The sequence below is a fragment of the Peromyscus maniculatus genome, chromosome 2 (assembly GCF_049852395.1).
Source record: "Peromyscus maniculatus bairdii isolate BWxNUB_F1_BW_parent chromosome 2, HU_Pman_BW_mat_3.1, whole genome shotgun sequence".
NCBI classification, from domain to species: domain Eukaryota; kingdom Metazoa; phylum Chordata; class Mammalia; order Rodentia; family Cricetidae; genus Peromyscus; species Peromyscus maniculatus.
The window spans coordinates 52047349-52191527 of record NC_134853.1 but is presented as its reverse complement, the minus strand read 5'-3'; the positions used below and the strand labels follow the sequence as shown (position 1 = coordinate 52191527).

At 36.8% G+C, this 144179-nt stretch overlaps 1 pseudogene; it reads left to right on the top strand.

Moving 5' to 3' along the window:
* The first annotated feature begins 63625 nt into the window (after nucleotides 1-63625).
* On the top strand, nucleotides 63626-119120 carry LOC102908874 (thioredoxin-dependent peroxide reductase, mitochondrial pseudogene; annotated as a pseudogene).
* Nucleotides 119121-144179: the final 25059 nt, after the last annotated feature.

Sequence of the window (144179 nt, the reverse complement as noted above, 5' to 3'; positions counted from 1 at the left end):
AAATTTTGTTAACTTTTTTTGTGGGGATATTTGTTTGTTTGCTTGGTTGTTTTTTTCCGGGGAGTGTTGTTGTTTTCTTTTTTCTTCCTTTCTTCCTTCCTCCCTCCCTCCCTCCCTCCCTCCCTCCCTCCCTCCATCCCTCCCTTCATTCCTTTTTTTTTCTCTTTTAAGCTTGTAGCGGTGTTTGAACTTTTGAGCTGCAATGGCAATGGGGTCCCCAAGTCTTAATGGACTGTTCTGTAGGAGCACAAGTAAGATACTAAGGGAAAAAATAATCAGATAATGGAGTCCTGGCATGTGAAGTTGCAGAAGGAAGTTTGAGATTCCCTTGAAGACTCTATCAGTGCCATTCAAATAATACCTTAAATTAAGAATCTGTGGTGTTTCTGGTCAGCTGTGCTGAAGAATCAGCTATGAGTAACAAAAGATCAGCACCACTTACATGGAAACTTTGCTTTAGTGGGACAAACAATGCTGGTCAGCTAAGGGTGAAAAATCAGCTATAATTAATAAGAGACCATCATGGTTGAGGTAAAATCTTCTGGGAAGTATTTCCTCACAGTCAGCCCACAGAAATCTGGTCCTGAGGAGGGCAAGTCCATATATCAAGTTGGCAGCCAACGTGATTATGTATAAGATTCTTGAATAAGGTACTGGTTGGTATTGGCATATGGAAAGCTGCAGAGTGGAATCAATATGAGAGGTCAGGTCATGCCGTTGATTAAAGCACATCCTCAGTTGCAGTCCAGACTCAGTACAGGACATTCCAGGATCATAGGATTACTATAATAGACAGTAGCAGAAGTGAAGTGGGGTCAGCCATTAAGTTGGAGAACTGTGTGGATAGAATGGGACATTTTTCAATAATTCAAATTTAGAAAGGATGAAGCAGTAACATGAAGGAAGAAAGTATCTATTGATGACGTAATGTCTCATTTTTAGGAAAGGTATGAGAAAGGAGACAATGAGTCATATTGTAATTTTATTAAATATCCAAGATAAATAAAGGATTTTGAATCATTTTAATTTAAAAGGACACAAAAGAAAAAATAAGGTTAATCTGACAACATGCTTTACAACAATACATAGCACAAGATGATAAATCTATGTAAACAAAGTTCTGAAAGAAACAGAAGGGGCCAGAGACTCCATGTACACAAGACCAGATATCATGCAGTTACAAAGTCTAATAAAGACCGTTCTTAAATTTGAAAGCTTCCAGGTAATATTCTTTATATTTATACAATTTCAGATTGTATAAATATAAAGCTGTTTAATTTATACAATCTGAAAATATCAAAACTAAAATGTATTAGTCTATAACCCTGTGTCAAATGTAAGAGAAAAAGGGCAGAATTACTAACTTCATTTTTTGTGTGAAAAAAATGTCAATGTTAAACCAAGTCAATTGGCAAATGAACCAAAAATACATAAAGCCAGCAATGAATACGTATAAAAATGTGAATAAAAATGTAGCTAAAAAAATGAAGTTGAAGGTTCCAGAAGCAATGGAATGGTAATAAGATCGAAAGTTTAATTACCCTCATTTCATCAGTATATATTGTGTATATATACGTATATATGTATATATACATATATATGTATATGTATACATAGATATACATAATATATACATATATGTGCATATATATACATAAATATGTATATACATATATACATACATATACATATATATGTATGTGTGTGTACATATATGTATACATATATATAGTATATATGTCTTAGTAATCCCAATAAGTATCTACAGTTACTACATATTAATCATTTAAAATGTTTATATATAGAAATGTTTAGTCTATGATATGATTATAATATACTATATACAAACATAAATTTATTATGCTATTTAAAGACTCTAGTCTTTAAATTAGCATTAAAATAATGAAAAGCCAGTCTTACATTTTTATCTAATCTGAATATGAATATATGTGAGTAATGCTTACACAGCAGTAATGAATGCCTAGAACCATAAAAATAATAATATAGAATAAAACATTGCATACAGCTGTTTAATTTATACAATCTGAAAATATCAAAACTATAATGTGTTAGTCTATAACCCTGTGTCAAATGTAAGAGAAAATGGGCAGAATTACTAAGCACAGAGGCCACTTTGACCCATCACAGTTAGTAATCTAATGATTCGGATTAAAATCAACTTGAAATACTCAAAGGAAAATGTGTTCTGGTACCAACGAAAAGATAAACATCTAGACCTCACAAATTTGAAAAGATAAGTGACTAGTGGTCGTTTCTGACGACATATTGCTTATGTTAGACTTTCTGCCATTCTCTCAGCCCTGAGCTATTTCCCTAGAATTGTACATCTAAACTTCTGATCATTTGACATATGCAGCAGAGCGGTTCCTCTGGGCCAAGGGCTCCCAATCAATCTTTCATATTTGGACAGCAGAAAGTATAATAAGAATGTGAGTTCTCATACATCCAACATCAGCAAAGATCCAATTTATCAGTTTCTCAGGCTTCCAAAACTCAAGTATTTACATTCTTTTTCTTTTTAATCTTTTTTCTTTTCCTTTAAAATTGATTTTCATCCACTATGTCCTAATTATATTTCCCATCCTTTTACACCTCTCAGTTCATCGTTACCTGCCCTTTCCTCTAGATCTACTCCTTTCTGTCTCTCATTAGAAAAAAAACAGGCTTTGAAAAGATAACAACCAAATATGACACCCCCAAAAAATCATAATAAAGATATCTCTTTCATTTCTCTCCCACCACGCCCTGATCCAGTTCCACAGTCCTGTTCCCTTATGATCACACCCCCATTCCCTATTGTCCACCTTCCCTCAGTTTACTAAAGAGATTTCATCTATTTTCCCTTCCCAGAGCAATCCATGTGTCCCTCTTGGGTTCTCCTTGTTAGTTAGCTTCTCTGGTTTTAGTCTGGTTATCCTTTGCTTTACATCTAGTATCCACTTATGAGTGAGTACATACCATGTTTTTCTTTTGAGTCTGGGTTACCTCACTCAGGATGATATTTTCTAGTTCCACCCATTTGTCTACAAATTTCATAATGTCAACTACAAAGAATATCAAAATAAATGTATTTATGCTTAATTTACAAATAAACAACTTATTTTCATCCTACAGTTTTAAAGCAAGAATTATAATGTACTCATAAAATGTAAGTTAGCCTGGGAACAGAGGTTCACACATGCAGTTCTAGAACTTGGTAGGTAGAAGGAGAAAGTTCAGAAGTTTCAGATCATCCTCAGCTCTAATCTGAGCTATGTGAGGTGCTGTCCAAAGAAGAAGAGTAGATTATCACTAATTTTCATTTTTGAAATGCATTTAAAACAGCAAAATATGTTAGAGAAATGTATAAGATGAATATATTGAAGTGTAGTAAAACATAAGTGTTATAAAAGATCAGCCAAGTATATCAACTCACATAAAAAAACTCAACTTCTCTACATTACCAATTTCAAATAAACATATTATTTTAGAGTTTTCCTGCCTTGCCCACAGTCAGGACAAATCTCTGTCACCCGCCAGTCCCACAGCCCCTCAGACCCAACCAAGTAAACACAGAGACTTATATTGCTTACAAACTGTATGGCCGTGGTAGCCTTCTTGCTAACTGTTCTTATAGCTTAAATTAATCCATTTCCATAAATTTATACCTTGCCATGTGGCTTGTGGCTTACCGGCGTCTTCACATGCTGCATGTCATGGTGGCGGCTAGCAGTGTCTCCCCTTTGCCTTTCTGTTCTTTCTTTTCTCCTCTCTGTTAGTCCTGCCTGTACTTCCTGGCTAGCCACTGGCCAATCAGTGTTTTATTTATAGACCATTCAGACCAACAGATTTGACATACAGACCATCCCACAGCAATACCTTGTCAGTATTTTACAGCTCACATACACACATACACACACTTCAAAAACTATTGTGAAAATGTTAGCATTGAGCATCTGTTTAAACTGAATTCAAAACTAGGCAGAAAGGTGATTAAAACTGGCTGATGACACAGAGAAACAAGGCTATAGAAAGTGGAGCCCAAATTTCTTATCCCTATTCTCTAGGCAATAAGCACAAAGTAAAGTGAGATGAAATCAACTTCCTGGTTTCATCAGCTTAATATATGTTCTGATGGCAATAGTGATGGGTTTTTGTATAGATAAGAAAGCAGAGTGGCACAATAGACCCTCAACCGTACCATGGGTCAGTGGGAATACGGTGGAAAAGGAAGCTAGATTTTCATTTCAAAGCCAGTAAAATGTTGTCAGTAAAAGGAGTCAAAAGAACTAGAAATAATTCTTTACTTTCACTCTTCATTTTTCAAAGGCACATATTTTTGTTCCTTTAAGAGTAGGGCCTTCACAGCCAACACTGCAGGCCACAGAGCCCTACAAACTATGAAGAATGAATATTTCATCCTTCATTGAATATTTTTATTGCCTTTGAATTTACATTGAGCAGTGTATACAGATATAACTTATCTACGTTTCCTTTGAACAAAATCATAACTGGCATGTAGAGGTATGGGATTGACTCTGTATTTCTGCTCTCTTTATAAGATATGATGTCCTTGTTCTAGAAGTACTTATTATATTTTGCAGCAGTGCTGATTCTGAAATGAAACAGCACCACCTTGTATCCTGAAATACAGCTACAGCCTCACTGAAATCTCAGAACATCCTGACAAACATTTTGATTAGATACACGATGAACATGTTACAAAGCAAATGAGATCATTTATTACCCTACTTAGTGATAACTTCCACTGAAATATTACAAAATTACAAAACTTTCACCTCTCCTTATTAACTCTGATAGAAATAATTGGAGAGAATACTGTATTTTTGTATCATGTCCATTGATTTGACTGCCTTGTAATTAGAATTGAATATGAGATTCTTCACTGAACTAGCTATTGTTATTATTTCACTAATTCTTAACATATACATTAGAAAGGTGACCATTAATTTCACAGAATTCCACAGGCAAGTGATTTGATATAAATATAAGGATATGAACTATTACTAATTGCAGTTATTTTGGTTTCATGTAGAGGAAATAACTGTGACACATCTTTAGCCTCTTTTCTTTTTCTTTTTATGTATTTTTTTACAATACTATTCAGTTCTACATAACAGCCACAGATTTCCTTGTTCTCCCCCTTTCCTGCCCCTCTCCCCTTCCCCCCAGCTGACCCCCTTTTCCCACCACCTCCAGATCAAGGCCACCCCCGAGGACTGAGATCGACCTGATAGACTCAGTCCAGGCAGGTCCAGTCCCCTCCTCCCAGATTGAGCCAAGCGTCCCTGTATAAGTCCCAGGTTTCAAACAGCTATCTCAAGCAGCGAGCCCCGGACCTAGTACCACTGCCTAGATGCCTCCCAAACAGATCAAGCCAATCATCTGTCTCACCTATTCAGAGGGCCTGATCCAGTTGGGGGCCCCTCAGCCTGGAAACACCTGAACTTTAGCCTCTTTTCAATGGATTTGAAAGAACAATGAGGAATGGATATTGCAAATCTTAGCCAGGGTTATGATGTGTCACTCAGGAAACTCTTTCCACTGGTGACACACAGGTTTTCCCCATACTTGTGACTCCAGAAGATAGTGACATTCACTCTGATATTGCGTATATATCTAAAAGACATTTAAGGGTGTATTTATGTTATATCTCTTAAAAAATAATATTTCATAGTAAATTAACCACTGCATATTTCAAGCAGGTCATCACAAATATGAAGAATATTAAATATGTATTTGTACATAATTTATTTTCAAAAATCTATTGTAAAAATTTGGGATAAGCAGAGTAATGCTTGCATTATGATTTTAAGATCAAAGATTTCTTGAAATCTTTGTATTCTTGGGCAGGAATACAAAGTTGTTAAAAGAAGAATAGGATCTTACTTTTTTCTTGCCAACACAATATTATTGTCACAGATGCACAATTGGCCAGTGAAAGTCATGCTATATTCTGCATTTTAAGAGTAGATTATTGTCCTAAATCAAAATTTATAGTGCTACTTAAATGTATGCAGGTGTCTCGAATTTTATGTCTCATGCTCTTGATTGCCTTCAAATTTACTCTTTTATGATACAGGCTTACTTTTCTGTATTTTAATGTGTGAGGGCAGGACTCATCTTTTAGACTAGATGGCATCAAAAGGCTTGAGTTTATAATTGGAAAGCAAATGCCCAAAGCAGTAACTGGTTGCTTATTTAAATATGATTTCTCATATTCCTGAAATAGTGAGAAGTATGTGGGAGGAAATTTTCACAAATGACAAAGTCAAAACCAGATTACTACTTAAGATTAACTGTATTGATTAAATGGTATGTCTATAAGAATGGGGAAGGGATATTTTTCTCTTTAGTGCTAAAAAGCGAATAGTAACCCATTTCCACTGAAAGAGTAATGAATCCCTCATGTATTTTACTGAGTTTAAAGGTGGTATCTATGTGGCTTATTTTCAGAATAAAATAGAAAAAAAAAAGCAACAACATTCTAGTCATGGAAAATGTTGCAATCTACAGCAAGCGGAAATCTGAAATCTACTCAAAGGTATCATTTATTTTAACTTAGATCCAAGGGAAGTTTTCATTTTGTTGTTCTTGTTTTCATCTTCTGGGTTAGTTTAAGGCAAAGCCTCTTTATCAAATAGTATTCTGTGTGAAAACTGTAACAAGCTTAAAGCATTTCTGTACATAAACACTTCGACACAATGAGGGATGAAGGTTATGTTATGAGCATGATAATACAGAAAAACTTCGCAAGAGTTTTTGGCTGTTTACAAATGTAACATTAGAAAGACCAAGAAGAGAACTCGTCCAGAGTTGTGTTTCTTGAAATACAAACGATAAACATTGTGAATTGGGAAAGAGTTTAGAGAGGTAAATACCAGAGTCTACCATATGGTTAAGTTCCCAGCATAGTTACACTTCCATAAAGCTAGACAATTGTTCAGTTACCACAAGCTAGCTTATCTCAACTTTATTTCAACTCTCCTGCCTCAAAATTTTGATATAAATGAGCAGCTTTTACATTCTACAAACCATTAAAAAATCTTCTGGAAGTTGAAACACTAGATGGAAAGAAATATTAAATTTTAACAAATCCATCTAATCATTTTATTAAAGTTTGAAATCAAAATTAGATGATATATTCAATGCATATGATTAAAAGTTGAACATATGGCATGCTCAGGAAATAATATTTAAAAATATTCCAAACCCATGATTTCTAGGAAATGAATGAAAAAAATTGGATAATATGTAGGGAATATGGTTAATTCAAAAGTGGTCCTAAATAACATTACCACACTAAATGGAATAAGAAATGAACTCTGCTTGCTGACACCCAGTAGCTATTAACTGTGAATTAAGCTGAATTGCTTCCAGTCAGATTCTGGGGAAGAGAAGGGACACAAGCAAGACAAAATTAGCAACCAATTTCATTGTTTCTTATATTGGGAAACTAACAACCCATAACCAATAGAGGGGAATTGGGGAATATTTAGTGTGAAAGCAAACACAGGAACAAAAACTGTGAACTTGCCTTAGAACCAACAAAGACAACATTACATACTCTAGGAACAAAAGAATGGATAAATCCATGTTGGAAAGACATGCAGAAAATTGTAAAAGAAAAGAAATAAACAGCTTCCCCTAAGGATAAAAGGAAATAATGGTAAGCTAAGCTGAGAAAGCTCACATCCAGTTTTGTTGCTATGAATTAGAAAACTGATTATTTATATTGACATATAATTACACCTATTAAAAGAGATTTATAAAATTGAACCAAGAAACAAGTACAACTGTGTTCCCAACTGATGGTGTAATGCAAGGAAATATTTAAATAACTTTACAACATGTTTTTGATTATATATTCCAGAGGAACATATACTAAAAGCAAAAGCTATTACCTTGATTGTGTTGATGGTAACACAGATGTTCCCATATTTTCAGATACAACAAAGAGCACAGAGGAAGCATGCTCAGATTGGAATGACAATTATCCTTCAGGTATTCTAATTAATAAACAATGAAACAAAATGTGAACTTTTAAGCAACAACATCAACAGTGTTGTGGATGGAGGTGAAGGTCTGCTTTGGTTATTTGTTTGTTTCTATTTGTTTTGCTTGCAGTACTGAGGATCAGACCAAGGGTATGCACAAGGAAGGTATGTGCCCTAAATGGCCCCTCAGAGCTGTCACATATCTGTGTGAGGTGTGATATTTGAATATACAAACTAAGAAACAAAAAACTAGTAATTATTTTGTATTTTAATCCTACCAGTCCCAAAACTTATTAAGAATGGGAATTCTTAGCACAGATATAGGAAAACTTATTTGATGTGAAAGATACTAAATAAATATTTAAGGCCCTGAATTTGAATTGGCTATAACATTAAGAATGTGTGTGTGTTAGATATTGTACTACAATATTTATTTAATAAATAACTTCAACATCAAGCACAATGTCACATGCCTCTAATCAGAAGGTAAAAGCAGATCAGAGATTGAATATCAGCCTAGGTTACACAGTGAGTTTGAGGAAACTTGGGTACAGGAGAGCCTGTCTCAACCTTAATCACCAAAAATCAGCAGCAGCAGCAAAAGCAAGAGCAACAGAAAAAAAGTATACTTGCTCTAAATTTTTAAAATCTATAAATAATAAATAGTAAGTTTCAATGAATCAAATCAAGATTTGTTCATATAATTATTGATAATGTACACTATACATACTTCATGAAATATATTTAAATATGAGACTGAAGGGGAAGCAGGGTATTCTGCAGAAAATATCTAGTCAGGATAATTCAAGAGAAACTAACATATTATCAACAGAACACAGAGTCTTCCAAAAGTGCTAACTCCTGTCTCAAATCAACTAAAATATGCTCTTTTTCAAGAGAACTTTTTCAGATTCCGTATGGCCAAAATGCAAGAAAGTTTGAACACCATATTAACTGCAGTTACCTGAAATGTATGAGATATATTTTAGGCATGAGTTTATAACTAGAATTAAAAGACAAAAAAATTAAAAAAATAAACTCCAGCAATTGACCAGTTAATTAATTGTTGGGGATCGTTAACATGATTTTCAAGTTGAAACTGTTAAACATAAACAGGAAATAATTATGATATGTACTCCACATTATATCACTAATCAATCCATGGTTAAGTCAAATATTGGGTGACTAAACAAAAGAGTTTTCTTTTCATAAAACTTTCCATCTAATAAAAGAACATACAATGACTGAGCTAAAATAGAGGCTTTTAAATGTCAATGCAATAACTTGTGTGCATTCAGCAAGGAACAGCTCAGTCCCCTGTATATGATCAAAACTTCTCTATGCACATAGATCTCAGCAGTGATCTTTGATAAAATGGTTATACTTTAGCAACCAATATTGTATCATATACAAATAAACATATTCTAATTCAAAATATTTTTTTTTTCATTTCATGATATGCTTGAAGAAATCTAAGATGTTTTCTTGGTGGTTAACATATTCCTTTGTGAGAAAATATAACCATGGGAAAGAGAACCTGCCTAGGGAATCATATTTGCCAAATACCATTAAGGTTGGATTTGAAATTCTAAGAAATAAACACATAAACTTCTTAATAAAATCAATGGCTTGTTATTGTTTTATATTAAATCCAAAGTCAAGATTTTACTCTCTACATTACTTTGATTCATTGGAATCTGAGAAAAAAATTCATAGGAGAATTCAAAGTTAACTTCAACTAGAAATTATCTTTAGAGGAGCAGTGTTAGCTGTGGTTACTCAGTTATTTTATCCAAATCAGAGGACTAAGACAGGATGACCAATATGATGTAGGAGCCCACCAATCTCGACCCAGACTGGAACACTGAATCCGCAAACAAAAACAAATCAACAACAAAAAACAGAGTTATTGTCAAGGGAATCGCTGTACAAGAGAAGATCGAATGCTGCTACACTAGAGTGCATAGAAACTGAAAACACATTTCAGAAACCATACAGAGGTGATCATTCTTCACAGTGTCCCAGTGTGTGAAAGAAAAAGGGACAAATAAATTTAAAAAAAAAAAACATTCTTTCAAATGTATTTGGTCATAGAAATAAATTCTTCGAGAGACTTCTAATCTGGCCTAATTCCAAATTGCCAAATTTTCCGATAGCGAGATTTATTTTCTCTGATTACAATAAATCTTAAATGTACTTTAAATAAGCATTTCTCTTTTTTTTTATAGAATTTTCCCTGAATTAAATGACATATTCTTGAAGACTATAAAATTTTACAATTATGTGTAACACTTAAAGTTCTTACACAGAGTAGAAAATCAGATGAGAAAAGCCCTATTTAATAAAAATGTCAAAATAACAATAAAGGAAACTAATTCTGTATCTGACAAGTGTACATTAATAGAGATAGAAAATATATAAGGAACTCAAGAAATAAAAACCAACAAATTGTAACAAAAATAAAAAGTTATAAAGAGTAAAAATCAGCAAACAACCTGATGGCAACTTGTACAATTGACCTAACTAGATCATATCTACAGAACAACAACTACAACAAAAAACTATAACAACACACTGTCAGTGAGCATATGGAAAAACAGTTCTCCAAGTCATCAGTCTCCAGGAAAATGCAATTCAATGAGTTATCCCCTGGATCCAATAAGAGTAATTATTATCAAAAATAACATTGATAAAAACCTGTTGGCAATCACCAGGGAGGCTACCTGGAAAACAGGACCCCAAGAAAGACACGGGGATAGCCCAATGACGGAGAAATGGATGAGATCTACATGAACAGCCTGGACATTAGTGGGGTAATGAAGAGCAAGGGTCGAGGGAAAGAGAGCTTGGGGGAGCGGGAGATCCCAGCTGGATTAAGAACAGCGAGGGAGAACAAGGAATAGGAGACCATGGTAAATGAAGACCACATGACAATAGGAAGAAGCAAAGTGCTAGAGAGGCCCACAGAAATCCACAAAGATACCGCCACAATAGACTGCTGGCAATGGTCAAGAGACACCCTGAACTGACCTACTCTGGTGATGGGATGGCCAAACACCCTAATTGTCATGCTAGAAACCCCATCCAATGACTGAGGGATCTAGATGCAGAGATCCATGGCTAGGCCCTGGGTGGAGCTCCGGGAGTCTAATTAGTGAGAAAGAGGAGGTTTTATATGAGCGAGAATTGTTGAAACCAAGGTTGGATAAAGCACAGGGACAAATAGCCAAACGAATGGAAACACATGAACTATGAACCAATGGCTGAGGGGCCCCCAACTGGATTAGGCCCTATGAATGGGTGAGAAAGTTGATTGGCTTGATCTGTTTGGAAGGCATCCAGGCAGTGGGACAGGGTCCTGTGCTCAGTGCATGAGTTGGCTGTTTAAAACCTGGGGCTTATGCAGGGTCGCTAGGCTCGGCCTGGGAGGAAGGGACTGGACCTGCCTCGACTGAGTCTACCAGGTTGATCTCAGTCCTCGGGGGATGCTTTGCCCTGGAGGAGATGGGAATGGGGGGTGAGCTGGGGGAATGGGGAGGGGCCGGGAGTGGGGAAAACAAGGGAATCCGTGGCTGATATGTAGAATTGAATTGTATTGTAAAATAAAATTTAAAAAAAAAACCTGTTGGCAAAGAGGTTGAAAAAATTTCCTATGTTTTACTTGTACATTGTTGATAGGCATCCATTAAAAAAATGATAGCAATATTTCAGAAACTAACTTTTGATTCATCAATCAAACTGCTAGGTGTATGTCCAAAGTGTAGCACGAATGTTAAAAAGTCTTATTAATAAAAACAAACCTGGAGCCAGGTATTGGCATGAATGCTGAAAGACCAGAGAAACAGAACAAGCCATATTCAACCTCACCTTGCCAACTTCTCAACTGATCTTGCTTTCTCAAACTCTTAAGTCCTCAAGTGGATCTCAGCTGAACTTCTGCTAAAAGCCTAAAAGCTTAGAAAGTTTCTAGTTCCTGATCCTAATGCCTTATATCTCTCTGCTTCCTGCTATCACTTCCAGGGATTGAAGGCATGTGTCTTTCCCAAGCAAGACATGAGATCTCAAGTGCTGGGATTAAAAGTGTGTGTCACCATGCCTGGCTGTTTCCAGTGTGGCCTTGAACTCACAGAGATTCAAATGGAACTCTGCCTTCAGAATGGTAGTATTAAAGGCTTGTGCTACCACAGCCTAAACTCTATGTTTAATAACAAAGAAATTGAAATCTGTTAAGGAGAAATCTCCACTTCTGTGTACTACAACATGATTCACAATGCCCAAGAAATGGAAAGTTCTATTTCTATCTTCTGATGAAGAAGCAAAGAAAATAGAAATAGTGGAATGTTATTCCTTCATAAAAGTAGGAGGAGATCCTAACATTTGTAGAAGAACAGGTGGAACACAAGCTTAATGTGGTAAATGATAGAAATAGAACACAGAAATACAAGACTCATCAGCCTTGAGGGTAAGCACCTTGAACTGATGAGCCATTTCACTGACACCACTTGCCTAGTTAATTAGTAAGTGGCTTAATTTGGTGAAAAAGGATCTCTCACTGGGTCCTGGGACTCTGTTATTAGACTGTGCAGTCTAGCCAATAAACTCCAGGGATCCCCTTAACCTGTTCTTTCCAGAACTGGTATTATAAGTGGATGTCAATGATAATGTCAGTTTTTGTTTGTTTGTTTGTTTGTATTTGTTTTTGTTTTTGTTTTTGTTTTTACAGCTGAGTATCCATTGTGTATATGTACCACATTTTCTTTACCCATTCTTCAGTTGAGGATCATCTAGGTTGTTTCCAAATCTGGTTATTATAAATAATGCTATGCTATGAACATAGTTGAGCAAGTGTCCTTGTGGTAAGATTGAGGGTTCCTTAGTTATATGTCTAAGAGTGGTATCATTGAGTCTTGAGGTAGATTGATTCCCAATTTTCTGAGAAGTCACCATACTGATTTTCAAAGTGGTTATACATCCCCATCAACAGTGGAGGAGTGTATTCCTTGCTCCACATCCTATCCAACATAAGCAGTCATCAGTGTTTTTGATCTTAACCATTCTGACAGGTATAAGATGGTATCTCAGAGTCATTTTGATTTGGATTTCCCTGATGACTAAGGATGTTGAGCAATTCCTTAAACATCTTTTGTCTATTTGAGATTCTTCTGTTGAGAATTCTCTATTTAGTTCTGTACCCCACTTTTTAATTGGATTGTTTTGTATGTTGATGTCTAGTTTCTTGAGTTATGTATATATTGTGGAGTTCAGCCCTCTGTCAGATGTGGGGTGGGTGAAGATATTTTCCCATTCTGTAGGCTGTACTTCATTTTGTCTTATTGATCATGTCCTTTTTCTTTCAGAAGCTTCTCAGTTTCTGGAGGTCCCATTTATTAATTGTTGCTCTCAGTGTCTGTGCTACTGGTATTATATTTAGGAAGTAGTTTCCTGTGCCAATGCATTCTAGGCTACTTCCTACTTTCTTTTCCATCAGGTTTTGTGTAGCTGGGTTTATGTTGCGGTCTTTGATCCATTTGGACTTGTGTTTTGCATGGCAATAGATATGGATCTACAAAAATAAGTGGAATTCAAAAAACGCCTAACAGTCCACATGGATGCTAGCAACCAAACTTTGTTTCTCATGTTCAGAAACAAGTGCTTTGCCAACTAAATCATGTCTCAAGTCCTTTATATATTTTTAAATCAGTTAAAATATAGCCAATATGTTTTCCCAAAGAAATAAAATGATAAGGAAGAGGTTTATTTGTTACTTCATACTATAAAATAAATTAATGGCAGGAATAATTGTTCTTAATTTTATTTAAAGATTTTTAAAAAATTATATTCATTTTATTTTATGTCTATGAGTATTTTGCCAGCATGTAACTATGTGCATCAAGGGTATGCCTAGTATAAACAGAGATCTGAAAAGGGTATCAGATTCCCTGGAACTGGAGTTACAGATGGTTGTGAACCACCATTTAGATGTTGAGAAACAAAATTACATCCTCTTCAAGAACAATAAGTTCTCTTAACCTCTGAACTATCTCTACATGTATTTATTTAAAACTTTTTTTATTATAATTTTTATCAAGAACATTTTTCATTCACTTTATATATCAATTAAAATTGCTCTCTTCCCTCCTCCTGGCCCACCCAGCCTCCCCTCCCAACCCATCCCCCACTCCCTCCCACAAGAAGGTAAGTCCTCCCATGTGGAGGCACATTCAATAGAGGCAAGTCTAAGGCCTTCCCCCTGCCTCAAGGCTGCATGAGGTTTCTCATCATAGGTAGTGGGCTCCACAAAGTCCACTCATGCACCAGGGATGGATTCTGATCCTACCATCAGGGGACTTCCCAAGCAGACCAAGCTACACAGCTGTCTCTCCATGAAAATGGCCTAGTCCAGTCCCATGTAGGCTTCACAGCCATTGATCCAACTTTCATGAGTTCCCTCTAGTTTGGTTTGGTTGTCCCTGGATGGTTTCCCATCATGATCCTGATGAACTTGCTCATAGAATCCCTCTTCTCTCTCTTTGACTGGACTCCTGGAGCTCTGCCTAGTGATTGGCTGTGGACCTCTGCATCTACTTCCATCAGTCACTGGAGAAAAGTTCTGTGATGAAAAGGTATATAACATATTTAGCAGAAGTCAGAATGTCATTAAGTGGATCCTAAATCTGTTTTAACATATCCTGGGCTTAGAGAAATGAGAACAAATGGATTCAACATTTTTTTTTTAGCAAATTAGATACTCACTTCGGCACATAAGCAGAGCCAACTGACTACACCTTCGTACACAAAGTATTGCACACATTGCCATTTAGTCATCTTGCTAAAATTGAAAATAAATGTCTTTGTAAATGTTAATGTTCTCATTCGAAATGTTCTTTTCTAAAATTGGAATCATTTCCCAGTGCTTTCGTTTCACATTGGTAACATTATTTTGTAAATGAATAGCTCCAAGCAATTTATAATGAGGTTACATTAATTTGCTACAACAAATTCAGAACTCTTAAACGTTGTATTTTTTTGGCTTTATGTCATGCAACACATGTCACTGATGCATCGTCATTTGCTATTTTTGAGACGCTGAAAGAAGGAAAAGTTTACTTCTGTTGCTCACACACTTGTTGTAATTATTGGCTCAACAAATAATTATTAAACACTTAATATTTACCAGGTTCTATGACAAGTGCCAGGTATACACTGTACAGACTATGAACACAACCTCTGAGTTAATGAAGTTTCATTTTAGCAGGCAAGAAGACTTTAATGTTCAAGAGGGAGTTGATGCATTAATGAAGAATGCAAAAACACATGGAAAATCTTTTTGAAATCACCTATATAAAATAAGCAGGATTTGGGTGTTTTAATTAAAATAATTCAAATCTGTGTTGGAAGAATAAATTAAAGCTGGAATCTAGAATGTAACTAGAAGCAAAAAGAACATTCTAGAGAACTCTTATCATGTGTCAGTGCCTGAAGTTGAAAGTTGATTAAAATCTGAGACGCAAAAAAAAATATTACTGGAACACTGAGCTGGTGACAGAGACTTAATGTGAAATTAGTGGGTCATTCAGAACTGGATCTAACAGGATCACATGGACTGCCAATACTGAACCTTAGCACCAGTAATTGCAGTACCTAGGAGACAGAGTCCCACCTAATCAAGGGCAAGTCTTAGATATATGACAAATAGCAGGCCACCCTAGAATATGAAGGAAGACCTTGTCTCAACAACAAAATAAAATAAAGTAAGTCAATTAAATGGCCCATAAGTTTGTTTTAGCATAAAAGTTAAACATGTAATGGGGGTAGGAGAAGATAACAAGTTGGAAAGATGGCAGTACAAATTTAAACAGTTGTGTTGAGTCTAGAAATATTGGAGGAATGAGATTATCATCTGTATATGTGATTATCACCTAGCTATGTAGAGACATCGGGAGTGATATTTTAAAAAGTACCTGCATGATGGAAACTTGCTTTTTCCTTTTTTCACAAGGAAGCTAACTACTGCTATGACAACCTAGAATGTCAGCATGTTTATTAGGTACTGCACAGGGATAGGGGGTCGCTAGTATCAGTAGGAGCTCTCCATAGGCCAGTAGTCTGTAGCTGTAACCATCCAGAAGGAAGAAGCTGCAGTTGCTAGTGTTTTCGCACACTGATCACTTGTTCATAAACACTCAGACTCAGACTTGGACACCCAAGGAAAACTTTGCCATCCCTCTTCAGTCTGGTCCATGTGGGTAATGGTTTTATCAACTTACTATGGGCCAATTAGTCTCAGAATGTTCAACATGCCTTGGTCATGTCAAAATATACATTCACTCAGAACTTTAGTCCCTCAGGCTTCCTTCGTTGTCTGTATCTCCTTCTTTCTTACTTCCTAGGTGTTCAGGATAAACCTTCAGCTTCTTTCAGGATGGTTCACTGTAATTCTCAACACCAGATGGTAAAGATCTAAAGAAGAAACAACATAACTTTATATAGTTAAAGTTGAAAAGAAAATCAAAATACAAAAAAAAACAGAGCTGATATAGACAATTAGTAAGCAAATTATATTTCTCAGATCACTGAGAAGGAGCTTTATTTCACAATGTTTTAATAATGAGCCAATATTAAACATGCCCGAGAAATGTTAAATTTGATCTTAAACTTAAATTTTATGGATGTTTGTTCAAATAGTATATCACAACACTAGGATATCTATCTATTGATATTATATATAGAAAGAGATTAATAATACATATAGAATGTTTATATACATACTTTCTCAAAGAAAATATTTAATAAATAACAGATCCTAACATCTAAATATTTACATATGTTCAACTTTTCTCACTGCTTTAAATCTGTATTTATTATTGACAGATTTGTGATAAGTCAATATCAAGTTAGAGAGAAATGCCATTTTACTTTGGTAAAACTTTCAATCTATGACAATGGTATATCTCTCTATTAGATATTGAAGATCAGTAAAAATTGTAGGTAACAGTTGAAGTTCTAAGTACATATATATTGTTGCCATCATCATAGCTGTGTCAAAGACCCTGATGTGTCAGACAAAAGAAAATGGTAAACCTTTCCATGGCCATTTTCCTGGTCTGAGCATATAGGTTGATCGTGTATTTAGAAAATAGCAGCCATATCTTTCATTCTGGGATGATTGTAGCCTCAGACTGCTCTGCTGTAGAGGCTTCTATTGAGATTAGCTAATAATAAACCTGCTAAATTATCTGAGCAACTAGCGTTGTCTCCTTCAAAGAGCATAAGCAACCTGATGCCAGCTTTTTTGCACATGTGTCTGTCATGTCTTCATGCTTACTGTACCAATCAGGAAAATGCCAAAGTCTTGCAGATCATAGCAATAAGTACTCAAAGCAAGGAGTAGTGTATGCTCAACTAAATAAAACTAGGCACTTGGTATCTCATCACATTGAGATTATCACTATATTACAGATATTTCTCATATTTATCCTACAGAATGATTATCTTACCTTTTACACTTCAAATATCTAAAATTGTAGACAAATGAATTGATTTAAAATATTAACTTTTACCTGTGCCCAACCAAATATTGTCACCTACAGAGCGCATGCTCAAAGACTGTGGAATCAAATTATAACACAGGGTATAATTACAAACAAAACCACTTATAATCTTTTAAGTAAGTTTCAAGTTGGTGTTGGAGTTCAAACAACTTCGTGCTGCTACACTCAGCTACATGCTGCCCACAAGCTGAGGTTATCAGGAGGCCAGACAAATAAAATATATCATTACTCCTGTATTAGAACCAAGCAGAGAAGCTGTTCTATGGTGACCAGGTCATTGTAGTTGTCCAGAGACTCAGTGAAAGAAAATGAAATAGTTCACAATCAACTTATGAGGCAGAGACTTTCATTAAACAACAGGATTTCTAAATTGTTCTCAACATTATTGCTTCCCTTTTAGCATTGTGTATTTTGCCACATAATTCAACTTTAACCACAGGGTCTGTGTTTTGGATAGCACACTGGGAATGTTCATGTGTGGATAAGTGATGCAAACTAATTCCTAGTGTGCTGCAAACCTCTCTAAACATGTCTGCTCACGTTTCTCAGAATTGTCCAGAGTGCTGAAAGCTTGTTTCCACAGACCACTTATCATTTAACCTGCCTATGGAGAGACACACTTCTAAATTAGAAAATCAATCTTCCATGATGTATAAACATATATTCCAGGATCTGCCCCATCTTCAGAGTAAGGAAATGCAAAACTCTTGGCTATGTGTATCATTTTGAAATGTCCACTGGTGGTTCTGGTGCTGATCTTGGCACCAAGCATTAGAGTGGTTAGATAATACCAGTTAAAAAAACAAACAAACTGATTCAATTGCCATAAGTTAAAGCCATGCTAAGTTCATATTGACCCAAAACTTTCTATTAGGTCAGATTTAAATGGGAACTCATTTTTGTGGCTCAACAAAGTGAATTTTCTTACCACAGGTGGAAAGTGGTGGTGTCATAGCTTTGTTATTTAGGAAGCAGTAGGAAGTGTTAACATCACTGAGAAGTGATAAAGAGGAATGTTGTTTTGGCAACAAAATGTGAGCAATGAGTGAGAAAAATGTAGATATGACAAACTGGCAAATATAGGCATGAGCCTCCCACAGTGAACACCATTACAAAATCCTGAAAATTTACAATCATAGATTGTGGAGTTAAGGTGAACAGATAATGCTATTACTGTAATCAATGTTTTAGATTTTCATATAAATAACAGTACATAATCAACATATGTAACAACACAAAGGACTTAGTTTAACTGATTACACGCACTTCTACTTACAGTCCAGTTGGAAGTGGACTAAGGATATTGAAGTGCTAAAGTGAAAATTAGCCAGCTAGCACTGACAGAGAGAATGCTCAAATGCTGATTTGGCTTTAAATCATGTCAAAATAATTGATGGAAATGAAGACAAATCACAGGCAAAAACATTAAAAATAGATGGCAAACAAAAAGACTCTAGGAAAATAGTTTTGGAGTTTGATTTACTAGGCAGAGGGACAACATTCTTGAAGTAAAAATGAAGCCTGCTCACGGATACTGTGAGTTAAAACACCATGAAAAGAGCAAAGGTTACTCACCATTGAGTTGGGTCAGACTACCTGTGCTCAAAGTTGCCAGCAACAGTCACCAGAATACCAGTCTTACCATTTACTTGTAAAAGTCTACAGACATAAATGTTACCAGCTCATGAAGATAAGTTATAGTGATCCATGTATGTGCATATAATAAGATGCACTCTATGTCATAAAAGCTCAATACTGGCTGTTTAGTGAAAAATAAATGTTAAGCAATCAGGACATGGCTGCAAAGGCTGCAATTTATAGATCACCATGGTACTAAAGACTTTTTGTTTCACTTTTCTTTAGGGGAAAGTTCTATTTCCACTTGTAAATCAGTCATTCTTATAAATAAAAATAGATTTACGTTTACTTTTACTTTATGAACACCAAAAATAGAAAACACAGAACATATACATATGCACATACACCCACCCACACACACACACACACACACACATGTGCACAGACTATTGCACATACAACACACATACATACACACATACACACATGTACACACACATTCACTTGAATGCAACACATACTCTTGCATTCACATGCACACATGCATGTACACATGTATGTACACACATTCATATACAGCATACACACACACATTCATATACAGCATACACACACACACACACACACACACAAAACCAGGCACCAAAAAGGTATACTTTGCCAATATAAAGTAGTAACAGAGTTAACAGTAAGTGTGATGGGAAATCGTGATGTTCGGTCAGTCTGGATACAAGAACAGCTACATAGCTGATGAGGCATCTTTCCTGGGCATATTTTCAAAGTTTCAAGCTTGGAATCAATCATTAGCTGGTTGTTTAATCCAGTCCTTCACATTTACTCTAAGGTAAGCTGGATGATAATTCTAATGGAGACACGTTGTATAGGGGTCACATTTGAAGAGAACTCATTCAAACCTCTGCTGAAACCAATTAGTGTTATTTCTCCAATTCTCCCATGACCATGCATACGTGGGTACTAATGGCAAGAACTGAAGTTTGGTCAGACAAAGAACATGAATGCATATATGTATATACGTACACACATAAACCATAGGCCTCATCTCACACAATAAATCCCAGTCATCAAAAGTGAAGAATAAATCTGTCTACCAAGAATGAAATAAAATTAAATACACACAGTTTGATTTTTTATGTAAATAAAAATATTACTAAAAAAATGGAGTTTGTTAGTTCATGGTAATACTACTCAATGCATTGATTAGGATCTTTATATAATAGGCTTGATGAAAATAAGCTGCTGCTTAAGAGACAGTGAAGTATAATAACTGAAGACTATGATAATTCATGAGTTTAAAAAGCATAATGGCAACAAGGCAAAGTGACAGCCTACAGAATGGGAAAAGATCTTCACCAACCCCACATGTGACAGAGGACTGATATCCAGAATATATAAGGAACTCAAGAAATTAGACATCAAAACAACCAACAGTCCAATTGAGAAATGGGCCTTAGAACTAAACAGAGAATTCTCAACAGAGGAAACCCAAATGGCTGAAAGACATTTAAGGAATTGCTCAACATCCCTAATCATCAGGGAAATGCAAATCAAAACAACTCTGAGATACCACCTTACGCCTGTCAGAGTGGCTAAGATCAAAAACACTGAAAACACTTTATGCTGGAGAGGTTGTGGAACTAGGGGTACTCTCCTCCACTGCTGGTGGGAATGCAAGCTTGTACAAGCACTTTGGAAATCAATATGGCGCTTTCTTAGAAAATTGGGAATCAATCTCCCCCAAGATCCAGCTATACCACTCCTGGGCATATACCCAAGAAATGCTCAATCATACCACAAGAGCACTTGCTCAGCTATGTTCATATAAGCATTGTTTGTAATAGCCAGAACCTGGAAACAACCTAGATGCCCTACAACTGAAGAATGGATAAATAAATTGTGGCACATATACACAATGGAATACTACTCAGCAGAGAAAAACAATGACATCATACGGTTTGCAGGCAAATGGATGGATCTAGAAAAAATCATCCTGAGTGAGGTTACCCAGACTCAGAAAGACAAATATGGTATGTACTCACGCATAGGAAGATGCTAGATGTGGAACAAGGATGACTGGACTGCTACTCACATCACCAGTGAGGCTACCTGGAAAACGGGACCCCAAAAAAAGACACGGAGAAATGGACGAGATCTACATGAACAGCCTGGTCATGAATGGGAACAATGAAGGATGACGGTCGAGGGAAAGAGAGTGGGAGATCCTAGCTGGATCAAGAAAAGAGAGGGAGAACAAGGAATAGGAGACCATGGTAAATGAAGACCACATGAGAAGGTGAGAAGGGGAGGAAGCAGAGAGCTAGGGAGACCCACGGAGATCCACAAATATACCCCCGCAAAAGACTGCTGGCAATGGTCACGAGATGGCAGGAACTGACCTACTCTGGTGATGGGATGGCCAGACATCCTGATAGTTGTGCCATAAACCCCATCCAAGGACTGAGGAATCTGAATGCAGACATCCACGGCTGGGCCCCTGGTGGAGCACTGGGAGTCTAATTAGTGAGAAAGAAGAGGGTTTATATGAGCGAGAATTGTTGAAGCCAAGGTTGGATAAAGCACCGGGACAAATAACCAAATGAATGGAAGCACAGGATCTATGAACCAAAGGCTGAGGGGCCCCCAACTGGATCAGGCCCCCTGAATGCTTGAGACAGTCATTTGGCTTGATCTGTTTGGGAGGCAGCTGTGCATTGGTGCCGGGTCCTGGGCTCGTTGCATGAGTTGGGTGTTTGAATCCTGGGACTTATGCAGGGACACTTGGCTCGGTTTGGGAGGGGGGGGAATGGACCTGCCTGGACTGAGTCTACCAGGTCGACCCCGGTCCTCGGGGGAGACCTTGATCTGGAGGAGGTGGGAATGGGGGGATGGGCTGGGGGGAGGGGGGGGCGAGAGGGGGAGAACAGGGGAATCGGTGGCTATTATGTTGAACTGAATGGTGTTGTAAAATAATAAAAAAAAAATGATTCTTAAAAAAAAAAAAAAAAAAGCATAATGGTTCTAAATGTTCCAAACCATGTTCCTGTGCCAGGGTCCATATGCCCCTGACAATGGAACAGCAGTGTTCTGACATGCACTTCCTAATTGCCCAGTCACTAAGGACAGTTCATAGATGATTAATACTGATGCTAAGCAGAGTGTGCCAATGCAACTGCTGATTCCCAAAGCTGTTGTGATGATGCCTTATGTAATTCAGGAGATAGAACAGTTTTAATGTGGAGAACTGGAAATCCTGGTACAAAGAACACATAAGTGTTGCGGATGGACTTGCCTACAATCTGCAATGTGAAACTACTTGTCTTTCCCAATTACTCATTGCTGATATTCTGATCACCCAGTAAACTTGAAGAAACTTATACTTCTACATAGTGTTCTTTGTATAGAAGAGTCATTCTAGTTTACTAAATGGCAAAGAAACTTTTGTGGAAGGCAGGGGTAGGTTAGAGCAGACTCAAACCATGGCCCATGGGTGAATACTCAGAAATAATTGGAAACATAGACAGACTTTCCTTCCTAAAAAAATTTCCCTTAAAGAAACACTGAGGAATGAATATTAATTTGCAGTTAGGAAGAAGTTCTAGTGCTCACAATAGGATAAAAATCATTAGTTAAAATCTAATAACATTTGCATTAACACTGTAACAATAACTATTAACATTTCAGAAATCTGACAAAGGGATTTTGGAGGTTTACAACCTAATTAAAGCTAAATATCTGAGGCTATAGATGCATGTAACCTGTTTTAAACATTGATCAATATTTACAATTAAATTTAAACATTTCACAATGTACATTTGCATGTGTAAATGTGGAGGGAAATTGTGTGTGTGTGTGTGTGTGTGTGTGTGTGTGTGCGTGCGTGTGTGTACTAACTCCTGCTATTGATGAACCCCTTCTACTTTCTAATTGTGTAATTATTTTCATCTATAACTCTTGATTTCTGAGTCTGATTTATTCAAATTACTATGATGATCCTAGTTTCATTCTTTTCTTTCAAAGTAGAATGGGCCCTTCTATCCATGGGATGCAAGCATTAATATCATTAAAATGGTGATATTGAAAGAACAATTCAACTTTTCAAATTTTTGTCTCTGTTTACATTTTATATTTACTTTACAACATCATAAATGTAAAGTTCACAAAACAGCTTGGAGAAGTCAGTTTTCCCTTATTATGTGAGTGCTGGGGAAGTAGCTAAGTTCATCCAGATTGGCAGAAAGAAACTTCACTTACTGAACCATCTTTCTAGTCCAATAGTTTGAATTTTTATCAAGACAGTAGTCTTTAATTTTCAAGATGATGAGATTGATACCACATACTGTATTAAGTTATTATTTGATAACACTTAAAACTAATATTTTCCACACTTTTATAATTTCTTAATCTGTGAATTTAAAATATTTTATTATAACATTATATTTATTATATTACATTATTATAATATTATATAATGATTTTATTATTTCTCATTGTCAGGTCTTCACCTAAACACTAAATATGAAAGTTTAGTATGACATCATTTTAAGTGTGTGAAATTGATATTCCCCAAAAATTACAACTATAGGTAACTTGTTTACCATTGGGGTTCGCCCTTCATATTTTAAACATTGCAGAAAGTTGATTTCTGTAACTATTATGAGCACAACAGGCATTACGGCCATTTGTAGGCATAAAATTAAAGAGGATGTTAACAACAATATTTTAGACAGTGGTAGGCTCAAAAAATCGAGTATATAAGAGAGCTTCACTTTACGTCAGTAACACTCTAAAATCGCTGACAGCTGTTGACGGTGCAAGTAAAAGGGAATGTTCCGAAAGACAAGTCTCAGTTCATGGATGCGTGTGTTTCCAGAAATAAACTAAACATCAGAAAGACAAAAGACAAGTCACATTTTCCAATAACAGAACCAGAAAAAGCATTTGAAATCATTCCAAGAAATATTCTTAGAGTTTTAATTAGTCTTTTAATTCTTTTATTACTAATTTGAATGGTGAGATCCCGGTGCTTGTTAGTACTATGGAATCATTTTCTTGTTGTAGTAAGACCAAATACTACAAACAAGAAAGAAAGAAAGGAAGGAAGGCTGGATGGATAAAGATGAAATTTATAATCCGAGACAAGGCTCTATTAAAATTTATGAAATGTTAACATAACTATGTATTTTAAAGGGAAAATATTTCTTTAGACAAGTGGCTATGTACAAAATCATTTTTAAAAACTTCAGCTTTAATGCAAAGGATCCAATAGTGTCAGTCCCCAAGAGAATAAACAAATCTCATCTATTCAAACCCAAGGAAACTAATATCCTTACTGGCATTTGAATCCTCATCACCTATTATATTTAACAGATAAAAAATGTACTCTAGTGATGCTGTGGTAAATTATCACACATTTTATCATAACAAAGCTCCTGGGTAGGATAAATTGTGCTGAGTTACAGACTGACACCGGATGTGATAAGTGTTTAGTCACACCACAATTCAGGCATCATCATCCGTGGACACATAAGATTTACTATATAAATAGATGGTAGCATCGTGTACAACAGAAATGGAATTTTCCATGTGCCTCATTGATCCTCATAATCAAACCTTCTATTTTGCTGCCATATAAAATGGCAATATTTCATTTGTAGGGGTATAATGAAATATTGTCCATAAGCATAACAGTAAATCAGAACAATAATTTTGCACAGGGAGAAATTGAGACAAAAAATGTAAGACAGCCATCTTAAGCTACTTGTATAAGTAACATTCTTTTACCTTTATTTTCAAGGCAACAGCTGACAACTCATAGCTGTATTTTCCCTTGAAATTTGAATTCTTGTACTATGTCAAGAAGGCAAATATGAAATTTAACAGAAGAAATCATAAATTTACCTTCTATTTTTCTTGTTGAATAATACTTCAATTTTCTGAGTATATTGTTGGCCAAAGTCCAAGAAAACAGTTTCACAGTAAAGATATTACTTGCCAGCATAATTAAGAATATGTCCAATTGTGTCTCTAAAATTAATATTCTGTCTACCCAAGTAACGTTAATATAAACCTTAAAGTTGTCATTTTTCTCCAACAGAGATGTTAATTTTTTTTTCCAAAAGAAAACAACTGAGTGCTCTGAAGACACAAAAACCCATATAAACAAGAGGCCAAGTCTTAGTTCCCATGATCCTACCACAATCAAGAATTATCTTCAAACATGAAGGAATGAAATGATTGTACTAAAGCAAGTATCTAAGTGGAAAAGATGCAAATAAAACACCAAGAGTTTACCAGAGCTGAGAGAAGTGTTGAGTAGGTCAGTAGACATATTTACTGTTATACAAATCTACATAAATGAGCCTAGACGGAGAAAGCATCTGTGGATTTGTTAAATTTGAAAACTCTGAGGAGAATAATAAATATAGAACAGGCAACATGAAAAAAAGCCAGTGAAGTTTGGCAGGCTCCTGTGCTAAAAGCAGATGAATGCACAAAAATGGAACCTTATACAGCTGGCTTAAGAATAAAGAACCAAATGTAGAGCCAAATTTTCTAGTGCATTAAGAGCCCATACAGAATATGCAGTAAAAATGTTAAGTTCCCATTAATATTATGGAATGTGTAGAGTTAAGAAGTTGAAATCTTTCAGGTTATCCATCTTGGCAAATAGGAAAGATTAATATGAAATGAAAATTTTCAGTTTTCTATTACTCACATATCTTCACTGAACCACAACTTTCATTGCCATTATCTATCAAGATATCTTTTAAGTGGTATGTTACATGGAGACACTAGGAGATACATAGAAAGAAGATTATTTATCTTCCTGTCCATCATGTTAAGCATATCTCAAGATAAATACAAGAACAACTGCATTTCTAAAGTTTGTTTTAAAACAATAGAGTGCATTCATTTACATGTTATATGCTGTATTATTTTATAAACATTTGTTATTTAGTATATATTCAAATAATGTTTAAAGAGTATTTTAATGAATCTATCAGGATGTGCCACCATCAGGATTATATATTTGAATGCTTGGTCTTCAGATGGTGAACTGTTTGGAAGAGTTAGGAGGTGTGGCCTATTGGAGTAGTTATGTTGTTGGGAGTGGAATTTAAGGTTTCAAAAACCCACATCAGGCTCGCTCTCTCTCTCTCTCTCTCTCTCTCTCTCTCTCTCTCTCTCTCTCTCTCTCTCTCTCTCTCTCTTTCTCTCTCTCTCTTTCTCTCTCTCTCTCCCTCATGTTCACTTCTTGTGAATCAGGATGTAAAGCTCTCAGCTACTGCTCAAATGCCATGCCTGCCAGCATTCTGTCATGCTCCCTACCATGATGAAAATGGACTAGCTCTCTGAAACTGTTATTAAGACTCCAATTAAATGCTTGATTTGATAAGAGTTGCCATGGTCATGGAATATCTTTAAAGTAAATGAACAGTGACTAAGACACAGGTCCACAGGGTGATGGTGAATTATAAAATTTCAAGCATTATCAGAGGCTGTACAGATGATTGACTGATTAAAAGTACTTGTAGTGCTCCTGGTTTCAGTTTGTATCAACTACATTGAGCCTCACAAACATATGTAGCTCCCGTTTTAGGGAAATCTGCCATCCTCTTCTGACCTCCATATGCATTGCACACACATGTGCACACAAAGTACTCATGTACATGAAATAAGTAAATTCATGTTTTAATATTTGTTTCAAGAGTATTATCATTTTAATCCATTGAACTAAGTTTTCTCTCGGTTACAAACATCTCAAAAGAGAGCTATGCTGGTTGGACCAGTGACTATAGCAATCTTACATCGTGTTGTGTTAATGCAAGTTGAGATAGACACACTCAATTATCATGGCCAGCTTTCTTTGACTCCATTACAATGGCAAGGAGTTCATTCGGGGCCACTCAAACTTTAAAATTCTCTTACACAATTTCTGTCTAATGGCAAATATGGGACTAAACACAGTTATACATTTAGGTTGCATTTTGTCGTTAAAAGGTGTTCATTTTCATTTAGTAGCTAACCTTGTCCTACAGGCAGGAATACACTAGATTCTAGACTAAACAGAATCATGTGTACATTATTACTAAAAAGTCATTTTAATGACTCAGAGAAAAGCAATGGATCACACATTCAAACTGCATAATCATTCCTCCTAAGTGTTTAAATGACTTGCAAAGGTAGCAAATCATAACCCTGTTTTACTCTGTTGGTTACCTTCACTGATATTACAAACTAAAATAGTTAAATATGATATGTGCAAACCACCACAGTAAGTGCCTCATTGCATTCAACATGTGTTGAGTCTGTCAGAGAGCCTCAGAACTGAGTTTCTGTGCTTTCTTCAAGTTATTATAAAAGACTCTTTACACTCTGTGGATATGCCATGCCCTAAACCAAATGCCTGGAGGTACTTCCAATGGCTACCTGTTTCCATTCCTGGAACCTGTCTTCTCTCCACATCCTCTGCTTGACTCTATCACTCATTGACTACTATAAACTTTCATGGTCTCCAATTTCTTTCATTGTTTGTCTTTTTGTCTTTATGATTTTTCCCAAGGAAGAGGAACTTATTTGTCTACTTTTTAGTAGGTTCTAACATTTTGGGGGAACAAAATGCTTCCAATACCCTATTAAAATAGCAAGAACATACCAGGCATAGCAGTGCATGCCTTTAATACCAAAACTTGGTAAACAAAGGTAGGCAAAACTCTGTGATATCAAGGTCACCCTTATCTACACAGTGAGTTACAGGACAGCCAGAGCTACATAGTGTATTCTTGCCCATAAAAATTATAGTAAATGAGATTTTAAGAACATAAAACTATCTTCTTCTTTCTCTATTTCCTTCCTCATCCTCATCCTTTTCTTCATTCTCCTACTTCTGAAACATTGTCCCTCTCCCTTTCAAATTATATATCTAGATAATCATGAACTTAAACTCAAACAATACATGCAATAATAACCAGTAAATTGATATTTTGTGCATTTGCATAATACCCTGTCTCTAGGTAACTCAGTAATTGAAAGCAACACTAGTCTGCTTTCTAGACACTGCTGGAAAATTTGGTTCTCGCTGTTTGACATTGGCATTTTCAAAAGCAAATTTAACTAAATATTTCCAACACTGCCTTTGTTCTCCTCATAATTCATCTGTCTCTAGAAGCAAACTGAAGTCTTTGTTAGTCCTAACACTAACTCTGAGTCCCTTCCCTCAACCAGTTGACATCAAACACCCAAACCTGATCATTTTTAATTTTTAAAATTGTAGCTGCCCCATTTGAATTACTTATTCACTTTAACTGAGAACATTTTTTCTTCCAACAAATCTTTCTATCTCTTGTCATTCCTATTATTGTAGAAAAATGCCTCCTTATGCTATCATGAATACTGAAAGTCTGTAATGTCTCCCAAATAGCTAAAGGAGAAACTAGTATTCAGATCTGACTTTGAATTTCCTTTGCTAACTACCTTCTGACTAGGGTTCCTCGTTTTTCTTTCATCGTATTTATATTTTTCTATCACATTGCACATTCAGGATCCTCTCTGTATCGCTTATCACTGACAGTCCATGTTGTCTATCTCAGGTTCACTTCATTATTTCTTTCATAGTATTTGATTCATGGATGTCATAATTTCTTATGTAGAATATATTTTGTAAGTATAACTCCTGTTTCTGGAATTCAATGATTCCATAACAGAAACAATTTTTATTATTCATTTCATTGACTAAATACAAGTTTCATAGTTTACCTATGACCCCAGAAACGCTGAGATGTTGGCATAAAATATAGATCATGTTTTTGTTATGTGTAAGCTTTCATTACTTATGATGTGAAAGTGGTTGGATGATGAAAAAAAGTGGTTGGATGATGTCCTCAGTTGAGAGTCTTATGAAATGCAAGGTGGGTGACCTCATCCTTAAGGAACCTGATTCTTCTGCAATGTGTTTACTTTTGCCTCATCTCTATAAAGTCCATCATTATCTTGCTATTAATGTTACGTCTTTGTTATTTTTTGCTTTACAGGGACTCAAGAGCCATTCCCTGTGAAAAGGAAAGGAAATCTGTCCATCTAGCTGAACAGAGGAGAACTCACTGATCATTTTCAAAAAGCTTTGCAAATTTGAAAAAAATAAAACAATAAAAGCCATATTTCTTCCTCTATAGTTTATTCCTATGGATGATATAAATTTTTAAAAAATGAGGATGGAAAAATCTATTTTACGTAAAGAGCTGCTTTTGTCTGTTTGTTTGTTTTACAATAGCCTCAAAGGTTACAAAATGAGTATGAACTGAGAATAAATCTGAGCCCATCATTCCCAACTGTTACAATTTACCCAGGCTATGATAATTAGCCTTTTTCACACTGAAGTGCTGTATTTAGTAGAAAGATAGTATGAAGATATTTACAAAGCCTTAACCCTTTTATTCATTATCCAGAAATCCCAGGATATAAAACACATGTGGTAGGAAATAGATTTACAGGCTTTTGAGAAGACAATGTACCTTCTAATAACTCCTGATTTCCTGAAATCGATCTCTAATTTAGCATTATTCATACCTTTCTATATACCATCTCTTTTTCCAGGTCACATTCACATTTAAGAGAAGACTCAAGATCAGTGGGAATGAAACAAGGTAGTAAATATCAAGGTTACTTTGTTGACGATCCACCACAATATAAAATGTTAAACATTAGTGAGAGCTGAAGTCCACTGTAGAGTTGATGCTAGAGTTTAAATTCATGAAGTCACCTCATATGTGCAGTTATCAAAGGACCAGCAGAGGTTCAGCTTCTAGAGGGTTCTAGAAAAAAATCAGGGAGAACACAACACAGCCCCTCTCTTTTTTCCTAATAGATGTGTTATTTGAGCTAACAGTTTTACAAAACATAATTCTATTTCCCTCTAATAAAAGTAATGAATGTGTTGCTCTGATTGACTGATAAATAAAATGCTGATTGCCAGTAACCAGGCAGGAAGTACAGTGTAGGCTAGATAAGGAGAGAGGAGAATTGGGAAATAAAAGGCTGAGTCAGGAGATGGTGCTAGCCACGGCCATGAAAAGAGAGACGTAAAGTACCAGTAAGCCACGAGCCATGTGGCAACATATAGATTAATAAAAATGGGTTAATTTAAGATATAAAAACGAGATAGCAAGAAGCCTGAGCCATTAGGCCAAACAGTTTAAATAATATAAGTATCTGTGTGTTTATTTGAGTCCGAGTCACTGCCAGCCTAGGCGGGACTGGAAATAACTCCAGCTACAATAAGTACTTAGAATGAAGTTAGAAATTATAATGGTTAGGAAAGTGGAAGTAGTAGCTAATTCTCTAGGATCTATGATCTCACCATCCCTGAGTAGTTGACTAAGTTTCTAGTAATAGGCATTATTCCCCTTGTATAGAGTGCATTTTAAGTCCAATTAGACGGATGTTGGTTTCTCCCAAGATACAAGTGCTACTAATATATCCTTGCAGTTATATTGCAGTTCTGGTCATTGTTAGGTCTATTGATTGCTTTTCTCCCTTGGAAACTTGCATATCACCTTCAGATACTATGAAAGATAGTCCTCAGGAGGAGGATTCCAGATGAATTCCAGCTTGGTACAAATAGGTCTTATGTCTGAATTATTTTTAGCAAAAAGGTCTTACTTTTATGTTCTGGAATGCAACTAATAGCAGTGGCAATAACATATTATTTTGGGAGTCAGTTAGACTCCCTAACCAACAAACAGACACTATTCATGCCTGAGTAGGGTTTTTGTTAGATAGTCCTTGGCTCTTGGGTGCATTATCACCTCAAATGACTTCATTGTATTTACATGTGTGTATAAATGTGTGTGTTTATGAATATATATATATATATGTGTGTGTGTGTGTGTGTGTGTGTGTGTGTGTGTGTGTGTGTGTGTTCACATATTTATATACGTTTATTTTATATGAGTTCTATGTAAACACAAAAAATGATTACCTATGGCTTTTTATACTGCTTTACTGTCATTTATCCCACATCCCTCCTTCTTTCCATCATGTCCTTCCATCACTTTCTACCATTTCACCTTCAAAGCTCTGTATCTTATTATTTTTCTCCAAGGATGAAGCCCCTGATAGATAATCAAATACCAAGTTGTCAGCACTAAAATAAATGACTCAATAGGATATATTTATATGTATATATATATATGTGTGTGTGTGTGTGTGTGTGTGTGTGTGTGTGTGTGTGTGTGTACAAACAATAGAAAAGAAGAAGTCATGCATTTAATAGGTGGTTGGGTTTCGGGGGAAATAGAGAGGTGAAAAATATGCAAATATGTAACTCATCAATAAAATTATCAAATATTTTAAAATTAACTTAAAAATATTTTTTGGAAACATGATAATCATTATTTTGTAATTGTTTATGTAAATTAACAATTCTACCAGAAGATTAAGCATATTTTTTATATTAACTAGTAGTATAAAAGCATACTCTCTAGTCAAATACAGCTCTATTCATGTGGCTCTCAGTGGTATATTAGTGTCTTATAAACTTATAGAAAAAATATTTTTACCTTGTGCTAGAGAGGTGGCTCAGCCATTAAAGTCTAAGCCATACAACAAGAATTGTCTACCTTGATAAACAAACAAATATAGAGATGGACAGGTGATAAATGGTGGATGGATAGATGTACTTTTATTTATATTCTAAGTATACACATCTAGATTGATATGTAGCTTTATACTCCAAGTATATCTATTTCCCCTCATATTAACATCTGATTCATTGCAGGAGATGTAGTTTGAAGAGAGATGTGTTGTATTTTTTATATATTTAGTATTTTATATCTTCTCACTTATTAATTCATATTTTATCTTCTCATTTTTAATTTCAGTTAAAGGATTTTTTTCCATGGACCTCTGTGGAATTCTTCCTTATGTGATACCTTCAGCTTCTATTAATAAAGTCCCCATTGGGTCTTAGGAATCGAACTACCTCAAGACCCAGCCATCCCACTCTTGGGCATATACCCAAAGAATGCTGATACATACCATAAAGATACATGCTCAGCTATGTTCATAGCAGCACTATTTGTAAAAGCCAGAACCTGGAAACAACCTAGATGCCCATCAACGGAAGAATGGATGAAAAAAATGTGGTACATATACACAATGGAGTACTACTCAGCAGAGAAAAACAATGAAAGCATGAAATTTGCAGGCAAATGGATGGAACTAGAAAAAATCATCCTGAGTGAGGTAACCCAAACCCAGAAAGACAGTTATGGTATGTACTCACTCATTGGTGGATTCTAGATATAAAATGAACAATCAGACCACAACCCATAGAACCATAGAGGCTATATATATAGCATGGAGGTCCCTAGGACGACTGTGGCATATAATAAATTTCAGTTTTACTCAATTATTGAAAAAAAATAGCCAAATAAATGGAAACACATGAACTATGAACCAAAGGCTGAGGGGCTCCCAGCTGGATCAGGCCCTCTGAATAGGTGAGACAGTTGATTGGATTGATCAGTTTGGGAGGCATCTAGGCAGTGGGACCAAGTCCTGTGCTCATTCCATGAGTTGGCTGTTTGAAACCAGGAACTTATGCAGGGACACTTGGCTTAGTCTGGGAGGAAGGGACTGGACCTCCCTGGACTGAGTCTACCAAGTTGATCACAGTCCTCGGGGGAGGACTTGTCCTGGAGGAGGTGGGAATGGAGGGTGGACTGGGGGTAAGGGGAGGGCGTGGGAGGGGGGAGAATAGGGGAACCCATGGCTGATATGTAGAACTGAATGGTATTGTAAAATAAAAATTATATATCACAAAAAAAAATAAAATAAAATAAAAAAAAGAATCTGCACAAAAAAAAAATAAAATAAAGTCCCCATTGTACCTCTACACTGTTTGGTAGAAAGCCAGATTGTTAGGCCACCCCTCAAGCCGTAAGGTTTAAAGCATCCCATTCTGTAACAGTCAGACTCAGGACAGCTCAAACACTGATTACTCTCTGCAAACATTCACTTGCATCTTCTACACCATTTTAAGATCCAATAGTTTCATGCTCATTTCTGCCCTTAACTATTCTATTCCTAAGCCATGATAATAATTTCCAAAATCTAAAGCACAACTCAATAAAATAAGCTGCAAAATTGAACACCATAGTCTCTAAATATGTTTCCCTCCCTATTCCTTCCCTTGTGGAATATCTGAAATTCTTGAATCGTCCAACCTTTAGAATTCCAAAGCCATTCTCTCAGCCTAAAACATCCTCATCTTTTATTCTTTTTCTTCTAATGTTCTCCCTTTTAGAAACTAATGTGAATTTCAAGGCTATTTCCTGATATATTAGTATTATTTGTGTGTTTGTTAGTATGTGATATATCTTGCACAGTATTATGAAGATTGGATGAGTTAACCACTAGGAGAAGATAGTCTGAACATTTTAAGAACTCAATTAATTTATCTTTGCAGTTATTATAAAGAAGATGGTAATTACATTCATTTTGATTAGACTTAAAATGTTAGTTGTACTTTCTGCTGGCTAGAATGTATCCCAAAGCAGAAAATAATTTCCAGCATTGTAAGAACTCTATCACCTATTTTTTTCTAGTAAAATCTCTTGAATAGAGCAGACATCTACCAACTATTCATTCATACCTTCCTTTTTTGCTTGACTCAATCAAGTAGTTACACTTGGTGCTACAATTTCTTTTATAAGACATGTCATTTCCAGACTTCTGCACAACTATGAAGAATCAGGGAGAAGAATTCTGGCCAACAGTTTGTCAATGAAACTGAGGCAACTTCTATTGCAAGCTTATATGGAAGCTGGGCAATGGTGGTACACACCTTTAAACCTGGCACTCAGGGGGCAAAGGCAGGTAGAACTCTGGGAGTTCCAGGCTAGCCTGGTCTACAGAGCAAGTTACAGGACAGGCTCCAAAGTTACAGAGAGAAATCTTGTTTCACCACCCCTAAATAAAAATAATATATGGAAAAAGCACTATAAAATACTTAGGAGTGAATATTTTTTTCTTTTATTTTTGCTTCTCAGAGAATCCTTACCTAGGTACATGTAAAACTGAAAAAACAAAATTTACACAGAACTGTCTGTTCTTGTCCTCCAGTTTCAAGCTCCCCAACACATCCCTTTGCCTTGGCAGAGAGTAAGATGAGGTTGTTAAATAGGAAAGTGGAGTATTGTGGTTTGGACAATTTTTTTCACAACAATCATTCTTTGAAGTTTTGCAATATGCTTGAGGGTTGATAATATCTTTTACCTGAATCTCCAGAGAATACATCCCCTTGCCTAATTAGTATCCTTGGAAATTTCCCAGCACACAAAAGTGAATACTAATAATTCAACCAGGACAAACTTATGCTCTAAATTTCCTGTTTCTACTACCTAACTAAGCTAAGCAAGCTCTAAAACTCCAAATTATTTTCTCCTAAAATTTTTTTGTTACATCATCTTTACAGAATCACATCTCAAACATCATCATATAATAGTTATCTGTCATCCTAGAGTTTTTTCAAATATTCATTTTCAAATATACTTTGTTATCCTCTTGCACTGATATCCAAATTGGATTTTATTATAAACAATGAAGAACACTGCCCCTTTTTATAGTAACTTAGGCAAAAATATTGAGTGTATGATAATATCATTATGTAATACAGAATTACCTCTAACCCTAGCACCATTGCTTCAATCTTCCAAGTCCTAGACTTTTAGGAATATGCCACCATGTTACTATCAGAATAAAGTTCAAATCACATCAACTTTTAACATTTGACTGTTAATGAAAATTGCCATTAAATGGTATTATAGAAAAATTCCAATGAAATTTACCTATTTTCTTTTTATTGACATCCTTACAGCCTTAAAATGGTAATTAGGACAACTACACCAAACTTCGTAAAAGTTCTTATATGAACAGTTCTTTTGCATGATTTATGGATCCAACTGTTTAACTGGGTGTTGCTTCGGCTTTTGAAATCTCAAAGCCCACCCCTAGTAATACACTTCCACCAACAAGGCTACACCTACCCTAGCAAGGCCACACTTCCTAATCTTTCTCAAGGAGTACCACTATCTGATGACTAAGCATTCAAATATATGAGCCTTCAGAGCCATTCTTATTCAAACCATCACAGACAGTTACAAGACAAATGTTCAGTGTTAGATCATGCTCTTCATTTTCAATAAAATTGGAAATCCATAATATTATTTCATTTTACATTGATATCTCTGTAAATGCCTCTACTTTATTAACATGTTATCAGCACTATAGTTGCTTCAACTATTGTTATGTTTTTAAGATGGGGTCTTATGTGTCCTTGCCTTGCCTTTAGTTCACTACAGAGCTGAACATGACTTGAACTTCTGACTCTCCTACCTTCTTTTCCTAAGTTCCACAAATACAGGAGTGTGCCATCATGCTCAGACTCTGTGGGGCTGGGATTCATTTCAAAGGCTTCCTAAATGTTAATAAACATTCTACTGACAGAACTGAGTCCCCAAGACTCTTATAATTATTTTCCTGATTGATTATGATTATTTCTCCATGTCTTTGACTGGCACACAAACAGGAACCAAAATACATTCTCAGTTCTGCAAAATGTCATCAGACTCAAATTTACATGTAATGTATGTATTTTCAGATATATATACAATTAATGATAACAATAATCTCTATATGATACTTTCAATATGCTTTGTAAAATATACGGTACATGTTATAATTTCTAAATATTTTCAATATATGTGTGGTAAATTCCTTTTCCTAACAAACAAAAAATGTAGAGGGTTTTGAGTAAGATATGGAGAAAATATTTTAGGTTTTAATCAGTTTTCAAAGAGCAAATTTTCTTAGAAAATGTTAGTCACCATAAACAACACAATATTTCAAAGCACCTCAAACTTGGTACTCTCTGTTATGGGATCACATATAGATATGAATTATAATCTTCATTTTTTAGTATAATCTAAAAGGCATGATTTAAATTGAATCACATATGTGAAACAATTCTCTACCTTTCAATTTGTGCATCCTCTACATTTGCAATGACAATAACCAATAGAACTAGCTAGGAAAATACCAGACCTTGTCTCTTATAATGACAAAGATAATTCAGCAGAGGGTGATTATAAAGCTAAGAATCTTCATCCAATCAGAGCTCTCTGTTTATTTACTGGCATCCACTGAGCAAGTAATTTTGAATTCTTTAAAGTTAACTTTCTGCTCCTATTAGACTAAAAAAAGAATGTGGCTTTGAACAGTCTTGACATAACATATGTGGTCAATGAATACTATCTTCTTTTGTTACTTTTATTAACAAAATTAGGGTTTGTGATTTGAATTTGCCTCTCAATATTTCACAAATTATGAGAAGATGAATAATTTCTCTGAATCTTGATGTCCCTCCCTGCATAAAATTTTGTGAAGTTGTAAGTTATTTAAATGGTAGGCAAATAAACTAAATGATTTAAATCATTTTCCCCTGTTAACATATTAGTCAATAATCCAGCAACTTAAGAACTTACATAATGTCTATATAAGATCCTATATTATGTTACTTGGAGAAAAATTTGAATGAATACAATATGAAAATATTTAATATCACTAATAGATCCCCTGGTGAGGGTCCAAATGATATGTGGACATATAGTCCTTCCCTTCAGCTCAATGTGGAAGGAAAGATACTTTTCTTCCATAAGAATCATGTAACAAATTCAGACTGCCTTGTGACACTGAGTAATCCCTCCTTTTGTCCAAACACAAGTGTACTGCAGCAGCACAACCCAGTCCTGCCTGGAACTATCATCCTACTTTTGCTTTTGAGATGTTGGGTTTAATCTCAATGGACTTGACACATACTGCAGTAGTCTCCTTAGACATTTTAAACACTTGTCTGGCATACTTCCATGTGAAAAATCTTTTAATGAACAATATATTTGAGAGCACCAAATTGGACTTTCTCAAAAAAATGAATCAAAAGATTCTGCTAAATATCTCAAACTACTCCAGATGAGGGTCTAAGATTAACTTTACTGTTTGCTCTAGTTAAACTAGTACTGAAAACACAGGTACAGAAGGTTGGATCAGTGAGAGTGAACAAAGAATCATTTTTCTTATACATGTTAACACTGAATAGGAGTGAATTTAACCCTCTACTCAAGTTGTATTACAATGACTCTCTGCAATAAATTTTCATGTGTCCCAGCTTTATCACTTCATGACATTTGACCACAGAACTTGACATACTCCATGGATACTTTACCAGTCATGTTCATTGCCACTCCATTTACAGTTGCTAGAAAATAAAACAATCTAAATGTTTCTCAGCTAATAAACATATAATGAAAATATGGTACTTATATACTATGGAATACTATTAGCCTTTAAAGAAGAATGAAATGATATAATTTTTAAGTAAGGAATGGAATTAGAAAATATGTTAATCAGTGAAATAACCCAGATCAGATTGAGAAATAAAAACATCATATCTTCTCTCTCATCTACAATTTCTAGCCTCAACTCTTCAGATCTATTTACAATAAATAAACAAACCAGTAAGAATAAAGGAAGGATTGTGTGTGTGGAGAGCAATAGAGATGAGAATAAAAGGTATATGTGTCTTGAGGGTAATGGAGTAAAAATAAAGGGGGCTTTATTTAGGGAAAGGAGATAAATACAATAGTAGGAGGGAGGAGGGTAAAATAACAATAACACTGTCTGAAAAAGCTGTATACAATTCTAATAAATGATTACTAAAAATAATCTTTAATGTAGATAAGTATGTGGATACAAATACATATAGAGTTTGTATCAATTTTTCCATGTGTATTTACAATGCTCCAATAACCATAACCCATCTAACACAAACTCAACACCCAGTAGGGAAGTCTTCTTTTGGGATGTTGGCCAAGGCTATCAAAGATACCCCCCAAACACTATAGACTATTGATGTTGCCCTTTGTAGCACCCCCAACAGTAGACAGTAAGTCCTAATAAGTACTTCTACAATAGAACTCATACCTAAGTCCTAGAGATCATTGGAGAAAAGGGAGTAAGAAGATTGTAAGAGTCAGAAGAACAGGAAGTTTACTGTGAGAATGCATTTACTAAAAATGTCAGAGAAGCTACACCCATGAAGTCTTACCAACATGGTTGCATAAACATGACTTAAACTAGAACGACACCAATATACATGTTAAAGTGGAAGGGGTAAAGTCCAGGAGGCCTCCTCCATGAACAAAGAAGAACAGTCAAATAAAAAATGCTGAGAGATACAGAAATAATATTTTTTGGGAAGAGCCCACCACTTTATTCTCATAAATGAAAAGATCAGCTCTGAAAAACATATACATAGATGTAACATTACGAGTATAGAGCAGGTTGTATTTATGTATTTAGAAATACACACACACGCCAGGCGGTGGTGGCACATGCCTTTAATCTCAGCACTCGGGAGGCAGAGCCAGGCGGATCTTTGTGAGTTCGAGGCCAGCCTGGGCTACCAAGTGGGTATAAATATACATATATATATTTGTGTGTGTGTGTGTGTGTGTGTGTGTGTGTGTGTGTGTGTGTGTGTATACACACATCTATATATCAGCCATTAAAGAAAAAGTAGTCATGAATTTGAAAAAGAGTAGGGGGTTAGTACATAGGAGAGGTTGAAGGAGGAAAATGAAGGGGTCAATATAATTACAATTTAATCTCAAAAATTAAAAGATTATAAAAAAGTTATTGGATATACAAATTATTTGTAAATGTTTATATAATATACAAACACACCTAGTATGTCATAAAAATAGATAATGGAAAAAAGACTTATTAGGAAAGGAAGAAAATCAGAGGGATCGAGGGATAATTAGAAAGAGATATAAAGGGAGTAAATGTGATTAAAATGCAAAATAAAAAGTATGAAAATATAATAAAACCAAGTATCACATACAACCAAAATACACCATGAAACTTTTAAAAATAATAAATACATGACATTCATGCATATCAACAAAAACACATATATATGAATTATATCTCTTCAATTCATAAAAGTAAAATGCAAGTGATTCTCATTTAAGAGTACAATTTCAGCAAACTTCAGAAATTATTTGGACATTTGCTTGAAGTTCAGTGCAAGAAATTCCTCCAGGTATTGCAAAATGGATAAAACAGAATGCAGAACTGATGGCTAGAGAACAGAGAAGACATGCTTAATAAGGATGATTTCTCTGGCTACTTAGAGAGCCACTGCTTTCATTCCACATGGGGAAATATTACAAAAAAGATATTTAATTTCACACCAGACAATCAATTTGAATTTATAGTACATATACACACATTTTAGAGGATAGTATATGCTATTAAGTCAATCAAATGTAAATGTGTATTAAATTATTACAACCTGTAAATTTTCCTAGAATAATATCACTGACCATCCCCATGCTAGTTAATATGGATATGAAATCTAAGCAATGGAGATAACACCAAGGCTGGTCATATACATTCACTATTTCTCCACTCCATGTAATTCACAATGAGATGGAAGCCCATTGTTTTCATAGGACTGCTTAACTTACACAGTTGGGAATGACTTGGAGCCTAGAATGGTTAAATGCCCAGGCTGTCACAATTTTCAATTATGTCATGATACTTTCTAGACAAAATGCCATGTCAGGATCCTGTTTCTTTAATTTATAGATACTGAATTGTCACGCAGCATATCTGGATAAACTTTTTGGCTCTAAAATAATAACAGAAAGATTGAATAAGCAATCCAAAACATTTCACAAGTTAAAAATCCTATAGAGACAAATGTGTGTTCTCTCACTCTTTCTTCCAGCAAAAACAGACAGGTGGTATATATAGACGAGAAAGCCTGGAACTTGGCTTCTTTCTGAGTTGTGAGTTCTTGTAGCCAATTCCAGTTCTGACAGTAGCATATTAAAAGATACTGGGCAAGCTATTGTTCTCTGTATGAGAATGTTCTCATTATACAAAGAAAGTAGTGAACACAAACCCGGTAAGGTTTGCACAACAGCTTCAGCATTTTGGCAAGGGTGACTACAGTTTATCAAACATTCTTCAAGCAAAATAATCCCTGCCCTGCCCTTGACTCTACTACATCCTCCTCCTCACAGGATTCCCCTCACAACCTTCACCACTGGCATCACTGAGAAATCTGTTCACTTTTCACTTTTGTATTCCCCACTCACCACAAACAACACAATTGCTATGGCAACAGTGTTCTATTCTCCTTCTTTGATAAAATTAATCTGTCATACTAATTCTAGCGATTTCAGATCTATGGTTTTAGCACTCCACACTTTCTCTTCTTATGTGTTAAGTATTAAAATATTGAAGCCCTACCTCTGCTTAGCTCGTAGTGTAAAATTATTCTGGAATATGGTTTTGTTACAGATACAGTTAGTTTAGATGGGGTCATAGTGGCAAAGACTGTGACTCAAATCCAAAGAACCTGAAAGAACTTAGCTCTTAGAAAAAGAGGGAAATTGGGGGCACTAACATGGGGGAAATGTAGTAACAAGAGGAATGCAGTGATTCAAACAAGTCAAAAAATGCCAAACACTGGCCGTAAACCATCAGAAGCCATTAGACAACAAAGTCATGCTGTTTTAGCCACCATGTCAAACTAACTCAATTGTAGCTAGAATTTTCCTGCCTTGCCCACAGTCAGGACAAATCTTTGTCATCTGCCAGTCCCACAGCCGCTCAGACCCAACCAAATAAACACAGAGACTTATATTGCATACAAACTGTATGGCCGTGGCAGGCTTCTTGATAACTGTTCTTATAGCTTAAATTAATCCATTTCCATAAATCTATACCTTGCCACGTGGCTGGTAGCTTACCAGCGTCTTCACATGCTGCTGGTCATGGCGGTGGCTGGCAGTGTCTCTCTGCCTCAACCTTCTGCTTCCCAGAATTCTCCTCTCTCCTTGTCCCACCTACTTCCTGCCTGGCCACTGGCCAATCAGTGTTTTATTTATTGATCAATCTGAGCAATTTGACATACAGACCATCCCACAACACTCAATAAAGGAGACAGGAGTAGGCTGCCACCAAGTTTATCAAATGCACATACATACACAGATTTAGGTGTCAATTCCAGACCTGGAAAATAGAATGAGCCTGAAGGACATGTCAAGGCGCATGTGGACATTTTTTCTGGGTACCTAATAAAAAGAACACATCCAGGAAAACATTAACGTATGGTAGACAGATCTATCTGCAATAGCAAAGAGTCTTGGTCAATAAATCTCCCGTTAGGGGGCAATCAGCCTCACTAGGATGTAAGTTGGATAGTGACACAGGTTTTGAGGAATCATTAATGTGGGGGTCCTCGTAAAACTTAGGAATGTCATTTGGGGTAATCAACGCTCATTGTTTTATTCAACACAATTTACTTTCTCTTTGTCTCTTTTCAATCTTTTGAATTCTCAACAAATGTTGAAAATTATAAGTTTGAGGATCCAAAAGCAAAGATAATATGTAAGTGCCTGCATGGTATAGTAGCACCTATGTTTATTGTCTCATCAATATGATTATTTCTATGAATTGCTAATCAGATGCATTATTTGAAGTCTTTGGATTATTTATGACACCTTTATTTTTATCACAATGGCAAATTCTCAAGTCAGAACTCATTTGCATCCTCTTGTCTGAACTTGGATCCATTCTTTAAACTCCATCACTCATGCCTCAGTTTCACTTTTGTGACTAATATACTTGCATTTCAATAGGTTGTGTATCTGAAAACATCCTTTCTCTAATATTATAGACTTAATACAAGTTGTTTTCACACTGATGATCATTATGTAATTTATTATCACAATCACCACTAAAAATTTGTTCTAATAGAATGGGAGAGTAAATAACAAGACAGGTGAAACATACCTTACTAAGTATGACAATGATGTTATTGCATGTGCTAGGTATGTTTGTGAGTTACTTACATAAATGTATTTATTTCTGTGGCTGTCTGTCTAATAGAAATAAATATGTTGTGTTTTGATAATATACTTAATTTTGAAGGTACAGATTATTTGTGTCAATTCTAGGCTCAATATTCTTCCTCCAGCACAGTTATATGAGCAGAACTCTACTAATTCTACCATATAAAACGTCTACCCTCTAGTGAGTTAGATTTTTGGCTCCTTCCTATACCTTCTTGTTTTCACTTCTAAACATTTACTTAGTCTCTTCCTTCAGGCTGAAAGCCATTTGTATATAGTTCCACTTCTATGTCACCATCTAAAAAAAAAATCCACTGTCAGTCAAAACTCCTTCACATATGTCATAATATTTATGCATTTCCTGCTGATATCCTACATCAAATGATGTTCCGTATGTCACTCCACATCATGAGACTCTTTTGGGGCTCCTCACCCAGTATTTCTCATAAGCTGTCTTTGCCAATGCCTTCCCTGCACTTACCCTATCATGTATACTTCAGAAAATTCAAAGATCTTAGCTCAGTATTGCAAAGCCACTGAAGAGGTTTCTCAATAACCATCACTGCATGAAAGCTAATATAGTTGTATAATCAGCCAATATGTGTACATATTTATGCATAGGAGCTGGCAAGTCTTTATTAGGTGTGCCAAAAAACTGTAGGAATGCCTGACTCTGAATCAATTGAGAAATTTAGATAAGCAAAGGAACAGGACAAACATTTCCCTACTTACATAAAAGTCTGAATGTAAAAGCTAGTGTTCTTGTAGAAATCATTTTATTAACCACAGAGATTGTCTGCTACTGACATCCAGGTCTGAAAAAGCTGGAGTATTTTCAACCTGGTATTCAGTTAGGGTAACTCTTCTTTGAATTAGAGATGTTAGACTCTGAAAAGAAATATTCTTATCAGGCTATCAGTTTTGAGCCCACACCTTCAGTGTGTTTAACTACCAATAAGTGAGAATATCATTAAAATATTTCCTCCCTCGTTTTATGGAATATATTTTATTTATGTAACATGAACCAATATGCATACTATATTATAACAAACTAAGATTTGGTGCAAGTATACAGATGAATAAGCTCCTTTGAGTAGTTTAAAGAAAGATTTGAAAAACAAATATCAACACACAGAAATAATGAAGTAGATAAATACCAGAAACAGATAATGCCTACTTGTGAATAACATATACAGGTGGCTAGGTAAATACATGGAGATAGATAGCTCCAAAATTGAGTTAAAATAGTTAATTATGACCATCAGTAATTAAGAAAATAAAGATGATGAGGTATGGGACTGACCACTGATATTCTATCTCTCAACACTGCATAGACTCTAGAACTTATTCTGATAATCCAATCATGTGAGAAGGTAAGGCTAAAGGGGTGCCACAAATTTGAGATCAGGTTTAGGCAAAATGATTACCATGAGCTTGATGACAGTGTGGGCTACATAGCAAATCCCAGACCAGCTAGAGCTCCACAGTGTGTCAAAAAAGAAATAAAGGAAAACATGACATGACCAAAACTATTCCCACAGCTAAAAGTCAATGCCAGTTTAGAGTAAATTTCTTTTCACCTTCTATACTATGGAATCTCTTATACTTATTTATTTTTACCATTTTCCTTTCCCAAGACTCCCTCGCAATTCCCTATTAAATTAAGAATCTCTTTTTCTGTAACTATCTGTATTTTGTCAGCATAGTTTTGCTCATATGTAAATTTGTTTAAGGCTGACCATTTGATATTGAGTAGCCTGCCAGGGGTTTAGCCTTAGGGAAAATTATTTCTCCCTATTTCCAAGAGACATTGATTGCGCACAGTTCTGCATCCAGGGGTGGGACCTTGTGAAATCCCACCTATCCATGTTGGCTTCTAGTGTATCTGTCATTTTAAATCTCCAGATTATGTTTTGGTGGGATGCAAACTTTAACATCATTTCAAAGGACTGGGAAGCACCCATTAAATTTACCCATCTATGGCACCTATGCACAGCTAACATGGCACAATTATATTAACGGTGAAATAGTGGCAACGATTCCTTGGTGCTATCCAACAGATCTCTAATTGCATGTAAGACTCAGTCAACAAAAGGAAAATCATGCCTGGAACTGGTAACATTAATAACTACCTAGTACCTAATGATACAGACCATTATAGAAAACTACAGCCAATCAAAATACAGAGTTGTGAATCCTAGTGCCAAGTGACAGATCTACAACACAACTTCTTTATTTAAGGCTCAGGAATCATTGTAAAAGGGATTGCAGAAAGCACCTAAGAGTTAGAGAATCAGGAAGTTTTCTATAAGACTGTGTCTCCTAGTAGTTTCAGAAGCTACACCCATAAATTCTCATGGACATGACCACCAAAATGTGAACTGAACAAGGACAACAACAATGAACATACCAAACTGGATAGTGGAGAAGCTCATGAGACCTCAACTCTACACAAAAAAAACAATAGGCAATTGAGAAATGCTGGACATGAGAGAGGTGGTCCTCTTCAGAAAAGAGTACAGCAATTGGTTTTCTGCTGCCAAATGATCATCCCTGAAAACCTACATGGAATCAACCAGTTTTGTTTAGTGTATATGGATGCAATAACAATTAGAGAAAAAAAAAAGAGGCCATGACTTTTATGGAAAGCAGGGAAGAGAAGTGTGAAATATGGTCATTAAATTGTAATCTTAAAAAATAAAAATAAAATTAAATGAAAACCCCTGAAGGCCTATAGTTTTGGATCTATAGTGAAGAGAATTTAATATTCTTCTTGTAGATCCTGGATCTTAGATGGACACTAACCACATATGTGGCAGTTTACAGTCACCTGTAATCACGGTTTAAGATATTCTAATGCCCCTTTGGTGTCTGCAGGCTACTGTATAAAAGTATATAAAAATCACATAGGTTAATGCATCTATCCACAATTACAAATCAGTTAAAAAAGTTAAGTAGTAGAAAATGTTAGTGGATCAAGCAAGAAAAATAGGGGTAGGTAAATCTGACCAAAATTAATTTTCTCATTTAAAAAAAATTCTGAACCTAATAGTAGAATAGAGTCACCTGTGGAAGACTTCTTATATTCTATATTTTAAGTGTACACTTGAAAAGTATTAAACTTCTATGACTTCATCTCATCTTATAAAATGAAATTCTATAACTAAATTCAACCCCCAAAACAAACTGTACTTAGCATCTCTATGTAAAGAAAAAAAAGTTTCATTAAATGAAGTTAGATTGGAAGAGAAGCCTAAGGCATAAACATTATAACTTCAAATGTGAAATTCTTAAGGTTAATTTTTTTATATTGTAACTTAAATAACACAGAACAGAACTTTGGCTATGTTGTAATAGTTGTTTTATCTGATGTACATTCATGTAATGGGCCTTCATTTTGTTGTCATTGTGAATGAACAACATGATGATAAATGGAAGAAAGGAGTTTGTATAAGAATGTAATTTTGTCTAGACATACTGTGAAGTGCATGTATAATGTCTCATTTAAATAAAATCATGATGTCACACTTTGATTTATGCCTACAATCACTTTTTTGTGACAGAAGCCACAGGGTAGGTCACAAATTTGATAGGAGATACATGATGCAGTCATTATGATAAAAAAAACTCAAAATTTATATTCAAGTATCATTTGGACCAAAGGCACTATTTTATAATGTATAAATTGCAATTCAATCTTTAAAGAGAAATATTTTTAAGTATTTGATTATCTAGGAGTAAATAATAGTTTCTGATCATAGGACAAATACTGCCATCTATCAAATTGCTGCAGTAAACTTTAAGAATCATCAGATTATATTACTTTATTTTCCTGCCACAAGGATCTAATCCAAGCATTGTGAGTAAATATATTCCAATCATAATTGTGTTTGGCTGTGTTGACACTCTCCTCTGACAGGCACTGATGTGGCTTTGTATTATTGCTAAAGAGGCTCATAATGTAGTAAAGTAGATAAGTGCCAAGCACATGAAATATAATCAGCTCATAATGAAACGAAAAGCATATTTAAAGAAATCAGTAACGCCAAAGGTTACTAGAGCGAGCTAAAGGAAAGGGTGTAATAAAATTTGAAAAGACAGTGTAGGCAACAACCTAAAGGATAAGCAAAGATTTTTCACATTGTTAAGTTATTGCAGAGAACAAAAAGGAGAAGATGGGGGTGGGGCAGGGATGGGTGGGAAGGCTTCTCAATTTGTAAAACTGGGGCTGTGGTTCATTTAGATGTTTGTCCAGCAGGTGACTAATATTTAGTAACACATTTTGACAGAGACTTTTGTCTATTCAGAGATGATGGTAGTTCATACCTTTGAAATTAGAAAAAAAATAAACTATAATAATTTCTTCATTGTGGTTGTTCTAAGAAGAATGGCCCCCAGTGTTTCATATATTTGAAGGCTTAGGAAGTGGCACTACTTGAAAGGATTAGAAGGTGTGACCTTGTTAGAGTACATCTGGTATCCACTTAAGAGTGAGTACATACCATGTTTGTCTTTCTGAGTCTGGGTTACCTCACTCAGGATGATTTTTTTCTTGTTCCATCTGCTTGCCTGCAAACCTCATGATGTCATCATTTTTCTCTGCTGAGTAGTACTCCATTATGTATATGTACCATATTTTATTCATCCATTTTTCAGTTGAAGGACATCTAGGTCGTTTCCAGGTTCTGGCTATTACAAACAATGCTGATATGAACATAGCTGAGCATGTGCCCTTGTGGTATGATTGAGCATTCCTTGGGTATATGCCCAAGAGTGGTATAGCTGGGTCTTGGGGGAGATTGATTCCCAATTTTCTCAGAAAGTGCCATATTCATCTCCAAAGTGGCTGTACAAGTTTGCATTCCCACCAACAGTGTAGGAGTGTTCCTCTTGTAAAGCAAAGAATGACCAGACTGCTACTCACAACTCCAGGGAGGCTACCTAGTAAAGAGGACCCTAGACACAGGGATCGCCCAACAACAGAGAAATGGATGAGATCTACATGAGCGAACTAGACGTGAGGGGAGCGGTAATGAAAAAGCAAGGGTAGGGGGTAAGAAAGCTTAGGGGAGCGGGAGATCCCAGCTGGATCAAGAACAGAGAGGGATAACAAGTTAAGAGATACCATGATAAATGAATACCCTATGGGAATAGGAAGAAGCAAAATGTTAGAGAAGTCCACAGAAATCCACAAAGATACCTCCACAATAGATTACTGGCAATGGTCGAGAGAAAGCTCAAACTGACCTACTCTGGTGATCGGATGGCCAAACACCCTGTCATGATAGAACTCTCATCCAGTGACTGATGGAAGCAGATGCAGAGATCCGGCCAGGTGTCCAATCAGTGAGAGAGAGGAGTGATTATTATATGAGTACGAGATGTTGAGACCATGATTGGAGAAAGCACAGGGACAAATAGTCAAACTAGTGGAAACACATGAAATATGAACCAATAGCTGAGGAGCTCCCAACTGGATCAGGCCCTCTGGATAAGTAAGACAGTTGATTAGCTTGAACTATTCAGGAGGCTCCCAGGCAGTGGGACTGGGACCTGTTCTTAGTGCATGAGCTGGCCTTTTGGAACCTAGGGCCTATGCTGGGACACTTTGCTCAGCCTAGGTGAAGGGAGGAGGGGACTGGACCTGCCTGGACTGAATCTACCAGGCTGACCTGAATCCCCAGGGGAGACCTTGCCTTGCAGGAGGTGGGAATGGGGGGTGGATTGTGGGGAGGGCTGGGCAGGGGGAGGAGGGAGGACAGGGGAATCCATGGCCGATATGTAAAATTAAATTAATTATAAAAGTTTTTAAAAAATAATAAATAAATAAATAAATAAATAAATGCTTTTCTTTATGACAATTGCTGTGGTGGTGATGGTATCTCTTCACATAATAGAACACTGACTTAGACTGAAGTGGTACAAGAGAGAGGGATATTCCTATGACATGATATTCCTGTAACAAGTATCATGCTTCTTTTAGCAGAAGGTGGACTTTGGGACTTTGAATTAGAAAAAGAGTGAAACATTTTAAGATGGGAATAATGGGCCTTAGAAGTACCATAGAAGATAGTAGTGCTGATCACAATGAAGATTATGATGGCCCAGCTCAGGAGGTTTCAGAGGAGAAGACTATTAGTGTGTGACCAAGAGACTACTTTTGTGATATTTTGGTGAAGAATGTGGCTGCTTTCAGTTCCTGCCCCTCAAAATCTGTCTGAGGCTGAATTAAAGAGTTTTGGATTAATGGCATTAGCAAAGGATATTTCAAGACAACCTAGTATTGATTCTGTTGTGTGGACATTTGTAGCCACTCCTGTGCAAAGCTACAAGATGAGCAAGTTGAGCAAGAAAAAATACAAAATACACAGTTTAATGATGCACCAGGAAGTGTAATGGAACTCAGTCTAGTGCATAAGGAGATAAAAATTTTAAAAATCCTGATGCTAAATGGAATAAAGGGAGTGGGGATCTCAGGACAAAACCCCACCAATCTAAGCTCCCAACTTGTGAAAAGGAATTAAACAAAAGTTTAATCAGAGGCCGGGCGGTGGTGGCGCACGCCTTTAATCCCAGCACTCGGGAGACAGAGGCAGGCAGATCTCAATGAGTTCGAGGCCAGCCTCGTCTACAGAGCGAAATCCAGGAAAGGTGCAAAACTACACAGAGAAACCCTGTCTCAAAAAAAAAAGTTTAATCAGTGAAGAAAATCACTAAATAATAGTCAGCTGATTAAAAAATTTTTGGACAAGAGATAGGGGGGCATGTTCCAAGCCCTGCCAGTAGAAGAACTTGGCAGCTTTGGCCACATGATTTTGGTTTTAGAGTCAAGTGTATGAGAAAGTGGTTATGGAATCTCCCTCCATGTCTAAGTAAAGTTACTGAGGCCATGTTTCAGTGTGTTCCTGTATGAAAGTCCAGAGAGGCCTTTGCATGAAACTCTGAAGATGAAGGATGGATTGCCTTGGAGATGCAAGATGTTTGATATGTCAGAGTCATGAGATATCTGCCAATGAGAGCTGCAAACTGATTATATAAACAGCCCAAGAGAGGGGTTTGTTGTTGTCAACAAATCTGAACAGAGTTGGAGTTCTAAAGAGGACTTTGACATTAGACATGGAGATGAAGAGCTTGGAGTTTTCCCTGTTGGTTTTTGATATTGCTTTGGCCCAGTATTTCTTCAGTATGTTCCCTTTCCTCTATTTTGGAATGGTAATGCATATTCTATTCCAGTATATATTTGAAGTATTTGATTTTTTTTTAAATTTCAGTGTCACAGGGTTGTATATTTAAGAGATCACTGTGAGACTTTGAACTTTAAACAGTGTTGAGACTGTTATACTCTATGAGGACTTTTAAAGTTGGACTGAATGCATTTTTGCATTATGTTAAGGCTACAAATCTATGGGAGCCAGGGAGTGAAATGTGGTTATTTGAAGAAGAATGGGCTCCATATGCTCATATTTTTGAAATCCAGACAGTGGCACTATTCGAAAGGATTATTTATTGGAGTAGGTGTGGCCTTGTTGGAAGGAAATGTATCACTGGGGTGGGCTTTGAGGTTTCAAAAGCCCATGACAGGCCTAGTATATATTTCTTCCTGCTGCCTGTGGATCTGGATGTAGAACTCTCAACTACTTCTCCAGCACTATGTCTATCTGCATGCTGACATACACTCTGTCATGATAAAAATGGGCTAAAACACTGAAACTGTAATAAAGCCCCAATTAAATGCTTTCCTTTATAAGAGTTGCTGTGGTCATGGTGTCTCTTTAGTGAAATAGAACACTGATGAAAGCATCCATCTTTCTACTTGTCTCTTAATGCATTATTTGTATTAACAAAGTTACTGAATTAGCTGTCATGATAGATGTTAAGCATTTGATGTTCCCCTAAAAAATATTTATTATACTGCTTAGGAAAACATATGTGTGAGTTTCTAAAATTATGCATTCAGTACTACATGATTTGATAATTATATGGTTAGTGTTAGAATAGATTTTGCACTAAGCTTTCCAAGTATAAGTACAGACACAGCATAAATTCAATGAGTGATCACAGTCTAACAAACTTCTCCATGTAGTAACCTGGCTATCTACCAATTATTTTTATAAATTTGTTAATTGCAAAATAAACAAATTAAAAACAGAAAATATTTGCTATGGAATTGTTTGCAGTACTACTAAATCTCTAGATCAATTTGGAAAGAATTGCATTTTTTACACTATTTATCATAGCATACAATCCTCATTTGTGTATGAGTTACTTAATTTGTCTAATCAGTTCCTTTCAGTTTCACTGTTGAAACCTTACATTCATATGATAAGATTCATTTCTAAGTTCATTGATTGATTAGGATATGATCACACATAAAATTTCCTTAAAATATCATTTTCTAATGACTGAAGTTGTAAACCCCAGATCAGCTATACAGTGAAATTATGCCCAGAAAATCTGTCCAATCTAACATTAAACTTTATTACCACATATTTTTACCATTTGTAAATCAAAAAAGACATGTTTATTCTGTTTCCAAATTTTAGACAATTATTTCTATTTCTTGTATTATAAACTGACTACAAACTAAGAAGGAATTGAAGCCAGCAAATTATTACTCAGCTTCTAGCCTATACCTGAGTAAAATTTTCTCTAGAAAGCATTAGGCTTTTCTTTCATCTTATAAGACTACTTTAAAAAGTAATAATCAACAGTATGTCTCTAAGTCTCCTAGGGTGGCCTTTCTGAGTCTCTCCAACTTCGGTTCATGCTGGCTAGTTTTAGTCAACTTGACATAAGATATAGTCATTTTGGAAGATGGCACCCCTATTGAATGTTCTCTCCAGACTGGGCTATGGCAGAGCCTGTGTTGCATTTTCTGGTTGAAGATTGAGGTAGGAGGGCCTGTTTCACTATGGGAGATATCAGCCCTAGACTGGTGGTCCTGAGTGCTTTACAATGGCAGGATGTGCCATCAGGAGCAAGCCAGCAAGCAGTATTTTTCCATGGCCCTTGCATCTGTTCCCGCATACAGGAACTTGCTCCTTCCCCGATTTCCATCCATGATGGACTATGTTGAGCACTGTAAACTGAAATAAACCTTTCTCCCACAAGCTGCCTTTATCATCGTGTTTTACCAGGGCAATAGAAATGTAACTAAGGCAGAAATTGGTACCATATTGATGTGAACTATCTGATCATGCTGTTTTGTAACATTGGCCTGGGAAAGACATTGAGAATTCAGAGATTAGTGAACTGCTGTGGGAAATAAGTTAAATATTGAGCAGTGCAGATGATGAAGGCCTGGATTTTCGAGTTTCAGAGGAAAGTTCTGAGAGTCCCTTAAAGACTCTATTTAGTCCATTCAAAATATTGAACTAAGAATCTGTGGTGACTTGTCTGCTGGAGCTGAAGACTTAGGTGTGATTAAGAAGAGACCAGGAACATGAAAGAAAATCCTTTGCATTACTGAAACAGTTGATGCTGCTTAGTTGGAGCTGGGAGACTTGTGGTGATAGAGGAGTTCATCAGCATTAAGCATCATAAATTGGGGCATATTTCTCAAGATTAGCACACAGACCTTGCAGTCCAGAGTGGACCAGGGCTGTATCTCATGATGGCAGCCAAACATGGTAGTGTATGTGTTACTAGGTGTTACTGCTTTGAACGGAATGAGGCAATCATGAACAACTGAGGCTTGGTATGGTTGGAGTCACTGAAGGACAAGTGGGAGAGGCCATTGGTGAAGGTACAGCCTCAGATATAGCAGAAGAACTAGAATTACAAAGGTAATGGGGAGGAGTTGAGGCTTGGCATCATTTGGGGCGGGAAAGAGTCCTTGCAGAGATCCAAAGGAGAGACTATTGAGGAAAGAACAGCCCAGGTGCAGCAGGAGATCCCAGCAGTTTGGAGAGTCCAAAGCAACACAGAGAAATTAATTTGACTTCTTTTTCTACTTACATCCCATTAACTGCCATGTGTTGTCTTGCTGCTCTGACTAGCACTTCAAGTACCATTTGAAAATTTGAAAATGAGTGGAGTAGTAGACATCTCTGTCTCATTCTTGATTTTAATAGGATTGATGTATTTTTATGACAAAAATATTAAAGTGATTAGGACTAGAGGGAACATACTTCAACAAAATAGAGGCTATATAGGATAAATCCACAGCCAACACCATTTTAACTACATTTTTTAAAGAATGGGCTTTAAAATGCATTTATATTTAGAAATAGAGAGATGGAATATTATTTTCTCAGCACGATTTCAGAAGTGCCTTGCTTCTAATGTGCTAAACTGGTAGATTAATGGGACGGAGAAATGGTAGCAACACAACCAGCAAATACCAATTGTGGTTCCATATCCACAGTGTGGTAAGTCATGCATATTCTCAGTTGTACTTCTAACTTATTGAAAGTCTCCATAAGCCATTTCCCATCTCCATTGTCTTAGTCTCTCTTCTATGAGTACAGTGCATCTATATTGAAAGTTAGGTTAATTGAATTCTTTTGAGTTACAAATATTTAGCCTACATTTCTTTGCAATCCATTATTTAACATAATGTTTAGTAGAAAATAGATGATTTGTTTAGTAGAAAATCAAAAATATAGTAGAAAAGAGTAGTAAATATCGCTGGGCGGTGGTGGCGCACGCCTTTAATCCCAGCACTCGGGAGGCAGAGGCAGGCGGATCTCTGTGAGTTCGAGGCCAGCCTGGGCTACCAAGTGAGTCCCAGGAAAGGCACAAAGCTACACAGAGAAACCCTGTCTCAAAAAACCAAAAAAAAAAAAAAAAAAAAAAGAGTAGTAAATAATGGTTAAATTACATTTGGGTTCATCAAATTAATTTGTAGACTTTATAATAGATAATATAAATATACGATTAAATTACAGAAACAGAAATTAAAAAATCAGACTAAGCTTAATTATTACTATGTATCACTATCTTGCCATATAAGTTACTACAGAAGCTGATCCACTAAGTCACATATTTTATTTTTATTAATACTTTGAGAATCTCATGCAACATATTTTTATCACACTCAAGACCCAGTTCTCCCCCTAAAAATTCGAAATCTCCCCATATTCCCACCCCTAAATTATAGTCCTTTTTTTATTTCTTAAATAATGTGTTGACTCTAGTTGTTCATGTACACCTACATGTAAAAAATCCACTGGAGTATTGTTAATTTATCCAGAGCTACCCTTAAAGAAAAATGTTCCTCTCTCCCCTAAAATTCACCATATGCCTGTAGCTCCTCAGCTAGGTGTAGCAGCTCATTAACTCCTTCTCATAGCATGTTTACTAGCTTAACTTTGTGAAAAATCTTGTAAGGTCAACGACAGATGAAAAGAGTGCATGGGTACAGGTGTCTAGTCATGCCCAGAAGACATTGTTTCACTCTGATACTCCCCAACTTCTGGCATTTACAAATTCTCTGACCTCTCTTCCATGATGATATCTGAACCTTGGGGAGAGAAGTATGATATAGATGTGGCATTCTTGGCAAAGAACTCCTCTGACTTTTGTTTCTCTGCACTTTGATTAGTTTTGAACTTCTGTGTTAGCCTTTACTGCACAAAGAAAATCTTTTATAAGTTCTGAGAGCTGGACTAATATGGATATAGAGACACTGTCTGAGAGGGCAGTTTGATGCTATTGTCCTTTTAGCAGAATAATAGTGAGAAGTTTACCCCTGGCTCCCATGAGCTTCTAATCATGGGTTCTTTGCCAGATTTATAGTACCAGTCATGTGTTTCCTTCTGTGGAGCAAGTCTTAGATGAAATCAGAGAGCAGTTATGTCAGTACTGAACCTGTGGACACGTCTTACCATGGTTAACACTACTGTAGTTCATAGGGTTCACAGATGAATGAAATTGTTGATGAGTTTTCCCTCGGGACCTTCCAATACTATGAAAGCAAGCCAGCAAGAGGCGTATTGCTGGGCAGTACCAAATTGATTTTTTTTCATGTCCTGTAACAGATGTGTGTGATGTCTTCAGCAAAAATCTTACCATCAAATTATAATTAATTAATGAACATCTTGAACAACCAAGAACAATTGTTTTGGATATCTACAGGAACAATACCTCGAATGGAGGTATCACATGAGAATGGCAACCTATTCCTTCTGGTATAAGCTTGGTATAGTGTAACTCTAATTGAACTCTTTTATATGAATATATACATATATACATATATATATATGTATGTATGTATGTATATGGATTTGATAATGTAATAGATTTTTAAATGGCTTTTTCAAACATCTTCGGTGGTAGGTATTCTTTTCTCATTCCTCTCTTCTGCCCTAATCTGCCCATCTATATCTTCATTTAAACTTCTGCCAACATTATTCCCCCTTTCCCTTCAAATCATTGGCTTCTATTCTTCTCAAGTCATTCAGATCTTTCTATTACTTTCCCACCTCTATTTCCTGTCTAGTTTCCTGGATTCTACTGGTACTTTAAACAAACCAATCTACAGTTTGGATGCTAGGATCCACTTTTGAGCACACAAATGCACTTGTGAATGCAAGTATGATTGTGCTGTCATTTGTGGAAATTGCTTGTTTCTTTTCACCTTGTGGGTCCCAGGGATCAATCTCAGTCAGTCTTGGTGGCAGGTGTTTGTATTGTCACAAGTGTTTTACTACTTAGTCAACTTGCAAGACCTCAGACACATATTTGAATTTCAGTGTTTCATGCCAGGCGTCCTTCTAGTCCTTAATGGTGTCCCAGTATCAACAGAATTCTATTTATCTTCTTCAAAGCCAATTTAGAGGAAATAATTTGCTCATACAGATACTTTCTTCTACACAAGAGCAGTAACCAAGTTATATTCTATTTTCACATACAATCTGGTGATGGATTAAGTGTGAATACATGATTATTGATTAAGGCTTCACTATCGTCAAAAAGAACTACTTGGTAACTGTGTGTGTAGATCATAAAAATCAGGAGTACATGCCTTTGCTTTTAGTTTTCATGGTGTAAGCTGTTTCTTTGATAAATCTTATTTTGGAATTTACATCTTATAAGGTAAAGAGGTATCATTATTATGCAAATTAAAATTTTAACATTCATGGTAAAAATTAATGAGCATTACTAGATTAGGTGTTAGTCTCATTTTATATGGGATAAATAAATAATTCATTTCTGAGTTATTTACTTTGGTTAAAGAGGAAAGTTTATAGGAACTCTCAGTTAAAATGGCTTTGCTCTAAGTTTGACCTTAATTTGAGCATTTACCAGCAAGCCTCTCCAGTGCCCTTGAGGAGTCAAGTCTCTTTCACTTAAGCATTATTCTTGTAACTTAATAGATGTAGGGATGGAGAGTACACTAAATAAAAGCTTGTCTGACTTTTTTTTAGCCAATGGGTAATTGAAGCTACTTTGAAACAGCCCCCTAAGAATCTTTGTCCAGATGCTTATGACACACATTAACAAAATCCAGTTTCACTAATTGAATCTTTTTCATAAGACAAACTCTTAAAGAAAGAGAAGCAGATACGGTTACCATGTAGCTCTGTAAATAGACCTTCTTTGGGTTGCATAGTTTTAGAGAATAAACCTAAGACAGATCATTGGTGCTGCTTAGCAGAACTAAGGACAAAGACTATTATAGCTTAAGCACCCTTTAAAAAGCTATATATAAATTATTTTAAGACACATGTCTTCCCAAATAAATCTGAGCAAGTTTTCAGACATTTCTTTCAGAGCTGCTCACTCACTATCAGGATATTTCTATGTTTGCAACATGAATCATCAGAAGTCAGGAGATACTAAGACGATATAGACTCTAATACTATTAAACCCAAATAGTTCAATAGTCTCAAGATATCCAAATCAGTTTTTCTTCTTGGAAAGTATCAACAGTACTTTCCTCAAAATAGAAAGGACTAAACTTAGATGCTCTTTTCAGAGAGAGTGAAATTATTTTAAGTGTCACTCATAGAACCAGGGAACAATTGCCAGAGTTTGCTGTGAAATTCAAATGTAAACAAGTAGTTATTTCATTTGAAGAAAAACAAAAAATGAAAGAATCTTTTCTACCTACACATGTATGCATACATATACACAAACATGATACATGTATATTTATATATTATGTATAAATTGTGTACTTTAATATTCAAAAATCATACAGAAAGTCTATTATAATTCATAATCATATGAGGACATACAAACTTAAAGTAACATTTGAAATTAAAGTAATATAGACAATAAATGATGGGCTGAATTTGAACTAGAAGTTGTAGGCAAAGGTTGTCTATTTATCTCACACATTGAATTGGCTATGCAACTTGAAACTATGAAGCCCTGTGCAGGTGAAGGATGGTCTGTTTCACCCTGGAAATATGAGTAGATATGAGTCAAGTGATTCCTCCTTGAGGATTTCTTTTTTAAAATCAAAAACACTCATTTAATTCCAAACACAAGAAATAGCACACACATTCACATTGCACGTGGAGCGCCATGTTCACATCCTTTTGTCATTGAGACAATGGTGTGCTGATTCCTCTCAGGTAAATGTTTAGATGACAAAAATAGCTCAAGCATTCTTCCAAAGAACCTGTAAAACAGGAAGAGAAAAGTTTGTGAATTTAACAATTTCTCCAGCAACAGATCAGGAAACATGATGTGAAATCCACAAAGAATCAATAAAAATGTCTAAAGAATAGTTTTTCTTTCACATAAACTATATCCTGGTTACAGTTGTATATCCTCTGCTCTTCTCAGTTCTTTCCCGCCTCCATCACCATCCCCATTATGCCTCTCATTAGAAAATAATCATGATGTGGGCTTTGAGGTTTCAGAAGCTCAAGTCAGGTTCAGTGTCTCTTTCTCTCTTCCTGACTGTCTGTATATAGAACTCCTGGCTTCATCTTCTGTACCATGTCTGCCTGTGTGCTGCCATACTCTAAACTGCAAGCCAACCTCAGTTAAATGTTTTCCTTTAGAAGATTTGCCCCAGTCATGGTATCTCTTCACAGCAATAGAAATCCTAAAACAACATGGGGACCCTCTGGCCAACAACCCAATTATGCGCAACCCAATCCCAGTACTGGAAGCTTCATTTGATGACAAGAGATGGCCAGTTGGGGTTCTGTTTTCCACATTATTAGGCAGTATCATTTAGAATATATAGAAATAATATTACTACACATTGTGTTAGGTTTCTGTACTACCCCTCAAATGGCCATTAATTTTAGTTGTCTTTCCCTGTATTACCTGTCTCTTTCCTGTTTCCCCTCACCACTTAATCCTCCCTATCTAGCCCCCATCCCAACCACCCATAACTATCTTTCTATGTTTATATGGAGTATTACATTTACCAATTTATATATAATGAACCACTCCTTCATCTCTGGGATGAAGCCTGCTTGATCATGGTGAATGATCTTTTTGATGTGTTCTTGAATTCAGTTTGCAAGTATTTTATTGAGAATTTTACATCTATGTTCATAAAGGAAATAGGTCTGTAATTCTCTTTATTTGTTAGGTCTTCATGTGATTTGAGTATCAGGGTAACTGTAGCCTCATAAAACAATTTGAGCAATGTCCCTTCTGTTTCTATTTGAGAAGTATTGGCATTAACTTTTCTCTGTTAAAACCATCTGGCCCTGGGCTTGGTTGGAAGACTTAAGTACTGATTCTGTTTCATTGGGGTTATAGAAATGTTTGAGTAGCTTGTGCCATCTTGATTTAACATCGGTAAGTGGTATGTATTGAAAACTTTAGCCATTTCTTCTACATCTTCTAGTTTTGCTGGGAAGATGTTTTTAAAGTATTCCCTCATGATTCTTCAGATTTTCTCTGTGTCTGTTGTTATATTCCCCTTCTCATATGTAGTTTTTTTAATTTGGATATTATCTCCTCATGTGTTTGGTTAGGGTTTCTATTGCTGGGAAGCGACGCTGTTACCACAGCATCTCTTACAAACATTTAATTGGAGCTGACTTATGTTTCAGAGGTTTAGTCCATTATCACTGTGGCAAGAAGAATGGCAGCATTCAGGCAGACATGGTGCAGGAGTGATGGCTAAGAATTCTACACCTGGACCCACAGGCAGCAGGAAGAGAGAGTGAGCCACTAGGCCTGGCTTGAACATCTGAAACCTCAAAACCCACCCCCAGTAAAATACATTCTTCAACAAGGCCACACCTACTCCAACAAGGCCATACCTCCTAATAGTCCTACTCCTTACAGGTCTAAAGGGGCATTTTTATTCCAACAACCACATCAGCTTTTAGATAATTTAGATAAGAGTTTATCAGTCTTATTGTTTTTCTCAAATCTGTGATCTTGACTCTTACTGAGACCATTTGAGGTTGAACTAGAATTTGATCTCCTTGAGTAAGAATCCCAAGGAAAATTGCCTAGCTCTATTCTTGGAACTTGAAGTTAAGATGCCCCAGCTACCTTATCCTAGGTTCTGTTAAACTGCTTGTTACTGCAAATCACCCTTCCATCCCCTTGCAACTGCCAAACAAGATGCCAGAATTTGGGTTTTGCCTTTAAATAACTCATTGCCTGGACATTGGGGACTACACACACCCCCTCCAGATATCTGAGTATAGCCCCAGTAGGCTGGATTATAGACTTTTAATTGACTTTAAACTGTATCTGACTAGTCATCTCTACTGGGTTTTCCATAATATTTTAGAAGTCTTGATTAGAATCGCCAGAGATTGTGCCTAGGGACTCCCAGAAGTAGGTAAGAGTGTACTGTCTGGAGAGGACTCTCAGAGGTTACTACATATCTTGAGATATTCCAAAGTTCTCAGGAAAATAATTTCTGACCATTGATATGCACACTGGCGGCACCCTAATGCTTCTACTCAAAAGGAAAAATAGAAGGTAAATCAAAAGTCACCTGGACTAAATACCTCTAGAAGTAATTTTGTTCTGTAATAGATGTCATCTGATTAGTAAAACAAAGAAGGGAGGCTGGGCAGGACTGGAGATCCTGTGTCCAGGAGCCACATGACACAGCACTATTTTCACCTGCTCTGTCCAGGTGTATGAATGTGTGGTTGCTAATCGTATTTTGTCTTTACTTTGTGTCCCGCTATATGATTCAATCTGTCTCTTTGTGTGTTTTTCTGTCATTTCTGTTGGTCAAAAAAACAGATCAAAAATTGAAGTGGAAAAGAGTTGTCTAGAGAAAACAGCTACATCTGCCCATCAGGCAGAGCACTATTTCCCAAAGGCTCATGGGAAATGCTGAGCAGCTCAATCATGGTTGTGCATTCCTTCTGGAGGCAAATGTAGCTGGTTGTTGCTGTTGCTATGGCAATGCAGGTAGTACCTGAGACACAGTTTCGCTATAACAACCAATGGTTTTTCTTATGCTAGCATACCCCTGCACCCTGGGGACCTGAATCCTTTTGACCCAGCGGGGTTACGCAGAGAAACCCTCCAAACCTCAATATTTTCTTTCAGGCCCACCAGAGGAATTTGACCTTCACCCTATTTGGGTTCTGGCATCCTTGCTTCCAGCTTATTTAGTGGATTGATTCTAACTCAGTGATGGGGTCCTGATCCTCTTCTCTAGAGGAGAGGGGAAGTCCTGTCTTAATTAGGGATTCTATGGCTGTGAGGAGACACCATGATCCCAGCAACTCTTAGAAGGGAAGACAGTTAATTGGAGCTTGCTCACAGGTTCAGAGGTTTAGCCCACTGTCATCATGGCAGGAAGCATGGTGGCACACAGGCAGACATGGTGCTGGAGAGGTGGCTGACAGCTCTACATCCAGATCAGTGGACAGCAGGGAGAGTGGCACTGGGCCTGGTTTGAGCTAAACCTCAAAGCCTTCCCCCACCCAGTGACACACTTCCTCCAACAGGGCCATACCTTCGAATAGTGCTACTCCCTGCGTGCCAATGCCGGCCATTTTCATTCAGACCATCATAGGGCCTCAGAGTGCATGCAAGAATGAGAAAGAAGCCCCTGAGTCTGTAAGCCTCCCCTGCCTGACTTGTAGCCAGTTGTTCCTGGGGAGGGTAGGGGAGTACCACCCCCAGTTATGCAGGGGTCTGGGCAGAAAGGGGCTCATCTCCTTCTCCATTCATGGTTTAGGTTTTGTTCTCCACCAGTGATTTATAAAATTGGAATACTCAGACTCTCCATTTTTGGAGAAGCCACAGAACCTTATCAACATGTTAGAAACTCGTTTAAGATATAGGGTACGGATGCCTTTTTCACAAATCTTTATTAAGAGGATTAAAAGTTGTAGCCAGAAATCCTACCAGGTAATTTTGGGTAGGTCAGGTTACTCAAGGACCTAAGTTGTCCTCTGGGTTTCTGGATAGGCTCTGTGAGACATATGGGGTATTTACCCCATAGATCCAGATACTCCTGGAAACAAGTGACAAACAACTAATAATGCCTTTTTCATGCAGTCAGCCCTAGACATAACGAAAAATCCCACTAAATTAGAAGGATTTAAAGGGATGAATAGGTCTTGACTTTGGCAAATTGCTCAGAAAATTTACCAAACTGAGATTCAGTTAAAGACATGAAGGGAATGAAATCTTTCTTGTGGTGATCACTGCCCTTGGGAAAACAAAGAGGAGAGAAATGGGGCCAATAGACCAGGAGTTGAGGGTTTGGAGTCACCAGCATTGTTTGATTGGGCCCTGAATGTAGGTATCCAGGGAGTACCCTACTCTGTTGTATAGATGTAGTTCTAACTCCAACCACAGAGAAGGAACATCAGTATCAGCAAAGGAGGAACAGAGTATCAGCCAAGAAATGTCAGCTTTGCACCTCTCAGGTATCTTACTTAGGCTATAATGTAGAAGAAGGAGGGCAAATGCTTTCCCAGTACAGTATTTCATCCATCCTGCAATCTCCACTTCCACATTAAAAAAGAAGTACAGAAATTCCTGGGGGCTGATTAGGTACTGCTGCCTATGGATAATGGAATTTGCTTAGATAACCAACCCCCTATACACCAGCATTGGGGTATATGCCTTTGGAATGGACTTAGACTGAGCAGAGAATCTTTTCATGCATTGAAAAAGGTCCTGGTGTCTTCCCCAGCCCTCACTCTCCCAGACATTACTAAGACATACTATTTGTATATGGATGAGTCCAGGGGCATTGCCTAGGAGATCCTCATGAAAATCCTTGGGACCTTGAAAAGATTGGCAGCATATCTGGCCAAGAGACTTTAACTGATCATAGGTGGGTGGCCAGCATATATAATGGCCATAGCTTCCACTGCCCTGCTGGTATAAGAAGCTGGCAAATTAACTTTGTTGCATGAACTATTCCTGACAGTGCTCCTGGGGGGTCTACCTGAGAGATGGATGTCTTATGCCCTCAAGACCCAATGCCAAGACCTGTTTCTGTATCAATAACACATCTGGCCCCACAAGATGTCAGCTCTTTACCCTCATAGTTTCCCGCCACAAAAATAACTCCCTGCAGGACTGTCCTTAGGTGACTCACCTGATCCAATCTATCAAGTATGGTACTACCCATTGATGACCCCAGATGTGGTATTGTTCACAGCTGGGAGAAAGTTTCATACAAAATGGAATCAGGTATGCAGGAGGCAGCAGTTGTGACCCAAGATAAGCTCTTTGGGGCACAATCTTTTAAGTATGGAAATTTCACCTCAGTGAGCTAAGCTTTTTAGCATTGACTCAAACTTTTGACTTTGGAAAAGACAAAGCTATCACCATATACACTGGTAGCCAATATGCTTTGTCATGGCCCATGCCCATGCAGGGAAGGATTGCTATACTCAGAGGGAAAATAAAAATGAAAATAGAGAATAAACCTTAACCCTGTTGGAAGTTATCTGTTTGCCCAAAATGATGATCATTGTCCATTGTAAAGGACACACAAAAAAAGAGGATTCTCCAGATGACAGAGTACACAGAGCAACTGACTTACCTGCCAAGGAAGTGGCCCTAGAACCAGGCAGCCCCTACAAGTCGTTGTAACCTTGCCAGAGCCCAGTTTACCATATCACACTGAAAGATGGTATATACCCGGTGTGAGATTGACTGGCAAAAATAAGAACTGGACACACAGGATAAATCCAGATGGTGGATGCTACTGAATGGCAGACTCATTCTTCTCACAAGTCTGGAAAAGCAAATAGTTAAGGATTTCCACCAAGCTACCCACCTAGAAGCCAGGAAAACTGCTGAACTCCTCAGACCCAGGTATTATGTGATAAATTTGGAAAGCCCGATTTAAATGTGCCACCTGTGCTCAAGTAAACTGCAAAAGGGGAAGGAAGATCATACAAGAGATCCAAGCTCAAGGAAATGACTCTGAGGGACATTGGGAGTTGGACTTTACTGAAATCAGGGTTATATAAGCCGCCCCCCCCCCCCCGGGGTGGCTTTCAAGTAGCTAGGCCCACCCCCCTAAGGACCTCCAACTGCCAGGTTTCATAGACTAACTGCACTCTACAGAGCAAAAAGCACAAGCTCTGGATTTGAAATCCCACCAATCTTCCATCCTGAAAGACTTCACCCTGGAAAGCTCTGCTCCACCCCACACCCCAAGAAAAGCTATATAAACCTTGTCTTGTGATCAGTTCTCCAATGATTCTCATCTGAGCAGAGGCAGCCACCCTCCTGGTTTTTTGTTTGTTTGTTTGTTTGTTTGTTTTTTCCCTCCCAATAAATCTCTTGTATAAGGTTTGTTGTGTGGTGTGACTTTGATATTCCTTGACTCCTGACTGCTGGGATATCTTTCCATCAGAGCTGTAACAATGACAAGCTATAACTATTTTCTGGTGTTTGTAGACATCTTCTCAAGATTGGTGGAAGCCTACCTATTAAGCATTGCAGCTCAGATGGAAAGGGATACTGGCATTTGGGAGCCAAAGAATACCACAATGTCCCTGTAAGCATAGAGTTTACAGTTCTGCCCCTGGGAAAGGTTTCTTCAGCTAGCATAATTTTCCTGAGAAAGTGTTACAGTTATGCTTCTCTTGGAAAAATTTTCCCCAGTGAAAGTGTTACAGTTTTGCTCCTCTCTTGTCTCAGGCAAAAATTGTTACAGCTGGGCTCCACTCTGGGGTTACCACCACACAACAAAACTCATTCAAGAGATTTATTGGGAAGGAAGAATCCAGGATGATGGCTGCCCCCAGGGTGAGAAGCACCAACAGTGTGAACAGAGTACAGAGCTTATATAGCATTTCTTGGGAGCAGAGCTTCTAAGAGGGGCTTGGAATTTGTGGGGTTTTATAGCTTGATTCTGAGGCAAGCTCAAGGAATGCTGGGATTTATATTCAGGGATTGGTGGATTTCAAGCCCTGGTCCCTGAATCAAGTCAGGATCAGGGTGTTTTTCTTTCACCCTGGTCTCGGGAGCAAGTCAGGGTCAGGATGTTCTTTCCTTGGCCCTTTTTACCCCACACTACCCCAACTCCTGGCACAACTTAGGGAATAGCTTCCCCCTTACCAGGAACAAGCTACTCACAGCAGGCTTATATAGGAGCATGGAGCACAAGAAGCTGGAGGATTTCTTTTCCCCTCCTAAAACCACACTGAGGCCCTCTCCACCTCCACAGAGAAAACAGTACCAGGACTCGGGGACTGCGAGCAGAAATCAAGCCACTAAAAAAGCCGGAATGAATGATCCAGGACAGGAAGGGATGAACAAGTCAATTTCATCCAGCAAGGATGAAAGAACCGATGATGGTTTTGGGTTTCCTTGCCCAACCTGGCCAGGCCAAGAGGATTCAGATATCCAACATGAGACATGGTTCTTAAGGCAAGGGGCGGGGGGCGGGGGGAAGGGTGGAATGGAGAGGTGTCTCTCTCATCAGAGAAAATCATTGGTTATCACAGGGAAAGTCGAGACTACCACTGCCACTTGGGAATCCCAGACATCGCCATAGAAACAGCAGCAGCCTGCTGCTGCCATGGCCACACTTGCCACAGGAAGAGGGAGTGCCACAATACAGGTGAGTAGCTTGGTGTAGCCTATCAGCCTTTGGCAAAATGTGCACTGCCTGGAGGTGAGCTGTGGCTGTAGTCACTGGACGGATCACTCCCCCTTCAATTTTAGTTCTGTTTCTCCAACCAACAGAACTGACAGAAACACACAGAGGGACGTACATGGAAACACAATCATTTAGAGAGACGCATATACAGACAAAACAGCAGGGGGCAACCACACAAGGATACATACCCCTAAACAGATCAGGGATGTCCAGCGTTGTCTCACATGGACCCTGAACACAGGGCCTAGAATTGATTCCAGCTTCTCCTTTTGGGTTCTAGCCAGATGATGTCTCTGCAGTACTTGGTAGCAATCAGTCAGAGAGAATTTTCCTGGGCCCAGGATCTGCTTAGTGCCCTGGGATTTGGGAGCAGGGAGAGAGAGAGGAATGGTCTGCTAAAGTGCTGGGAATGAGACTGGGGGGTTGAATTTGGAGGAGCTGAGGGAGAGGGGAATATTTGCAGTTAACCTACTTGCTTCTGGGCTAGAGTGGTCTACAGATTTCCCAGGAATATCTTGTTGTGGTTGTGGATGGGTATATAACAATGAATGGGGAGAAAGAAATTTGGAGGGGGAGATATTTGTGATGCTTTGCAGATGTGAATAAAGAAAGAAGGGAGGCCACAGCAGGCGGTCTCCTGTAGACCTGGTTATGAGACTGGGGCATTGGTTTTGGAGGAGCTGAGGAAGAGGTGTGAAGATGTATAGTTAGCCTACCTCTTTCTCTTACTGGAGTGGGCTATAGCTTCCCAGGGGATGTCTGCTGGAGTTGGGGATGGACTAATTCAGTGAATGTGGTGAGGGGAGTTAGGAGGCAAAAAACTGTGTGATACACTGGAGATGGAAGAGGAGAAGAAAGGGAGGCTAAAACAGGTGGTCTGCTATAGATCTTGGGGTAAGATTTGGGGTACAGAGGGAGAGGTGAAGATCTGCAGTTAGCCCAAATGCTTTCCTTGACGGGAGCAAATCCATCCATTTTTACATCAATGCAAGTTTAGAATTTTGTGTGCTAATTCTGAAAACAATAACCCAAATCACTAAATTAACTGTCAAGAACTAAATGCTTTTTGTGGATTTATAGAGTCATAGTCACAAACTAATTAAATCTATTCTTATAACAGACCTCGGACATTATTATTATTACAATCACCACTGTTCAGCTAAGGAAGCATGCATCGAGACAGCAAATAAGTTGTGCAAAGTCACTCAGCTAATGAGATAGCTATGTTTGTTGAGCTATGATTGATATCATGATAAACCAGTTCTTCAGGGTGAGCTAGTTACTAACACACTCTCCTACCTTTATTATGTTGATATCGGATATATAATAAATATTTTTAAAAATTTATTGCAAATAAGATACAATATTATTAAATTGATTGTCAAAGTGAGAATTTTTACTTCATTTGTTCATTATCTATTCACATTAGACTTCAACCTAGACTAAAGAAGCAGATCCTAATGCTCAGTACCAGACATTGAGCAACCATGACTGCTCTTATGTGTATGTGTGCCATTTGTACAGCAGAGATTGCACTGGTAGAAGTTACATGAACATCCTTGCACACCCATTCTCACCTGAACACCTGTCAATCTTATCTGCCTTTTAGTCATATGGCAGGGATGACTAGCCTAGAAACTGCATGTGGAGTAGCTCACCCCAACCAAACCACTCTTCTAGAAGGGAGATCTCTGAATTCCAATGTCTGTGTTGCATCTGTTAAGCCCATCTGTCTGCCCCTTACAATGTATGAAATAAACTTTTCTTTATGTTTGTAACAGGATAAATTCATCTGAGGCCCTCAAACCTTTACCCCATCACATTGGTAGCATATAAATCACACTTACTATTTTGCCTGTAGAAAATATACAAATTGCTGTTACATCTCCAAACTTCAATTTCTCCATCTATAAAGTAAAATTATAATCACTGACCTGACTGGGTTGTGATGAGTAGTTTATGTAACCTACTTGTCCATGTGATGGGCATGTTAATTGGAGTTAGTGATTACATGTTAATGTCTATAGCCAAGCCTTAACAAACAGCAGGTCAACTGTGGATTCAGGCTGCTTGTATTGTCCCATGATTCACTGCTAGTTTTCCGTAATAACTACAATAAAATAAACAATAAAAGATTTTTACATTAAGAAAGTGAAATTTTCAGCTGATATTCAAAACACTGATTTCAATTGAAGTATTACCATTATTGACAACTCCAACCTAACTGTAGCAAGCATAATGCTAACTATAGTTAATATTGGCCAGTAGTAGTACAAAGGGTGATATGAGCTTCAGATACCAATATGTCAGATGCTATGTCTCCCTCAGTGACCAGAACAGGCAATGCTTCTTAGATAGTCTCCTACACTTTGCATAAGACATCATAAAAGCAAATGCAATTATTATAAATACATTTATAAGTTTGAAATTGTTAGTGAATAATGAATATAAATGTTCTGCATAAATGAATCTTACATATAAATATCAAATCTGTAAAGGGAATACTTGAGCTTGTAAGTACTAAATAAAAGATAAATTTCTTGTATAAATATTCCTCTTATGAAACACAAGTTTTTAAATATGTTATGATTAATTCTAATGGGATTTTTTTTAATTTTCAAATAGTTATAGCAAGAAAAAATCATAAAATTATAAATCTTACTTTTTTCTTCTCTTAAATCATTTCTTGCTGTAAACATCAAGGATGATATTTGGACACTGATACATGAATTGGCTATTGCTCCAGACTACCCAGTTTTAGAAATACCTGAATTTTCCTCTTTCAATGATATATCATGACAAACTTCCATTATGCTTGGGAAGTCACAATCTGAACCTTTTCTAGGGTTGACTATACATTTCAGTTTTCATTCTTTGTTTCTAACATTATATTTAAATTTGGCTCTTAAATGAGTTACTTTTAAACATAATCACCATATCACTGAATTGGGTGTAATTAACTTAATTTAGCCTAAAAAAATAAGTCCCAGATCTTACTTAGGTAATGTTTTGGTTATGACTGTATTTTTTCCAAGTGCCATTATGAAAACAGAACCTTGATTTTCATACAGAACACATACAAGAAAGATCTACTCTTCTGTTGGTGAGGAGTACAGAAACATTGCTCCACCCCTGCCACAACCATCCACGCATAGCAGCCTGAAAAACTAACTCCCTTTCCACGTCAGGACTTCCATTCAGGTTAATGTAGGATTCACAGTTTTGATGAAGAGAAGAATTTCAGGATGAGACCAAGAAGTAGAGTTCATGATTCATTAAGATGCATTCTAACATAGAAATTGTAGCACAGGAGTTAATGGAAAAAGAGATAATTGGGGGAAGAATAAGTGACCCAAGCATGAATATGGGGTCTTATAAGGATAATCACAGTAAATTGTCTTTATAATTTTTACATATAGAACTTAGATGGCTCTCAAGTTACACCTATAAAGGCCTCTAAGACACTCTCCCTCATTTTTGAAAGCATTGCTCAAAGAGTATAGTTTAAACACCAGTGACTAAAATGTAAAGTATTTTCTTTTGTAAACATAGTTGTAGGGTGGCCTTGTGGGGGACTTCATTCATTCAGACTTAAAAAATAAGAGAGGAATTCTAAAATCTCAAAGTTATACATGATATGTGCCCTAAGTAAAGACAGTCTCATTTCTGTGTTGGTTTAAAGAAAACCTGTACTTCGTTCTTCAGCAATATTAGCTTTATCAGTGGTGCCTGAGATTTCCACCCTGTCATCGGGACAGGCAAACAAGTCCTGAGATGAAGCTTCTCTTCCCATGTCACCATAATTTGTCTTTTCCTAACCTTTTCTATTTCCATATGTAGTAAGTAATATCTGGGAGAATATTCCAATTTGAATCTTCATAAAGATATCAGAAACATAAATTAAGAATGATTGAACTCACATTATTAAATAATTATTTATATTTATTATAGTTAACTTAGGTATAGCTATAGTCAACTATACTTACTCTATACATATCAAAACATGCCTACTCTACCTATTCCTGAATAAGACTTTATAATGGGGAGACAATGTAGCAAAGCAGAAGTTCTTTTTCATGGTAGAAACAAAGGATTCAAAATAGAAAAAGAATAGAGACTAGGTTTGTATAGCAGTCCAGACCTCAAGTCAAAATGCACACAAGGCCAACAAAAGTGATTGCCATGATTTCAAACTTAGGTCTACATAAAAGAGAACCAGACCAAGCAGGATTAGAATGAGAACTTGGATTTAAAAAAAAAATAGAAAGAAAAGAAAAGAAAAAAGAAAGGAAAGAGGGGAGCGAGTGTGGTGACATTTTATTTGTACTGAAATGTGGTGATATTTTATTTGTGCTGAAATGTGGTGATATTTTATTTGTATGTTAATAAATAAGGCTTGCCTGGAAATCAGGGGGAAAAGGCCAGCCATTTTAAGTAAACAATAAGTCAGGCAGTACATGCCCTTAATCCCTTAGGAGGCAGGATCTCTGTGTGTTCAAGGCCACACTGGTGAACAGAACCAAGCATGGTGACACATGCCCTTAATCCCAGTACCCACCATAGAGACCTGGAGGTCTTTTAGGCAGACAGAAAGTAACAGAGCTGTGTAGAAAGAAGAAATGAGGTAACTGGGCTAAGATAGCCAATGAGAGGGCAGAACAGAAAGACAATAAAGGCTTGGGTAGACAGGAAGTAGCACACATTTGGAAGCCCCCACATTTAAAATGAGTATTCTCATTTCAATTAACCAATATCAGAAACCCTTAGAGACATACCTAAAATTGTATTGTTCCCATGGATTCAAAATCTCAAGTTGAGAATGGTTTGACAATGTCTTTTCAACCTAGATCAGACACAGATGGCAGGCCAAAAATAATTTCATCCAGGTCTAAGGATCAATGAGTTTCTTGGAGTTACTTCCAACAGCACGACTGAGGGGTCCGTTCAAAGCTATGAGTGACTCAATGGCAGCTGCATCACAAAATGCTCACCCCAACATGGGTGATGGTTCTCAAAGCTATATCCTTGGAGCTTCCAGCCCAACTTCATAGTCAGCTCTGAAGATTCTTCTCTTTCTCATCAATTGTTCATTATTTTTACAAATTTGGAAAGGCATTTTTTGAATTTTGTAACTTTTTAAAATTATTTAATAGTACGTTTCATTAGCTTACAGAATCCATAAGCCAACTTTTTCCCTAAAGGAGGACATGTTTCAGAGGTAATAGCTGAACAACATTAGGAGCCTTTATTCATGACAGTGAATAGTGAAACCGATACCCATAATTGGCCTAGATTCAGAAAATAAGAGCCTGTGCTCAGTCCTAAATGGAAAATAGCTACAGTACTTCCTCATTTCAAGGCTCAGAAATAGTTGCAGAAGAGAAGATGAAATGGTTTATGAGTCAGAGGTAGTGAGTAACTACAGGCAAGCAAGTCTTCTGGACATAGCAGAGAAGCTAGATATATGAACTCATAGAAATTTCTTCAGCATATATAAGACCTTTGCAAAACCTTTGTAAAAATCTTTGTGGAGATTGGAGTTGGACATGAAATCCTACTGCTAACCATGGAACTATTGACAACTAATTTGACCAAAGGAAAGATAGTTTTCTCCAAGACTGTAGTCCTTCGGGAAGCACAAATTGGTTTTGATGTTGTTTGTTTGTTTTAAAGGGAACAAAGTTTGGTGAGTAGAGAAGAGGGCTGAATCTGTGAAGAATTTGGGAAACAGAGGTGGAGAACTCTCAAAGAACTCAAATCGAAAATTTTAAATGACATTATTATATTTATTTTTAATCATTAAGTATGATAAAACCCTTAATTTTATATTTTAAATGACATTTTAGCTAACATTTTAAAATAATCAATATGAAAAGCTTACAATGTATGAAAAAGTGGTAAAAACAATAAAAAGACAACCAGCCTTATTAATCATAGTGCAGCAATAAAATTATGACAAATTTAAAACAACCAAGAAAGAATTAACAAATCATCCACATAAAAACTGAAATCCTAATTACTTTATAACATATTTAGCAAACATATTGTTTAGCCAAAAAATAACACAAAAATATGTTTGAATTAATGTTTAAGAAATAATTTACAGCTGGGCGGTGGTGGCACATGCCTTTAATACCAGCACTCGGGAGGCAGAGCCAGGCAGAGCTCTGTGAGTTTGAGACCAGCCTGGTCTACAGAGTGAGTTCCAGGAAAGGCACCAAAACTACACAGAGAAACTCTGTATTGAACCCCCACCCCGCAAAAAAAGAAATTATTTACATTGGAATTTAAATTTTTTAAGTGCACACTTGATTCTACACAGTATTATTCTGAATTTCTAATATATATGACAGTAATTGACATAATTTATGTAGGTGTCAATGCAGTCAACCATTTAAAATATTTTGTAAATAATTTAGTTTTATGTTCATAGTTCTATATTTAAAAATTGGTCCTTTCAATATTGCAGGAATTTTGGCTTCTAAATCTTCAGTTGTTCTATGAGTGAAGCATTTATAAATATTTCCTAACAATCTTGATTATTTCGAGGATGTGTACAGCAAGAAGAAACTGAAAATATAGAATCTTTATGCAATGTTCATATAAAAGCATTTCTCAAGCAGAGAAATACAATTCAAAGGTACTTTATCAACTTCTTAGTAAAACCACATGTTTATGCCAAGTGTCGGAGGCCAAGGATCTGTTTTAGTTTTCTGGTGCTCTTGTGAACTTACAGCTTTCTAAATACTAGTCAGGAGATTGGTGGAGTACATATTACCCAGAAGGTCTCTGCTCTAAAGCTTTTGTTTGCCTTCATTTCTTTTTTATTGAACAAGAATGAAGAATGTTTAGTCCCTGACCTATTGGGCTTGGTAACATTTCTGTCTTTAAAAAATTAATTGGTGAACCAAAGGCTGAATCAGCTTTCTTACAAGTAATTTTCTTGCTCTTTTAGAAAGTTAAGCTCTTTATTCTCACTATCAATGTCCTTTGCCTTGTCAACAGTATTTGCAACATTATCTGTTATTTCTGCATCACTAGAACATTCTCAACAGAATGAAAAGAGACCCTTTCTGAGGAGCCAAGTGGCAGGGTCAATTAGAGTTGCAGGATCAGAGTATACTCAGGAGGGAGGCAGCTAGGAACCAGAGTTGTATTATCAGGTATGATTAGAACAAAGAAGTGAATATCTGTGGAGAAACTTTGGTATGCAGTATACATAAGGGCTACAGGTCACTGGCACCGGACTACAAAATAGACTAGAGAAACAATTATCAATGACAAAAAACAATCTAATGACATTTTACACATTAGAAACACAGTATACTTCATAAATATTATTATCAGAGTAACTACCTGAATTCAGATTTACTGAATGACCGCCAGTAGTGCTGTATGGGGAAGACTACCTGCTGGGATGAAGAACCTTAACTCTTTCTAATTTTTCATTGTCTATGCAGGCCACTATTCTATATCTATATCTCTGGTAGAGTCACCCACTGCGCTCAGGCTCTTTTACCTTTAAGTGATATACTCCAGTTGCATGCCATAGAATTCTGGGTCTGCTTACTAGACTGTCATCAAAAGTGACATACATGCTTGCAATATACCTCATATTTTAAAAATATTTTCATTCATCATTTTTAAATTAATATAGAGAACAAAAAGTTTCATTTATGGTATTTTCAGACATGAAGACAATTTTAGTTTAACCTCACATTTTATTCTTTCATTTTTCTAAATGTTCCATAGTAATCCAGTTGTCTCAGTCTTTGGATAGTTCTATAAATTTATCATTCTGTATTAAGTTTTTTGTATTCTTCAAATGTAAAAGATTAGTTAACATGAAAAAATTATAAAACATTTGCAACAATATGAAAATATTTTTATTTCCTTCAGTAGAAGTCTAAAATTTCCTTGATACCATAATTTTTAATTTACATATTTTTGAAAAATACATTCATAAATAATGTATGTGCAACATTTCCCCACTTCCTATCTCACACCAACTTCTCTTATGTCTTCACATTTGATTGCTCATTTATGACTTCTTTAATTTTATATATCTTGCTGAATCTATATGTTGCTGTTCCTATGTAGTGGGATTAAAGTTGAACACTTGATATTGGATAACCTATCTGGAAGTTTGTTCCTATAGAAGACTCATTTTCTCTTCTCATCGGCCAGTGATTGTCTATAGCCCTTCATCTATGGGTGGAGCATTGTGAAGTTTCTCCCATCCATATTAGCATGTCAAGTGGTATTGTTATTATGTTGATATTGTTTAGACAAACATATTATTAAGATTTCATGTTGTAGTTTCTCTGCCATATACAGAAGACATTATCTCTCAGCAGATGCCCTGATTGTCTTTATCAATCTTATCACTGCTTTTTCCTCAAAGATGTAAGTGCAATGCAATATACATATACATATATATATATAATATATATGCATACATGTATTGAATGCGTATGTGTGTATGTGTGTATATACATATTCTCAATCCATAAGTACAACCTTCTCATTCTATACAATATTATTTAAATATATATGTATGTGTGTGTATTTATATATATGTATGTATGTTTTCAGGGATGACCAAAAGATATTGGACAACCAATCAATGTGTTCTTCCCAGGAAGAGACCATTGCTCCTACTCTCAAGATTGCTTATTTGCCTATAGTATTTTGTGCGGGGTTGAGGCCTCCTTGGCTTCTATACTCACTTTATCATGCCAACCATTACTATCCCTATCCAATTCATGTTTGGGCAGTCATGTTGGTAAGATTTTTCAGTATGGTTGCTGGCATTCTTACAAGACACAATCTCACAGCAAACTGCCCCTTCTGACTCTGATAATCTTTCTGATGCCTCTTTCATAGTAATCCCTAAGCCTAATACAAAATAGTTATACCGTAGCTGTATCTGCTGGGAATGAGTTACCCAACTATGTATTTTTATTGATTGTCAGTTTTACTGATGGTCTCAATATGTTGTCAAGAGAATTTGACTTGAGGAGGGCTAAGGACTATACTTATCTGTGGGAATAAGGACAGATATGTAAAATGTAGTCCGGGATTATGCTGATTTAGTAAAGTGGTGGTTATAGGTTATTCTCCAAGATCCATGGCTTCAGTAGCCATAATTATTTAACTAGGGTTCCAGTAGCAGGCATGATTTCACTCTTTTTGAGCAGGTCTTCTGTCCAATTAGAAAGATTTTGGTTACCTCCCAGTTATATCACTACTGAACCCTTAAGGCTATCTAGCCATGATGATCACTGTTGTGGTTAATAGGTATCACTGGGTAGAACCATTGATTTCTTACCTCCTTTACAAGCTTGTATAAAACATTCTGGTATTACAAAGCTAGTCTTCATTACTTTCATATTTATACATACTTTTTAATTTAGCTTAAGTTATAAATTTTTCATTTTCTATCATGTTTTTGTCTCATATTAGTCAACTATTCTCGTTTGTTCCTGAAAATTTGGCTTCAGTTTTTAATCTGCCCTACCTCTCACAATCTGCCTTCTCCTCATTCTGTATCCACTGTGCCACATTACTTGAAATAGATCTCAGTGCAGCCTATAATTTACAAATAGACCTCCAGATTTAAGCCTCGTAGAGACACAAGAAATGCAGAATTAGACTGAAGGAGAGTTACTTTGGTCTGTTGGACAAGACTCCTGGAGACACGGTAGCTGCAGACATGATAAGGAGACAGTTGACAGATTGGGCAAAACGAAATGCTACTTGAACTAGAGTGAGGCTAGAGGAAAATGAAGAGCATTTTCAGCATTATTAGAGAAGAGTTTTATGATAAAATGAGAGACACCATTTCAAAAGATGACTACTTTGGTGTAAATGGTAAAATGTTTGAGAGGAAGCACCAACAGAAAGAGAATGTAGACTAATGACAGATGATAGGTTGGTAGGTAGGTAGTGGATGGATGGATGGATGGATGGATGGATATATATATATATATATATATATATATATATATATATATATATATATATATATATGTGTGTGTGTATGTGTGTGTGTGTGTGTGATAGATAGATAGATAATATGAATTTGAAAAACTATATTTGATTTAATTAATGATTAAAAGATATGTTGACTTTATGTAGAAGTACTTTCAAATAGCTGAATCAAGTAAACATTAAGCAAAAAGGCACATATTTAAGTGGGTGAATGGTATTAAAAAAGAAAAACTTCAATTATCTTCTTAACTGTTCCCACATTACCACATACACAAACACAAACACACACACACACAAGCACACACACACACACACACACACACACACAAGCACACACACACACATACACACACTCATTCACTCACTAACATACACATTCCAGTGGGATACATGGTGTGTGAATCTATGCAGGCAGGAAGAAAAATATTCAGTCTAAATAGAATCTTCAAGTTGTTCTGTGAGTTTGTGCTTTTGGCTTCATCACGGAGAATTGCTGTTCTATTTACATTTGCAAAACTCAAAATTTTGTCTGATAGAAGATTGCATGTAAGAGGAGTCCAATTGAACTTATTCTTCCAAAACCGGGGAAGACAATTCATAGTAAAATGCTCAGTTAGGATATTGTAAGTATTCTAAACAGAACAATCTCTCTGGCACTGTAACACTTTGCGAGGTCTAGATTGCATTCAGAAATGAGTTTTCTGAAAAGAGCACAAAATTATCCTGCAGCTTCATGGTTTATTCATTCTTTTTGATAGACTACAGTGGCTTTCTAATGTTTTCTGTATTTAAAGTGACAAAAGTGTGCTGGGAAAACTCATGGCTTATTCACTTGCATTTGCTCATAAAAACATGGGGAAATTCCAATTAAACTGGTGTAGAAATAGGAAATTTTCTGTTTATCCTTCCTACCACCAGCTTCATGAACATGTCTCAAGTTAATCACACACAGAAAATAATACTCACTTGTATTTCTGTTACTTCAAAATTCAGTCAAACATAATTTCTATGAGTTTATTATTGTTGTTGTTATTATTACTGTTGCTGTTGTTTTGACTTCATGTGGATGCCTATTTAAAGCAAAGGCCAGAAGAGGGCATTGAATACCCTGAAATTGGAGTTACAGACAGTTGTGAGCCACCATGTGGGTGCTGAGACTCAAACCTGGGTCTTCTCTAAGAGCAGCAAGTCTAATGCTCTAATCCAGTGAGTCCTCACTCTAGCCCTTATATTACAAGTTTTGAGCTTGTGGAAATTATATGATTTTTAGTCCTCAGTAGTTTTATTTTCATTAATTTCAATTAGCCTATAGTTTTCTAAACATTACCATCTAACAGTACATGATTTTCCAGTATTAACCGACACTGGTGAAATACATGCACGTTATAACTTGTTATCTGTCTCATAAGCTCTATTCTCTACTTATTTGCCTCCAAATCATAAGCTGAGAGAATGGTTACATGGAAAACCTCTTCTGTCAGTCTCTTTGCAGTGAAGCAGTATGTATTTAGTAAGCCTGGACCAATGTGTTTTGAAACAAGAATAATACATGACATTTCAAAAGCACAGCCAATGAGGACAGTGTTTATAATTTTTTCTGTTCTCTTCTTTTTTACTATTTACCATCATATATGCTTAACAGAACAGGATATTTTGGAGTTTGATGAATCAAGTCATTGATGATGCTCATTTTCCTGCTAACAATGCAGTCTTAGCTGTGTTAGAATGACAGTGTGAACCTCTATGTAAAAAAGTAAATGCATTTTAAACAATTTTAGTGACTTTATTACATTTAAACCATACGAAGTATATGTGTGTGCACATGTACATGTACATACAATCACCTGTACCACTATCTCTGATTAACATATTCAAAATTTCTCAATAAAATTTTTACATTGTTCCTGTATATGTCAAAAAGATCATGCATCATGACCAAGTAGGCTCTATCTCAGAGATACAGGAATGTTTCAACACACCCAAGTCAATAAATGTGATAAATTGTGTAAGTGGACTTAAAGACAAAAATTATATGATCATTTCAATACATGTACAAAAAAACTTTGAAAAATTCCAACATGACTTCAAGATGAAAGGACCAAAGAGAGTAGAACTAGAGGGATAATACCTCTACAGATAAAACATAAGGTACAACAACCCCACAGCCAACATCATACAAAATCTTGAAGCAATTCCATTAAAATTAGGAACAATATGGAACTGTTCATTAGCCTCACTTCTTTCCAGTATAATGTTGGTATCACTAGCTAGAGCACCAAGGCAAGAGAAAGAAATTAATGTGGTAAAAGTAGGAAGAAATAACTCAAATTATTCATATTTTCAGATGATATGCTAATAAATATATATATATATATATATATATATATATATATATATATATAATCGTCAAATTCCATCACAAAACTTCTAGAAGTAATTGACAATTTAAGCAATGCAGCAGGATGTAAGGTCAACTTACAAAAGCACACCAACAAAGAGACATGATTCCATCTACATTCACATTAGCATTAAAGAAAATAAATATCTAAAAATAAAGCTAATTTAGGAAGTAAAAGACCCATATAATGAAAACTTTAAATACCAAAAACAAAGAACAGTGCTGAAGGGATTGTCAGTCTAGATCTCAAAGTACATTATAGAGCCATAGTAATGAAAACAGTATGGTACTGGCACAAAAACAGGTATGTGGACCAATGCAACAAAACTGAAGGACCAAGCATGCATGCATAAACCTTAGCCATCCGATATTGTACAAAGTTAACAAAAAATATACACCAAAGAAAAGACAGTTTCTTCAACAAATGATTTATGGAAAACTGTATCTCCACATGTAGAAGGATGATATCAGATCTGTCTGTAGCTCCTTGCACAAACCCAACTCTGAGTATATCAAAGAACTACCTGTGAAACATGAAACACTGAAGCTGCTAGAAAAAGGCACAGTAACCTACAAGATAGTGGTTTAGAAAAATACTTCCTGAATAGGATTCCATTTACCCAGGAATTAAGGACAACTGCTGTAGGAATGGTATGTATGTCAAATGATTAGCCAATAAATAAAACACTGATTGGCCAGTGGCTAGGCAAAAAGTATAAGCGGTATTAACAGAGAGGAGAATTGAGTGAATAGGAAGGTAGGGAGAGACACTGCCAGCCGCCACCATGACAAGCAGCATGTGAAGAAGATGGTAAGCCATGAGCCACGTGGCAAGGTATAGATTTATAGAAATGGTTAATTTAAGATATAAGAACAGTTAGCAAGAAGCCTGCCATGGCCATACAGTTCGTAAGTAATATAAGTCTCTGTGTTTATTTCGTTGGCTCTGAGTGGCTGTGGGACTTGCAGGTGACAGAGATTTGTCTTGACTGTGGGCCAGGCAGGACAACTCTAGCTACAAATAGTGTCCAACGTTTTGGCAAGAGTTTCCACCTAATACCTGAGGGAAAAAAAGATTCTAAAATGGAGCTAAAAACAGTTCCTAGTTGTTTCTCTCAAGTTAGCAGCAGCTTGCGTGTTTGAGCTACTATGGTGGTTCCTGGCATGCCCCTTGACCTGCAGTATGGTGGGAATGAGGCCTCTGCAAGTGGCACATTAAGCTGCATGGTAGATTTATCCTTTGCCAGTACAAAACAAAAAGAGGTTTCTGGGCTACATGCTGCTTTGATAGAAGCATAGACCCATATTTCTGAGAGTTGATGGCTCCCAGAGCTGGCAGAAAACATACCACCTCCATGTTGGGAAGCTGAAGTGGGTGGAATGAGCAGTCACTGAGCTGTTTCAGTCTTAAAATGCTGCATTTTAAAGCAATAGGCTCAAGGTAATATAAAAAATAAGCCACGAAAAGATGGCTACCACACAGAGAATCTGGATTATGTTCTTTTTGATATTTTTAACTTCAGAAAAACATTTGATTGTAAAAGCTGTTGATTTATGCCAAAATGTGTATTTTAAAGGTATCTTAACTTCAAAATTTGGATATAAGGATATGTTGCTTTGGAAAAGAGGCTTCGCTTTTGTTTCCACAGAAAGCCAGAGGCCATGGATTTGTTCCAGATTAAGATACATCAGGTTTGACCAACCAAGACCCCCTGAAAGGTCTCCAATGACACCATGCCCCTGATAATCCAACATCCAGAACCAAGGCAACTGGCTCAGATGATACACCCTCACAGAGTACTCCATAATCCTAAAATTTCCTTTGTGTCCCCATAAGATACATTACCCCCTCCAGCAGGAAGTAGTAAGAGAAGCTACACCCAAATTCCCAAATAAACCAACCTGGCTTTGGAGATGTGTAAAAGTTAAAAACTTCCTTTAAAAAAAAAAAAGAAAAAAAAAGGGGAAGTGCTATGAGATGGTCTGTATGTCAAATGCTCTGATTGGTTAATAAATAAAACACTGATTGGCCAGTGGCCAGGCAGGAAGTATAGGCGGATTAACAGAGAGGAGAACTGAGAGAACAGGAAGGTGGGGGGAGACACTGCTAGCCGCCATGACAAGCAGCATGTGAAGATGCCAGTAAGCCATGAGCCTGTGGCAAGGTATAGATTTATAGAAATGGTTAATTTAAGATAAAAGAATAGTTAACAAGAAGCCTGCCATGGCCATACAGTTTGTAAGCAATATAAGTCTCTGTGTTTACTTGGTTGCCTCTGAGTGGCTCTCTGACGAGCAGGTGACAGAGATTTGTCCTGACTGTGGGCCAGGCAGGAAAACTCTAGCTATAGACAACTGACAGATGGGACCATGTAAAACTGAAAACCTTCTGCAGAGTAAGGAAGGAATCAGTCGACCGAATGAAGGGGAAGCCCATAGCATGGGAGAGAATCTTTGCCAGCTCACCTTTCTCACCACTTAGACCAGCATAAATCCTAACTGTAGTCTAACCCTCATACCCACGAGTGAGTGTCACTCTCATCTCTCATCAAACAAGCTTTTTTGCAACAGATGCACCATTAGAGAAAATCACAAATCACAACTAGTCAAGATGCAGGAAACTACTGATCCTGAGGTTCTCAATCCTGACAGATAATTCTACAACACAACTCCTTAATCTAAGCCTCAGGGGACATCTTGGAAGAGGAGTCCTATGGTTGGTCTTAATATTAAATTGACACAATTAGAATAATATGAGAGGAAACCTCACCTAATTGTCTTGAATGGTGTCCAACCCATTGTGGGCTACACATTCTATTAGCAGTCCTGTTTGTTTTTAGAGCAAAGTTTATCTCACATTTTGCTTGCTTGAACTTTTCTCTTTCAACATGAGTTAATTTTTCCTGTTCTGGTTGCCACTTATGATTCCTTCCCCAATAACAGTATCAGTGTTCCCAAGAGTTCATTGCAGAATATTAAATAGTGGCTTCTACGAACTTCCAGAGCCTCCAGCAATAGACTGGGACTACTGAGGCACCCCACTGTTGGACTGAGTACCTACCAGTAGTAACCCCCCAGTAAGAGGCTATTGTGACTACTCAAATTGTTGAGACACACAGCTTCAAGGACTGAGTAACAAAGTTCCCAGTGTCTCAGGTGTGATTTCACCCTTGTTACTATTTTAATGTATATTAAAATACGGTTGTTTTACTCTTGAGTACCTGACTAAATTAAGGGAGCATATGTAAGAGCTAGGGATTTCCTATGAGATTTTTGTCCCCTAGAAACAACAGGAAGTTTCACCCCTGATAACTCAACAATGTGGCTGCATAAACAAGACCTGACCAAGAACAAAACCAGTAGTGATGCTATTGTGTAAGGGAAAACATCTCCTGAGTCCTAACCCCTAAACCAAGGACTATTGGAAACTAAGGGGTGCTGAGAGCAAGAGGATTCATCTTCACCGGGCTAGTCTCCTTAATTGGTCATCCAAATACAATGTGGTCAGCTGTGAAATCATAAACATGCAACAACATTAAATGGACACAGAAGGTTGTATTTATATATGTATGTATATAATAACAAAGAAAAGGAGGCCATGAATTAGATAGAGAGAGTAAGGAGGCCATGGAGCATTTGTAGGGAAGAAAGAGGAGGGGAAATAGTGTAATTATATTTTAGTGTTAAAAAGATCAAAATAAGACCAAAACAAAAAAAAAAAAACAGCAACAACAACAAAAAACAAGTAAGCCACCAAATGCCAGGATCAGGTAAACTTGGTATGTAATCATTAGTTATATTATGAATTGTAGAGAGATGAGCTTTTGTATTTCATGAGTTTGGGTATCTTCCACCCCCCCCCAATTCTTGTTGAATGCTTCTCAATCCATTTGCTCTGTCTTTTATGTCGATAGCATTCCTTTCACTTCCTGCTTCTTCTACTCCATATCAAGTTGGCCCATGTTTTATGGTATAGATTTTCTTTCTTATCTTTTTACACTTATTTTATTTGTTTATTTCTACTTTTTTTACTTTAAAAATAGAATTTATTTCTACAGTTAAAATATAACTGTGAATGTAAAAAAATTATTAAAGTGTGTAATTTAAAGTAAGATAAGCACTAGAGCTTATGTTCAACTTCTTCAAAGACCGATCAGTACTTTATATTTGACTAGCTACACCGGAGTGAGGGGGAAGCTTGCAATTTTAATCATTATAACTCAGTTTTCTAGAACTGGTCAAGCCCTTGTGCAGTGCACACACCCAAACTGAAAATATACCACATATCTTGGGATACACTTTTTGTAGTAGGTTCACTTCATGGATCAATCAACAGTACGTGGTCTTTGTTTATTCATCCTTACAATTAAATAGCAGAGAAGAAACATGTTCTCTTAGAACAAACAAAATATTCTCATTGTCTTTTTTTTTTCAGAAGTCATACTGCATTGGTATAAAAGCTTACAAACTCATGTATCCCAAAAGTTGGTTTCTACCAGATAGGTTTCAAATTCAGACCATTTAAACACAGCTGGAGAAATACCTAATGAATTTGATCCATCCTTTCCCGAAAGTATTACATACAATTAAGATACATTTCTACTTCTATGGGCTGATACCACATCTCTGTCTTCTGTCAGCATTATCCTTCTGTATCTAGACACTATTTAAATTTCAGTAAGTGAAATGACCTAACATTTCTTGATTTCTTTAAGCATCATTCTCCAATTTGCTCCTATATGTGTTGTGTTCCAATAGTAACTGAAAAACTCTGTTTCTTATTACATCTATATACATTTAGTAAAATAAATTCAATCAATCATGCTGAACTTTTGAAAGAAAAATGTACATGACTAATATAATTTTAAGGTCTAACAAGAGTTGGAAATAAGTTTAAATCGTAATAACACCTCCATGCTACCTTTTAAAACCCTATTAGTTTTAGTTTATAATTTTATACTTCAGTTTGATAATTTTTAGTCATTATATAATACTGACTTCTGTTTCCTTGAAATAAGACATGGTCATTACTCTCATGAATCAGATCAATGTGATCTGCAACTATAGACACCAAAAGAAACCAAAGGATATTTCTCCATTAACATTGTCTCAGAGTGATGGAAGTTGACAGGACTAAGGAATCTCACAAATTCCTGAGGTCCCTGAACAAGGCTGTATAGCAGTGAACAATTGCTAGTTGAAGAGAAGATACCTGAGTGTTGTAGCTGCCTGAAGATTGATTAGGAGACTCCAGCAATACAGTTTTCCGTATGCATCATGCACATGACAGGCAGGGCTCGAGGGTTGGGACTTTCCAGTAATGAGCTCCAGGAACAGCGTATGCTTTTTAAAGTAACCCTTGTGAAAAGAGCTTTACCAGCTCCACATCTGATAGAGGGCTGATCTCAAAATATATAAAGAACTCAAGAAACAAGACAGCAAAACACCGAATAATCCAATTAAAAAAAAAATGAGGTGTAGACCTAAACAGAGAATTCTCAACAGAAGAATTGCAAATGGCTGTAAGACATATAAAGAAGTGATCAACATCCTTAGTCTTCAGGTAAATGCAAATCAAAATGACTGAGATACCATCTTACACTCATAAGAATAGCTAGGATCAAAAACACTGATGACAGCTTATGTCTAAGAGTATGTGGAGAAAGCAGAAAACTTCTCCACTGATGGTGGGAAGTGCAGTCTTGTACAGCTGCTTTGGAAATGAGTATGGCTAGTACCTCAGAAAATTGAGAATCAACCTACCTCAAAACCTAGCAATATCACTCTTGGGCATATACCCAAAAGATGCTCAACCATGCCACAGGGACACTTGCTCAAGTATGTTCATGGCAACTTTTTACATATTAGCCAGAACCTGGAAATAACCTAGGAGCCCCTCAAAGGAAGAATGGATAAAAAGAACTGTGGTACATTTATACAGTGGAGTACTAAGCAGCAGTAAAAAATAATGGCATCATGAAATTTGAAGGCAAATGTGCGGAACTAGAAAACAATCATCCTTAATGAGGTAACCCAGACCCAGAAAGACAAACATGGTGTGTACTCACTCATAAGTGGTTATTAGAAACAAAGTGAAACATAACCAAGTTGCAATCCACAAATCCAGAGAAGCTAGGTAAAGAGGAAGACCCTAAGGGAGATCAGCATGGATTGCCTCAGGAATGGGAAAGGTTTAAGATCTCTTGGGTAAACTGGGAGGGAGGAGTAGATGGGAGGAGATTGGGGTGGGAGTGGGGGTTTGCGGTGGGAACATGAGAGTTCAAGATGGCCAAGTTTGGGGAGGGTCAGAAGGGGAGAGCAATGAAAGATATCTTGAGAGAGAGAGAGACAGTATGGGGTTAGGAAAAAATCTGGTACAGGGGAAATCCCCAGGAATCTGGAAGGATGGCCCCAGTTAAGACTCTTAGCAATAGTGGAGATGGTGCCTGAACTACCCTTCCTCTGTACTCAGATTGGTGACTATCTTAATTATTATCATAGAACCTACATTCAGTGACTGATGGAAGTAGATTCAGAGACCCACAGCCAAGCACTTGGCCAGGCTCCTAGAGTTCATTTGAAGAGCAGAAAGAGGGATTTGCTGTGGGATAATGCTTTTGTACACTGGTTTAATAAAACACTGATTGGCCAGTAGGCAGGCAGGAAGTATAGGCAGAGCAAACAGATGAGGAGAATGCTGGGAAGAGGAAGGGCTGAGTCAGGAGTCTCTAGTCAGACACAGAGGAAGCAAGATGACAAGGCAGAACTGAGAAAAGATACCAAGCCATGTGGCTAAATATAAATAAGAATTATGGGTTAATTTAAGTGTAAGATCTAATCAGTAATAAGCCTGAGCTAATGGTTGAGCAGTTATAATTAATTTAAACTTCTGAGTGATTATTTTATAAGCAGGCCATGGAGCTTTGGGGGCTTGGCAGGACCGGAGAAATCTTCCAGCTACAGGGATTATAGGAGCAAGCAGGAAGGGGGTCAAAATCATGATGAGAAAAAAATCACAGATATATCTGACCTGAACTAGTGGGAGCACACAGACTCTAGACTGACAGCTGGGGAGCATTCATGGGACTGAACTAGGCCTGCTGAACGTGGGTGATAGTTGTGTGGCTTGATCTGCTTTGGGGCCCCAGGCAATGAGACCAGGACCTACTCCAAGTACATGAACTGTTTTGTAGAGCCCATTCCCTTTGATGGGATGCCTTACTCAGGCTTGATGCAGGGGGGAAGGGCTTAGTCCTGCCCCAACTTGGTATGCCAGACTATGTTTACTACCCAAGGAAGGCCTTAACCTCTATGAACAATGGGTGGAGATGGGATGGAGGGAGGTTGGGGGGGGAGGCAATGGGAGAAGGTGAGGGAGGGGGAACAGTGGTTGGTATATAAAATGAAAAAAAATAAATAAGAAAAAAAAGAAAGCAACCCTTGTAATCTCAATGATGTACCAAGTGAATTTGGTTGGAATCTGCTGTTGCTCTCTTTATCTAAGTTGAAGAGAAATTGTCTCCCTAGGTAAAGACATACAGCATCTTCAAATTGAACAAGTTATTCTCCATACACAACACAATCACAAGAAAATAGAATAGGAATTTATAAATAGAAGGAGAGAGTGAGTGGCAGAATTGTTGAAAATGTTCAAATGTTTAACACTGGTTAAAATATACATTGCAGAGGAAAACAAACTATAGTTTTGCTAATGAATACTTAAGTGACATTTTGAAAACCCAAGTTAAATAATTTCTAATTGTACTCTGAAGAAAACTGTATATTTGAGAAAAATAAGAACAACAGCATATGTGGTTATTTGAAATTCCCCTGATTCTAGGGATACAGGCCTGAAATAAAAGACAGTGTCCTAATAATGTCAGTCATGATCCAAAAATCGAAATAAAGGAAAAATTGTTGCCAGCACTGGCATTAACACATGAAGCTATTTTCTCCACTTTATGTATTTTCACTGACATTTCTTCCAAGTTATTTCTCATGAGAAAAAAAATGAGTTAAGTCATCCCCAGAAAAGTGAGTCACAGTATCTGAACACACAGGAGTACCATTCCATGGATGAAGAGATGGGAGCAGGTCTATTTTAAAAATGCCAGATGCTATCCATTTTCTGGAATGGGTCAGGATTCCATGTCTTTAATGAGACTTCCTGCTAAGCTGAACATCTGTTTATAATATATTGTACACTTGCTAGTAAGAATAAGAATGCTAAAGCGATTAGGGCACCTTGATTGCATTTTCAGATAGTAGGCAGACAAAGGGAGAAGATGAATTGGAACGGAGCAATGATCAACCTTCAGTCAGAACCCACACCTCCCTGTTTAACTGTATTTTCACTTGTGAGTTGCTAATTTCATAAAATATTTATTGCTTTAAGAAAACACTGAGCTTTTATACCCAGAATGAATAACAAATGGAAAGGTATAGAGAAAGAATTATTCTCCATGTTCAAAACATATCCTAATCTTTAAGTATTTCTAATTCCTTGATCTATGATTCCTTTATTTTTCTCTGTATCACACAAATTGTAAATAATGAATATGCGTAGAAAACCATATAGAACACATGGAATTGACAGTTATATGAAATTGATATTTTAGTTAAACATTTCTGTTTTATGTCAGTGTATGTCTGATGATTTACCAAATTTTCACTTTATTAAGACAATAATCTTGAATCTCTAAATAGTACATAAAAATTTGTATACTCTATAGAGGGTTACTGTAATGAACATCAAAGCAGTCAAGTCCACATATGTATTTGTAAATTGAAATTAAGTTAACTTCTAAAGTATCTCCTTATCCACTCAGTTAATAAGTCAGTCACCACAGTAAGGATGCAATCCCTGCCTCAAGCAATTCTTCATGAAATAGATTTGATTTTTTAACTGAGCCTGTATACTTGGATATCCTAAAGTCCTGAATAGTCTGTAAAGCTTATAGCAACCCTCCAAATTTTAAAGAAAGATGGCTAACATATGCCCAGGAGAGATAACACATACAGTTGCACCATTTTTATACTGTTATGCAACATTTGAGAATACATGATGATTCTGAGTTCAATTCATTCAAAAAACATGAAACCCCAAACACTGAAATTAAGTGATGGATTCAATTGTCAAGACTTTTGTTTTCTCTAAAGGCAAACATAGGCATAGGTATCAAAATCAATGTTGTGGAAATCTATGGATTATATTTGCCAAAATGAGGTTGAAGTTGAACTCTAGCTTCTCAGGTGAGAGAGAGAGAGAGAGAGAGAGAGAGAGAGAGAGAGAGAGATATCTGACCTGATCTCATTTTTATACATTACATATATATATAATATATAAATAAAATACATAATTATATAAAAGTTTATATAATTATAATATAAGGTCACTTAGATGTAGATGTAACCAATCGTATTATTAAAATAAGAAACACAGAGCCAAGGTAAAAGAGAAAAGCCGAGAGGTCAGAGCTCAGAGATAAAATCTTACCTCCTGCAGTGCTCCTAGCTTCCCCGAGAGAGGGAGGTACTTCCTGTGTCCCAGTTTAAATAATCTTTCTGTTCTGCCTTCTCATTGGTTGTAAACCCAACCACATGACTGCCTCATCACTGCCTGTAAGTACCGCCCTCCAGGTCTTAAAGGCGTATGTCTCCAATACTGGCTGTATCCCTGAACACACAGAAATCTACCTAGCTCTTCTAACCACCACGCTCTCACTATGGCTCTAATAGCTCTGACCCCAGGGCAACTTTATTTATTAACATAAAATTAAAATAACATTTCAGTACAAATAAAATATCACCACATTTCCCCTTTTCTATTTTAATAAAAAGAAAAAAGGCAAAAGGTTATAACTAACAAAAGAAAAACTATATACAAAAGTACAATAACTATATACAATATATACAAGTAACAAATACCTAAACGATGTCTAGTCCATTTGTATTTGACAAATCAGAGAAAATAATTCCCTTATCTATCCTATTTTAGTAAGTCCAAAATGTATCTAATTCACTTTCTATCCTAATTAATCTTCAACTATAACTAACTAATCTTCAACTCCCTCAGAGACCCAAGAAGGAAATAATATTAGCTAACAAAAATAAAAACAGGAAGTGCACAAAAGCAACTTCCAAAAATTTTGTGAGTTGACAGAAACAGCCAGCTGCCTGGACAGTCACCTGAGGTTTCTCCACAGTGTTGGGGCATCATCTTCAGCCTATAGGCTTAGCGTATCTGACAGACTCATTTGTGAAGTAGGTTGTACACAAGGTCAACAGTTCAACCTCACACTGGGTGAGAGCAGTCCATGTACCAGAAACACCTGAATTCCACTAGTGTCATGTCATGATTCAGGATTTTAAATTCTGGAAATTGTTGATGGTTTTTGAATTCAGCTGTCCATTCTTCTTGGCTGTGTATATATGGCTTCATCTAAGCATGCCCTTCTCCACATCCCTCTATTAAATGCCAGTCTACTATTGAGAGGCGTGAGCTTTCAGTTGCTGTTCCATTGCACAACAGAAGCCATCGGCCCACTGCCTGTTCAGCTGCCTTCGAAGAAAAGGACACTGTACCTTTTCCAGATTGTGAAGGCAACTTCAGGGATGGTGCCATATTGTCCTGGCCTCAGAAGATGCCTTTTATTAAGCCATAACCACACTTGTTTTGGCAGGAATTGGTAGTCCTTTGTTTCGTGTTCTGTCTGTCCATTTTGTCCTGTTGATTTGAGGATACTTTGTTGTCCAGTGGCTAACTTTTGCCACAATGAAAATTAACTCCATATGCAGTTTCTTCAATGCCCATATTTTCTCTGAAGTAGATTGGTACTGCCAGGAGCTGACATGTCTCAAAAAAGAAAAATTTCTAAGTTATTAAAATATTTTAAATGCCATATTCGTTAGATCTCTGAAGGGTTTGAAGATGACCTGTCTAAAATATATCTGCTCAATTTTTAAAACATATCTAATATGACTACAATTTCTATTGTAATGTCTAACTACTAACTTTCATTTCTTTATATCCTAATAGTTGGTAATAATGTAAAGTATTTAAAACTAGTAATTGTCTTTTTCTTTTCTTTCTTTTTTTTTTTTTTTTTTTTTTTTTAAACAAGAACCTTAAATCTAATCTCCTTTGCTTAGCCTTTTTCCTAACCCTTGACAACAACTTGTAACCAACCCCCCTAAACAATTGAAAATTACCCCAGACCCAAAACCCATTAAAAGAACCAAAAAACCACCTGCCCCACACCACTTCTTTGGCAGTGTGGGTGTCATATTCTTAAAATTGCTTCCTGCTGGGTATGGGTGAAGTTATCTTTATCCTGAAAGAAAAATTTAGGTTAATTGTCAAATTCTAGGAAAGGTAACTATATCCTTCATTATCCAGTCTGTGTATAATGCCAAAGTTCAGGGTTTATCTCAAGTCCTTATTCAAGTAGTCTTTGAGACTGGATCATCTCAGCTAGTCATCTCAAAATTGTTCTGAGCACCTTGTAGTTCAAAGCTGATGTATAGATGATGCTTGTCAGTTCAGTGATATTATTATTGTCCACGTGGAATTGTTGTTGTTGTGTTTGTTGTTGTGGGGCCCCATCTTCTTTCCGGAGACTTCAGTTGATGTTAGGCCTGGCCGTGATTTCCTGCAGAAAACTGATAAGAGACTCGAACACAAAGACATATATATGCAGCTAACTGAAGCCTTTTTTCTAGAATTAGTTAGTACTCTATATGACCATTCATATCTTAACAAAGTTTAAAATGTATATATATATATTAATCTTGTAAATTTTGATATAAAATTTATACTTTAAGAAAAGTTTAAAGAATTAGAATAGAATCAAAGAGTTGAGATTAGTAATAGAATAGTCCCTTAATTAATTTGGCTTTTGTCCTGTCCCATAGCAGAAAATGGCTCTTTTATTCTGTCATGATACAGGGAGTTTGTATTTTCATTTTAACAACATGCTTGAGTTTAAAGAAGGAGAGAGCCATTCTCCAACTCCAAAGTCAGCTTTAAATTTTAATTGAACTGGGACTATTAGAAAACCAATAGTGTTAAATCTTCAGAGAAAAGCAGAAACAAACATTTAAGAAGACATAAAATTTTTTAGATAATATATACCCATATGCCATATACTCCCATATACTCTGTTTCCTGGGATAGATGATTTGTCCTTTTTCTTCAGTTGTCTCATTTGTCTTGTGTCCTTCAGATTCCTTAACCTTCATTCTCCTAAAAGACAAAAACAAAAACCTTCCCCCAAGACTAATTTTGGGGATGTTCCTTTTTGGAAAGTTATTATCTGATTAAATGAAAAGACATGTGTTACAGGTACAAGTTAGTTTAAATTGGATGTTCATGCTGATTGATGAACTATCACCTCCTCTAATTAAGAGGTTTTTCTTGTTCAAATCGAACCTTTATCAATTTTGATGGTATCCACAGCTTATCTTCTCCTGTAGAAACAAAAGCAAAACCTCGTCCCCAACGTAATACATACCCTGGCTTCCATTCTGAGGTCAGCACATCCTTAAAGTATATAGGCTGATTTAATTCTGTAGTTTTTTCTATTACCCAATGTCTCTCTGCAGCTGTTGTTCCTTTCTCATTGGCATTCAGAAAATTCAAAGTTAATAGAGCATTATGCAGTCTATTTCTGGGGGTTTTTGTTACTCCTTTCTGTTTATTTAGCATATCCTTTAGAGTTCTGTTTGACCTTTCTATAACTGCTTGACCTGTAGGATTATGTGGTATACCTGTAATATGCTTTATATTGTAATAAGCAAAAAACTGTTTCATTTTAACAGAGACATATGATGGAGCATTGTCAGTTTTGATTTGTGCAGGTATACCCATAATGGCCATAACTTCTAGCAAATGAGTGATTACAGAATCAGCTTTTTCAGAACTCAAAGCAGTTGCCCATTGAAATCCTGAATAAGTATCGATAGTGTGGTGTACATATTTCAGTTTTCCAAATTCTGCAAAGTGAAACACGTCCATCTGCCAGATTTCATTCCTCTGAGTACCCTTTGGGTTACATCCTGCTGGTAATGGTGTTTGATTATAGAAGGAACAAGTAGGACATTTCTTTACTATTTCTTTGGCTTGTTGCCAGGTTATGGGAAAATCCTTTTTTAAACCTTTACTATTGACATGATGTTTTTTATGAAATTCTGAGGCCTCCAGCACATTTCCTATCAATAATTTATCAATCTCATCATTGCCTTGTGCTAGAGGGCCTGGCAGACCAGTATGAGATCGGATGTGAGTTATATATAAAGGATGACTCCTTTTCCTGATTGTATCTTGTAATTGAATAAATAGTGAAGTTAATTCTGAAGCATCAGGGATAAATTCTGCAGTCTCAATATGTAATACCACTCTTTCAGCATACTGAGAGTCAGTTACTATGTTGAGAGGTTCTGAAAAATCCATTAATACCAACAGAATAGCATACAATTCTGATTTTTGCACTGAATTATAAGGACTTTGTACCACTTTACTTAAATTTTCTGATTTGTAACCTGCCTTTCCTTGTTTGTTGGCATCTGTATAAAATGTACGAACTCCAGATATGGGTTTTTGCCGTACAATTCGAGGCAAGATCCAATCAGCTCTCTTTATAAAATCAATTCTGTTGCTTTTGGGATATTTGCTGTTAATTTCTCCCAAAAAATTACTGCAAGCTCTTTGCCAAGGTTCACTTTCTGTCCATAATTTTTCAATGTCCTCCTTAGTTAAAGGTACGACAATTTCTGCTGGGTCTATTCCTGCTAATTGACGAAGTCTCAATTTTCCTTTCCAAATCAAGTCAGAGATTTTTTCCCCATAAGTTTTAAATTTTTTATTTGGTTTATTTGGTAAAAATATCCATTCCAATATAATATCTTCCCTCTGCATTAATATTCCAGTAGGGGAATGCCTAGAGGGTAAAATAACCAAAATGCAATCCAGCTTTGGATCAATACGATCCACGTGCCCTTCATGTACTTTCTTTTCTACCAAGGCCAATTCTTTCTCAGCTTCAGGTGATAATTCTCTTGGACTATTTAAGTCCTTGTCACCTTCTAAGGTTTTGAACAAATTAGTCAGTTCATCATTTTTTACCCCAACAATAGTTCGTAGATGAGAAATATCTCCAAATAATCTTTGAAAGTCATTAAGAGTCTGTAGTCTATCTCTCCTAATTTGCACCTTTTGGGGTCTAATTTTTTGTAGCTCTATTTTATATCCTAAATAATTAATAGAATCTCCTCTTTGTATTTTTTCAGGAGCAATTTGTAATCCCCAGCAAGGCAAAATTTTCTTTACTTCTTCAAACATTCTTTCTAAAGTTTCTGCATTTGAGTCAGCTAGTAAAATATCATCCATATAATGATAAATTATAGATTTAGGAAATTTTTTACGTATCACTTCCAATGGCTGTTGTACAAAATATTGGCACAGAGTTGGGCTATTTAACATTCCCTGTGGGAGGACCCTCCATTGAAATCTTTTAACCGGTTGAGAATTATTATAAGTAGGCACTGTGAAAGCAAATCTTTCTTTGTCCTTTTCTTGTAAGGGTATTGAAAAGAAACAGTCTTTTAAATCAATAACTATGAGAGGCCATCCTTTTGGTAACAGAGTAGGCAAAGGAATTCCAGATTGTAGAGAGCCCATCGGCTGAATTACTTTGTTAATTGCTCTAAGGTCTGTTACCATTCTCCATTTACCAGATTTCTTTTTAATAACAAATACAGGAGAATTCCAAGGGCTGGTTGACTGTTCAATATGCTGAGCATTTAACTGTTCTTCTACCAGCTCTTCTAAAGCCTGGAGTTTCTCTGTTGTTAAAGGCCATTGCTGAACCCATACAGGCTTGTCTGTTAACCATTTTAAAGGTAGAGCTGTTGGTATTTTTGGAAGATTATCAGTTGTTGTGCCCTGTTCCTGTATAATATGGATGGCTGGTGACCACTCAAAATAATGCCTTCTAATATTTCTCTCAGAAACATGTGCTAGTTTATGATTTGTTTCTGAGATTGGAGGGATTTTAATCTGAGTATTCCATTGTTGCAACAAGTCTCGACCCCACAGGTTCATAGCTATGTTAGCGACATATGGTTTTAATTTTCCTCTCTGTCCTTCTGGACCTATACATTCCAGCCATCTTGCACTCTGTTTCACTCCAGATAATGTCCCAATTCCTAACAGTTGAACGTTTACCTCCTGAAGAGGCCAAGCTGGATGCCAAAATTCTGGTGCAATTATGGTAATGTCCGCACCTGTGTCTACCAGACCAGACAACAAAACACCATTTATTTTTATCGTTAATTTTGGTCTCTGTTCATTAATAGAAGTTTGCCAAAAAATTTTCTTTATGTTTTCTCCTGAATTTTCTATTCTCTCTTTTTCATCATCCTGACCAGCCTGATTTATTCCAATAGTCATTTGGTTATTTAATCGCTCAGAACAGGGATTTCCTCTACAGCTGCAGGAAAGGTTTGAACTGGTTTTGCTATGGGGGCCTGCATGAGGCCCCTCCGGGAGTTTCCCGAAAACTGAGGCAAAGGATTACCCTGTCTGTCCTTTGTTGATCTACATTCGTTGGTCCAGTGTTTTCCCTTACCACACCTTCTGCATACTCCAGAAGGAAGGGGCATTCTGTTGCCATTGTTCCTTGAAGAAACATTGCTTCTAGGATTGACCTGTTTACAGTCCCTTTTAAAATGTCCTTGCTTTCCACACCCAAAACATCTAACACTCCTCAAACCTTTTGAAATTACTTCTCCTACCCACGTATCATGCTCATCAACCTCAACATTAATTGTTTCTCTAATCCAATCTTCCAAAGGTGCAGATCTTGCCCTTAACGGCCTGATTATTCTTTTGCATGCTGCATTCGCATTCTCAAATGCCAAAGCTTCAATTATTGCCTTACTAGCTTCTGATCCTGAGACCATTCTGTTTACTGCTGAAGCCAGTCTTTCTAAAAAATCTGTGAAAGATTCTTTAGGGCCTTGCATAACCTTTGTGAATGACTCATGTTTTTTTCCTGGTTCATCAACTCTGTCCCATGCATTCAAGGCTGCCATTCGACATAAAATTACAGTTTGAACATCATATAAACATTGTGTTTGTATTGAAGCATATTGGCCTTCTCCAATAAGCTGATCCTGACAAACTTGTATTCCTTTATCCCTCCATTGTGTTTCTACGTTTCTAGCTTCCTCCTTAAACCAAGTCAGAAATTGAATTCTCTGGCTGGGTTCCAGAACAGCTTGTGCAAGGTCCCGCCAGTCCTGTGGTATAATCCTATTATATGTTGACCAAGAGTTTAACATTTGCTTTACATATGGCGAATGCATGCCATAAGATACTATTGCCTCCTTAAACCTTTTAAAATCCATCAGTTCAATTGGAGCCCAGATATTTTGTGTAGCCATTTGATCAGGCATCTGCTGTACGGTTACAGGATAAATTAAGGATGATTGTGTGAAAACAGGCTTTCTTTCTGTAACCTTATGATTCAAACTTGAACCAACTTCACTGTTAAAATTAACAGGTTTTTCTAAAGCTGTTATCCTGGCACTTAAATCGACTATCTTTTTAAATAGTAAAATGAGAATAAGCATGGTGATTAACTGCATAATTCCCATAATACTAATCTTTTCATATAGTTGTTCCATTGTCAGACTGCCTAAAATTTCAAACAAAACCCAATTTTCTTCCAATGTACACAGAAAACCCATTTTTTTTTAAATGTGGAAAAAATTTGTCTTCTAAATAGTTTCCTTTATGACTTACCAAATCTGCGTAGAACAGTAGAAATCCGAGCGAATTTCAAAACAGCCACCTAGAGTCCTAGGTGTAAATCCAGAGAGAGAGAGAGAGAGAGAGAGAGAGAGAGAGAGAGAGAGAGAGACAGAGAGACAGAGAGACAGAGAGAAAGCAAGAGAGAAAGCAAAAGCGAAAGCGAAAGCGAAAGCGAAAGTGAAAGTGAAAGTGAAAGTGAAAGCGAAGGGGTAGCCGGCTAAAGCTTAAAGCCAGCCACTTGTTCCCTCTGAGCCGAGTCAAGGCTTGGCTTTACAGCCAGGGGCCCTGTTTAGCAGGGCAGGCCTGAGCTGTTTGTAGCACTGGCTTTAAGCAAGCAGCTCACAGTCCGGCCTGAGCCCAAGCAGACCTGGGCTGGGGCTAGGGAGCCGGCTGCTCCGGCTAGGGAGCCGGCCCCAAGCAGTTTTTAATGGATTCTTGTCACGTTGGGCGCCAGATGTAGATGTAACCAATCGTATTATTAAAATAAGAAACACAGAGCCAAGGTAAAAGAGAAAAGCCGAGAGGTCAGAGCTCAGAGATAAAATCTTACCTCCTGCAGTGCTCCTAGCTTCCCCGAGAGAGGGAGGTACTTCCTGTGTCCCAGTTTAAATAATCTTTCTGTTCTGCCTTCTCATTGGTTGTAAACCCAACCACATGACTGCCTCATCACTGCCTGTAAGTACCGCCCTCCAGGTCTTAAAGGCGTATGTCTCCAATACTGGCTGTATCCCTGAACACACAGAAATCTACCTAGCTCTTCTAACCACCACGCTCTCACTATGGCTCTAATAGCTCTGACCCCAGGGCAACTTTATTTATTAACATAAAATTAAAATAACATTTCAGTACAAATAAAATATCACCACAATGTGAAATGTGATTTTGTGGTAAACTACTCAAAGGTAAACATATAAGTAGAGTATTCCAATGACCCATGAGTAACACAAAAACAATCAGGAAGATATCATATATTAAAACATTTATTTTGTACAGCTCATTTCATGCTAATTATGATTATGATAAAATGAAGAAAATATAACAGCATACTCTGGTGATATTTTATTTGCATGTTAATAATCTCCAGTTTGCCTGGAGATTAGAGGAAATAGCAAGCCAGTAAACACAAAAGTCAGGCAGTGGCAACACACACCCTTAATCCCATCACATGGTAGGCAGAGTCTCTGTGTGTTCAAGGACACACTAGGGAACAACCAAGCATGGTGACAACATGCCTTTAATCCCTGTATCAACCTGGAGGTCTGTACAGACAGGCAGTGACAAGGAAGTGAGGTAGCTGGGCTAAAAGCCAATGAGAGGGCCAAAGAGCAAGGCAATAAAGGCACGGGTGGACAGGAAGTAAAGCACTTCTGGTAGCTGCAGAGCTGGAGAGGTAAGGTTGGTGGCTACCACCATTTACCTGATCTCTAAGGTTTTCACCCCTATATTTAGCTCCATGTTTTTTATTTAATAAGACTGTTTAGAAATTTGTTTATAGCATACAAAGTTCACACAAGTTAATATAATTTTTATAAGTATATGTGTGTGTCATTTGATATCATATTCTCATGTCCCAAACAAGGAAAATGAGCAGAAACCAAGAGGAAAAACTGAAAATGGATTGCTGATATTAATATCAGTCTTCACCAGAGTGTTCTGTTATAGGATTAATATGTTCTATGGCATGAAACAGCTGAACAAATATTTAGCATGACCTAATGCAGGTATAGGGTCCAATATATTTACATGTAAGTTTTTTCTATTTTAAGTATCATCTTGGAATTTTTCCATTATTATTGTTTAATTTATGGATGTAGTCCTTTGGTCAGAAAATTTTATCCATGTTTGTGAAGTTAAGTTGTTATGATCATTAAGAAAAGAGAAACTAAAGACCAGTCTTTTAATGATAACTGAAATTGGACTTGTATAATTATTTATGACACTCATTGAAAGTTTAAATATATAACAATAGGTATACTTATGTCCATATTTTAGTATAATTTTGCATATTCAAAATTTCTTTCTTACATTATCTTCAATAAGTATTTAATTTTATGCTGTTTAAAGTAAACTTGATTCATATATTCTCTGACTGGGTATTTTTAGATTTAGATTTGTCTTTGAAAAGAAATACAATGAGGTAATCTTTAGTATGAAAATGATGCTGAAAGAACTCGGCTCTGTGAATGAACTCACACTCCTCTTCCTGGAATACACAGTGCAGAGCACAATGTAAATAATTTTATTGGCCCATGCCTGTGCCTATGCTCTGAAGACATGAAGAATGGGAAACAGGCCAGAAGAGTAGGAACAAAGAAATGTCCCAATTAATAGTTTCCCAAGATATTACTAGTGTTAAGCTTCCTTGGCTTTCTCAAAGATTTTTTTAAAATCCCTGGTACATTAGCCAGCTTTCTGGATCCCATTACCTATGGTCGGACATCTTGCTCATTCCTGACAAAGTGGGGAGGGGCTTGGTCCTGCCTCAACTGAATGTAAGAGGCTTAACTGTCCTCCCATGGGAGAACTTATCCTGTTGGAGGAGGGGATGTGAGGGAGGGGAGAGAAGATTGGAGGAAACAAGAGGAGGGATGAGAGGGGTATCTGTGGTTGGTATATAAAATGAAGAAAAAATATAATAACAAAACAAAACAAAAAACAACAAAACCAAAAAAAGAATGTAGAAAGGTAGCCCTAGCCTTTCTAATGTTTTCATTCAATGTATTTTTCAAAGGCCCTCATGAATAGAACAGAAAAATGAAGGTTGGGAGAAAAACCTTATAAGTAAATTAATATATAATTCAACATTGAGGCTCAAGAATGGGTCAAAATATTTTTCTATAAATTATTCAAACTATCCTCTTTAAGACTTTTGCAAGGGCTTGGCTGTTGCACTATTGGCATTTTCTATACTCCAGTGAGCGCAGGGTTGGAAGAGCTAGCCAATATCAGGTATGGTAAGCCTGGAGATGGAGTAAATCACTTGCCAGAGCTCCTCTCTCTTCTTCTGATAATATACAGCATAAATTTGAGGTGGTTTAGAAAGTGTATGTGAGTGAGGCTCATTATGTCTTTCTGGGCAGGTTGTAGACCTTCTCTCTATGAAATCACTCCCCAACCTCTGTCTTCATAGTAGTCTTGAAAGTGCTAAGTTTGAGAAATGTTTTATCAAAATTCTTCTAATGTGAGAATATTTTACTAATTATTAGGATCATGTTTATGTGAAAGAAATAGAAACCTGCTTCTACTTGAAACTATTGTATAAGTACCATATTGTACTTCTGTAATAGATAAAACACCTGGAACAATCATTTATATATATGTATAAATACATATGTATATATATAAATACATATATATATATATATATATATAATATAAAAGAGTAATCACAATTTTATAGAAAAGACACCTTTTTGGTATTTTGAAAACAATTTCAATAAAGCAAGTTGTATATTGTTAATACAAGTTGCAGACTGATTTATTATAAATGATGTTTTTCAAATAAAATTAGTGCTACCTCTGATATGAAAACTCAAAAGACTTATGACATGGAAATTCTACTGATTTTATAAGAACATTCCTCCCACTGAGCTACTAAGTTTAAAGTTCCTAAAGACCCAATTAGGGACCTAAAGAGAGAGAAAGAGAAAAAAATACAAACCTGGCCAAATGATGACTAATTAGAATGACAGGCACTCTTCTGACTCATGGGGCAGTCACAGTACCTCCGCAGTAAAAATAGTGTCTCATTAGTCGTTTAAACATTATTCCCAGGTTTCCGTGAAATTGATATTTAATCACTTTCCCAGTGTACAGCAGGCACTTATTGCACAGAAAAGACATGGGGACTGAAAAGTTGATAAAATTTCTGTCAATCTTCTCTCAATTTGAAGAATGATTCATTATAATGGGCCACCAGTGGCAGAGGGACGCTGAATAGAAACCTGTAATTAACTTCACTTTCTCTGTTATTGATGGCATTTGTTGGGCTCTGTGATTAGATGGTGCATCTTGGGGGATGTACCCTGTGGAACATGCTGTGCAATATTCAAAACTACATCTAAATCATACCCATAGATATATTCACAACACTAGATACTGCTTTTTGGTAATTTGGGGCTACTTTAAATTAGTTGGAAACTAGGATTTCTTAGAATTGAGCATTTACAGAGAATTAATGACTAAAGAAAGAAAATCTATATTTAAATTTTAGGGGAAATTTACAAAGAATAAATGTTGACTAAAATTGTATAGGACTATACTTTATTGCAAATTCAATCAGTAATTGTAATATTTGAGTTATTCTTGTGAATTATAGTTATTCTTTTAGAAGCATTGTTTAGTATTTATTGCTGTATATGATTAAACAAAACAAATATGGTTTTCAGAACAACCTAAATTTGTCATTAAGTCTTAAGTTCTGACTTCAAGAATACACATCACCTCAGCAACCACTCTTCTTTCTGTCTCCCTACAGCAAGGAATGTTTTCAACATTTCAGTTAGGAGAATAGAAAATGCGGAGCACATCGAAAATTTTTTATTCTGTTACTCACTAAACAGTCTTTATTTCATAAAAATAGCATAAAACATCTTTCTGTTGGCCACTCTCCAAAGCGGTGGGTTGTTCATTTCTGTTTTTATTTTATGTCCTAATAAAACTACTCTGTATATCCAAAGAGCAATAGTCCCAAAATATATGTCACAGCTTCTATTGCCGAGTTCATCTGCCATCATTCTCCATTCCCAGACATTCCAAGAAAGCACATTTCACCAAGGCAGAGGGAAGCCCTCCGAACCTTGAAGATGAAATTCTAAATGGTCTTATTAAATAAGAAACACAAAGCCAAACACAGAGTTAAAAGCCCAAGAGATCTGAGCACTAGCAAAGAGCCAAGACCACCTTATCTTACCACTCACTGCCGTCCTTCCCTTAAGAGAAAGAAACCTTCTTCCTGTGTCTTGTGTTTTATTGCTTTCCTGTTCTGCCTTCTCATTGGCTCTAAGCCAAGCCACATGACTTCCTCATCACTGCCTGTCTATACAGACCTCCTGATCTCTATGGTTGATACTAGGATTAAAGACTCAAGGGTCACCACACTTGGCTGTGTCCTTGACCACACAGAGACTCTGCCAGCCAGGTGATCACATTAAGGGCATGGGCTACCACCACCTGACTTCTGTTCCTGGCTCTCTAAGGAATTCTGATCTCCAGGAAAACTTTATTTATTGACATATAAATAAAATCACGTTTCAGCACAATTAAAATATCACCATAGAACCCCCTACAAAAGAGACAGAGCCCTTGTCCTTATGTAGCATGTATGCTAATGGGTAAAGTTAAGGAAGTAGCTGTGTCTATGCAGTGAATAGTTTTATGGCACACAGAACATCTTTCTTTGGGGATGCTAGGAAAACAACTTTCATCTGATGTGGAAAAGGGAGTAATATACATAAATATTTTAACTTAAGCTTCCCCAAAGTGTCTGTCCATGGTCTACCACAATACTTATTTCTTACTGCAGCATCCCAAGTTAGACTGGCCTACTGTGACATTAAAATTTAATTTAACACAGTGAAAAGTCATAATGGCTATTTGCCTCAGTTAGAAGTTACTTTGTTTTTAATTCTTTCAAAAATTATACTAGTGTTTGACCCCTCCCCAAGAATACTTTTTTGAGTCAGTGTTCTTATGTGTTCAAATTTAAAAGAAAAAATAAAATAGTCAGTACAAGGTTTCAGCATTATGCAAACCTTCTTATATAGTTATATAGCCTTTGCAAATCATGCTGAAAGCAAGACCTAAATTTCACAATGTGCATTCTAATTTTCTGTTAAGTGAGAACCCTCTAAAGACCACAAAGGGGCCAAATTATCTAAAATATTAGAGGCTTATTATATTTCTACTAAATTATCAATTTTGTAAAACAATTAAACAGGGAAAGCCAATTAGTGTAAAAGTGGTCTTTTGAGTATAATCATTAGTTAGAAGCTCATTTGATAAGGTTAGGTCCAAATCTAATAAGTTAAAGCCCCAATAGAACTGTAATATAGTCTTGGCGGCAGTTTTTAACACTATCCATCTCCAAATAGAAACCAGCAGAAATTAAGGAAATTAAAAAAGAAGTTATTTTTGCTACAATCAACAAGATCTCTCTAGAGCTATGCCAAGTGTGAATTTGGGTAGTTTCTTAATTATGATCACTAGAAATGTATTTGTATTATGAATCAAAGTTATTAAAAGATACAATTCCTTCCAAAGTGGACTTCAGACTGAAGAATTGCAAAGAAAAACAGACAAAATTAATAAAACAAATGCTTGGTTGCTTTGGAGAATATAAGGTAACATTTATATAAGAAAAAATACACAAATCTATTTTCCCTGGTCATTCTTGCAGGTATTTTCAGCCTTTGCTATATGCGCCTCACTTAGGTTCAGAAAATTTTTGATTATACATAGAGTAGGAGAATTTGAGAGTAGAAGAAGAGGTGGATGTATATATGGAATACCACAAAGAAGCTTTCCAGTTTTTTTAATTGTTCTGTTGAATATTTCAATAAATTTAAGTATGTATAACTAAATTGAGGCAGATAAGATGTTTCCATAAACACCCTGTTTAAGTAGCATAACTCAGGTAAGTATTAGAACAAATTTCTGCATTAGCACTAATTTTTTGATGCAAGCCTGAAATTCTAGTACATGGGGCAGGGGGCAAGGAGATGGGGAATCTGGGGACAGTCTCAGGTATATATATGGTGAGACTTTGTCTTAAGAAACAGAAAGTGATATAGACCCGTAGTAGAATGCTCTACTTACCGTGTACAAGGCTATGGGGCTTAACTCTAGTACCAAACAATCTAAGTTTCATAATTATTTTGCACAAAGAATTCGGATCATTATTCAGAAAAACTAGAGCATAACAATTTCTAACCTACTGCTCTATTAGACTAAGAGAAAAGGATGCACATCGCCACAGGGATTGGATCTGATCTTCCTAGTTATCTTATTATATAATGTTGATAATAATGTCACTACAATCTTTTATAAATATTTCGCTTCAGTTGTATGTGTTCCACTTAGTTGTTATGTGAATAGATATGAATAAAAATGCCACATTACAGATAAAAGCTATCAAGTTGTCTGTTCACTAAGTGCTACCTTGTGAGCTCTGTCCATTGAATAATAAAGTGAGCAGATAATTGGCACTATCAGATCATCTACCCACCAGTACATCCACAGTCACGGGCAGACAGATCAGTCATCAGGAAACATTTGGTGATTACAACGTCTCCTACAGCACTTCACACATAAATGTCCCCAAATCAATTACATAAGCATCAAATGTGGTTATTTGCTTTTTAATATTCCTTTCAAATCTATACAAACTATATGACTTATTTTTATAAGCTGGCACAAACGATCAATTTTCTTTCATGTATCTATTTTGAAATATTCATCATTATTATTTTACATTTTTTGTGTGGATGTTTTATTTGTTTCAGCAAGAGTATTCTGAACCTAAATGTTATTAACATTGTTGCATAAGTAATCAGGTCCAATCCCTTAGGTAATTACAAAATACAGTAAAATTTGCATTTGTTTGTACAAATTAATAATGTGAAAGATGATGTGTAGGTTAAAGGTTAGCATGGAAAAATTGGACATGGTGCACGAACACAAAATGAATTATTTCATGGCTTTGTAACTTTATTACTACCACTTAGTTAATTATGCTGTATATCAATCTAATAATTAAAGAAGAAGACTGCTACTTCAGTGTCTTATTCAAATAACCATAACTTACTCCACACACTTAGATGTGTGGTCGGTGATAAATCTCACAGCGTGGTAAAACAGCCAAATGCCATTTGTTTTACACCTTGAGAGCTCCACACATGCACACATTCATTCTTCTGCATACTGTTAATTAAAACAGGTCACGGGCCAGCCCTGATTCAGTGGGAAGCAATTGTTCAGGGGCATGAATGCAAGGAGTCTCTGCAGAAAGATGCTTTCTCAGAAAAAAAGTTCTACTCAATTTCCCAAAGAAGAAACAAATATGCTTATTTAAATTAGTGTAAATTTCACTTTACTTTAACAAATTGGATCTCCAAAGCTTTCCCAAAAGCTTGCTTTCCAGGTAGCTAAACTTCAGTGTCTATTGTTCATAAACACATAGGAAAGTCCTATGGCACACATTATCTGTGCTTCACTCATATAACATGTAAACCAACTAATTAAAATTGTGTTTTTAGATTGTCACATCATTTAGAAAAGCTCAGCTGGTAGTACAAAGCCAATGTGAAGGCTGGAAGGCAGTTCACAAAGGCACACACATATATCCATAAGTAATCATAATAAACCAAAGTAGAAAATCAATGTGGTCACTGGGAATCAGACTGCTGGGGAAGTGTGGGAATGTTCGTGGTTCATTTCTCAGTTTATAAGCCCAATAGTAGCCATGGTTCTCACTTTATTTTTCTGTGACATTTAATCTTCTCTGGGTCCATCAAAAGCAACTGGGATGCCTGAAAAGTACTTTCTTAAGGATGTGACTCCAGGTGGTGAGACAGCCCAGCAGCGACAGCTGCATGTGCTCAGGCTGGCAACCTGAGCTTGATCTCTGGCACTCACTGGTGGTGAGAAAGAATCCACTACAGAGCGCTGTCCTCTGACATTCCCACACTTTCTCCGGCAGTCTGATTCCCAGTGACCACATTGATTCTCTACTTTGGTTTATTATTATTGTTATTAATTATGGATTTATGTGTGTGCCTTTGTGAACATACCATGGCACTCACACACATGTGTGCATAGATGTGAAATAAATAAATGAGTGCATAAATAAATTGGTAAATAATTTGGGGGATGAAAAGGTAATTCCTAGTGTAGAGAGTACAAGTGTATCTGTAAGAGCATGTATGTAGATGTGTGTGCTTTTATATATGTGTGTGTGTGTGTGTGTGTGTGTGTGTGTGTGTGTGTGTGTGTGTGGTTTAGCAGAGGTCAGTCTCCTGTGTAATTTCTCAGGAACAGTCTTCCATTTTTTTCTTTCCTTGAGACAGGAGTTCGCACTTCCTGTAACTCTCTAAGCAGGCTATGCTGTGTGGCCAGTGAGCCTCAGGGATCAATCAGTCTCCACCTCCCCAGAGTTTGAACTATAAGTATCCACCATCATGTCTTTCTTTTCTTGCTTGGTTTTAGCAATTTGACACATGTTCTCATGCTTACGTGATGAGTGCTTTACTTGCTGAGCAATAACCCCAGCCCCAGTATTGAATTTAAACGATTCATAATACTGTTCTCTAAGCCATACACATATGATATGGCTTCCAATTGAGTGCAACAGAAATTATAAAAACAGCAAAACTATATGTCAGATGCTGATGTCTGAATCATGACTCACTGAAAATATCTCATTACAAATGTTACAATTATTCTCAAACACTCAAGTAAAGACAGTAATGACATCTAATGGATGGAATTTAATACACTGCCCCATAAATACACAGCACCTACGAGGAGCCCTGGACATTAAAATGTAGTGATTATGTTGGGTTCAGTTTCAAATGCCTAGAATTTCAGCGTCCATGTAGTTGAGATAGGAGATCACTTGAGCCAAGGAACCTGCAACCAACTTAAAAAACAAAGAGAGACACAGATTTGAAAAACAGAAAAACCAAAATGTTACTAAATAAAATGTGTTTTGTCTCATAGTTACTTGGAATGTAGTAAAGGTATTCTGCATGCATTCCTAAAACAATACACATTTATTATTAAATATTAAAATTATTTAATCAAGTTAAAACACCAAAAAAAAGCATGGTTGAATAACTGAAAGTAGTGGTGGAAGCTATTATGAAGAGTCCGTCACTAAACCAGAACCTAAGAACGTGGAAACGACTGAGAGACCACATGAGCAGACAGGAAGCTGTGACCAGGCATCCACGGGCATTTTTCATTTGATGAATCAAATCCTTTCCTCCATCCTCTAAAAAGAACATTGCTGTACTTCAAGAAGTTATCTCTTATACTGGTTTGGTTAGAAAGTATCTCTGCTCTCACATTGTGTAAACTAGCGGAGTTATTGAATCTTATGTCATCAAAATTATCATCCACAGAAACAAAGGGCAGGCCAACCACACTCTTTTCTATGACTTTGACCCTATACTGCAATAATAAGAGTTGTGATTCTTTTATTCCTGGAGGTGATGACAAGCTTGATAGATGGCTGATATAAATTAGCAATAATGATTAAGACATCAAAGTTTGTTCAAAATCAGTGCAGGAATTTTGTCATTATTTAATGAAATAACTGTTTCATTACTACAATTGCATACAGAAATAAAATTCGTAGTTTTCCTTTGTTAGTACTGTGGTGATATTGTGTTCCCCCAATATATTGTGCACCCTAATAAACTTATCTGGGGTCAGAGAACAGAACAGCTGCTAGATAGAGAGGCCAAAAAATGGTGGCACACACACCTTTAATACTAGCATTTTGGAGGCAGAGATCCATCAGATCTCTGTGAGTTCAAAGTCACACTGGAAACAGCCAGGCATGGTGACACACACCTTTAATCCCAGGAAGTGATGGCAGAAAGGTATATAAGGTGTAAGGACCAGGAACTAGAGCCTGGTTAAGCATTTTGGCTTTTAGCAGCAGTTCAGCTGAGATCCATTTGGATGAGGACTCAGAGACTTTCAGTCTTGAGGAAACAGGATCAGCTGAGAAGTTGGCGAGGTGAGGTTAGCTGTTAAATGTTCTGTCTCTCTGATCTTTCATCGTTCACCCCAATACCTGGCTCCAGATTTGTTTTTATTAATAAGAACTTTTAAGATTCATGTTACATAGTACTTTTTAAACCTGTTCCCTGTTTTCTCCTTCCCCTACTGAGCCCCGGTAATCTCCCTTGTACTGTCTTTTACAATTAAATCACAAACATGAAAATATGGTGCTTGTCTTTGTAAGACAGACTTACTTCACAAATATTATTAGCAAATACATAACAATAAAACAGTTCATCTTTATCTTTCAGAAAAATTCCCTCATATATAATTATGGTGATATTTTATTTGTACTGAAATGTAATTTTATTTGTATGTTAATAAATAAAGTTGCCCAGGGGTCAGAGCTATTAGAGCCATAGCAAAAGTTGGGCAGTGGTGGTGCATGCCTTTAATCCCAGCACTTGGTAGGCAGAGCTAGGTAGATCTCTGTGTGTTCAAGGATACATCCAGCATTGGAGACACACACCTTTAATCTCAATACCAACCATAGAAGACCTGGAGGTCTATATAGACAGGCAGTGATGAGGCGGTCATGTGGTTGGGTTTATAACCAATGAGAAGGCAGAACAGAAAGTCTTTATAAAGACAGACACACAGGAAGTAGGTCTTTTTCGGAGGGGTAGGACCACTGCGAGAGGAAAGGTAAGGTTTTTAGTGCTTAGCTCTGATCTCTTGGCTTTCTTCTTTGCATAGGTTCTGTGTTTCTTATTGAATAAGATGGTTACATCTACATATAATGTTGCCTTTTCTTTATCCATTCTTTCATTAATGGACACCTAGCCAAATTTGCTACTTGGCTACTGGGAGACTGCTCTGGAAAACATGGATGTGCATGCATCTCTGTGGGAACATGATGTGATTTTTCAAGTACATGTCCAGCAGTGCTATTGCTGGATTACATGGAGATTCTTGCTTTTTTTTTTTTTTTTGAGAAACCTCCTCCTTAATTTCCATAGCCATGTGGACTAATTTGCATTTCCACCAGCAATTAATAAAACCTCCCTTTCACCAGATTCTTTTTTGTTATGCATTTTTAAAAATAAAATAGCCATTCTGAATGCAATCAGGTTGATTCTCAGTGTAAGTTTAATTTGAATTTCCTTAACAGCTACGGACATTGAGAATATTTTTATGGATTTATTTCCCATTTCTATTTCTTCAGTTCAATTCCAAGGCCTAATTCTTGATTGGATTGTTTGGTCTTTAGTTTTTCAAATTTTGAAATCTTTCTATAGTTTAGGTTCTAATTTCCTGTCAAATTTGCATCTGTCTGTCAAAGACTTCGTTTCACTATGTATATATACTGTCCCTACTTCTTTATATCTTTTGCTCTGCATTTTTAAAATTTGAGATAATAAAAATTTTCAATTCCTCCTCTTGAAAATATTTGTGTATGCTTATATGTTAAAGTATTTTCCCTGTTTTCTGCTGGCACATCCAAAGTTTCACATCTTACCATTAAGATATTTGAATTTCAGTTGATTTTCTGTAAAAGGTAAAAATAGAAATCTAGTTTAAATCTTCTGTAAGTAGATGCCCAATTGCCCAGCTCCACTTTGAAAGATGCTGTTCTTCAGTGTGTGCTTTTTTTCACTTTTGTCAAGAATCAGATGGCTGTAGCTTCCTGGGTTTACATTTGGATCCTTTCTCTTCTATTGGTCTATATAACTGTTTTTGGACCACACATCCTGTCACTATATCCATAAATATATCTTCAGTATTTAAAGTGAGAAAATGTAGAGCATCAAAACCTGCTGGGAGTGAAATGGATGAAGTTCAAATATTCTACCTGTTCTCAAGGCTCATAGACAGAGGAAACCACATCACCTGTTAGCTGCTAACCTAGAAAAACAGAAAAAATAGTCAATGGAAAAACTACACATTAATTCTAAAAAGTAATATCTTACAAAGTAGAAGGAATACATAAAAGATGAGAGAGGTAGTAAACACTAGAAGGGCTCAGAGTATTAGTATCTTGCACTTGCTAAAAACATATCATTTTTCCAGTACATTATTGATGTAAGCTACCAATTTAAAGAAAATTTGCAGCACATCATTGCTTACAATAATTACACATACAAAAACAAAATAACAAAGAGGAAAGGACAAGAGGAGGCAAACCATGAAGAAATGGAAGGACAAAAGAGTTCTAAAAACACCGTAGTATGAGAAAACTGCACTCATTAATGAAATCTGAATTATCTCAGGAACTAGAGCATGGTCAAAATGTGCTGAGAAGCAACACTGGCTAAATAAGGAAATTCAGGGGTAACAGCAGCTAACAAGAGAAGAACTTGTTTTAAAAAAAATAATGGAACAGAAAAAGGTTAAGTGGAATAAAGGGTGGATGGGAAGGGTAGATGAGAAAAGACTGGCCAAGAGAATTGACACTATGACATGTCAAATGAGTCATGTGAGAACCTACTACTGTAGAAACTTCATAAAATATACATATACAAAAACATAGCAAGAGTTTAAATAGAGCTAACATATAGCTGGGTGACAACACCCCTACAAAGCACCACAGACTAACATAAAATTGCCAGTGCCAGGAATGGTTTATCATTTGAAGTTACTAACCAGTAAAGTCTCCTAGATCCCCATGAATATGTGGAATTTCCAGTGCTGTAAGTTGTCCTCTGTAACTTGGCATTAATATCCCACTAGAACATGGAAAATTCAAGTTGGTAATCACCTGGAAGTGTCATCCATTCTGGCTAGTTTTCATGATGCTACAAGGTGCTATGCATATTATCAAATGAGAAAAGTCATCTCCCGTGTCACCCAGGTCTGAACACTGGGAGATACAATAACAACTGCTTAGCAAAATGTGTCCACTGTTGGCATGGACCATCATGGGAGTAACCAAACCATTAATGCTTGGTTTTGAGGCATGATTCAAAGTCACACCTGGCACCATTATCAGGGCCAAGAACATGTAGCTAGCTATACAGATCATACGTTCTTGGAGCAAATCTACCACTATTTCTTTCCTAAATGGGTATAGCTTTTAAACTAACTCCTAATGACTTGATTTACACTCATAGATTTGTGAATATCTCGACCATCATCAGAGAAACTTCTGTTTGCAAAATATGACAATTGATGGAGATCCACAATTAGTCAATGTTCAGAAAATGAGAAACTATTGAATTCTTGGTGCTAGGGATATCTTTATCACACCCTCTTCTCATGAGGCACAGGGCCATTGAAGAAAAACAGACAAAAAGCTTTCAAGAGTAAGAGGCAGTAATGACTACAAGGAAAGTGTGTTTTCAGGACATAGTAGGTAGGTGATAAATAAGAACTCATTCCATTTGAAACACACTGCAATAGATCTGAGAAAACTCAAGCCAGAAAAAAATCCCAGCAAGTAGAGGGAATATGGGCATGAACTTCCACCACTAGCTAAGGGGCCATTGACAGTTGATAGCTGCTGGGAAAGGGAGAGTTAATATTCTTAAAAGTATAGCTCCTGATAGATTGACCACACTTCACTAAAAGCCACACATCCAAGCATATGCAGGCAACACAAACAACAAAAGCACTTGATAATTTTTGTTTTGGGGATTATTTATTTGTTTATAAAAAACACAAAGTTAGGTGGGTAAGGAAGATAGAAGGATATGGGAGAAATTTATGGGGGATGAATATGGTCAAAATATTATCATATGAGATGCCCAAAGAACTAATAAAATGGGAAAAAAGTAGATGAAGCTGGGAGGGGAGGTATTGGGAGTGGGACCATTGGAGCAGGAGGGAAAATTTGAATTGGATACAACCAAAATGCATTTTATATATATATATATATGTGTGTGTGTGTGTGTGTGTGTGTGTGTGTGTGTGTGTTTGTGTGTGTGTGTGTTTGTGTGTGTGTGTGTGTGTGTGTGTGTGTGTGTGTGTGTGTGTGTGTGAAATTATCAGCATGTGAAAAGGATTCTAAATAAGGAAGAGTTAAAAAAGCAAGTATACACACACACCTTGGTGTCATGATAGTCAATAAATACATAAATGGCAGTGAGAGAAGACACACTGACTAGAGGAGCATATGACATAATAACTAAAAGAAAAACATCTTAAAGGTAGGAGAGTAGAAAGGAAAGAAGGAAACAAAAACATATACAGAAAAGACAATAATAAGAGAGGAAGAAAAGAGAATGATGAGTATAAACCATGGAAGAAAAAGGTAAGAACCCATTTTTTTTCATGTGTCTCAAAATTAAGGGACATAGATAGACAAGGGAATTGAAAATGGTCTCCTTGTAATAGCAGTGTCTTATCCCAGAAGACATTGTGGGAAGAAATGGTAAGCAGACATGGAGATCAATGTCTAACAGGACCAACAGGAGAAAGGGGAGGGCCCGGGGGCCCTAGGAAATACCAAAGTCAACATCTGCTTAACAGACTCCCAGCCTCAGGCCTCTCCCATCCGAAACAGATAAAGCTCTTATATTCTCTTTCTCTGAAGCTTGGTTTTCTGTTTTTCCCAGATGTTCATGCCTTTGACCATGCCAGGTAATTAGCTCAGAGATTCCCTAGTGTACCTTTACAAAGGACAGTCAATCATGTAATGAATAATGAGGCCTGAGAACAAATAATCAACTTGTATACTTAGTCTCCATTTTTGATAAATGCCTTCAAAAAGATGAATTTGAATGAGTATTCCAACTCATCCTCACAGCCTCCCAATAACCTGAGCTTGGTAGACAGACTGTTAGTAGACTGCCATTACTAGGGGAGTAATCCCACGTTCTTTCCTTCTGGTCACAGAGTTTCCCAGTATATCATATACACTGGAGGACATTTACTTTACACAACTGAAATATTCTGTGACAATAATATACTGCCTAAAAATACAATGATATAATTTTTTCATAATATATAAATAAAACTTTTAATTAAAGAATCACATGTTTTTAAAAAGGGAATATAATTGGGAATAGGTCATCATTACTTATAAATAACAACCTCAAAATCTGGATCTTTGATATATATTAGGGCAGAACAGCCTCTTAGCATAAACATAAAAGGTATTCTTTGAAACCTTATTACTTTCACTCAATCATATTTTAATTTATTATCTTATATTACTTAAAAATACCTGAAAATATAACTTGTTAGTGACTAATTTGATTATTAGTTCTGCGACAGTGGTTCTCAACCTTCCTAATGCTGCAACCATTTAATACAGTTCCTCATGTTGTGGTGACCCCCAACTGTAAAATTATTTCATTGCTACTTCATAACTGTAATTTTGCTACTGCTATGAATCATAATGTAAACATCTGATATACATGATATGTGACTCCTATGAAAGGGTTGTTCAAATCCCAAAGGAGTCATGACCCATGGGTGGATAAATCACTGCTCTAAGAGAATCAACGACATCAATCTTACTGAGTATGAGTTACAACTACCAGGCACAGGTCTAAGATCTCTGTGTACATTACCTAACTTTAACCCTCCTAGGACTCCAGTGAAGGAAATTCTAATGCCATCCTTATTTTTTGGAATAACAAGATGATGCTCAAGATGAGCTGCATTTAAGGATTCACAATTACAATGTAGAAAAAGTATTCAAACAGCCTTATTTGTGGAGAATCTCGAATCCTTTATTGGCTTAGAAAATAAAATGTCAAATGACAAGGTTAACAGATTTCTTACTGCTCCACCCAAAATTTACAGATGAAGACAGATTTAACATATGTTGATGTAAAATTATCTTCTTATAACCCCTGAAGAATTATTTATATGAGTGACTGACAATCTTTGATATTCAAGGCCACTGTGGGGTTGGAGCTCTCAGCTTTAGAGTTAGCTTATTTGTTCTCTCCTAAGGAAACCAACTACAGTTTGTAGCTGTCTTTAGCTTCTACATTCCCTTGGCAGAACATTAACAGGTTTGTCATGTTTTACCTGACATGTACCTTTCAATTTGTTTAAAGGTGCCACTAATAATGCTAAATAATTCACAGAAGAACAAAGGAGTACGTTGAATAAAAGGGATCTTCTCAAAAAATATTTATGGACACTGGTAAGTCCAAAGTGTTTGTTCTTTATGATTATAACTAACATCCACAATTCTCTAATACAGGATTACTTAATCTTACTATACTAGCTCTTTTTTGTCAGTGGTTTTCCTCTTCATTCCGTGACCTATTGTCCCTTGCCTTCAAACATGGAAGAAAGATTTCCAATGATGTAATTAAATTATTTATACATCTAGATTTTGATATTAGAAACTATTTTCTTTGGCTTCTTATGAAAATATTAGTGCTAATAATGTGAAAATACATTTAGAAGATTTAAAATCTGCTATAGTCCATATTTGTCTCTTTAACATTTGCTTTTGGACTGACATAGTGATTCATCTTGGCTGTAAACTTGAATACACCTATAATCAACAAAAATCTGTTGACACACCTGTAAGAAATTTTCTTAATTGGATCATTTGAGATGGGCCACCCAGAATCTGGGCCACATCTTCTAGTGGCAGCCCACATGGAAGGACACAGGAGAAGGAAGCTTTTGCTTTTGTCTACCTGTCCTCACTCTCACTAACAAGTCCCTCTACTCTGTGGCTAAAACACTGCTTTTCTGATATTAGAATCGACTTCTTTGTGATTCCAGCATAGACTGAAGACTAAGAATCCCCCAAGAACTCCAGCACCAGATTGGGGATGCTGAGATATTTAGCCTTATAGACTAAATAGTTACTAGATTCTTGGAGACAGCCATTATTGGACTAGCTGGACCACAGCATGTAAGCCACTCTAATAAATTCATACATTTATCACTTCTGTTCTTCATAAAACCTAAGTAATACAGACTAGTAAACATTTGAACACACATTCATTCTAATATTTGATGATATTATGTGAATTATTTTAAATGACTAATTACTTTGTTACATTTATTGTAAGCCCTCATTATATCTTAAACCCAAGGATATAACCAAGGAATATAATATTTGAGAAACCTGGCAATAACTATTTTTGTTATTAATTTTACTATTGCAGTTACATATAAACATCACTTCATTTTCATGTTTATGCATTTCTATTGTTCTTAATATTAATACATATTTAATTTACAAAGAAAAATATTAATGAGTCATAGAAGCAGATGACTTGATTATCAGTCTGAGAAATTATATGTTTATCTCTATGCAGGAAGTAGAGTGAGCAAATTCTACGTGGGACAAAGCTATAAACACCCAATTCCTGTCCCAGCAATATACTTACCAACAAATCTTCATGTCTTAAAAATTCCATAACCTTCACAAACAGTGCCACCCACTGAGTTTAAATAGGTGAGCCTAAGAAACAATTTCTCACCCAAGCCATACTGAGGTATAAATAAAACCTCATGGCCCACTCCCAGTGACTGACTTCCTCCCAAGGCTCCACCCCCTAAAGATTCCACAACATTTTCACACTGCACCACAGCTAAAGAGAAAGTGCTCAAAAAATATGAGCCCATGAGAACATTTTATATTCAAACTGGAATCCTGACCCCATCCCCCCCCATAGGTTAGTGGCTGTCATGGTGCATAACACGTCTATTCAAACTTTAAAAACTGTCACAATATTTATCCGTCTCAACAACGGTCCAAAGTCAACAATCTATTATGTGAGCCCCTATCAAAAAACAATCTACATCATTCCAATAAATAATGATACATAATGGTACAGGGTAAACATCTCCATTCCATTAAGAGTAGAACAGAGAAATCACAGGAAGTATTGGCCCAAAGCAAGAACAAAGCACAGCAAGGCAAATACCAACTCCTCCAGCTCCTTGTTCAGCATCTGTGGCACATGATCAACTCACACGGATTTCAAACTTGGGGAGCTGACTCCTCCAGCTCTGCATCCTATAACAGTCTCTTTCTTAACTTGGCTCCACTCCATCCCTGCAGCTTTTGTCAATGGAGAGCTGTGGTGACTATTCTCAGTTTTTAATGTTACTAGATATGGAATTAACCAAAACCCAAAACATTGAGTACAGCTGTAAAGGATTTTCTTGTTTGGATCACTTGAAGTGAAAAAAAACCCACCCTAAATCTGGATTTTTTTGAGATGGGCATATCCACTTTAAATCTGGGCCACACTCTCTGATGGCAGCCTGTATAAATGATGCAGAAGAGGCAGGCGCTTGCTCTTTGCCTGCTTGTTCTCACTCTACCTGATAAGGTCACTCCTACTGGCATTAGGGCCTCCTTCTTTGCGATCCCAGAGTATACTAAGGACCAGCTGGGACATCCATGAGACATCCAGCTTTGTAGACTGAACCGTTATTTTATCTTGGACCTTTCATCAGGAAACAGTCATTGTTGAAATAGTCAGACCATAACCTATAATCCACTATTATATATATATATATATATATATATATATATATATATATATATATATATATATATGTGTGTGTGTGTGTGTCACATATATAAAATATACACATATATATGTATATGCACACATACATTCATTCTATCAGTTCTGTTTCACTAAAGAACTGTCACTAATACAAAGCCCCATGTTTCCCACATCTCTAACTGCACCCAAGGCTTGACTGCAACTTGGCCTTCACTTTTACAGCTTTCTAAGATGACATCTCAGGGCCTCCTTGAAGAGACTTTGATCTTGCTAAACATTGGTGGCCTTGGAAGCTCTTTAAAGCCTTGTAGAAAGCCTTAGGAACACCTTCAACCTTTTATCTTTCATGTCTGCAAAATCAGTAAAATATGGATGATTCTAGAAAAGCTCTGTTGTCATTTGAGGTGAAGTTTGGTCTCTTCATACCACAGCTATCTCGCACTTGCTATCCCTACCAGATGAGTCTGCAAAGTTACACTGTAGAGCATTTGATTTTTGAGCAAAGAAATTCTTTAGTTGAACTATTGGTTCTGGCTCCATCTTTTGAAATAAATTTACATTTTCACAAGTAGGAGCCTTTGATAGTTACTTGGATTAAAGTTACCTTTCTTATTGTCCCAGTGCACAGTGGGTTTGTGTTTAACAAGTCTGATGTTCTTTAGCAGCCACCTGATCTGCAGCATCCAACTTGCTTATGCTTTTGCTTTACCAAATTGCATTATCTTATACCTTTTTGACATACTTGTGCTTTTCACTGTACAGATGAGTGGTGAGCACTCACCATGTCACAAACAGAATGCTTTCCTGTCTTGTAATTTCACCCACCACACACAACAGTCTATTACTTTTAAATGTTCTTACTGAAGTTCTCAGGACAGGGGAAGAATGAAGTGGATTCTTTTCCTGGATGTTATATGAATAGCCACCAACATAGCTTCTGATACATTGCTTTTTCCTCTACTGAGATCTAATGGGCTTGGCCTCCATTGTCCTTTTTTCTCCTCAGCTTTATAATCATCTAACCTCCCATGAGTATAGCTCTATTTAATTTGCTAACATTCTGTGGCTTTTCTACTTCAAAAATTCCAAATTCTTCTAAATTCCTCAGGAAATAGAATTAACCAAATCTGAAACTACATCGTCAGGTTTATCACAAATGTAGACCCAGTTATTAGTATCAAAATTTGATATCCTTTGCTTCTCTTGTTGCTTTGAGGAGGTATTTGTTAAGGGGCAACTGAAGAGAAGAAGACAGGTGTGTGTGTGTGTGTGTGTGTGTGTGTGTGTGTGTGTGTGTGTGTGTGTGTGTTTTATAGTACAATAAGATACAGTTCAAGAGAATGGGGAAGGCATGGTAGCAGGAACAGGAAATAGCTGATCCTATTGCATTCATACTCAAGAAGCAGAGTGAACAAGAAGTGAATACCAACCATAAAACCTCATGAGTTTTCCATCTCCAAGCCAGTAATCAATGTCTTCCAATTAGGCTAGATATCCCAAATGTTCTTCCACCTTCACAAGCACTGTCACTAGTTAGAGACCAAGTGGTGAAGCACAGAAGCTAATGGAGAATATTGAACATTCTAACAAGAAAGCTGCTAATGCAAAATTTTCTTTCTGGGGCTTCTACACTATTTCATTCTATGACTACTCGCAGGTAGACATGGTGCTGGAGAAGGGGCTCAGTTGAGTTCTAAGTCTACATCATCTGCAGGAAATAGAAAGAGAGAAAGATACTGGGCCTGGCTTGAACATTTGAAACCTCAAAGCTTATCCCCAGTGACAAACTTCCTCCTGCAAGGCCACACCTACTCCTCCAACAAGGCTATACCTCCTAATAGTGCACTTCTTGGTGACTATGAATTTAAATAAGAGATTATGGGAGTTATTGCTGTGGATATCGCTCTGTATAAATAAAATGCTGATTGGCCAGTACAGATAATTCAATATTCCATCAGTTGAAATTATTTCAATGTATTTTCCTTTTGGTAACTGTTGATAGTTGTATTGCTTTCTTATTTTATTTTCAGCAATTTAGTTTTTCATATATAAAAATCTTGCTGAATTTTTGTGTTGATTTTAAACTCTGAAACTTTATTAGCTTTATCCTTTAATCATAACAGTCAACTATTAAGTCTTTAGGGTCTTGTCATCTGTAGACAGAAACAATTTGAATCACTCCCTTCCATTCCTAATTGGATGTCTTTCATTGTTTTCCTTATGTAGTTCCTTTGGTGCACAGAGTGTGAAAGGAAAACCATCATATATTAATTGAAGAAAATTTTAGGATAAAAAAGAAAATTAATATCAGTTTTCTATTATTTGGTTAAACACAAGTTAATAGCTCACAGACACCTGCCTCTCAATGAACGATAATATTTTTCTGTGAAATTAAATATCAGACTGAACCAACAACAATGATAAAAGCAACAATAAAAATACTAAAACAATTACATAATATGAATGAATTGCTATTATATTGTTTAGATACACATTAAAAATAATTATTTTGTGCATATAAATAATTATTTTAGTTATTTGAAATGAGTACTAAATCTCTGCACAAGCTTTTTCATCTGGTAACTTTATTCTCCTTCAAACCTTTATTCACTTTAACTCTGCATCTTTTGGCTTTTCTGAAAATAGCTTTCAAAAACTCAAACCTTGCCAGGCGGTGGTGGTGCACGCCTTTAATCCCAGCACTCGGGAGGCAGAGCCAGGTGGATCTCTGTGAGTTCGAGGCCAGCCTGGGCTACCAAGTGAGCTCCAGGAAAGGCGCAAAGCTACACAGAGAAACCCTGTCTTGAAAAACCAAAAAAAAAAAATACTTCAAACCTTCATTTTTACCTTTTATTGTTCAGTTTTCTGCTTCCATTCTTCAAAGGAAGAAGGTGTGTTATTTGTCTATTTGCTTATTTTTTAAATATTGCTGATTCACCTATATTATAAGTAATATTATGAAATCCAGGAAGCTAAAAACTAAAGTATGAACAATTGAAATAAAAATAAGAAAAATGATTGCTCTATGTGGTAAGATGAATATTAACATCTTTTGCAAACTCTATGAAACAATATTTGTGTCTAATATTTTGAAATCTCAACACAGTTATTACTGATGTTAGATATTTTAAACAGGGCTCAGAAAACCTCATATGTGGGTATATTTAAATTAATAAAATTGATTTTGCAATACTTCTGTCAAACTATTCTTAGTACCATCAAGTGGTGTGTGTGTGTGTGTGTGTGTGTGTGTGATTGAAATGTGTTTTAATTAAAATAATCTGTTTACATAATTATGATCAAGATTGTAACTCCCATAAAATCCATGCATTTTAAAAGAACTATACAGATAGGAGTTGGAACATACTCACAAATGCAATCATTTTAAATTAGTGACCCAGGGGATTGGGCAACAATCCTAAACACAGTATGAGGAAATTATTACTCTGTAGCAAAGGTTTCAATAAAATTGTATGCTCATTTGGCTTCTCATAGCACCAAAGGAAACCTGTCTGCATAAATAGTGACCAAGTCGCAGCATGGTTAATGCTATTTCCCTATTAACTTTATGTTGTATATAGTGCTTACATAATGCCATGAAAATGCTCACAATGAAGGGTAATGACTACAATAACACTTTATTCAATGCCTTAATTTGTTCTGTGAATCGTCCAGGCCAATGTAATTGCTTTGTTAATATGACATTGTTGTACAAACAGGTCATGCACAGATGGAATGGGTCCTTCTTAACCAAGCTATGTTAAGCGCTTCTATAAACAGGGTTTCCAAGTAGCTTTACATAAACATATCATATTATTGGATTTCTCAATGAATATTATTTAAAAATATTATTTTTTTTACAACTCTTGTCAATATCTATACCTTTTTACAACTCTTTATTTTCTAGACAGGGTTTCTCTGTGTAATAGTTCTGGCTGTCCTGGAATGCCTTATAGACCAGGCTGTCCTTGAACTCACAGAGATCCACCTGCCTCTGCCTCTGAAGTGCTGGGATTAAAGGCATGTGCCACCATCACCAAACAAAAGGTATGCAATTTTAATGTTGATTCCTACCAAAAAAAAATTGTTCCTACTATAGCTTTAGGCTTCTTATAGCAATTTTGAGGATACTTATACTTAAATAAAGATATAAGATGTAGTAAGTAATAAATTGTGAGTGATCATTACCTTACAACCTAATAGAAGATTTCATGTAAATAAATTGCTGCTTGAGAAGGATTTGAATGACCACTGGGGATTGTAATAATTATGGAACACATTTCAACAATCATGGGGTGAGACAATGATGGTTTGACTATTGATAAAAGAAATGTGATTATGAATAATATAAAACATGCTTAAAATCACCTGAAAGGGATTTAGTGTCTTTACAGCTCAATAAGATAAAATATGACCTATCTTAACTCTTGTCAAAGACTTGTCAAAAACATGTCTAGAAATAAAGTAAGATAAATTGAATCCATAGACTACAACAGACATCAAAGCAAACAATCCAATAGATGGGAAATTTCATCATTTCTCTACTTTCATATGCCTGATCTTTAAGGCCCACAATTTAGAGAAATTTTGTCAAGCATGGTGAGATCTGTGGAGTACATTTACTAAGTCTTACAGACCTATACTCTTCTAGGAAAACTACAAACCAAAACAAGTAACTAAGAAATGGAATTATGTAGTAATGTTTTCTTTTGAAAATTTTTGTGTAGATCTACTATAATTTTTAATTATGTGTATCTTGGGGAAAAAGGGTGGGTGGGTTGTAGTTTTTTTTAACTCTTTGGAAGCCCACCACCCAGCTCCCAAGTAAATGCATGGAGACTTATTCTTACTTTTGAATTCATGGTCTTAGCTTGACTTGTTTCTTGCCAGCTTTTCTAACTTAAATCATCCCATTTTTCTTTAAATACATTTTGCCTCTGGGCTTTGTACCCTTCTTTATTCTATATAGCTTTCCTTCCTTCTTACTCTATGGCTACTTATGTGGCTGGGTGGCTGCCCCTGGTGTCCTCCTCTCCTCCTTTTCTCATTCGTCCCTCCTTGTTGTTCTCTCAAGCCTAGATTTCTGCTCTTATTTATTCTCTCTGCCTGACAACCCTGCCTATTTCTCTCTCCTGCTTAGCTATTGACTGTTCAGCTTTTTATTAGACCAATCATGTATTTTAGGCAGACAAAGTGACACAGCTTTACAGAATTAAACAAATGCATCATAAAAGGATGCAACACATCTTTCCATCACTAAACAAATATTCCACAGCTCAAATGAATGTGACCCATTTTAAACTAATATTTTACAACAGTGAGTATATGAGTACATGTTACTGCAGAGGCCAAAAGAGGATGGAGAATCTCCTGGAGTTGTAGATGGCTGTGAGCCACCTGATATGGATTCTGATTTCAGAGCCATTTCTCGTTCCAAGTAACATTTCATCTTAAAAATGAAAATTCTGGAGCTTGGGAGATGGCCCAGTGTTTAAAAGCACTTGTTTATGCTAAGGAACTAGAACCAATTCCCAGCACCTACATAGCCACTCACAATGATCTTTAACTCCAGTCCCAATGGATCTGATGTTCCTTTCTGACCTCCTCAGGCACCAGGCATGCACATGGTACAAAGACATGCATGAGAGAAGTCATCATACCAATAAAATAAGCGCTAAAATAAAATTAATACTAAAAATTAGAATAGGCCAGCCTGGTCTACAAAGTAGGTTCCAGGACAGCCAAGGCCAAAGCTGTTACACAGAGAAACCCTGTTCCATAAATTAATTAATTAATAGGGGCAGTTGGTAATCATCTATGCCCAGTGAAGCTTCTGAATATACTGAAGATGGCCTCTTTGAGGAAAGATTCTTCCAAGCTCTGGTTGCTCAGCATATGAGTGTTGTGTCTCAGAGTATTTTTGCCTTTGCAATAGTCAGACTTACTTCTTCTAGACCAATCTCTTGACAAACATACTCTAGTCTGTCTTTGCCAAAGAAAACTTTAGCATTTGTACAAGTTCCTCATTCCATGTTCTTGGTATCACACAGCATATGCCATGTTTTAAGGGTCCATTGTCAGTGGTGATTCCAAAGAACTAAACCTTGATGACTTTAAGGGGAAATTCCTGATGCTTTTCTTCTGTTCTTTTGATGTCATGTTTGTGTGTCCCACGGAAGTTGTGGATTTCTGTGATAAACTCAATGAATTTCACAATGTGAACTATGATGTGGCTACAGTTTTGGTGGGTTTTCACTTTAGCCACCTTGCATGGATCAATACACCAAGGAAGAGTGGCAATTTGAGCCACATAAGCATTACACTGTTGTTGTATTTAATTAAGGAAGTAACCTACAACGACAGGTTGCTATTGGAAGGTGCTGTTGTGGTACTCAGGAACTTCTTCATAATTGACCTTAATGGTGTCATCAAGCATTTGAGTGTCAACGACAAACCATTGGGCCACAGCATGGAAGAAATCTTCCACTTGGAGAAGGGTTCAAGTTTGTAGAGACCCATGGAGAAGTCTGCCCACCCAACAGGACATTGGAGCCCTCTACAATAAAGCCAAGTCTAGTGTCTTCCTAATAGTACTTTGAGAAAGTCTGTCAGTAGATCATTTCATGTCTAGCATTCACCTGTGGCTTCTCCTGCAAGATCTACAGTTGGAAACGTTTCACCACCCTGAGTATTATTGTAGATGGCAAAAGAATCATACTTGAACTTTTAAACCCAACTCCAAATGAATTGTTTCATAATACAGACTCAGGATTTCTCAATGTGGCTAGCTGCCTCCAGAGTAATCCTAACTGGATCCATTTTAACAGCTAATCATTTCCCAAAGAATGCCTGGATCCCCATTTCTCAGATTATGTCTTCAGATGGTAAGCATTCTCTTGAGCCTTCTCTGAACCTTAATCCACCCTGAAGTAGCTTCTCATTAAGGTCCTGAAATTGTCTCATGAATTTCTGTGTATTAAACTATATTTCCACTTAGAGTAACAAAGGTCATAGTATTAACTCCTTATCATCAGCAGTATAAGTTAGGTTTCAATGTATATGTGATACAAACACATGTGAATCATGTTATTAAAAACACAGTAATCATGTATTGTCCCAGTCCCTGGCATTTAGAGTTTTCATACTTATTTTTCTTATGTTTTTCATGCACTGACAGTGCTCGTGAGTATTTTGAGATACTGATGATGTGTAATCTTGAATGACTATGTCTAATCCAAGAATTATGTTTTTAAAATCACCATAATCATAGTCTTTCCTCAAGTTCTGGAAGTAAAAATAAATCTTAAAATAAGTATTAAAATATTTGAATTTTGACTTAAAATATTTTTGTCAAGATATTTATTTATTTATTTATTTTTAATTTTATTTTACAATACTATTCAGTTCTACATAACAGCCACAGATTTCCTTCTTCTCCCCCTTCCTGCCCCCCTCCCCTTCCCCCCAGCCCACCCCCCTTTTCCACCACCTCCAGATCAAGGCCACCCCCGAGGACTGAGATCGACCTGATAGACTCAGTCCAGGACTTAAAATATTTTTAAAAGAGAATGCTAAGAGGATTGTTTGTGTTCAAAGTCATGTAAAACACAATTGTGTTAGGCTATATATCAAACTGTGTCTAGAACAGTAAAAGGAATAGAAGAAAAAGGTTTTAATGAGCATGGCCTTGAATCAGAGGTTTTTCTTTAATGTTTTTTTCACATATTAACTATATTTTATGAACAGAACTTATCATGATTCCTAAAACTGTAACCAGTTTCAGAGACTTATTATCATCATGGAACAGGAAAATAAATGATTATTGATGTTGGAAGAGTGAGTTAGAGGTGAAGACTGCTGCAGGTGCCACTTCTTAGAGTCAGGAAATCCGTGTTGGAAAACATTCAGCTCATCAACATGTTAAGCTGTGCTAATTATTTTGCTGAAATTTTCAATATTTACTAGGATTTATATACTGCTAAAATCTGGATCTTGTGCAATGAAAAAAGAAAACAAGGATATGAGACTAGAATACCAGAGGGCTGTGGAAATTGGGGGGAAAGGGTCACTGGTATGCAACATAGTCAGGTGACCTCAGGGACAGGATGAAGACTGAGTAAATTTCCAGAGATGTGAGAATGTCTGCCCAATGGCAAAGCTGATGGTGCTCTTACAGTGACTCTATGGTACTTAAATAAACAGGCACATTGCTTTTTTTATGAAAAACTTCTAGAATTCTAGTAATGCTAATAATACAATCTACTGCTTGACTTCTTTTAAATGTTTCCACGAATGACCTGACCATGCTCATTATAAAAGTTAGCTTCTCTTCTGAGTTGCCAGCTGAAATTATTATTCTATTAGGAATTTCTTCTGAATCATTAAGTCATTACCATGCTGTGAGTTACCAAGAAAAACTACTCAATGATAACAGCCCCATTAATGCCTCTAGTGAAACACTTAACAAGTTCTTTATTGATCTTGGTTCCAAATACATCAAAATGTTGAATTACAGCTTTGTTGAACTCTTCACCCTACTGATGTTCTCAGGAGCACAGCTCATTTCCAGTTCAAAAGTACTTGTCCTTCACCTCTAGGTTGAAAAGAAAACAAAATAATAAAATCAACCCATGTGATAGATAAAGGTTGTCTTTACTCCAACTTCTCAGTTTTAGTATTTTATCCTATATTATAAATATACTTGTCATTCATTTATTTTTAAAATATGTAATAGTTTCAAATACATTTTTGAGTAGGTTGTATATCCAGAAGTGGTGTTATATGTCCAGAATATTATATATGAATGAATGACAATGTCACACTAAAAAACATTACTTTGTAATATAATACCTACCATCTAAAAACTAAAAGAAATGATGTGAGGATGGTAGGAGGCAGTTCAAGAAACTAATTAGGCTCTGCCAGGCTTAGGCTCTGCCAGTGGGTTTAAATCTCACTTTCATCTGTTAATGGAGTATCTCTTTCAACTCATATAAAATTTACCAATGTCACATTTTTTTCTTTAAATAAAATAATCTACCAGGAAGAGAGTTGTTCTTAGACTTCAAGATAATCTGTGTGAACAGTAATTCAATACCGACTAATTCAGTGTTCATAACTACTATATATAATACATATGCATATATACAGCATAGATATTCATACCTATTGTGAATGCTAACAAGCAACTCTATTTGACCAATAAATGGAAAAGTCATCAATCTAGACTATCTTTGTGTATACAAACTTACATTCAGGATAAAGACACAAGGAATAAAAAAGTCAATGAAAACTCTAATGTGTAAAAGCCCTAGATCCTATTCCACTAATATTTTCTTGTTCAATTTACAAGTAAACACATATCCTTATGAATCAACACAGATTTAATTTAGTCACCTTGAATGGATTTTATTCTTACTTCTGTTTAAATCATATTTTTCTGTCATGAAATATGTGAGGAAGTTTGCTTGTGACTAAACTGAAGTCAGGCTGACTTTGTAAGCAAATGATCTCTATTTATTATGAATAGAGAAAATCACAGACATCATGATATGTACATCCACCCGATGCTGCTTCCCATTCACCATCACAGCAGGATACCCATTCCTTCACAACTGAGGTTTCATGTTCAGAGTCATTGTCAAAGCCTGGAAGGAACATATAATGCTTTGAATGAACTCTATGATGTGGTCTTTAAACACTTTAATTTGATCTAAAACTAACTTCTTAATCTAATGAAGAATTAGATATAGTGGGTAGCCATTCCAGCTTTGATCTGGAAAGTCCAATCCCCATTGAGGCTTCCGTAATTGTCACGCCTACAAGGCGGGGCAAGTGTTAAGAGAGCCTCTGTCTCCACTATTTCACTCTACTGTGGCAAGTAGATATTAACTAAAATATTTTTAAATAATGTATGATACAGTTATGAGGTTCAAATTAATTAATTCTGTAAAAAAAAATTCTGCTTTCTTTTCATTCTAACAAAAATGCAGTCAGATATGCTAAGTAATGTCCCCCATTTATTTTGAAATAATTTGAAAGGAGCAAGGTCTTATCGTAGTAACTAAATGAGTATGCCAGCATTGCAGTAAGCCATTTCCAAATCAAAAATTTGTCAGACAGTGCATTGTGATTCTCACCCCATCATTTCTATTGTGTCATGAAATAATCTGAGAAAATTAAGGTGTAAGAACTTTAAATATGGTATGTTAGATTTGGCAGGAAGATAGAAAATGTCAATCCTGTAATGTGTGTGGTCAGCATGTAAGAGTTCCACGTTGGAGGTGGGGCTGTGTCCTTGTTGTCCTTGCAGAGAGATCTGCCATGTGTTGAACAGATTTTTCTCTTCCCTTTTTACCTAAGACACTTTAACTCATACATTATGCTTTAAAGGTGTTCCGTTGACCTGGCTAATACTTTTGAGATAAAAATAGGCTCATGGTTTCCCAAGATGATTTAACTAACTAGTCTTCAATATTTTTGACAATATTTATTTTGTCAAAATTAAATAAACCTGTGTTATGTTATTATAAATCATGTTGGAAAAAAGTCCACAGCATTTTTTTTTGCCTGTTCTTCATCTGCCTAAAACACCACAGAAATTTAATCAAAATTCTTCCCTGGGAGGCAGCTCTATGGAGCAGTAAAAGAGTGTTCGGGAACGGAGCACTGGCTCCTCCTCTAAATGATTATACTCAAGCTAATAAAAATGTAGAGTAAATGAACTGCATACATTTCATCATGTGGCTATAAAAGGGATTCATGGGAGGTGACTAGATTCATTACTACTGATATTGAAAGGTTACGGTAAAAAATTGGGAGGTAAATTTTTAAATATGTATTTCCCCAATGTCTCTATTATAAAACAGTAAAAACTCACTAGAAACAGAAAATTTAAATTTTAACCATATGCTCAGAGTTCATATATGCTTCTGTGCCAAACACTTTTTTTCTAAAAACCTCTTTCATTTCATCCTCTTTATGAGAATCAATTATTTTGATATATTACTAAAGTTGAATTAAACATGTGCTTGCAATGCGAGGATTTTCCTAGCCAACACCATGCCGAGCGCTTGGGAAATCTCAAAGCCTAGTGCTTTACTGGCCTCTATTGCCACAATCTCAGAATGACAATTCCACACATGAAGTTCAGTAGCAATTTTACTTTTGAATTGGTTTAACAAAAATACAAAAACAAAAACAAAAAAACAAAAAAAAAATCTAAACTTCCAGCAAGGAAGAATCTAATATTTCTAAGACTGTATAAAGAAATCTAAGCAATTTTTTTGAAATAACTCAGCTCATATAATTATCATACAAGATATATATATATTTAAGTTTTTTAAAAAAGTCACTTTCTGAAAATTTCTTGGTTACACTTTATAAATGAATTGTATAATATTTCTTATATTGGATCTTATATTCCTAAATATATAAAACTAAAGATGGTCTGACAGAGATCTTCAAAGAATGTTGCCTAATGGAATCTTAATATTCACTTTTTTAAGCTAAAGAGATACTGTGTTTTCAGTAGTCCACATTTACTGTATTGTAAAACACTTCCAGACATGGCAAATTCAGAGTGCAGAGGGTACAACTCATTATTCACTGTGTGGAGATGTTAATAATTTAAGTATCAATATCATCAAAGTTCAGACAAAAATATGAGGCAGTTCTATGCAACTTGAAAATCAAGCAAACAATGTTAAGTTGTTTAGTTGTTAAGATGTAAGTTGTTAAGTTGTTAAGATGTTTCAGTGAAAGCCAGGCGGTGGTGGCATACTCCTTTAATCCCAGCACTCGAGAGGCAGAGGCAGGCGGATCTCTGTGAGTACGAGGCCAGCCTGGGCTACCAAGTGAGTTCCAGGAAAGGGTCAAAGCTACACAGAGAAACCCTGTCTTGAAAAAACAAACAAACAAAAAAAAAAAGATGTTTCAGTGATCCCGAACTTCCTTAAATGTTGTTTGTATCTGTAAAATAGGCCAAGTCATAAAGAGATGCTTTCTTAAGTACCATTATAAAAATTGAATTGAGGGGATGAAAGATGGGTCAGTGGGCAAAGATGTTGCCTCCCAGCCTACCTGTGTTAGATGCCCTAGACTCATATAAAAGAACAACTTCTTCAACTTGTTCTCTGACTTCCACATGTTTCCCATATTCCTAATATGGGCAACCACACACACACACACACACACACACACACACACACACATACACACACACACAAAAAAAAAACTCTATACACATGCACACACACACACACAAAACAGAAAACACACACATGCACACAAATACATGGGCATGCGTGCACACACACACTAAATGAGTAAGTAAGTAAATAAATAAATAAATGCTTAAAATAAGGAATGGGAATGTGCAGGAAGAATTCCTGTTTTAAAAACAGTATTATTAAGCTAATTGCTAACACAGGAAGGCCTGACATATCACATCAGTGACCATCCAGATGGTCTTCTAGAAAAAAAACAGTACAAAATAAAATATGTGTACTGCATACATATATCTTAAATAAAGAAATAAATTTAAGTAATGGTCAGAACAAAAATGGGGAAGAAGAGAGGGTGTAAATTAGTTTACATAATCACTTCTACAACAAAATGTTGTTTGGGGAAAGCTGAATTGCTGTTTCTGGTCCATGGTCACTCCTATATGGCTCAGAAGAAACTCTCTTCTATACCTTTGCAGTGAGAACTCTTCTGCTTTTTAAAGGGAGCTGGACAGGTATGTTCCTTTCCAAATGCTGTGAAGAAAAAACATCACTAAGGCAATTTATAGAAGAAAGAGTTTGTCTGTATTTATGGTTCCAGAGAGATTTTAATTCCTGCCTTAGTTAGAATTACTATTACTTTGAAGAGACACCATTATCAAAACAACTCTTATAAAGAAAAACATTTAATTAGGGGTGGCTTACAGTTTTAGTCCATTATTTTCCTGGTGGGAAACATGGAGGCATGCCGGCAGATATTGTGCTGGAGAAGGAGCGCAGAGTTCTACATCTTGATCCGCAGGCAGCAGAAAGAGACTACTGTATGCCACATTGGGAGTAGCTTGAGCATATAAGAGACCTCAAAGCGCATCTCCAAGTGTCACACTTCCTCCAACAAGGCCACACCTACTCCAACAAGGCCACATATACTAGTAGTGCAACTTGCTACGGGCCAAGCATTCAGACACATTAGTCTATGGGGACCATTCCTATTCAAACAACCACAATTCCTCACAGCAAGATGGCAAGACATTTGTACCTGGAACAGAATCTCTGAGATTCATGTCTTGGATAGGAAGAACCAAATTGATAGAGAGCACCGAGAATGGACTTGGTTTCAAAGCTTCAAATCTGGTCCCCAGAAACACATTTCCTTCAGTAAGGACCACCTCTTAAATCTCTCCAAACAGTCTATGAGTCAAATATATGAGACTATGGGGGACATTTTCATTCAAATCACCTTGATAGGCCTGAAGGTTAAGGGTCCATTTCCAGATTAAACAGATAGCCAGAGATAGTCCATAGAGATGGTGATATTTGAACAAAGACTTGGAAGTTGTAAAGAAATAAAAAAATGTGTGTAAACAGGAGGAAGACATTTTTAGGTGAGAGGGTAACTGGTGATGGCACATGCTTTTAATTCCATCACTTGGGCACAGAAGCAGGAGGAGCTCTGAGTTCGAGGGCAGCCTGGTCTACAGAGTGAGTTTCAGAACAGCCAGGGTAACACCAGAAAGCTTGTTTCAAAACCAAAAAGAAAAGAGAAGTCACAAACAGAATACTTTAGTTCAATGTAGCCTGGTGTTAACAGGGGCCTTGAGGCTGAGGAAGAGTGAGTCACTAGAGTTCCAACAGAAGACTTACACAGAGGGAAAATGGGTGGTCAAATCATGGCAAAATACATGATTACAGAGGTCTTAGTAGTTATTGTAAGAATCAAAATTCCACAACAGATGGTTACCGAGAATTCCACAGATTAAAGTCTAAAAAGCCTGGGCTTGCTGGACAGTGGTGGCACAAACCTTTAATCCCTGCACTCAGGAGGCAGAGGCAGAGGGATGTCTGTGAGTCTGAGACCAACCTGGTCTACTGAGTGAGTTGCAGGACAGGCTCCAAAGCTGCACATAGAAAAACTCTGTCTCAAAAAAACAAAAGGAAAAGAAAGATAGAAACAAACAAACATGGGCTTAATAACATGTGAGAACTAGGAAATTTGTGTGTTAAGTAGGTAAGTGCTTTTGATTCCGGAGAACTGCTATAGTCACATTCTACATATAATTTGAAGTTTGGAGTGTGGGTCCAGCAAAACTTCTCTAAAGATTAAATATAGGATATGAGAGAAATAAAAGCAGACTATGTGAAGTGTTTAAACACTGAAATTACAACAGTTCAGATAGGAAAGACAGTAAGAGGAGCAAGCTTAGAATTATGAAGCAGGAAGTGACTTCTGCATTAGACTTGTTTCATTTAAAATATATATTTAAATGTTTTAACAGCCAGAGGCTTATGAGGCAAGGCAATTCTTAGAAAGCAACTGGGCTTCTTATAAACCAGGAGAAAGATGTGTCCTAAGATAGAAGTAAATACTTGCATGGAATGCTACTAAAAGCTCTGATAAACTGAAAATAGAGCTTTAACTAGTGCATTTAGTAACAGAATTAAGAAAAACTTGCTGTCTGAATTTTATAAACAAAAGTAAATATGAAGACACTTACAGAATAAGGTAAAATGTACCTAAAAGAAAGGGGTAGATTTCTGGAACAATGAAATTGAAAAGGTAAAACAGCATGAATTCTAGCACACAAATAGAAGTGATTCTTCTGGATAGCAATGTTGATAATTGGAGGAATAAAACAACAATCCAGCATTAACCCCTCAGCAAAGCTCTTTCTACAGTCACATGGCAAGGTATAGATTTATAGAAATGGGTTAATTTAAGCTATAAGAACAGTCAGTAAGAAGCCTACCATGGCCATACAGTTTGAAGCAATATAAGTCTTTGTGTTTACTTGGTTGGGTCTGAGTGCCTGTGGGACTGGTGGGTGACAAAGATTTGTCCTGATTGTGGACAAGGCAGGAAAATTTGAGCTACATATTTCCTCTCTGTTCTCTTCTCCCATCAAACCACAGTTAGGTGTCAAGCTTATGCAGTTATTCCAGAAGAACATAGCAACTTCTATAAGTAAAGAAATATACTAGAAGTTTTGTCTTCTGCTTTCAAATGTTAGTGATTTTCCAAGTTCCTTCAAGATTCTCTTCCTTTCTGGTTGTCATGAAAGACCAGTTTAGCTGCTTAACAATTATTAGTAAATATTGATAATCTCTAAGAATCAGAGCAAAGTGGGACTTGAACAGCTTTCCCACAATCTCAGTACCAGCTGGTATGATGATGGTACAATAATGGCAAGATTCAGTCTCCATCCCGAGCATACAAGCATTGACTGGAAATGACACATCAAAAAGTGCTTATGAAAGTAATGAACATTTCACTATCTGCCTTTCAATATCCCTGGAAGCAAGTTTCAGAGGAGTGTCTTTCTGAGATCGAGGTAACAAGATTCGATTCGGATAATGAAATGGAAAAAAAAAAAAAAAAAAAAAAAAAAAAAAAAAAAAAAAAAACCTTTGTTAGGGCCTTATTTGGGGAACCCAAACCAAATAGATCTCCAAACCAAAATTCCTTGCATTTGAGGAGCCTGGATTTGCCACACTCCTGGGTAGGAAGCTGTAAAATCTTCCTAGCCATATTGTGTTTAAAATCTACTCAACCCATAATGGGAACATACCACAAGCATCCTTAATGACAATTTGGAAGTATATTCTTTATAACTTGCAATGACAATATTGAAGGGCTTTTAGCACCCTCAAGGACAAATTCCTGATTAAATACAGTGCAAATGACAACTAAGTATGCATTGATAGAGTAGGTCTTCTAAAATACATAAATTTGCGATGATAGAATATTCAGTTTCTTTCAGTGATTGCTACTCATTAGCCTAAAATCAGGGCCAGATTACATTGCACTTAGATCAGGATCCTGAACTTGTGACATTTGCATGCACGTGTATGGAATATATCTATTTGCACTTCTCCCTGGTCAGTATGTAGGTGAAATTGAAAATTTGAGAGCCATAAAATATTTATTCTATGATGTGTGTGACTCTTCAAAACATTCTTCAAATGAGACAAGTGCCTCAGCAGGTAAAGGCCCTTGTTTTCAAATCTACTTTGTGACACAGACTTTTCCTGTGCAGGCACAAAATGGTGATGTTCCCCATACAGGGAGCCCACAATAGACCAAAGTAACAATTGGACCAGTGCCCAACTTGGTGAATCAATGAGTTTTTTATTGGGGTTTCCAACAGAGGTAGGGTGAGGGTTTACTCACAAGAGTGTGTCTTACTCAAGAGCAGCTACAACACCAGAAACCACACCCCCAATGGGTGATGATGCCTGAAAACCTGCCGTCTTGAAGATCTCAGATCAGCCTGCAGGAAGTTCCACAATTCACACATCTGTCTTCTTTTCTGCAGCTTGGCTGGGCAGACTCTTCACTCCCAGCAACTGTTGAACTGGTTACTTTTTTTCCACTGCTGGACAGAGGTCCTTGGGAATCTTCCAGTTTCTTGTTTTCCACACACACGTGACCCTCTACTTACCTCCTGTCTCCCACCTGACGCTCAAGGGCTTCCTTCCACCCCCCGAAGGAAGCATTTTGATAGGAGTTATGATGCAATTCAGAATGACTACATACAAAGTCTGTGACTTGAGTTTGATCCCTGGAACCCATATGGTGGAAAGAGGGAGCCTACTCCCACAAGTTGTCAGTGACACACTCATTCACACACACTCACACACATAAAACACACATGTGTGTGCCAACACATTCAATAAATGTTTAAAATGTTGAATATTATGCAATAGATAAGAACACTTTCAAACTTCAATGATTTTAAATGTTCATCATATTATATATAGTCTTCAGATGAAATTTTTGTTTTTAGAATAGCAAAAATATGAGAATAACTATAAATTCTGCATTATTAATTAATGTCAATATAGATTTTAGAAGGCCTAAAACTTGCCATAAAAGTATAATTTCACTCATTTGATAGTCCACAAAGCATAATTCGTAGGAAACTCAATAATTTTTTCATCATATCACTTTCTTTTCTTGCATTTCTAATATGTGGATCTGCCTTAATAATAACAAAACATCTAAAAATAGAATAAGGCAAATATAATTTCCTTTGTTTCAATTACTTTTATCATATATATATATATATATGTGTGTATATATATATATATATATATATATATATATAAAATTTATCTCCTAGTAATTAGTGATTAAGACCAAATTTAATTAAAAAAATTTCAGGCACCAATGAGAATTCTGACTATGTCAAAATAACTTGGATTTGTGCCCAACAGTCCCAGAATTACCATAGCTTATTGGCCAGTTGTAGAGAACAGAAGGGTATACTGACAGGTGACGGTTGGAGAGGGCATGAAGCTGCTTCTGGCTGGGAAATTATAAATGTTATTGGAAATTAAAGTGAGTCCTGCCAAAGTAGCCACATGTTTCTAGGGAAACTGAGGATCCCTTTCTTAGTCTCATTAATCAAAGAACCAGAAACAACAAAACAACAAAAAATCCTGACTCAAAAGGAAAGCCAAGCACAGTTTAAAAGAGAAACTTCCAGTCAAGGGGTTGTAAATCTCTGCCCCTGCTGAAAGGAAGCCATGACACTTGTAAAGAGACACACAGTGGATCAAGGTGGGGCTCGGGACTGAGGGTGGATAGCTTCAGAGACAAGGGATAAAAGAGTCCTAAGGACAGGGGAGCATACGTGGGACATCACCACTATGCAAAAGAAAGAGACAGACAGGAAGGAAAAGAAAAACTCAAACCTTTCTAAACTCAGTACACAGAGTTAGGCTGACCTAACAGAACACCATGGCAGCTATCCTAGGGGGAGGGAACTTTGGGGAAGAGAAGTACATCATCTCATTGAAGGGATAATTATTCTTCCTGTCTCCTAGCATGCCTTCAGCCAGTCCCTTCCTGAAGGGTCACCTTTAACAAGGTTGTTGATCTGCTTAACTAGAATGTTAGTTATTCACTCAGAAGGGGAGAGGGATGAGAAAGTTATGTCTGTAGTTGTTAATTTCCTTCATACACTCGTCTAATTTTGTCTAAGCATTTTTTTTTACATTGATGGGAAATGTTTTTCTCCTCCGACTATGTTTCTATCTCCCCTCTCTATGTCTACATTTAGTATTACTGTATTCGGACACCACTGTATTGGATTTTAAAAGAAAAATACTCTGTTTAACCATTCTTGTTTTTAATGGACCATACGGATAGATAATCCCACCCCCAGGCATCAGGAATAACTCTCATCAAATGAAAATTAATCAGGGGTTTGGGAGCTTTGATTCTGAAGCCAAAATACATAATTCTGGAGCTACTTTTTACAGGAGAATCCTTCATGTCATCCCTCCATCAGAATATTTAATACTCAAGAGGACTGGAAACTCTCTAACAATAAATATGGTCTTCCATCTATCCCTGTCTCAGTGCTGTGGTTGCTTCCTACACTCCCAAGTTACCTTGGAGAACCAAACACCAACATACCCCACTTACACATCCCAGGGTGTACAGTCTGCACAATCCTCAAAGGAAGAATCTGTCCAGCCTGTAGAATCACAGGGCAAGTGAGTCCAGCAGTATTCCCTAATGCGCTAAAAAAGAATGCAGTCTCAGCACAGACAATGGCAACCATCACACACTTTTCCAATAAAGATGCAGAAACAGCATTAAAAAAAAAAAAAAAACAAGGATTCGAGCACATTGGTTGAAATGAGTGTCCCTATCATTCATATATCTAGAAGCCTTCAAATTTTAAGAACTGGAAAAGAGGCTTCTCCAACACCTTTTTCCCCTTCTTTATTTTTCTCTTTTTGTTTTCTTTTCTGTGAAACCCTGTGTTTTTGTGTACACCTTTAAAAGGTATTTTACTTTGTAATAAGTTTTTTAAACTGCTTATGATTTCATTTTCCAGTCTCTTTCACATGTTCATCTATTTTTTTTCTATGCCTTTTTTGTGGGAGTTTTTCTTTCCTTCTTTTCTTTTCTTTAATTAATTTTTTTCATTTATTTTACATACCGCCCACAGTTTCCCGTGGCTCCTTTGCTCCCATTTCCTGTACCCCCTCAGCTGCCTCCCATCTAGCCCCCTCCCCATCCACTCCTCCCTCATCTCCATTCACAAATGGGCAATCCTTCCATGGGAGTGATCAAAGCATGGAACTTCAAGTGGAGGCAGGACCAAACTGCTCCCGCTGCATCAAGGCTGGATAAGGTAATTCAGCAGGGGGAACTGGTTCCCAAAAGGTAGCTAAGCATGCTAGGGACAGGTCATGATCTCACTGCTAGAAGCCTCACAAATAGACCAAGCAACACAATTGTCACGCAACATGCAGAAGGCCTAGGGTGGCCCCACGCATGCTCCCTGACTGTTGGTCCGGAGTTCATGAGCTCCTGCAAACTTAGGTCAGCTGTTTCTGTGGGTTTCCTCATGATGACCTTGACCCACCCTGGTTCATTCAATCTCCCCTCCCTTTCTTCAGGAGGACTCCGGTAGCTCTGCCCAGTGCTTTGCTGTGGATCTCTCCATCTGTTTTCATCAGTTACTGGATAAAGGCTCTCTGATGACAATTACAGTAGTCACCAATCTGATTACAGTAGATTGCCAGTTCAAGCATCCTCTCCACTGTTGCTAGGAGTCTTAGCTGGGTCATCCTTGTTGATTCCTGGGAGTTTTCCTGGCACCAGTTTTCTCCCTAACCCTGAAATGGTCCCTATGGTGATATTTTATTTGTACTGAAATGTGATTTTAATTTTATGTTAATAAATAAAGTTGCCCTGGGGTCAGAGCTATTAGAGACATAGCAAGAACGTGGTGGTTAGAAGAGCTAGGTAGATTTCTGTGTGTTCAGGGATACAGCCAGCATTGGAGATATACGCCTTTAAGACCTGGAGGGCGGTACTTACAGGCAGTGATGAGGCAGTCATGTGGTTGGGTTTACAACCAATGAGAAGGCAGAACAGAAAGACTATTTAAACACAGACAAACAGGAAGTAGCTCTCTCTCGGGGAAGCTAGGAGCACTGCAGGAGGTAAGATTTTATCTCTGAGCTCTGACCTCTCGGCTTTCTCTTTTACATTGGCTCTGTGTTTCTTATTTTAATAAGATGATTGGTTACATCTACAGATCTCTCTTATCAAGATGTCTCTTTCTTTACTCTCCCCCTCCATTCTGCCTGCAACCCACCTCTCTGCCCAGTGTCCAGGCTGCCCAACCCACTGCCTCAAGTTCCCATGCCGCCATCTCCTCCATCTCTGCCCCAGTTTACCCAGGAGATCTCTTCTATTTCACCTTCCCAGGGAAATCCATGCATCCCTCTTTGGGCCCTCTTTTCACCCTCACATCTCTGTGTCTACATAGTATTGTGCCATGATCTATTTGGCTTAAAAACACCCATATTTGTTATTCTCCTTTTGACATTTATCTTACTGTGATTTTGAAGTTTTTCAATATTGGGAAAATATTTTATTATATATACATTTACTAATACCTTGTTCTTTGTCCTGTACTCATATTCTTCTGTTTCCTTTCATCCATCAAGCTTTGCCTTTTCTCCTTTTCTCCCCTTTCCCTGTCTCTTTCCTTTTTGTCATCCATTTAATGTCTCACCAGAAATAATAACTAACTTCTTATCATATCCTTGAGTAGTTGTGTTATTTTTAAGTTCAGTGATTCTATTAATGTACTGGTTGGCTATAGTTGATTATAAATCTCTTGCTGTACTTTGTATGGTTTGATGTTGCTACTATAGCTATTTGTCTACTTCTAATAATTACTGGATATTGAGACTTCACAAAGAGGGTCCTCAGTAGCAATGTTCCTGCTCTCAACAAAATCCATTAGAGAAAACTACCAACAGATACATAAATACCAAGACAGAAACTCACAAAATGTGAAAAAGAGAAACAATATGATGCCTCCAAAAGACTATAACTCCAAGCTTAGAGAGTCACCATCTCTGAAAGAATAAGGTAGGGAACAATAAACCAAGACAGCCAACATCACCTTCAGGCTTCCATAAGTACATGCACATCCATACAAATGAATGGCTTTAAAACACCAATAAAGAGACACAGACTATTTGACTAATTTAAACATTAAGTCTAATTTTCTTTTGTCCCCAAGAAACATACTTGATTGATAAAGATTTTTGCAGTGAGATTGAAAGGATAGAAGACACGTGTGTGTGTGTGTGTGTGTGTGTGTGTGTGTGTGTGTGTGTGGTTTTTCTGAGACAGTTTCTCTAGGTATTTTGGTGCCTTTTGCTCTGTAGACCAGGCTGGCCTTGAACTCACAGAGATCCACCTGGCTCTGCCTCCTTGGTGCTGGGATTAAAGGCAAGCTCTGGGAGTCCAATCAGCAAGAAAGAGGAGGGTTTGTATGAGCGAGAATTGTTGAGACCATGATTGGAAAAAGCACAAGGACAAATAGCCAAACTAGTGGAAACACATGAACTATGAACCAATAGCTGAGGAGCCCACAACTGGATCAGGCCCTCTGGATAAGTGAGACAGTTGATTAGCTTGAACTGTTTGGAGGCCCCCAGGCAGTGGGACCAGGACCTTTCCTTAGTGCATGAGCTGGCTGTTTGGAGCCTGGGGCCTATGCAGGGACACTGTGCTCAGCCTGGGTGAAGGGAGGAGGGGACAGGATATGCCTCAACTGAATCTACCAGGCTGAGCTGACTCCCCAGGGGAGTCCTTGCCCTGGAGGAGATGGGAATGGGGGGCGGTGGAGGAGGGAGGACAGGGGAATCCATGGCTGATATGCAAAATTAATTAAATTATAAAATAAATTTAAAAAAAAAACCAAAGGATGGAAACCAAAGAATGGAAACCCAAAGCAAGCTGACAAAGCTATTCTGACATCTGATAAACTAGACTTCAAACCAAAATTAATCAGAATAATAAATAAGCTCACTATACATTAATAAATGGGACAAGTCATAAAGAACTTATAGAAAATATGAATATGGATGTTGGGTCTTCCAATATTATAAAACAAACACTAATGCACTAAGAGGTCAGATAGGCCCCAATGTGATGATAGTGGTTGATTTTAATGCTCCATCCCCATGTTGGGATAAATAATCTACACTAATAATAAAACTAGAAACTGATTGTAGTAAAAACTATAGAAATTCTAAAAATATACAGAGATGGGGCAATACAGTATTGAATGACAGTATATCATAGAGAAAATCATGGATGATTTTCTTTTTTAATATCCAGAATCAAATGACAATGAAAACATTGAGCAAAATCTTCCGTACATCTAAGGCAGTTCTTGAAGGAAAGTTTATAGCCATGAATGTTTATATTGAAAAAATAATAAAGATATAAAATAACCTAATGGTACAGTTCACCATCCCAAATAAAAAGAACACTACTGTGGTGATCTGAAGTAGAATGTCCTCCATTGGCTCATTGTGTGTGAAAACATGGTCTCCACTCAGGGGAACTATCTGGGAAGGATTAACAGGTATAGTCGTGTGGAAGAGGTGTGTCACCAGAGGCAGGCTTTGAGGCTTCAAAAGCCTATTTGTACTCTCCACGTCCTTCTTGCTTATGCTTCAGTGCTGTGCCCGACTGTTATTGCTCCTCCCCATGATGGTCATAGATTCACTCTCTTCAAATCTAAGTCACAAATAAACTCTTTCTTCAATATATTTCTGTGGTCATGGTATCTTCACAACATTTAAAAGGTACCTAAGACAAATAGAAAATTCAAATCTGTAGATGATAAATAATAGCAACAATCATTAGGACAGAAGTTAGTAAAACAGATATTGAAAGAGTAATTTATATAATTGAACAAAGAGATCTTTGAAAAATAAGTAAGAATAATATACCTATAAGAAGAACCAGTGAAATTGGGGTCCACTTTTGGGAGTTCTTAATTTTATTAATAACAGAATTTAAAAAACAGACTCACATAGTTTGAGGAGAATTTTATTCGAGTTTGAGAGAAATACCATGGGGCAGGCAAAGTGTAAGATATTGGGATCTGCCTGGAGGACAGAGATGGAAAGGAGAAAAAAAATGTCAGGTATTTTAAGTTATGGTTCAAGAAAGCCAGCAGGTTCAACTAACAGGTGATGTTATAAGTATGTGGGCTGGTCAGAAAGGCCAAGTGAGAAAGCCCAGAGCATTAGAAAATATGTACTCAGACCTTGGTGAGTATTTGAAATAAAAGTATAGAAAGAAGTAAAAGGAGGAGTTTACACTTTTCTAATTGGAATTCAGAAAGACAGGCAGACTGTGGCAAGGAGCTCTCTACAAGAGGCTTCAAGCTTCAGTACTGAAGGGAGGGACTTCAGGAAAGGGAAAGTGCATTATCTCATTAAAATAATGATTATTTTCCCCTTCCCTGTTATAAAGATTGGAATATCCTGTTTTAACATTGGGCTAGTAGAGAGAACTAAGATTTTATTCTTGTGACCTGGAGCCTCCATACAGTCCTGAAGCTTTCACCATTTTATATGATAACAATGTGAGTCCCAAAGCAATATATGTAAGACAGATTGCTAAATAGTCTTATTAATAAAAAGCAAATCCCAGAGCCAAATATTGGGGTGAAATCTGAATGATCAGAGAAGCAGAACAAGCCATAGCCAACCTCACCTCGCCAACTTCTCAGCTGATCTTATTTGTTCAGACTGAAAGCCTCTGAGTCCTCACCTGAATGGATCTCAGCTGAACTGCTTCTAAAAAAGCTTCTAGTTCCCGGTCCTCACACCTTATATACCTTTCTGTTTCCTGCCATCACTTCCTGGGATTAAAGGCATGTGTCCTTCCCAAACAAAGACATGAGTTCTCAAGTGCTGGGATTAAAGGTGTGTGCCACCATGCCTGGCTCTGTTCCTAGTGTGGCTTTGAACTAAGAGATCCAAATGGATCTCTGCCTCCCAAGTGATTAGATTAAAGGCATGCATATCACCATTTTCTGGCCTCTATGTCTAACTTAGTGTCTGTTCTGTTTTCTGACCCCCCGATAACTTTATTATGGTACACAATATATCAACCACATATGTGTGTGTGTGTGTGTGTGTGTGTGTGTGTGTGTGTAAATAAATAAGTGGGATCCAAAATCCATGATGAAAGAATCTATCCTATTCATAGGCTTTCCCAGTCTGTTAATACCTGTCTAGCTACAGAACATAACCACTAGCTAAACTAACCAAAACCAGGAGCATACTTCAATTAACAAAATTAGAGGTAAAAAAGATAAGGTTACTACAGTGTCTAAGGAAGCATGGAGAATATTTAGGGAGTACTTTATATATTTATACTAAAAATTGGAAAACAAAAGAAATTTATAAACTTCCAAGTTTCATTTGATCTTACAAAATTAAATTAAGATAACATAAACACTTCATTTCAGACCTGGGGGTCTTTTTTCCTGATCCTTCCTGGAAGACCTGAGAAACTCTAGGGAATTTTATTCTAGCAAAATTTTCAAACATAAAGAATACATCAAGTAGGAAACTAGTCATGGATCTTTCAGACCTGCAGCATGGGTAATATTTCCTCCATTCCCGAAGATAGCCCTTTGGCTTTTCTCCTAAAAATTTCAAACAATCAGGCCTCATATTGATCTAGTCCCAACATGCCCTTGACAAATAACACCTCTGCCTAAATTGGGCATGCTTGACCCTACTGAGGGACTAGGAGTTATGCAGACTCTCTGATGGACAGACAGACAGGAAGAGCATCCATGACTAGGTTTTAAAGATGGTAAACTTCCATGCTGACCTTCTTCTTTCTCACCCTCCTGATCAGAGAAAAAATCCTATCATCTTGTAAAAAATGCTTTTAGGAGTTTTCCTCTACCAGTACACTCCTGCTGATGGACTGGCCCCCAAGTTCAGAACATGTATACACAACAGTTATGGAACAGCCAGCCTATCTTCTTTCAAACTTATCAATCCTAAATGAGGAGAGAATGACCCTTCAGTGACTTGAAAAACTAGCAGTCCTCAAGGAAAGGCCAGCTCAGCTTCAATAGTCTCTCACTCTACATTGCTGAAGGTCTTTCTCTCTGGGTTCTTGCTGTATGTTTGTGCTTCCCCACTTTTAATGAAAGCCTTTCTTCAACTGAAGATTCTATCTTGTATTCTAGAACTTCTCCAAAGGCTCCTTGTCATGCTAGAAAATTTCCGTTCCTCTTAATTCTTTATTTGACTGAGGAAACAAACATGATCCACACCCCTAGACAATAACACAATCTTGCAGAAACCCGAAAAAAATATCCTCCAATGAAATGACAAATGGTCAGAGGTTCTGTATCTTTAGGCCTTCTTTTATCTCCTTCCCATCCTTCCATTTCTTCCTCCATATCTGCATATGAGGATTTACTGATATGCTAGACTTTCTAAACTGAATTCTCTTCTCTTAGACACTGATCTGGGAGATGAGCCCCTTCCTTATCAAACTTCTTCAGGGGTTTTCTTCCACCCTGACCCTCTACTCACACCTCCACTTCCCTCACACCCTATCTCTACAATCTATCAACCATTGTCCTCTTTCTCTCCCTTGACTCCCTTGAGGTTGGACTCTCTAAGCCTTGGGGCCAGATTTCTGGTCAACAGATATGTTCTTCTTTGACATAATTGAGATCTAGACCTTTCCTCTCCTGAGAAACACTATAAGTTGTGCCTAGAACAAGAAGACAGTTCTGATTCATAAGGTTAGTGGTGCTTTCAAGTGATCTCAGTTTTGACATAATAGAATTATATCTGTGCTGTGGTACCCAATGGAAGCCCCTAGAGCAAATTTTGTGGCAGAAGGAACAAAGCAGAGCATGCTCACCTTTTCAAAACCTTACACTCTTATTTGATTTTCATCAAGACCCCAGGAGTCTGGGTAGCCTCGTGAGCTCTGGAAGCCAGGGTCCTACTGCACAGTGGCCATGAGGTATGTAGCCAGTTTTCCATTAAGGTATAGGTGCTTGTCTTTGCTGTTAGGGACTGGAGACACAAGCTATATTGAGTCCTAACAGCTTCTACTTCTAAATAACATTACCACCCCTTTCTAAATTCTTTAAGGTGCCTGACTTTTAAATTTCTCAGTTCAGTTTTACAAATAAACACATAACTTTTATATATACATTACATTGGTGTCTTAGTTACTTTTCTAAGGCTGTGATTAAAACACTATGACCAAGGTATAAAGAAAATGTTTATTTGCTTTAATGTTTTAGGGAGTTAGAGTCCATGATGGCAGAGTGAAAGAACAGCTGAAAATTCATGCCTTGATTCACAATCACATGGCAGAGAAAGAGCACTGAGAATCACATTGAGTCTTTTGAAACCTCAAAGCTCACCACTAGTGACTTCCTTCCACCATACCTCTTAATCCTTCCCAAATAGTTCCACAAACTGGGCACTATGTTCCCAAATATATGAGCATTTCTCATTCCTAACCACCACAGTAGGAAAATTATCATGTACTGTGTAAATTCACTAAGAAATTATCTCTGGAGATGGGATTTGGCCCTGTCACATAAAACTTAAGCATGTTTATCTCAAAATGTCCTTAAAAGCCCATCTTGTGTCAGTCTGGGTCCCCAACTCTGTGACAAAACAAAGAAGAACTACTAAATGGTCCAACCTTAAAGGTATTATGATCTTAAGAACAGCTAATGGGTAAATCATATTATTATTATTTATTTCCTCATATAGAAATGCCTATAATAAAAGTAATTAATTGGATTCTCATCCATGGAGAGGACAGATAACTTTCTTCCTAGAAGTCTCTCAGATAAAAACACCAGTATAATAGATTTAACATGGCTTTCTTAGTTGCTTTTTAGGGGAAGTTGTAAACATAGATTTCAAGATGTTTTATTGTATCTGTTACATACAGTTTTTCAAAACCAAAGCAAGGTTATGATAATATGTACAGTACAGCTCCATGTAAAGTAGTACAGTTCCAGGTAGAGTATATAGACTATCTTTTATTTTCTATACAGGTTACCTTTAAATTTGCAAATCCTCTTGGTTTAACAGTACTCATGCAGGCAATGTTAATATATTACATTATCCTTTGTGTGTAGGCTAGATGCACCTTTATTTTATTTAAGGTGCAATTACATAGCAGTGTCTTCTGGGCCAAACACCTGACAACTTCATAAGACCAGTTGTGACTATTTATAAAAGTCCATGACAGTTGGGCTTGTTGAATGTAGGTGTTCCTTCATAAAAGAAGGGTATATGAAGTGTCATTATACCCTCATCTCACAGTAAACTTTAAAAATAAATGAGGTGACTGTCTGTACATAATAGGCAAGATGCAGGGATCTTATAACAGCTCACGGGTTCACTTTATCATGGAGCTGAGCTCACCACAAGCAGCATGCAATGATGTGTTTTGCTGCTATATTGGATAATGATACAATAAAGAGGCATGACATATGACTTCACTACCATCCTGGTTAATGTTGTCACATGGCATAAACAAAAATGACAGCAAACATAAAACTTTCGGGTCTCACTGAATCCTCAGGGTGTCATCAGACTCCTTTTAGATTAGACTAAGAAGGTAACAGCAGACCTCCAAGGTGTGTGGGTTTTGTTTTTTGTTTTGTTTTACTTTATTTTTTTACAATTTTTGCATGATATATTTACTAGCTTCAAATGAAACTAAAGAGTTTTCCTGGCCACATGCCTCCAATATCAGCCCACCAATGAAGGGAGCTAACACCTTGAGATTTGCAGAGGCTCCGGGGTTGCATATTGGTCAAACATAGATCCCTGGGACAAAAAGGATAATTTCCAGGTGCTAGGCAGGATGTGGCCAATGGGCAGCTGCAATGGCTAAGGCAGGATCAGCCTGCCTGAGCAAGAGACTGGAGATGCAGACTCTGCTGAGCTTTAATGCCTACTATTTCTGTGTGGCATCTCCAGGGTCATTTTGCTCTAACTGAGATAGAGTGTTCTCGTACCCTCCACCCCTCTGGATGCCTTTGCTTCATACTCATCTGTTTTGTTTCTACCCTGCAGTACCCTAAGTGTCCTTGATTTTGCTTTCACCTTTGAGTGACAGCAAAAGAAGATTAAGAACGCATCACCTTCTGAGTTTTTTCAGATGTCTGTTTGTTGTTGTTATATATGTTCAATACTCTCTAGATTTCAGGGACATAAAGTGAATTTACGTTTGGTAAATTACAAAGAGGCATTCCAAATTCAGATAGCTCTTTTCAAATAAAAAAAGAAATTCACAATGAATGCCTGTTTCCTATCTAATTTTCTTTAAATGTAATGTAGGCTTATATGAGACCAGGGAGACCCTAAGGCAGAGGAATTTCTCCCCTTTCTTTTTCACCTGAGTATGAGCCCTCCCTATCCCCACTATCCTGCCTGGAACTCTCTGATCCAAGGGACTGGTACTTTCTTACTAGTTACCACTTGTCCAGGCTGCTGTCTGAGATATTCTGGAGTTCTACTCTCCTCTACATGAGACAAGAGGAACTTTAGTTGACATCACCACAAAACCCAGGAATTGTATGCAACAAGAGTAGAAAACTCTAGGGTTGTAACATTAGGAGGTTGTCATTTATGCTGAAAATGTGCATCTGAAGAAAATATAAATTAATTACAAATATCATTTTTTTCTAAAATTACTATTTTTTGCAAACTGTTTTTATGTGTATATCACTAAGGAAAAGTACTGAAGAGTTTGTAAAACTCTTTTTCAACTATATTGACTCTATACTATTTAAAGGAAATGAGCCTATGGTAAGTTATCACACTTTCAATTTTATCTCTCAAAACAAAAACTTTATACTCATTGTGATGTTGAGAGAAAACTGTCAATGGTGTAAGCTTTTGAAACCTTAAAGCCCACCCCAGTGACACACCTCCTCCAACAAGGCCACACTTCCTAATAATTGTTCTAAAACAGCTCCACCAACTGAGGATCAAGCCCTCCACCAATATTTGAGCTTCTAAAGGCCATTCTCCTTCAAACAGCTACACCACTTTTGCTTCAGAAGACTGTGAACACGTCATCCCAGATGGCCTTTGTGGCGCTATCTGCCCCACTTTCAATCCTGCTGAGTCCTCTTCTGATTACCAATATTGCTGGAGGTGAAGAAAAAGACCTGACTTCCCTCCTCTAGGGAAATCCTTTCAAATACATAGCTGCCTTACCTAACTCTGCTACTGTTAGACCCTTAAAAACACAGTCACCTTATCATTTTTACTTATCTTCTAGATAATGAGCCACCCAACTCATCTCTTTTCTTGTCATGATGACAATTCTTTTAGGACTTGGGACAGAAATAGCAGGCCTGGGAGTTTCCTTGCATCATCTCTCTGTCTGACAAATTCTCAGAAAGCCTTAAAGAAATTTAAGATTAGTTTGACACCCCTTCATCATCAAATGAATTCTTTGGCATCAACGTGCCTCCAAAATTGCTTAAGATTAGTCTTCCTCGCTGTTTTAAAAGAGGGATTTGTGCCATCCTCCAAAAACAGTGTTGCTTCTATACCAAGAGATCAAAATTGGTTCAAGATGGGCCCAAAAACTTAGTGACCAGACACAGAAATATCACTGAAAGTCCCTTCTTCTGGTGGGCTCTTGGTTCTCTCCAATTCCCCCTCCTTGGATTACTCTCTCCCTTCCTCCTTATTATCTTTATGATCAAATCACTGGTATCAATTTGTCCATACAAGATAGAGTAAAAACAATGATTTCATTAGAATCACTCCTAGAGACAAGGACCTCAAAATAACACCATTTCACCATTAGTATGTGGCCAGACAAAACACTACACCCCTAGCCATTATATATGAAGGATCTGAAATGAAGAAATCTTCCTAGAACAAAACTAGGTCCATAAAGTAGCCTCAAGGATTCAGGAAATTTGACACCCATCAATTTCTGGAGAAGCAGCTGACCCCCACCGAATGCCCTGGAGCCTGAAGGATACAAAATGGGCAATCTAACTTATGTCCTACTCTGGAGTTTCAAAAGGCTGCAAAGTTATGCCCTACCATCTCCCATACAAAAACTGCTCACAGACTTCAGGAGTGCTACCACTCCGACCAATAAAACTTACTTTCACCATTGAGGTTAACTGTGTCTTCATTCTTTTCCTCTGCCCTTCACATTTTTTTACGTTTACTTACTTCTTATAACAATGGCTTCAATAAATAAAACAAGTGAATACAATAAATTACCTAGAAAGAAACCTAGCCCAAGCAAAGCTGAAGGACTACACTACTGACTTGATTGAGTCACTATGGAAAGAAATTAAAGAAGATGCTGGAAGACAGAATGTCACTCAGGCTTGCAGATAATGAAAATAAATACTGAAAAACAGCTATATTATTAAAAGTGACCTATAAATCTTAAAATGCAATCCAGATCAAAATCCAAAAGACATCCTTCACATAACTGTAAATACAAATCCTAAAAATGTAACAAAAACACAAAAGACCTTGTAAAGCTAAAGCAACCCTTAGCAGGTAGAGTAATGCTTGTGTTATAGCAATACCAGGTCTCCAATTCTGTTACAATCCATATCAAAGAAAATAGCATGATACTGTACAATACATAACAGTGAACCAAAAATAAAATAAAATAAAATAAAGAATGAACTTAAATTAACCTCCCATAGTAATAACCACCTAATTTTTGAGAAAGCTTTCAAAAACATTGGAGAATGAAAAAAGTGATTTCTGTATGTAGAAGAATAAAACTAAATTCACATCTTTTTCCATCTTTACATTTTTAGTTTTAAAATGTTTTTCATTCCATATATTTTGATCATATATTCCCCTCTCCCAACTCTTCCCAGATCTTTCTCACTCCCCACCAACTTAACTTCATGTTCTTTCTCTCCTCTATCTCTGTCACTCTCTGTGTTTCTCTCTCTCTCTCTCTCTCTCTCTCTCTCTCTCTCTCTCTCTCTCTCTCTCTCTCTCTCTCTCTCTCTCTCATACATAAATACACAGAAATACAAAAACAATGAAAAATCAAAACAAACAAAAAACCCAACAGGAAAAGTCAGTCCCCAAACAAAACAAAAACAAAAACAAAAAGACAAAAGTACATACAAAACAGTAAAATAGTTTGTATTGTTCAGCTACTTCTGGGAATCATGGGACCTGCCCTGGAGTGTAAACAATATACCCAGTGTCACTCCACTGGAGAAAACTTTTTCTTTTCCCTTTCCCATTGGATATAAATTGCAAATAACTTCTTCAGTAGATCTGGAACTTTGAGTCCACTTACCTCTCTCACTTTTGGGATTTTTTCTAGTATTCATGTCTGCAGGTCTTATTCCTACTGTCATAGTCTCTGTGGTTCATGTGTGTATCTATTGTGTCTGAAAGATGATTTCCTTGCAGTCAGTCATCACATCGGGTTTCTAGGACCTTGATGCTCCCTCTTCTAGTTAAGTCCCTGACTCTTGGGGAAGGGTGATGAAGACATCCTACTTAGGATTTAGTTCCCCAAGTCTCCCATTCTTGGTACACTGCCCAGTTATGGGCTTTTGTGTTGATCTCC